We start from the raw sequence: 121,985 nt of genomic DNA on the forward strand, positions 1-121,985 counted from the left end.
TAAAAAATAAGTGAAAAAGAATTCGAACTAGGCGCCGTGTTGTGTTGTGACAATTTCGAATGTTAATAAAATTGCCAAAAAAATGTTAACCCATAAAGGAGAGCGTAATTAGGGCGTTCTTAGGTGTAATTACATTCAATAACTCAATTCTTTCGGATATTCAACTCTGCCGAAACAACATTTTATAGCTTCATATAGTTTCTCACACCGATTTGATCAAAAGCAAAAATTAATTCAAGCAGTTCGACGAAATAAGTGAGTAGACAAAGTGCTTGTTACATAATCAAAAAATTAGCGCCGGGAGGCACGTATAGCCGCCCATACTAAAATATGTTAATAAAAAGTTGGTAGGCAGTTCTTTTAGTTTCAAAGTAAAGGAATTTTTCCAATTTTGGTCCGCGGTTATTTCCCCTATCCGCCACCTGGGGTCGTGTCCGATTGGAGTTCGCCACACGGATTTTCTCAAAAACGGACTACGGAAACACGGAATATCTCAAAAACTGCGACTTTAACTGATTTTGATGTTATTACAAATTTTGTTGCAAATATTATTCCTAATCTTAAATTGAAAACCGCGTTTCGCTAGCTACTGTAATTTTAGAGTTACGATTTTTTAAAATGTTTAACCCCCTCCCATACCCCCTTACCAATCCTCCACCCCCACCAAAAACTAATGACCAGATTCTCGGGTGCCACAGTATTTTTGTGCCAAATTTGGTTAAAATCGGTTTAGCGGTTTTTGAGTTATCATGTTACAGACAGACGGACAGACAGACACCATGAAAATATTTTGTATTTAGGTCATTTATGACCAAAACAACTCATTTTGAGTGAAATTAAAAAAAAAATTTGCCGATCTTAATAGCCTACCATACCTGTTGTGTAGTTGAACTCATCTAAAAAGTTTTTTTAACTGGAATAATAAATTTTAATACAAGTTAGGCCTTCTGAAGATATCAAAATATTTACTTTTTTATTTTTATTTTTTGAGAATTTTCACAAATTATACTCCCTAACACATTTAGATTAAATAATAAATTTTTCGTATACTCGCTATTTAAACCAGTGTATTTGTATATATCGATTGTTTACGATATTCTCCGATGGTGGCAGCACCGGTGGAGAATTTACCAAGCCTATTATAAGAGTCCAACAAATTTGATAGCCCGATCAAATATGTTTATCAACACGGCTAGTAAGAGACAGTGAACTGCATCTCTTCGAAACAGGAATGATAGTATCTGGACCACAGCCCATACAGCACACTTCGTCCCAGGGACGTACATTTTATGTCCATTTTACGTCGGTACGTCCCGGGACAAATTAGGGACGTACTATGTACGTACATAGTACGTGCCCCATGTACGTACTATTTACGTATATTGTAGGACTTCACTACGGACGTACATGCGAGTACGTACTACGTATCTTGAAAATTTTTGACAACGCATTACAAAATGTTATTTAATTTTAATATCATGACTGGATTATTTTGGTCAGATATACCCAATAATAATGAATGGACTGGATCAGTAGATCTTTTCTAGTAGGCTAACGTTAATTCAAGTCACTCTAGCCTACCTCTACTTCTTTTATTAATAAATCTAACCCGACCGCTATAAAAATGATTTCCTAAATTATCCAATGACCATAATGCATGACAGCCTTTGAAGAAATCTGATGGGTTAAAAATGCAATATATTATGCAATCAATACTAACAGGAAAATTATGCAGTCCTATGTTTAAATTTCCGGCTAAGTTATTCGTTCACATTCGAGTCTTGTCGGAATCGGAAGTCGGGCGGTTTCTAATGGCGTTTTCGATTGGCAGAGCTAGAGTGCACGTGCGCACTCAGTGTATTTCCATCTTTTATTAATCAACTTAAAAAATAAAAACAACAATACACTGAGTGCGCACCTACTCCGATCCAGTTTTCGATTGTGTTGTGTGAGTGGGTGTCATGTGTCATGGTGGCCGTAGGTTGTTTGGCTTCCGCCTTGTTTTCTTTTGTCGTTGCCTTCGCTGCTCGTTGTTTCAAGGTAAGTTAAAGTGTAATAATATAATGTGGCGCAAAGATACTTCTAGCAAATATTACAAAAGGGCAAATGTTCAAATTAAGCGTTTTGAAAGAGCTCTTCAAGAGGCTCCAGAACATAATCAAAATAGACAGCCTGCTTCATTTAATAAGGCATGTTGTGTATCTCAAAGTGGGGAATCATCAGATGAATTACATGACACTGCCACATCTTATGTGACTATTTCACATAGCACAGTCACAACCTCGAATGATTGAGAATCGGCTCATTCAATTTTTTCAAAACAGAGGCAAGAATTAGATATTTGAATACTTAGTTTTCTTTTTATATTTTTTAGTTAGAAACAGTTCGAGAATAAAAAAAATAAAATATCTATCAACATCCAATAAAAGACAGAGTGCGCTAAGGGTGTAGTTGCCGGACCGAAGCCAGACTGACGGGTGTAAGACATAAGGGATGACCCTGTACCTGAGTTTTTATATTAATAAATATTTTAAGCTGACTTCCATTGAATTATTTCTAATTAAATTCCTAGATCGTATACGTCGTTGAAAAATGTACGTCTATAGTACGTACATTGTATGTCCATAGTACGTACATTGTACGTACTTTCGATCATTTTACATCCAGTTTTGGTCCGGAACAAAACATAAAATGTACGTACATGCGACGTACATAGTACGTACTTTACCACATCTCAGGGACGTACCGGGGACGTACAAAGCGTTGAAAAATGTACGTCCGTAGTACGTACTGGGTGGCCAACTAAGAATGGGCGCCGGCTGTATCTCAGAAACTACTTATCGTATAACTTTGGGACAAAAATTCTAATAAGTAAATCGACCAAGAAAAATCGCTGGAAATTATTTTCAAGTTCGAAAAATGCCCGCTAGGGGGCGTTTCTCTAATAGCCAATCAGAAAACAGGATTTTTCTCAGAAATATGCAGGTGAACAGGTATTTTAAATATTACTGTTGTAATCATCGAGAAATTTGTAATTTTTTTGATATAGAGTTTTTTGCTCTATCTCGTAAAATAAAGTGGTGGGGGAAGGTTAAACTTGCTTTTATTAAAATAAGGATAACTCTGGTTTGAGTTATGCGATTTAAACAAACTAGGGCTCGTGTAAAAGAGCTTTTCTTCCTTAATGATCTCCAGTATAAATCTTCTTTTCACAATTTTTTTCGTGGTAACTAGAGGGCGCTGTTTAACATCATAACAGATATTGCACTTTTGCGTAAAAAAATTAAATAGGAGGCTATATTTCTCTTTGCACAGTTAAATATAGCACAAAATTTCCAAAATATCAGCGCAAACCGCAACTTTCTATCTTCTCTCTAACCGGAGATATTAAGAGAACAAATCATGTTAGGCTGCCACTTAGGATTATATGGTCTAAAAATTATAGTAGTAGGCTAGGAAACAAAAAGAGGTAAATTGGTTACGTCAAAATATCAAAACGTTCAAGTTCAGTTTTTATGCATCCGAATTTCGGGCGTTTTCTTAAAAAAATATGTCATAGTTATTTAAACGTGTTTATGTAACATTATCATCCATCCATAAAATTTTTACGAATTTCTTGGTTAATTATTCGTAAGAAGTTCTCAGATTAAAATGTCTGAAAGTCGGACAATCAATAATTTTATTAAAATTTCTTGGAATTTTGTTCCGCCATATTGCTTTTAACAGAAAACGGCCGAATTTCGTATGGTCGAAAACTAGGGGTTTATTTCATGTAACGTCATTTAGTTATTAATCCAAGTTTGTACTTGATTTCACTTGTTTTCGTGTTTTACCTGTTTTTTGTGTTATTTATTATTATATTATAAAGTTTATGTCGTTTGGGCCACTTTTCATACAGCATCGAACGAAGGTGCGAATCTTAACAATATGCTATCTTTACCAAATCTACCCTCGATGCAAGTAGTTTAGCACCAAGACCGTTGATCGGTAAATGTTTACGCAGGAATTCTAGGATGGCGAACGACTGGGCTTTTTTAATTATCTGAAAGAAATGAACTATTCATAATTTCTAAGAAATTAATTGCCAATTTTGTTAGAGGATCCATCATGATGAAATTGCGTTTGTTGCAAATTCATCAGCATGAATGCAGTTGGTGTAGTTGAGGCAGTGGCGCCGCTTATTTTGCTATGAATGTGTGGGGCTTCTTGGATACCACTTACTTTAGTAGAGATGCTGGAGCGGCATATTTCCACGGCTAGCTAGGTCATCGGATTCAATATGCCTGGGTTTTAATTTATGGAGTCGAATCAAGAACGAACATGGATAAATAATAATTAAATGGTATTAAAATGAAATTAAAATATATGTTTTGATATTTTGACGTAACCAATTTACCTCTTTTTGTTTCCTAGCCTACTACTATAATTTCCTTTTGTAGGACTATATAACTTCTAAGCGGAAGCCTAACATGATTTGTTCTCTTAATATTTCCTGGTTAGAGAGATATGAAAGTTGCGGTTTGCGCTGATATATTTAACTGTGCAAAGAAAAATATATCCTCCTATTTAAATTTTTACGCAAAAGCGCAATATCTGTTATGATGTCAAACAGCGCCCTCTAGCTACCACGAAAAAAATTCTGGATACAAAAATTTATAATTGAGATCATTATGAAGAAAAGCTCTTTAAACGACCCATTAGTTTGTTTAAATCGGGTAACCAAAACCAGAGTTATCCTTATTTTAATAAAAGCAAGTTTAACCTTCCCCACCACTTTATTTTATGATAGAGCAAATATATCAAAAAATTGCAAATTTATCGATGATTACAATAGTAATACAACACCTATTCACTTGTATATTTTGAGAAAAACCCTGTTTTCTGATTGGCTATTAGAGAAACGCCCCTAGCGGGCATTTTTCGAACTTGAAAATAAATTCCAGCGATTTCTCTTGGTCGTTTTACTTATTAGATTTTTTTCCCCAAAGTTATATGATAAGTAGTTTGTGAGATACAGCCGGCATCCATTCTTAATTGGCCACCCGGTACGTACTTTCGATCACTTTACATCCAGTTTTGGTCCGAAACATATCATAGGTCGCAATGGGGTACCTGGAATGTACGCATGACGTACAGATACGTACTTTCTACTCACATCCCAGGACGTACCGACGTAAAAGTTAGTAACGTCCCTTAGTATCGCACATATAATGTACCTGTATCGTACTTATATCGCACCAGGGACCTGTGTTCTGGCACGTTCGAAAATAACGATTTCATGTTACCTTAAAATGACGATTGATAACATTTTCTTTGTAAAGTTATATGGTTAATGGCAAAATGGGGATCAATAGTCATTTCTGAGGCAACTTGAAGCTGTATTCGTCGATTATACAATATTTAAAATCCAGGGATGATTTCCGGCGCTCTGCATCGTCAATTTGTAAAATCCCATGCTGCTCGAAGCAATTCCAAAACACAACTAGTATGGATGGAATTAGAGAAACGCCCCTAGCGGGCATATTTTTCGAACTTGAAAATAATTTCAGCAATTTTTTTTTTTTATTTATTAGATTTTTTTCCCAAAGTTATACGGCAAGTAGTTTCTGAGATACAGCCGGCATCCATTCTTAGTTGGCCACCCGGTACGTACTTTCGATCACTTTACATCCAGTTTTGGTCCGGAACATAACATAAAATGTACGTACCTGGAATGTACGTACATGCGACGTACAGAGTACGTACTTTACCACATCCCAGGGACGTACCGGGGACGTACAAAGCGTTGAAAAATGTACGTCCCTAGTACGTACATAGTACGTACCTGTACGTACTTATACGTACCAGGGACCTGTGTACCTGGGTACGTTCGAAAAATAACGATTTCATGTTACCTTAAAAATGACGATTGATAACATTTTCTTTGTAAAGTTATATGGTTAATGGCAAAATGGGGATCAATAGTCATTTCTGAGGCAACTTGAAGCTGTATTCGTCGATTATACAATATTTAAACTAGGATGATTTTCGGCGCTCTGCATCGTCACGAAATTCTATGCTGCTCGAAGCAATTCCAAAAAACAACTAGTATGGATGGAATTAGAGAAACGCCCCCTAGCGGGCATTTTTCGAACTTGAAAATAATTTCCAGCGATTTCTCTGGGTCGATTTACTTATTAGAATTTTTTTCCCAAAGTTATACGATAAGTAGTTTCTGAGATACAGCCGGCATCCATTCTTAGTTGGCCACCCGGTACGTACTTTCGATCATTTTACATCTAGTTTTGGTCCGTAACATAACATAAAATGTACGTACCTGGAATGTACGTACATGCGACGTACAGAGTACGTACTTTACCACATCCCAGGAACGTACCGGGGACGTACAAAGCGTTGAAAAATGTACGTCCCTAGTACGTACTTATACGTACCAGGGACCTGTGTACCTGGTACGTTTGAAAAATAACGATTTCATGTTACCTTAAAAATTACGATTGATAACATTTTCTTTGTAAAATTATATGGTTAATGGCAAAATGGGGGATCAATAGTCATTTCTGAGGCAACTTGAAGCTGTATTCGTCGATCATACAATATTTAAACTAGGATGATTTTACGCCAGATAATTTGTTTCAACAAGTAGGTAAATTAAAAAAAAAACATCTTATTATATACACAATCTATTTTTAAACAAAAATGTTGTAAAAGGTGATTGATCTAATATACTTGTCGAACAAATTATCTACTCGTAGTCTATAATCGTTAAACAATACACATGCGATAACAATCATATCGCAATATTTTCTATACCACAATCAGAAAATTACTACGAGATTCAAGTTAATAATAGGCGTATGATTAATAACACATTCGAATTGATTATATACATAACAAAGATGTTTATAATAAAAATCATTTATTTTTTGTTATACAGGGTGTTCATTTTAAAACAGATTTGTGATATTCGCGGAAACACGTCAACAAATTTATCGAGGGGGGAGGTGTTTTATGAAAAATCGGAAGGCCCTGCTTCAACTGCCTAACCCCCAGGGCTACCACCCCATTTTTTTTAAATGAGACAAGGGGTCGTGTGACACCTCATTTTAAAGCGCTTTTTATTTTGAACATTTTGACGTCATATTTTTTAAATTTTAATTTACCGTTGAGGAATAACACCCATTTTAAGGTTTGAATAATTATTTTTATTTAAATCATTACCTAATCACTAAGCTTATTTAATTAATTGCTCAAAGTGTTCTTCATTGACTTGTAAACAATAAAATAATCGCTGTTCAAATTCTTGACGGACATTTTGAAAAATTTCCCGGGGTATGGCCCTACACGCTGCTGTTATGCGATTTTTTAAATCTTCAATGTTTTGGAGAAAGATTTTATAAACTACCAAGTTTAAATGACCCCAAAGAAAAAAGTAGTTCGGGCTAAAATCAGGTGACCTTACAGGCCATTCTATTGGCCCTCTTCTTCCTATCCACCTCTCTGAAAATCTATCGCCCAGCCAATCCCGAACATATCTGGCGTAGTGGGGACGTGCCCCGTCTTGTTGAAAGTGAATAAAATCTTCATTAATTATGGCGTTACCGACGTCGTCCCTTTGATTTTCCACTGCATCAGTAATTAGTGGATCAATTGCTTCTTCCAACATGTTTAGGTAAATCTCCCCCGTCAGATTTTCATTTAGGAATACAGTATTACCCAGAATTCCCGCCCAAACATTGATTTTATGTGGGCACTGCGTATACCCTTCTCTAAAAATATGAGGGTTTTCATCACTCCAATAGCGATAATTATGTTTATTGACATCTCCATTAAGGAAAAATGTGCATTCGTGAGTAAAACATGTGTTTAAAAGCAAATTTGGAGTTCGTGCAATGTACTCGGTCATTTTTTCACAAAATTGAATTCTTGGATCTCTTCATTCAATGCGTATAGAATTTGAATTTTATACGGATGGAATTTGTGAAGCTTAGTTACCTTGTGGATTGATCCGACTGACACGTAGGTGGCATTAGAAACCTACCTTATGGAAGTACATATGGATCTGCCGCAAAATGTCCTAAAACCTCAATTTGAGTAGCCTCATCAAGAACCCTAGGACCTCTACGTTTTAAATTGGCTACCGACCCCGTGGTTCTAAACTTTTGAATAAGCTGCATGCAATAAATGTGAGAAACATTTTTATCAGGGTGCCTCGCATTGAGAACAGTAGTCCGAGGTGATTCATTACATGATCCATAAATAAGCACTAATTCAACTCTTTCTTCCAGAGAGTAAACCATTTTTATAAAACCGTAGCCCGAAATTGAAAGGAAACACTTGTGCATTCACATCACAAAGTGATACTGATATTTCGTTGCAATTCTTCTGAAATATCATAAAATAAACAAATAAAAAGAAGAAATGTTTGCAAATTTTAATGATAACAAAAGAGTCTGTTTAAAAAGGTGGAATGCATATTGTTTACTGATTTTTTTTTAATAACAAACATGTAATTTTTCTTAATATTTACAGCATTTATGGGACAGAGCAGTAATTTGGATATTTTTATTATGTCTACTTATTTAAACTTTAATATGGGTGTTATTCCGCAACGGTAAAGTAAAATTTAAAAAATAGGACGTCAAAATGTTCAGAATAAAAAGCGCTTTAAAATGATGTGTCACACGACCCCTTGTTTAATTTAAAAAAATTGGGGTGGTAGCCCTGGGGGTTAGGGGGTTGAAGCAGAGCCATCCAATTTTTCATGAAACACCTTGCCCCTCGATAAATTTGTTGACGTTCTGTCTATTTTTGCAGATAACGTGGGTGGTAAGTTTTAAAATGAACACCCTGTACATTTTTATTTATTTTTCCTTTTTATCCTTTTTTTGTACATTTCGAAACATGTTTGCTCTATTTAATTTTTTCTTCATTGGATTCAGTTTACCCATTAGAATTATATTTATTTTTTTTATATAATTAAAAATATACATTTTTATAAAATAATTCTAACGCCATACTGGCTAATTTGACAGAAGAAATTTTCCAACGTGTCTTGATTAAACATTCGTGTGACAAATTTAAATTCACACAGATTCATTATTATTTGTTTTACTCTAATAAAACCTTCAATGGTTTGTACCCATCCATTAAGTACTGGAGGTACACTCCTATCTGTTCTTTTTACAAATTTCATGGATTGAAGGACATTAAATTCAACCCTATGTATATTATTTAAAAAAATCAAAAGACTAATAAAACAGCTTTTCAAAGATATATGATGTTCCTATATCTAAACCTTCCGGTTTCTTCAGTAGAACTATTTAAAAATTAATAATTCTATTATAACAGTCCCGTTTCAAAAATTTCGTTACCATAACTATTTTAGAAATTTAGCAAGTCTCATTGATGCTTATAAAGTTTGAATATTTGTCATGGTAACGTTTTCTTTAAACGAAACAACTAGAATGGAGTTATTATCTTTTAAATAACTTTACTGAAGAAACCAGAAGGTTTAAGTATAGAAACATGATATATAAGATGGCGCACCTCATTCGTCTCGGTTGATTATACGAAAACGTAAAGATATAGAAACAAAATATTTTATGGGTATACGTGGAAAGACAATGTACTTAATTTAAAATTATTTTGAAATGTACAGGGTGTGTCAGAACTAAGGTCCATACGAAAGTTATATTTTTCATATGGAACGCCCAGTATTTTATTTCTTTTTGGATCCTTGGACACAAAATAAAGCATTTATTATAAGGGTTAAATATGTTTACAAGCTTTAGTTTTTAAGATATTTAAAAGCATTTAAATATGCATGCCATAATAAAAAAGTTTGTCAACACCCTATACATTGCATTTTTGATAATTAATTCTTATGCTGATTTTTAAGCTAGAGAAATAAACTTTCCTAAAAAATTTCATTGCTTCGTTTAATGTATACGGGGGTATCAAAAATTGATGGTCTATTTTAAATATTTATTTTACATAAAAACTTGGTCATTTCAAATACAACACCCTGTATTTTTTAAAATACGTCGAAACAGATTCAAATGCTCTTTCAAACTATATTAGGGCGTCCTATACCTATCTAGCTCAGATCTCAAATCGAAATATCTCAAAAACCAAAAAGTTCAAACATATTTAACCCTTATAATAAATGCCTTTTTGAGCCCAAGAAACCAAAAATGAAATAAAACACCGGGTGTTCCATAAGAAAAAATATAACTTTGGTATGGATCTTAGTTCTGAATACACCCTGTATATTTCAAAATACTTTTAAATTCTGCACATTGTCCCCATATATAAAATATTTTGTTTCTACATCTTTCCGTTTTCGTGTAACCTGTATATATGAATTTTACAACTACAATAAAAAACAGTTAAAGATAAAATTTAAAATGTACCTCTTAAATTATAAACCCAAACCAACCCTATTTATCGTTCACAAAAAGCAATTTTATTTGTTGTCATTACAATGATTTGAGCGCTTTTATAATAAACAGAAATATTTTTTTGATCTTCCTATTTGATATACAATCGGATGATTTTTTCTTTAACCTATAAACCAAATTTCAGCTTTTAATATGCCGAATTTATGATTTAATGAATGCTTGCTCAAGAACATTTTTTGTCAATGTTACACATGTTTTATTTTTATCCCGTAAACTATTACAGGGCTTTCAGATGGAGCGGAGCGTCCGCGCGGATGTTTTTTTAAGATAGTCGTCGACGAACTCATCCGGACGGAGCATACGCGACCCATGTGAAATTGTTCATATTGTTGCGGACCCGTGTGTACTCGGCCATTTTTGCGCATATATAAGCCGGCGCCTGAAGCCTGAGGACAGAGAAAAACAACCGGTCTACGCGTACAGTTACAATCGCCGCGCTAAATTCAAAATAAATTCTTTCTAGATAAATAGTTATAAATCGCTTGTAAATAGTTCTTTAACTCTTTTATCGTTATTGTTTTTGTTAATTAGTGATAAATAAATTGTGTTTAAATAAATTGTGACTTTCTATCCACAGGGAACCGACGAAAAACGTAACAATTGGTGTCAGGTGAGACGTGTGTGATAGACTATACAAAAATAAAAAGACTGACAATGGCTCCGAAAAAATTGTTGAAAGACTTGAAAGTGTCCGAACTCAAATGCATATTGGAAGAGAGAGAGTGCAAGACAGATGGAAAGAAAAGCATTTTGCAAGCCAGACTGAGAGGCGTTTTAGTGGAGGAAGGTGAGGATCCTCACACATTTTGCTTTTGAGTTGGAAGGTGACCTTGACTCGTGCCTACAAAAATTAGAAGATAAAATGACGGAAAATTCTCAAAAATTAGAAGATATGATTATGGAAAATTCCCAGGATTTAATAAATATTTTAGAAGGCAAGATAACAGAAAATTCTAGAAGAAAGTTTATATAGATTGCCTTGTTTATATAGTTTATATAGAAGCCTTTGTTCTTGGAATCATACACGAACATTAACCCGGCCTATGGGAAATCAGAGACTCCTACTCTGAATCCACATAGGTAATTCTCAGCAGGCGCGTCCAAGTCGCGAGGGTGGGCCCGACTCCACGGAATCGGTGGCTAAGTTCTGCTGGGGACCCAGTATTGCGGGGTATGACGCAATCCCTTTGCTCAGGGATACGGGTGAAGACCACACCGGCAGAAAAGGCGGAGAAAAAGAACTTCGGTACGGCGGACCTGGCACAAGTGGCAACCCATGCTTTTGGGGGCAATATAAAAGCACAACGGCAATATCTGTTCCCAGATTGGGCGGTTGCAAACGGCGTCTGACCCAAAATGGGCGGCCGATACACAAGCCAGGATTTGGCATAAAGGAAGGCAACGGGATACCACCTTTACTATTAATTCCCAAGACAATAACATGAGTACATTTAATTCAAAATTATAAATAGTTCCCCAATCGGATCTCCGGGGGGAACGGCTTTAAATGTAACAAACAAAAGAGCGAATTTGAGAAAACCAATTAAGATCGGAACATCAAATGTAAGGAGCCTATTCGAGGCTGGAAAACTGGCAAACCTTACACGAGAAATGAACAGACTTAGTCTGGATATCCTAGGCGTTGCAGAAACCTGGTGGCCTGGGGTGGGAGAGTGCAATGTGGATAACGGCTTATTCTTTTACTCTGGTAATGAAGATCCAAAACACAGAAAAGGTATGGGAATCATAATAACAAAAAAAAATACTGAAATCTGTAGTGGACTTTGTTCCATAGTCGGATCGCACTGCTTTATTAAAACTCAGAGCCAAGCTAAGTGATCTTAATATAATACAGGTATGCGCTCCAACTGCAGATACGCCGGACCATGATGTGGAAAGATTCTATGAGGAAGTCAAAGAACTGCTCATATTGACTAAAAAACACGACGTCAACATAATTATGGATGACTTCAATGCCAAAATAGGAAAGGGTAAATTTGAGGAAATTATTGGTTCCTATGGTCTTGGAGAAAGGAACGAGAGGGGCGATCGACTTCTGCAGTTCTGCCAAAAAGGCATGAAAATAGCAAATACGGCGATTCAACTTCACTCTCGCCGTCTCTATACCTGGAAGTCTCCAGCGGACCGACCGGACAATGTAATACGAAACCAAATAGATTTCATCCTCATTAACCAAAGGTTCAGCTCAACCATCAAAAGAGCCAGCACCTACCCTGGCGCCGATGTTCCTTCTAAGCATGTGCTACTAGTGGCCGTAATGAAAATTGCTTTATCGAGTCAAAGAAAGCCAACCACACAGCGCCGGATGGCGTTAGAAAGAATGAGGGATCCAATAGTAAAATCAGAGATGAGTGACGAAATCAACACACAAATTCAAGCAATGATACCGAATATGGGAAAAGAACCAACACAATCTTGGACAAAGATAATAGACGTTATATCAAATTCAATGCAAAACAAGTTAGGATATGAAGCAAAAAACAAAAAGCAAAGATGGATGACGGATGAGATATTGTTGTTAATGGATGAACGTCGAAAGTACAAGAACAAAACAGATGGCATGTACAAAGATATTCAAAGACTCATAAGAACAAAGATTAGAATAGCAAAGAACAAATGGCTTAAACGTGAATGTTCAGAATTAGAACAGCTGCAAAACCAACATGATAATTTTAACCTGCATAAAAAGCTGAAGGAGACTGCTGGCATATATAAGAAAATGAGATCAACTGTGACAGTCAATAATAACAACCAGATAGTCTTCGAAAGCATAGAGAAGAACAATGTTTGGGAAAAGTATATAGAAAAACTTTTTGACGATGAAAGACCCTCAGCTGATATCAATAACTCACTAACCGGCCCCTCGATTACTAAAGATGAGATTGAAAAAGCCATCCTTAATTCGAAAAATAACAAAGCGGCTGGCCAGGGTGAAATTCCTGCAGAAATCCTTAAGCTGCTAGATGAAAGAGGCATTACAGCATTACATAAAATATTCAATATTATATATGAGACAGGTCTCTACCCCAAACAGTGGTTGCGTTCTACTTTTATACCCCTGCCTAAGAAGACCAATGCCAGAAAGTGTGAAGATCACAGACTTATCAGCCTGATGAGCCATACCCTAAAAATATTTCTGAAAATAATACACCAGAGAATTTAAAAAAAAATGTGAAAGGGACATAAGCGATTCGCAAATGGGATTCAGACAAGGGTAAGGCACCAGTGAAGCGATAGTTGCAACACATGTGCTTGTCCAGAACTGCTACGATCAAAGAAAGGATGTGTGCCTGTGTTTCATAGACTACGAAAAGGCATTCGATCGCGTACAACACTACAAATTAATGCAGTTCCTGAAAAGACTTGATATAGATCATAAAGACATCCAGTGCATTGAGAAGTTATACTGAACCAAACAGCACAAATAAAATTGTCCAATACCATGTCCAATCCCATACAAGTTAGAAGGGGGTGCGACAGGGTTGCGTGCTATCTCCACGGTCTTAATTGCAGACAATATACACGACCTACAGCAACTGGTCAACAAGGTAGGAGAACAGAGCAAAGCAATGGGTTTAAACATCAACATCAAGAAAACCAAATTTATGTTTATATCCAGAAACCCAGATGTGTTTATAAACTCCATTCTAACATTTAACTCAAGGCCCATAGAAAGAGTAGATAAATTTAAGTACTTGGGCATCTGGCTCTCCGAAAATTGGACATCAGACAAGGAAATTAAATGTCGCATCGAACAAGCTCGGCAGGCATTTTTGAGGTTTCGAAAAGTACTTGTCTGTTCTGATTTTGACCTTAGCCTTAGATTAAGATTCGTAAAGTGTTATATGTGGTCGGTGCTCCTTTATGGTATGGAAGGTTGGACATTGAAAGCTGCTACCATCGACAAATTGGAGGCTTTCGAGATGTGGCTATATCGCAGAATCCTGAAGATACCTTGGTTTGGTTTGGTTTGGCTAGATTGACAAATGAGGAAGTTCTCAGACGTGTTGACAAAGAGCGTGAATTATTTGAATTGATTAAAAAGAAAAAAAACGGCATACCTGGGGCACATAATGCGAAACCCCAAATATCAGTTCTTGCATTTGTTGATCGAAGGTAAGATCGAAGGCCGGAGGGGTATCGGAAGGAAGAAAATGTCTTGGCTGAGGAATATTAGACAGTAGACAGGGCTACTCGATGTTCAGTCGTTAATACACACCGCCCGGAACAGAGAAGCAATGGAAAATGTTATCGCAAATATCCATTAATGGATCTGCACTAGAAGAAGAAGAAGTTTATATAACAAGATAGTAGAAAATTCCAGGGAATTAGAAGAAAAGATTATAGAGAATTCCACGGAGCTACAAGACAAAATAACACAAATTGAGGACGATGTAAACAGAAAAATCGAGATTTTGAGAGAAGAAATGGGAAAGGCAAATTCACCAAAATGTCAAGAAAAACCGGAGGATCCGAAACTAGTCGAAAATAAGTATACCTCAAAGTCAGTTATGAAGCCTCCAGTTTGACGGAAAAACAGCTTGGGCCAACTACTTTTGTCAATTTGAAGCCGCTGCAAGAGCGAACGGATGGACAATCGCTGAAAAAGCTAACGCTTTGACTATCGCACTGCGGGGAGATGCGACTGGCATCCTGCAGACACTCTCACCATCGGAACAAGGAGATTGGTACGACATTTAGAAATGAGGTACGGGCAGGCTCATTTAGAGCATGTCTACCATTCCCAGCTGAAAAATCACATTCAGAAGTCAAATGAGTCTCTGCAGGAGTTTGTAGCGGACATAGCCCACCTCGTTCGCCTTGCGTACCCTGCTACACCTGAAAATGTTATGGAGCGGTTAGCAGTACAGGCATTCTCAGATGGCCTACGTGACGAGACAAGGCAAGCGCTTCTTCTAGCCCACCCAACGCACTTGGTGGATCCTTTAGCACGTGCCCTAGAATTTAAGGCCGCGAAACAAAGTTTTCGGTCTTTAGGAAGAGTACGGGTCATCGACGAATGTTGCGACGAATCCTTGGAAGGGATTGTACGGAAAGTTATGGACCAGTACATGGACAAGAAGGGACCGATTCGTTGCTGGAATTGTGGACAGGTGGGACACGTGCGAAGCCGCTGTAAGGAGAAGAATGAAGAACAGGCTTCGTCAATTTCGGAAAACTACTAAAGGTCGAAATGAAGGGGCACACGTCGACCTGTACCCAACATGCCCCAATGAAAACTGCTCAAGTCGCATCGTTACAACACAAGTTCAACAGCATTTTTGTGGATGGTTTCGTGGATGGAGAGTTACGGACCATGCTGTTGGATACGGGTGCGACCAAAACAATCATCAGGCCGGATATCCTTAAAACATCAAAAAGGATTAAAACAACACAATGGCGACTACATACAGCTACAGGAAGCTCCGCTCTCATCCATGGAGAGGTAGATCTTAATTTTGTTATCGGAAGCACCTGTTTTAATCATCAAGTGTTAGTAGCAGACATCGAAGATGAACTTATTCTCGGAATGGACATCATGGACCAAACCAAACCACTAGAGGTTTTGAACTAAACCTCAAACAAGGAATTTTGAAAATAAATGAAGAAGTGGTTCTACATCGAAATGTGAGGAGACGCTTCGCGTGGTAGTAGCAGAAGATGTTTCAATCCCTGAGCGCTGTGAGATATTTTTGAATGGTTGCCTGGAGGGTAAAATGAATAATGGGAGTATTATTCTGTTGGAGCTAAGGAACCATGACAGCGAAATAGGACGAGGTCGCTGTTGGAAAAGCTCTGCTACGAGCGAAGAAGACTGTACCGATGAGAGTAATGAACGCGAATTATTATTCTGTATCCTTGAAGAAGGGAACCCTGCTCGATCTCCTCAGTTATTCGAAGCATGGAAACCTCTAAAGTTTCGGCTTCGAAAATGCCGGACAAAATGGTGAAGGCGCTAGTAAATGTTAACCGATTATCTTCCCAGGATAGTAGAAAATTGAGAAACCTAATAATCAAGTATCAGGATGTGTTTGATAAAGGAGAAGCAGGACATAAAGGTCGTACCAATTTAGTACAACATAAAATTGACACCGGAGATGCGCGACCAATCAAACAAAATCCGAGAAGATTTCCACTCGCCAAACGTGAAGAAGCTGACAAAATCCTTCGAGAAATGAAAGAAGAGGGTGTCATCGAACCATCTAACAGCCCGTGGACATCGCCGGTAGTACTAGTAAAGAAGAAAGACGGTACCACCAGGTTCTGTGTTGATTATCGGCAGCTCAATAATGTTACCATGAAGGATAGCTATCCCCTGCCGAGGATAGACGATACTCTAGACACGCTGGCGGGGTCGACAATATTCTCTACCTTAGATCTGAAGAGTGGATATTGGCAAGTCGACATGGCGTCGAAAGACAGAGAGAAGACAGCGTTCTCAGTTGGCTCCGGACTGTGACAATTTACCGTCATACCCTTTGGATTGTGCAACGCGCCCGCTACCTTTGAAAGACTAATGGAGTCTGTGTTAAAGGGACTGTCCTGGACTACCTGTTTAGTGTACCTGGATGACGTTATAGTGGTTGGAAAATCCTTTGACGATCATCTTAAGAATTTGGAAGAAGTTTTCAAGCGACTAGCGAGCTCTGTTTTGAAATTTAGCTGCCTAAGAAATGTCATCTGTGTCAAGAAAAGGTACATTACTTGGGCCATGTAGTCTCCTCCCAGGGAGTTGCGGTAGATCCACAGAAGACCAAGACATTGGAAGAGTGGCCGATACCCAAAGACAACCATGAACTCGGAAGCTTTTTGGGGCTATGCACATGATATCGCCGCTATGTACAATGTTTCGCCACCATCGCAAAACCATTGACCAAGCTTACCGAAAGCGAGAAGCGTTTCTCTTGGGACTCAGATTCTGACGAGGTATTCCGAAAATTGAAGAAGGCCCTGACTAGTGCGCCCATACTTAGCTACCCTCTTGGCAACGGAAATTTCATATTGGATACCGACTCTAGCAATGTTCAAATTAGGCGGTGTTCTGTCTCAAATCCAGGATGGTCAAGAAAAAGTAATTGGTTATTTTAGTAAGACCTTGTCAAAACCAGAAAGGAACTACTGTGTGACCAGACGAGAATTACTAGCAGTAGTTAAAGCAGTGGAACACTTCTACAAGTATCTCTATGGAAGAGAGTTCTTGTTAAGAACAGACCATGCTGCTTTGAAATGGCTGTTGCAGTATAAGAATCCTGAAGGGCAGGTAGCTAGATGGATTGAACGATTACAAGAATTTGACTTCGAGAGAATCAGCTGGGGCAATCCATCGAAATGCCGACGCACTTTCCAGAAGACCTTGCGCTAAGGACTGTAAGCATTGTTCCCGAGCAGAAGAGAAAGAAGCGAAACTCCTAAGAACAACTGTGATTAATGATACTTGGCAACCCGAAGATCATGCAAATGACCAAATCAGTGACCCAGAATTAGGCTTAGTAATTAACTGGAAAAACGCAGACCAAATACCAACGTGGGAGGAAGTTTGCAGATATTCGTCGAACGTGAAGTGGTACTGGGTCCAGTGGAATTCCTTGGTAATAGATGATAGGTTACTTCGCCGTGTGATTGAGAGACAGAGGGACAAGAATAGAGAAGGCAGATCGTCATTCCAAAGAAGAGGGTCCCGGAAGTCTTGGAGGAAGTTCACAATGGAACCAGCAGAACTCTGCATCTTGGTGTTACCAAAACACTTGGCAAGCTGCGAGAACGGTTCTATTGGGTGAACTGCAAATATGTGAGGGCCTGGTGCAAGAAATGTGACGTTTGCGCCGCCATCAATGGGCCACAAAAGCGCGGTAAAGCCCCAATGCGCCAGTACAATATAGGCAGTGCCTTCGAACGAATAGCGATCGACGTGGCTGGTCCTTTCCCGGAGACTAACGATGGCAACAAATACATTGTGGTAGTAATGGATTACTTCAGCAAATGGGTCGACACCTACGCGTTGCCAAATCAAGAAGCGTCCACCATTGCTGACGCCCTTGTTAAAGAATGGATCTGCAGGTTTGGTGTTCCCATGGAGCTGCATTCAGATCAGGGAAGAAATTTTGAGTCCAATCTGTTCAAAGGTGTCTGTGAAGTCCTTAATATCCGCAAGACCAGAACAACTTCATGGTCCGATACAACAGCAGTGAGAAGGCTCGCTATGGTGTGACCAAAGAAGAACAACGAGACCTCTTTTCCGTGCCTCCTGATTAGCCCGACATTTGCGAATGTCTAGAGGAATCGCTTCGACGTTCAATGAGAAGTTTGGGCGTGTCGGAGAATTCGCCGACAGGATCCAGAGGTTGAAAGCGTCTTGAGGCTAACCGACAATGCACATGGTCAAGCAAGGCACATCTTCTACCTGGTCACAAAGGAATGGTCCCCGAGTAAGCCGACTTATCCCAATCTATGGTATACCTTGATTGAACTGAGAGAAGCCCTGCTAAACAACATTACACGATTAGCCATTCCGAAGCTGGCATGTGGACTCGATGGTTTGAGTTGGCGTACAATCCGTAACATGATTAAAGTCTTGTTCAGATTTACGGGAATCGAGATCCTCGTTTGCTGCTACAACCCAAAGCTGAGATCGGGAGAGAAAACTGTAGACTGCTATTTCTACCAGACTTCTCAATGTACCAGGGGCCAGCTTTGCAAATACCTTCATTCACCGTGTACATCTCGGGACGAGCATGTATTTAAGAAGGGGGCAGTGTTGCGGACCCGTTTGAACCCGGCCTTAGGCCTGGCCACTCGGCTATGACTCATACACCCGGCGATGTTCGTGAACGAATAAGAAGCTGGTGAGACGAAGAACGCGGCTAAGAATTTTCGAGACAAATCTGGATTGTCTGTTTCGCTCATATATAAGCCGGCGCCTGAAGCCTGACGAGGATAGAGAAAAACAATCGGTCGACGCGTACAGTTACAATCGCCGCGCTAAATTCAAAATAAATTCTTTCTAGATAAATAGTTATAAATCGCTTGTAAAATAGTTCTTTAAGTCTTTTATCGTTATTGTTTTTGTTAATTAGTGTTAAATAAATTGTGTTTAAATAAATTGTGACTTTCTATCCACACGGAACCGACGAAAAACGTAACAATATAAACTCATAGTACTTGCTCGAAGTCGCGGACAATCCGTCGCGGACGCTCAGCTCCACCTGAAAGCGCTGTTACAGGTAGGTATAAGTTAGTATAATAAAAAAGTTATGATATATGAAAGTACTTTCGAAAAATGTAATAATATACCAAGTGTCCCATTTAAAGTAACAAAGATGCTACCACTTACAGTATGAAGCGGCAACACTCTAATGCTGAAAATAATTTAGACAGATGGGGCGGTACCTTTATGCAAAAATCCATATGTTTAAAAAAATCACCTGTACTCCATAAACGTCTAACATACCATAACCGTGAAACGCCCAGTATATTATTAATTACTTTATAAACAAAACTCTCAATCGCGAGAAGCTGACTATGCGGAACAACCCTATTCCGCGCCTATTGTCATCTATCTTCAGGTTTATCACAAATAATCGCTTAATCGCTTTATTCAAAGCGTTGCAAACAGCCAGCTTTAGCATCCCGCCAAATCTCTATCTATCTATCTATCCAGCCTCTTCGGTCCATCGTTGGACATAGGCCTCCCCAATCTCTTCCACTCTTCCCTCTCTGTCGCCATGCTCATCCATCTTGTGCCTGCATGTTTCCTCAGATCGTCCGCCCATCTCATCTGGGGTCTTTCTCTACTTCTTCTATTCTCCCAAGGCCTCCAGTTTACGATGCATTTGTTCCATAGATCATCCTCCCGTCTGACACTGTGACCGGCAAACTTCCATTTCAATTTTGCTACTTCACTTCTAACATCCCTTACTTTAGTTTTTCCTCTGATCCACTCATTCCTTTTTCTATCTGCCAGCCTTATATGTAGCATGTCTTTCCATAGATCTTTGAGATTTGGTTACCTTATCCATATTTGATTTTGTCAGTGTCCAGGTCTGGGATCCGTAAGTAAGTACAGGGAGTACACATTGATTATATACTTTGGTTTTGAGGTACTGTGGATATCTTTTGTTTTTTAATATGTAACTTAATTTTCCAAATGCTGCCCAGGCCAGTCTTACTCGTCTCTTTATTTCATTTTCATTGTTTGGTTTTCTTTTTTCAGTTTAATCATTTGTCCCAGATATCCCGCCAAATACGTAATTAAAAATCAGCTAAAAACCGCTAATTTTCGAAAAGTATGTTTAATGTAACGAAAAATTTGCACCGAATTAAAAAATCTATATTTTATCTAAAACAAAATGTATTAAAATTAAAAAATTTAAAATCACATCTAGTTCCTAAATTAGGATTTAATTTATTAGGTTAGGGAGCAAAAAACCAAAGACAAAAGGAGCAAAATCCAAATTTTAATAAATTAGTTATATAATAATATAATTAGTTATAGATCCTTTATTTGGGTGCCTCAGCTTGACGATGTGATAACCCAAAAGGAATCTTTTGTCAGAGTCATGTGACACTCAATTTTCTTCATGATTGTGTACCGCTTCAAGATTTCTTGACCATTCCGCGACCTTTTCAGATCTATTATTGTGGTCCTCTTCTGATCTCCAGGACACGTTCTCGGAAATTTAAAAGGGTGTTCTTTTAATATGTAAAATGTGATCGTGTGTGGTGTGACCTTAATTGTACATTTTTCTGATGGTACTCGTATGTCACAATTTAACTTTTTAATAATAAATGTTGAGACCGATACTTTGAGGCTTGTTTCTTTTGGATTTGAAGACTGAACCCTCCATATAGCTTTTTGATAATGATTTGATAATGGTCTAGCATCGCATAGTACAAAGAACTGCTCATTTGCCACACTGGCGCACTGACATAAAACGTCATAAACACGTGGCTTCGTCCATCAACCCCATCAGCTTTAGATGCCTATTGAGCTTACAGTGTCCTGTAGTAGACTCACTACAGCTTTACAGTACAGAAAGGGTCATTATTGGTGGTTGACTTCTACAAAATCACTCTCAAGTTAAGCAAACTATTTCCACGGTAAGATTTAAAACTACTCGAGAGTAATAGTAATTTGCATTAGAAGATTCTATATACTATTTTTTTTGTTTGTATTGTTTCATTAAGCCCTTTTTTGCTTTGTATTGTTTCACTAAGCCCTTTAAAATTTTTAGTTCTGTTTGCAGCTTTCTAACTGTGTTTCCTAACTCTTTAATTTTCGTTCTGTATGTGGAAAACTGTTCTTTAACCCACTTCAGATTTTTTTCCCGTTTTATTGGTGTGTCAAAATCTTCACAAGCCAGATCTCCTATGTAACGCCGTTTCCTAAAACAAATTATAGAAACCCAGTGAAAGCATATGAAGGGTACAGGCAAACAAAGCGATAAGTAAAAAATCCGAGGTTTGAGAAAAACGAGTTTTAAAGGTTTTGAGAGCTTGGAAAACTAATTTATGAAAGTAAAATAGGACACATTCTTTAAATACTATAGTTGTTAGGACATTGTGCTACAAATAAAATTCATAGATATTTTTTAACGCACTGGGTGATTTAAAAAAGGTATCTTTTTACAATAAATCAAATTCAAACTGGGAAAGAAGGTGTTTAGGAAGGAAAATGGGCACAAGGGAAGTGCTCTTCGGTTTAAATGTTCTTACGCAAAGATGTTTAGACGTAAATCAAGATGGTTTTGTAGACTTCGAGAAGGCGTTCGACAGAGTTCGACACAAAAAACTAATCGAAATATTACAAAGAAAGAATATTGATAGTCGAGATACAAGATTGATAGCGAACCTTTATTGGGACAGACCGCTAAGATCAGATTAGATGATGTTTTTTTTTTCTGAAAAAATACAAATACAACGAGGTGTACATCAGGGATGCATCTTGTCTCCCCTCCTTTTCAATATATACCGAGTGCATCTCAAAAGTGGCTCACTCCTATAACTTTTTTATTTTTCAAATAAAAAATCGAGATTTGGTATGTTAGTATATGACATAAATTAGGACTGATTGACATATTCAATTGTTTTCGGTCATTTCCTGTTTCACCGGAAATGACAACTTTTGATTTTTAAATGGCACTCTCGGTATTTTGTTACTTTATTCGATAGAAAATGAGACTCTGAAGAGAATAAGATATCATATGTCAACTTTTGACATTTTCAAATATGGTTTATTTGAAATTGTAACATGCGATTCATAAGGACAATTTGACTCGAAATACCAAGTGTATGGTACTAAATTATTCGTAAAAAAATGCTTTTTCCAAACATGCTAGTGGGCCATCCTCGTTCCATTTGAAAAAAATGAGATATGATTAAAAATACAGTTTGGGCATCTTTTAACCGGCCAGGACAAGACACTAAAAACATTAGAGGATCAAATTTATTTTTCCAAGGTTTCTTGATTAAAAATTAGTGTTTGTAACACAGCCATGGCACACTAGATTTAATTTTAAAATGCAATTTTTTTTTAAACGAAAATGTCAAAAGTTGACATATGATATGTCATTCTATTCAAGGTGTCATTTTCTATCGAATAAAGTAAAAAAATACCGACGACGCCATGTAAAAATCAAAAGTTGTAGTAATTTCCGGTGAAACAGGAAGTAGCCGAAAAGAATTGAAAACGTCAATCATTTCGAATTTATGTCATATACTAACATACCAAACATCGTTCTTTTATCTGAAAAAATAAAAATAGTTATAGGGGTGAACTACTTTTGAGACGCACCCGATATAGTGAGGCCATTTTTCAAGAAGCTTTGGAAAAGGGAGATGAGGGAATCAAAGTGAATGGAATGAATCAACGAATCAACAATATCAATAATGACAGACAATAGTGAAGATCTGCAGAATCTACTTCAAAGAATAAATGTATCCTGCAAACAATATGGGCTGAATATGAATTTGAAGAAAACAAAATTCATGATTATCAAAGGACCAATATGATATGTATGTAAATATATGATATGAATGTAAATACTTCATATCAGTAGACATCACGCCAATAGAAAAAGTCCAACACTACAAATACTGGGGCACAATAATAAATGAAATTGCCGAACAATTGTAAGAAATAGAGTCCAGGATTGAGATAGCCAGAAATTCTTTTTTAAAACTAAAGAAATTTTGTTGCAGTAGAGATATAAACTTAGATTTAACTTATTGTATTGTGCCGAAGCGTGGACCCTTAAAATAGCCGAAATTAACAAACTGGTGGCTTTCGAAAGATGGTGTTATCGTCGCATGTTACCGATTTCTTGGGTCGATAGAGTTACAAATATCGAGGTGTTAAGCCGTATGAACAAGGAAGAAGAAATACATAAAACCGTTAAGAGGAAAAAAGTAGAATATTTTGCACACGTTATAAGAGGTCCTAAATATCAATTGCTCCAGAATATTATGGAAGGAAAAATCCAAGGAGGACGTAGTCGGGGCAGAAGAGGCAGAACATCCTGGCTGAGGAACCTCAGAGAATGGTATGGATTGACGTCGAATGGATTATTTAGAGCAGCCGCAAATAAAATCAAAATAGCCATGATGATTGCTAACCTCCGTTAGGAGACGGTACTCGAAGAAGAAGAAGAGAAGCAAATATAAAACAGTTCATATCTCATGACTAATCCCTTATTTAGCCAGAACAATTTTTGGGGACATATTTAAAATTTAAATCGATCCTAGATCATATATACTTACGTGGATAAATCAATGCCATAAGTTTAGCATTAAAAAATATGTCTCCAACATCACGACATGCCATTTTCAAACCTTCTTTATTGCACTTATGAAACATTCAATAGGTTTGTCTTTCTCGAGGACCTCAATTTGCGCATGCGCATTAAAAGTTGCACGTATTTCCAAAATAATCACAATTTTATACGGTTTTAGAAACTACAAATTACACATTGCTATGGAAACCAACTTTTCATTGTCATCATATTGTCATAATCATATGTCGTGCATATGTTATATTCTTATTTCCATTGTGTAACGACGCTTGTTTTTTGCGTTTCTTAATTTAAAAATTGCATTAATTACTTTTTCGATTTAATTGATCGCATTTATATAGCCAAGGATGCAAGTGTGTTCAGTGAAAAGTTAATTTTAAGTTTGTGCAATTATATTCCTATTTTTTTTCGTTGGACTTTCTAAATACTCTTAAAAATGAGAGTGTTTAGTGTGTGAAAGTTCTAATATAGAGGTCCACGGATTATCTTTTCGGCAAGTAAAGAATTCAGTTGTTCTTTTATTTATATTAAGCCATATGCATACTGTCTGGTTAGATTTCCTAACAATATCGATATTAGTACGGAGTGGCTAAATGTATTTTTTATACAATTTAATTTTTGTGACAGTAAACATTCAATTTATTGTTTAAATATAAGCATTTTAAAAATTAAATTTTTAAAATTAATGTGCAAATTTGGCGCGCGGACGATAGGTCCTCGACAAGGATAGCTAGAGTAGAAGAACCGCGTGTGCAACAAAAAAAGAAGATAAATGGAAATCGTTGATATGTTTGCGACAGTTTCCATAGTGATTTACTTATCCACGTAAGTATATATGATCTATGCATAGTATGCACCTTTATCGTGCAGATGACCTGATTTTTAACTCAATTTCGACAAAAACTGACTTATAGCCTTCTTTGCCTGTACCTTTCATATACGACTTTAAATACGTTGGTAAATAGGTGATAATATTAAACGGAGAAATAATCTTGAGTACAACGTATGATCGAAAACTATATATAATTCACCATTAACATGTAACATTCACAATTATAAATTTACATATACAGGGTGAGTCTTAAATAAGTGCAAATATTTTTAGGGGTTGTATATTTCGACCCCAGAAAACACCATTATGAGTTTTGTTCGGCGATTTTTTTGTAAATTTGGGATTTTTTGAAAAAAATTTAGGAATTTTAAGTAGTTTTTAGTTAATAAACATAATTTCTTGATAATATGGCAATATAGGTAGTAGATTAAATTTACAAGAAAAAAAACAGAAAAGATCCAAGTATTACAGCATCCTGTATCACAGAATATAAAAAAAAACGAAAAAAAGGTTCAAACCTTTGAATAAGAAGACTAAGGAAGGAGCATATCAAAAATCTTAGGTACACCGCGATGGGCCTCAAATATGGCCGACTTAAATTCCGGTTTATCAGTGTCGTTCTAATTTTATTTAAAAAATGTAAAACTTTGATGTAGGGTAGACGTGGGGTAGACCCAATAATTTGTTGTTTTATTTTACGTTGTGAATAAATGTTGGTAGTTATTAAAATTGTTATAAAAATATATATAATTCTAATAAAAATAGATAAGTTATAATAAGTATACTCTGTTTTTTTTCTCAGGTAAGATTTCGACAGACGATGACAGAAGAAAAGCAGATGACGTCCCATACCAATCTATTTATTTTACTAAAAAAAGTTTCTAATAATTTTTAAGTTATCTATGGATGGGTTTAAATATAAATCCGTCATGCGTCGTGTCTTGTTGTTTTTAACCAGTTTTATTGGTTTATTTAAAAAATGACAGATCGTATTTCAATTTTATTGGTTTGACGGAACGATGAACGACAATCGGACGCCGATGCGTATGAACTCGCCTTTAGATTTTGTCTTATTATTAATAAAATAGTTTGTTTTATTTACCTATGTTGTTTTATTTATTCCTGTGGAATATTACAAATTTGTATTTGTACATAAGTTATATTGATAAATATAATCATAAATGCGGGTAGTTTCATAAAGCTTGAAAGTAAATAATAGTTCTTTTTTATATTTTTTGGTATGTAGTGTCTTGTTCTTGTTTGTTTTGTATTAACATTACCTTTTTATTAAATAAAATAACTCAATTACATTTTTTCAGTTTTATACAGTTTTTTCACAATATTTTGAAGTAATCACTTGTCATCTTGTCAATCAAATTTTAAATATATCCTGCCATGCGTTCCAGTTGTACCAACTTATTTCTTTGTAAAATAAAATAAACTACTTTGAAATTAAAATGACAGACACATCTATCACTGTCAAGGATCTTCTCGTTGGACAGACTATATTTATTACCACAAACATCCGATACGCTACTAATGCAGGTAAGTCAAAATAACGTATCTAAATTCTTTGACATCTAATCTTTGACAATTATTATTAATAAATAAAAGTTAAAATGCAAGAAAAATATATAATTTAGTTAATTTAAGTGAATTTCATAAATGATCGGTTTACTACACGTATGTATATTATATCGTCACTTACTAGCGAAAAGTTGTTCCATTATTTCACTCAATTTTTTCCGAGATCTACCGCACGCTACACAACCAACTATTTTAGAGTCTTTTTCGATAAATCGCGATAGTGTCACTGTTAATTTAAGTGCTGCCACAATTTCTATCTAGATTTACTACCTTTATACAACTATCAGTAGTAGAATAAATAATAAATAACATAAAATAAGCTCCGTAAAGACTGACAAATCCACAAAATTTCAAATCAAATTCAAATGTGTCAAATGAATCGTCAAACAGAACTGTCAAGGATCCCCACCCTAGAGTGCTTTTATGGTGCTTTTTCCGCCCACCATGCATGAATACATGGATAGCATTATGCTCCTTCCTTAGTCTTCTTATTCAAAGGTTCAAACCAAAGCAATAAAAATTCCACCGGAACCTAAACAATCCTATTTGATCCGAGCTCCTGAGTAGACGGCAGACTATATCCCCTAATATACTTGCCAACTTGTTTTGAATCAGCGCCACCTATTTGTTAATCGATGAATTACTTATTTCTGTCTTAACAACGAAGGTTATAGGGTCAACAACATTCAAACAGATCAGCTGATCTGGTGAAGCAAATTATAGGTTATTCATAAGAATTAGCCCTGTTATATACAGGGTGGTCCGAACTGTATTCCGGAAACTTTGGCAGCATATTCTGCAGATAAAAATAAGTAAAAAAATTCGTATAAATGTTTGTCCTAAAATGCTTAGTTTCGGAGATACAGGGTGTAGAAGTTTCATTTTTATTTAGATTTTTTTCAAATAATTTCTGAAGTATGTTGTTATATATATTTCTGCTGTAAATGTTGCAATTTTTATTTTAATTTTCAAACTTTTTCAATTCTTCAAACTTAAATAACTGGGTTATTTTCAACTTATTTTAAAAATGATAAAGACAAAATATGTTTCTTTTAACCAGATCTACCACCCCTTAAAATATTTGCACTTATTTCTGGGACACCCTGTATAAATTTACATAATATAATATGACAACAATCTTAATTTCAAAGCAACTCTGACGCGGTGTATTTTTCATATTCATAAGAATTAGCCCTGTTATATACAGGGTGGCCCGAACTGTATTCCGGAAACTTTGGCAGCATATTCTGCAGATAAAAATAAGTAAAAAAGTTCGTATAAATGTTTGTCCTAAAATGCTTAGTTTCGGAGATACAGGGTGTAGAAGTTTCATTTTTATTTAGATTTTTTTTCAAATAATTTCTGAAGTATGTTATTATATATATTTCTGCTGTAAATGTTGCAATTTTTATTTTAATTTTCAAACTTTTTCAATTCTTCAAACTTAAATAACTCAGTTATTTTCAACTTATTTTAAAAATTATAAAGACAAAATATGTTTCTTTTAACCAGATCTACCACCCCTTAAAATATTTGCACTTATTTCTGGGACACCCTGTATAAATTTACATAATATAATATGACAACAATCTTAATTTCAAAGCAACTCTGACGCGGTGTTTTTTCGATCGTATTGTCAAGGTCAAGGTGCATTACTGGTTGCATAACTGCATCACTGCTACATAACCGCAACGTGCATCGAGGAACCTGGCGAATTCGCCAGAAAGTAAAAGAAAATTACAGAATTCTTTACAAAAATTCCAGAAACAATCCCCAGGGGGTATATAAGGCCCGCGCTTTGACGGTTGGACCAGTCTGAAGATAGTCTGAAGTCGAAGTTTGAATATACCGCGCTTTAAATTGTGAAATACCGTTAGAGTAATAGTAGTTGCATAAATTGTGTTGTAAATAGTATAAGTTGTGTGTACAGAGTGAGACAAATAAATTCGTTAAGTATTTTATCGTGAGTTTAAATTAGTGGACCCACGGAATACGTAACAATTGGTGTCGGAAGTGCGATTTAAGTGGATTTTGAAGATTTTACACCGAATTTGGGAATTTTTATGGTTGGTACAGCAAGCGAAGAAAATGGAAGAAGTAAGTAAATTATTGGGCGATGTTATGGAGAAATTAGAGAGAGAAAAAGAAAAGGAAAAATTACAACGACGACAAGAAAAACAAGAAGAAAAGGACCGGCTTGAAAAAATTTTCGGAGATTTGAAAATTCAACGACAACAAGACAAAGAAGAAGAACAGGACCGGCTTGAGAAAATTTTAGGCAATTTAGAAATTCGTCAGAAAAATGAATGGAGGGAAATTTTAGAAGATATAGAAACGCGCCGCCAGAAAGAAAGACAAGAAGATCAGGACCGTCTTAAGAAAACTTTAGAAAATCAAGAAATTCGACTTCAGAAAAGCTTGGGGGAACAGCAACAAGCAACGTTGGAAGTACGTTGCCAGGAACAGCAGAACCACTTCTAAGAAGCCGTAGAAGACCTTGAGGAACGCCTTCAGCAGAAGATAGAAAGATTGGAGATGGACCTACAGAAGACCAAGGTACAAGTAAGGACACCTGGCGTTCAAGGAACTGCGAATCTTAAGGCCCCGAGCTACGATGGACAAACGACCTGGACGATGTACCACCGCCAGTTTGAAGCAGCGGCTGCTGCCAATGAATGGACTGACCAAGAGAAAGCAGCAGCACTTGTCATCGCGCTGCGTGGCCCTGCCCTGGAACTGTTGCAAACTATTCTTGCAGCCCAACAGCAAGAATACCAAACTTTGGTCGCTGCACTGGACAGAAGATATGGCGACCAACATCGACGCCAACTTTACCAGGCCCAGATCAAGACACGCCTGCAGAGGTCCGGAGAGAGTCTGAAGGAATTTGAAGCAGACTTACGTCGGCTGGTACACCTAGCATATCCAGAAGCACCGGAAAGGTTTAGGGAGGAACTCGCTGCCCAGTGCTTTATCAGTGGATTGAAGGACAACGAATTACAGAGGGCGCTGCAAATATCCCGATTTTCTACCAGCAGCGAAGTACTCGTCAGGGCGCTGGAAATAGAAGCTGCATTTAGCGCCATTCCTAAACCGAAGATAGGCTCGGTAACGATTGAGGAACAGCCAAAGAGTTCTCACATACGTTTGGAGGAGATGTTTAATAAACTATGTGAGTTACTAGTGAACAAGAGAGTCAACAACACCCAGACAGAGAAGCAGAGAAGATCCATTAGGTGCTATAGATGTGGCAGGAATGCCCACATCAAACGGGATTGCCGCGCCCAAATGCGATTCCGTTTACCATCAAGAGAACATAGGCACCAGGAAATCAGTACTAATGGGCGAGTATTGGTTGAAGAAAACAGAGCCCCTAGGATGTTTTCCGTTAGGAGTCTAGGAAAAACCGCTGACAGTTTGGTGATCAACGGGAAGGTCAATGGTAGAAGAATTCGAATGACTGTGGATACAGGCGCTATGGTATCGTTGGTGCGGACTAACCCAGTGCAAGGATTGAAGATGATGCCTCTTAGAAGAAGAGTGTATTTACGTACAGTTACGGGGGAAATGGCCGTTGTACGGGGAGAGGCTTTCATGGAACTGGAGTTAGGGAATTTGAAGTTTCGGCATAGCGTTTTAGTGGCAGACATTGAAGATGATTTTATCATGGGTATGGATGTGATCAGTCAACATGGGTTTTCGTTCGATCACCATAAAAACATCCTGAAAATCGGAAATAAAGAATTTTCTGTACCTAAAGAGAAGAGACCAGGAAATATGGAAGCAAGATCAGCGGAAATTGTGATGATACATGGTGATGCCAAGAAGACTGTGTTCGGGAAAATGGAGAAAACCCCTGAGTGCCGTGTAGGACGGGTACAAATTATCGACAACGAGCCAGATCGACGACGAGCTACCCTGGACAAGAAAATGAAACATCGCGAAAGCACTATCAGAGTAAGGAATTTTAAACCGAGAACTGACGAACAATGGACGACGATACAATTGAGGAAAGATCAAAAAGAAGATCCAGACATCGGAGCAATACTACGGCTCAAGGAAGGTAACGGCGAAAGACCACCGTGGCAGGATATTGCGGACAGAGGGCTGGTTTTCAAAGCTCTCTGGGCTCAGTGGAATTCACTGTTGATTGAGAATGGTTTGTTAAAGCGCACGTGGTAGTGATGGGTTGTTATTTAACTATCTGTTATTTTATAACAATTATTTATAAATAACATAACGCAACCGTTACTACTTTTAAAAAATAACAGATATAAAATAACGACACGTAGAGATCGGCCGCTCGTGAAAGGAAAAACGAAGTCGGCGCTCTGCATCACCACGAAATTCTATGCTGCTCGAAGCAATTCCAAAAAACAACTAATATGGATGGAAAACATATTATTTCGTCAACCATCGATACAGGCGGCGAGACAACGGGGTGGGGAAAGCGCTACGGCGAACGTAGCTGCTTCGGTCGATACCGTCAATGGTCGTATTTACAACAGCTTAAAAATAATAGGATATAAAAGAAGCAGGTTTTTTGAAACAGTTGCGGGCATAACGCCTGGCGGTGGAGATAACAGGAGTGGGAAAGGAACGCTGCTGCATCGGTCGATTGTCGATGGAGGCTCGCAACGGGTTGGAGAAGCAGTCATTTTAGATATGTTGTTTTTCAACCTGTTACAAGCATAACAGGGCGGCGGACGAGATAATATAGGTGTGGAAAGGAACGCTGCTGCATCGGTCGATTGTCGATGGAGGTTCTGAAACAGGTTGGGGAATAACAACGCATCAGTTGTTTTAGATACATTCTGTTTCAACCTGTTACGAGAATAACGGACGGAGGTCGAGATATTATGGCGCTCTATGTTTCAGTACTTACTTATTAAGTTTCAATATTTAGGTATATATTTATTCTGAAAAATTTTCAGAATAATATTTTAAGATTTTTTAAAAATGTATACAGGGTGTTTTGAAAATCTGGTCATTGATTATCTGATTCTGCTTAAAAGCCCTTGACGTAAAAAAGCTGATTTTTTGGAAAACGGATTGACTTTAGTGTGTAGAGGTTCGATAAGAAGGGATTTTTTCGAAACTCGAATTCTAAGGGGTGTAACTACTCTGAAATATTAGAATATTTTTTATTTAAAAACCGGTGAGTTTTTCGGAAAAACTCTTAAACACGTATATTTTAATATGTTGTTTAACATATTTTAAGATTTTTTAAAAATATATACAGGTTGTTTCATAAAATATGACCATTGAGTAATCACTATTCTGCTAGCAAACTGCTGGACGTTTAAAGCTGATTTTTGCAAACGGATTGACTGTGAGTTGAGGTTCGATAAGGAGGGGTTCTCGAATCTCAAATTCCAACAAGGGTGAAAACGCCCCTCAAATATTACAATATTTGTTATTTAAAAACGGTTAGTCTTTCGGAAAACGCCTGGACACGCATAATTTATTTTGTTTTTTTACATATTTTGAAATTTTTTCAAAATCATACAGGGTGTTCCAAAAAGTTGAGTAATTGATTAACCACGATTCTGCTTAAACTGCTCGACGTTAGAAAGCTTATTTTTGGCAAATGTGAGAAAATTTATCAGTTTGTATGTTAATGGAAATTCTTGTTTTGCTTTATCATCACCATTAGAAATTATTAATTCGACGCGAACGAAGTCGCGGGTACACGCTAGTTTAAGTGTAAATTAATTCGAACTCTAGTGTGTAGTTGGTTTTATGAAGAATATACTACACATTTTCTTATATTGCTATTTTTTGACCGCAAATGGTAAAATCATAACTAAGGGCTTCTCGCCCGTCGAGTGAGATGCACCTGTACACTGCTACGCAATTCAGGATCTACGCGGATCGAGGGGCAGGGCGTAGGTATATACTATAGACGAGTGGCCGAATTTTGGCTTTTTTATATCGTAATTTGTAAACAGCGCTTATTTGTAAAAATAACCACCGTTTTTAGAGAGGTATTTTAGATAACAATCGATATTTAGAAATGTTTTGACACCCTGGAAATACTACCACCGAGCACGTCATTGTTGCAACTTGCAACTGCGTTAATACGCCTGGCGATGACCGTCTCATACTCTTTCAGATATTTAGTAGTAAAATAAAAGAAACCTGTTATTTTTAAGCTGTTATTTTAAGCTGTTTTTATAAATAACTATAACAGTTTCAACTGTTATCTGGGCTCAGTGGAATTCACTGTTGATTGAGAATGGTTTGTTAAAGCGCACGTGGGAAAGTGCGGATGGCAAGACAGTAACAACTCAGTTACTGGTACTGGAGCCCATCTTGGAGTAAACAAGACCTTGAGCAAGCTGAGAGATCGTTTTTACTGGGTGGATTATTGCGAAGATGTTAAGAAATATTGTCAACGTTGTAATATTTGCGCAGCTAGACAAGGACCAAATACTCGATCTGGGGGAGAAATGGAACAGGATAGCGTTGGACTGTCGTTCGAAAGAAGCGCTAGGAAGGAAAGATTATTGGACATTCATAAGGCCGTTAGAAGGAAGATTACGCTAGCCAGTGACCGGATGAAAGCTCGTTACGACCTCAGAGCTAATTCTACGGGATTTCAACAGGACGATAAAGTATGGTTGTATAACCCACAGCGCAAGAAAGGAAGGTCCCCAAAGTTAACTCCAGCTTAGAAGTAAGATGAAAGTAGTTCATCTCGATCGATTGAAGAGATACCAGACAGGAAACCTTGATCGGGACGATCAAATTTGAGAAGTTGCATAACTGCATTACTGCTACATAACCGCAACGTTCATTGAGTAACCTGGCGAATTCGCCAGAAAGTAAAAGAAAATTACAGAATTCTTTAGAAAATTCCAGAAACAATCGCCAGGGGGTATATAAGGCCCGCGCTTTGACAGTTGGACAAGTCTGAAGATAGTCTGAAGTCGAAGTTTGAATATACCGCGCTTTAAATTGTGAAATACCGTTAGAGTAATACTAGTTGCATAAATTGTGTTGTAAATAGTATAAGTTGTGTGTACAGAGCGAGACAAATAAACTCGTTAAGTATTTTATCGTGAGTTTAAATTAGTGGACCCACGGAATCCGTAACAGTATGATAAATCTTTGTATAAGATGGTAAAATATACCGGGTGGTGCATCATCGTTGGAAACATAAGAAATCCCATGCAAATTGTAAACAGTTCAAATATTGGCTTCCCTATTGATTTTACAGCCAAGTCGTAAATATTTTTTAAAGGTTTATGTATGGTAAATACACATGCCAAATTTGAACAATTTTAGACCAGCCGATTTTGAGTAATTTAAAAAAGATTGCATCTATATTTTTAAATTAAAACCGAACAGGAAACAATCAAACTCCAGTAAAAATCTGACATACCTTAGGTTTACAAACTATGATTTTGTCATTGTCAAAAGTAATTTAATTTTAATATTCGGGAGAAATAAACCGAAACACGTCAGATACACTGTCTAAGCTATTTCCCACGTAGTACCATTTTATCATGCTCACTTTTTCTTTATGTGTATAACAATAAATTATTACTACTACTGAACATTACATTTTTTGACTGATGTTTGATTGTTACCTATTTAGTTTTAATTTAAAAATCGATTCAGTTTTTTTCAAATTACTTAAAATCGGCTTATCCAAAATTGTTCAAATTCGTCATGTATGTTAACCAAACGTAGACCTTAAAAAAAACTATTTACTACACTTTTTTTCTTTTGTATTACAACCTAAACGACTTCGCTATAAAATCAATAGGGAAGCCAATATCTGGACCGTTCAAAATTTGCATGGGATTTCCTATGTTTCCAACGACGATGCACCACCCGGTGTATGTATATGTACAGGTTGGACCATTTTGATTGTTTCTATGGGGTATCTAGGAAACCGTAAGAAATATTCAAATTTTGATACTGCAGTCTCGGGTTCTTTTTTGAAAAAATCACAATGCCGCAAACGAATCGTGGCTATCTTGATCGGTTTCGAAGCTACAGGGGGATTCTCAAATTTTGTACTTTTTGAAGATGTTCGATAGTTCGTTTATTTCAGCAACTACGCAAAAATGAATTACACATTCTAAAGGCACTTTTCTGTGTAGAATTCAGTGGCGTAGTCAGACTTTTTTCGAAAAAATTATTTTTTAGATATTAACTATACTTCTGTTCTTTTAAATAGAACCCCCTGTATATTTTTAAATTTCCTGATTCAGCTTGGCATGAGCTTCTCGAAAATATATAACACTCTATATTTATTTTCACTATTAACCTCAACATTTCAAATTTTTCTTAAAATATCCAGTTAGTAAAGGCCGCGCCGAGTAACAAAGTAAAGATTGTCATGGTGATCGGCACATACCTTTGATAGATGCGTGACATTTCATTACAACAGATTGAAGTGTGTGTTTTTTAAATAATAAAAAATGAGTAAATTTGAAAATTTTGAGAAATATAATATGTTAGAATGTTATATTGAGTCTAACAAACATAAGCAAATGGTAGCTGATTTATATTTTGAGCGCGAGCAACCAAACCCAGCCATTTTTAAAGGGTCAGAAAATAGTTTAATCCTAGCCACCTAGGTCACTTGATATCACTCTCTTAGACTTCTTTCTCTGGGGATTTCTGAAAAACGAAATTTATCGAAATGCAAATTTATTAGAAGAGTTACAAAATAGTTTTGTTGTGGCTTTGCAAAGTGTAACCAACATACACGTTCGAAATGCTGTTAGAGGCTAGATAATAATGGACAGCAGTTTGAACATTTAATGTAATCTTTGTGTTTTTATTTTTTATAGTAATTAAATTTAATATTTTTTATAGTAATTAATTTAAATTTTTGAGATTGTATTTGACTCAGAGTGGGTCCCATAGGGGACCCTCCACTGAGGCTGCGAGGGCCTATTGTGGAAGTTTCATTTTTATTTCGATATTTTCTAAATAATTTATGAAGTAACATCAATATTTGGATGAAAATTGGTGTCTGGGGGTTTTGTGACACGAGAAATTTAATTTTGATGTCAAAATAACTCCTATTTGTAGAGGGCGCCACCTACATGTGTTTTAACTGTTTTGAAGAGTAATAACTTTTCGTCAGTACCTGTATAAAACTACTGACTGAAAAAATATACATTTCCATGACTTTCTACGTAAAAAATGTCTCTTGGTAAAAATCGCTACCAGCCACCGTTCTCAAGATATTTAAAATGGAAATAGTCAATACATGTCATTATTGACAAAAAATAAGCGCACCTTGAGTATAGTTATTTGACTGAAATAATAAATTTTTATTTTTATAAATTAATCATAATTTTTTCTGCGAAAAAATGATGATTAAACAGTTTCTGTTGAACTTTTGGCACAAAAAGTTTCAAATTTATAATTTCAGTCTAATAACTATTTAGTCAACATATTTAATTTATGTCAATGATGACAGGTATTGATAATTTTGATTCCAAATATCTCGAAAACTATTACTCGTAGCGATTTTTACCAAGAGACTTTTATTTAAAAAAAAGACTGTAAATGTATATTTTTTACTCTGTTATAAAATATGTAGGTGGCGCCCTCTACAAGTAGAAGACATATTGACATAAAAATCAAATTTCTCATGTCAAAAAAACCCCAGAGACCATTTTTCATCCAAATATTGTCGTTACTTCATAAATTATTTGGAAAAAATCGAAATAAAAATGAAACTTCTACACCCTGTATCTCCGAAACTAAGCATTTTGGGACATACATTTCTAAGAACTTTTTTACTTATTTTAATCTGAGGAGTATGCTGCCGAAGTTTCCGGAATACAGTTCGGATCACCCTGTATAGTGTTATATATTTCCGAGAAGGCCACGGCAAACTGAATCAGGAAATTTAAAAATATACAGGGGGTTGTATTTAAAAAAAACAAGTATAGTTAATATCTAAAAAAATATTTTTTCGAAAAAAGTCTGACTACGCCACTGCATTCTACACAGAAAAGTGCCTTAGGAAGGTTTAATTCATTTTTGCCTAGTTGTTGAAATAAACAAACTATCGAACATCTTCAAAAAGTACAAAATTTGAGAATCCCGATCGAAACCGTAGCTTCGAAACCGATCAAGATAGCCACGATCCGTTTGCGGCATTGTGATTTTTTCAAAAAAGGAACCCGAGACTGCAGTATCAAAATTTGAATATTTCTCACGGTTTCTTAGAAACCCTATAGAAACAACCAAAATGGTCCACCCTGTACAGGGTAGCGCGGCGTCTCTCATACGGCGCGGAGGCTCCAAAGAGAACGATAGTTTGTACTGAAATGAAATTTTGTGACCATATTTAGGTTAATTTAGAACATTTTATAAAAATATAGAGAGTTCTACAGGGTGTCCCCAAAAAAAGTTACACATCAAAGTTGGGTTTTTTGTAATGGAGCACCCTATATATTAATTGATTTTTGGATTTTATGTGAAAAATAAAAGTGAGTTTGATTAAAAAATTAAAAAACATATGACTAAAATGTAAGGTTTCTGACATATTTAACGTTTTCTAAAAATGAAGAACAATTTTTAAATTTCAATAAAAGCTACCTAAATTCGAATTTACCCGGTATAACCCAATATGTAGTTAAAATAACGATTGTGCTGTAAATCAAACTAAAACTTATCTCAAAAAGTTATACAGGGTGAGACAAAATTAATATTAAACATTGGCCACCTTTAAAAGCAAATTACTCTTTTATTTTAAATGAAACACCCGGTATATTACTTCCATATTCAATAGGGAATTCATGTCTCTTCAAATTACTATTAAGGTTGCCTACCCCTCAAACAAAGATTTTTCCTAGATATATTCATTTCTATGATTTAGTGTCAGTAGATCTTTATTATTTGATAAAATCTAGGTGGCTGTGATACGTCTGACGTTACTTCAACATAGCTGTGAAATTAGTTCAACTTTAACAACTAGTTATCCTTTTGTGTCAGTTAAAATAAAAAAAAATCTCAGAAATTTGCCAAAAATGGAAACTTATCCTACATCAGTGAGAATTGGTATAATTATATTAGTTGGTGACTGCAGTGAGCATTCACCATTTAATAGAATACTTAAATGCTCCTAATTTATCTAGTCTTGACTTTTTTTTATTGGGGTATGTTAAAGACAGTGTTTACAAAACTCGACCAACTATTGTCGACCTGAGAGAAATGATTGTGACTGTTTTTCGAAGTAGAACTTCATATTATATGCCTTTAACATGAAAAGATCTTTTGAAAAGAGAAGCATTTTATGCAGTGAACAGAAAAGAAAACATATTAGGCATTTGATTTCATCTAGCTAATTTTTGTGTCATAAATATACGCTTATATCTAGTTCTAATTCTGTAATAATTAAAATATGTTTTAAACGCGTATCTTTTTAGTACCGTTGAGTATTTTACTCTATATCCTTTGATTTTAGTTAAATTAACAAAAGGTATATCACAGCCACCTAAATTTTATCAAATAATAAAAATCTACTGAGGCAAAATCATAAAAATGAAAATATCTAAGAAAATATTTGTCTGAGGGGTAGGCAACCTTAATAGTATCTTAAAGATATATGAATTCTCCATTGAATACCGGTATAACATAATGGGTGTTTCATTTAAAATAAAGAAGTAACTTGCTTTTAAAAGTGGCCAATGTTCAGTATTAATTTTGTCTCACCCTGTATAACTTTTGGGGTCAAATTTTAATTTGGTTTAACATACAACGGTTTTTGTAATCAAGTATCAGGCTATACAGGGTAACTTACAATTTAGATAGCTGTTATTAAAATTTAAAATTTATTCATCATTTTCAAAAAATGTGAAATATGTCTAAATCCTTACAATTTAGGCATATGTTTCTTTAATGAAACTCCTATTTTTTTCCTAGAATCCAATTAATATATAGGGTGTCCCATTACAAAAAACCAAACTTTGATGAGCAACTTTTTTTTGAAGATCAGTTAACTTACATATGCTCCCAAAATTTCATTTCAATATAAACTCCCGTTCTCCTTAGTAGTTCAGTAATTGGGGATCAAAAAAAGGGGTCTGCTTGGAAAAAAGTCCGGAAGTTTTGCAACTTTGCAGGTTTATAGGTTTTGGGGTACCTAACTAAAATCCATAAAATGCACATTTCCAGACATGCAGCCGGCGCCGCACAGTGGTTTCGGCAATGGAAAAACCCCCCCAAAAAAAAAGGGTGTTAAATCGGGTTTAAATTATCCTATCTTACATCGAGTTAGTTCAAAGACAATATAATAATATTACTTTTTTAATTTAATTACTAGTTTTGAATTTACAACACCTCCTTGACAATTTTCTTAATATACGAAACGCGCAAAAATAAAGTGAAAACAAGTAATATTTTACAGCCCTTCTTTTAATTCCTAAAAATCGGTATTATCCAGGAACTTTTTCGTTTATCCATGGGTATTAAAAGTAAAAATCATTTTGCCAAAATATACCGTGCCTTTGATGCAGTTTAGTTTGAATCTATTTCTAATAAAATTACTTTACTTCTTACTTTAATCAGACTAGAACAAAAAAGCTTTACGGAGCTTTGGTCTCGGATTAATTTGACTAAAAAAAGCAACTGTTAAAGTAGTGATTCTTTAAATTTCATCGCCACATTCGGCCACGTTTGTTAAAAATTTAAAATAAAAGATAAACAGTGTGGAAAAAATGAAAACTACATTCTTCATTTTTGTGGATGCCGACGAATTCATTTAATATAATTTACTTTTTTGCCACTTAAAATTAAATAAATATCATTATATTGTATAAGATTTAAATGTTATTAATAAATTATTTAAATTATAATAATTTGAACCACAATAACTAAACTGAGCATCAATTGAAGCGTAAAGTGTAAATTTTTGCATTAAGTTTAACTTCTTGTATTTTTTAAACTTCTGAAGGAATTTTGAATTTGCCAGCCAGATTCTAAAACATTGTTTTATGGATTATCGAACCGTTCTTTGTAGTTTTTTTCAATTATTGGTCAGGACCCATAATACAGGGTAAAACAAAAATGGGCGCATTTTTGACAAAATTTTAAGTGAGCCCCATTTTGTGGAGGGATGGAGGAGATCCATTTTTTGTGGGTAGTTTGAAGGAGGTGTTTTATACCTCGGGACCTTTATGAGTTTTAATACTAATAATTTTATCTCATTGTGAAATGAAGATATCGTATTTTTAAGCATTATGCATTTTAATGTATAATTAAATAAAGCAAACAAATAATTTGATATAACTAAAAAGTGTTACAGTTATACAGGGCGTTAAAAATTTATCCAGCTGGTATATTTAAATTATATGAACAGATTTTATTATGTATCTTGGCATAACAAAAGAAGCATTTAACACTTTTTGATTAACGATACAGTATAATCACTTAGTATAATCATTGAGACATGAGAACCTGTCCAACAGCAGCAATGGAGGTCATTCTAGATCTAACACCACTGCACATTGTCATTGGCAGATATGCCAATGCGACAATGATTAGAATGGTTACTAATGGAATTAGTACTGGGAGAATTGTCAGATCAGGGGCTTGGAACACCCTCATAAAGGAAATACCACTCCTGCAACTCCCAGTGGACGATATGCCAAGAACGTACAACTTTGAGAAACATCTCAATGTAGTATTGAGCAATAAAAAGGATTGGAAGAACGAAACGCTTGCCCAGCAGTTAAAAGACCATACCATAACTTGGTATACTGATGCTTCCAAAACCAATACGGGAACAGGGATCGGAGTGTTTGGGCCGAGAGCTAAATACTCCAAACCAATGGGCACTTACCCTAGTATCCTACAGGCAGAAATCTACGCTATCGAGAGATGCGTACAACTTATCTTAGATAGGAACTATCGGAAACAAGAAATAGCCATCTTGTCTGATAGTCAAGCAGCGTTAAAAGCGATCAACTCAGTATCAATCAATTCGAAATTGGTCAAAGAATGCATAGAGAAGCTGAATAAATTAGGCAAAGAAAACAAAGTCCTCCTACTCTGGGTGCCTGCTCACCAAGGGATAGAAGGCAATGAAAAAGCAAATAATCTAGCTAGGAAAGGAGCGAACACTCCACTAACTGGACCAAAACCGTTCTGCTTTCCAAATGGTAACCAACTCAAGGCGAAACTCAAGAACTTTCCAAGAAGATTCCATCCGCAACCTGGAATGAAAATCTTGCAACGGTCTAAGACACTCGAAGAAGTTTCTGAGGGCTTATGATCAAGAAAAATCACAGATCTTCCTGGGTTTAAGTAAGAACAATCTTCGGATTGTCACGGGGTTTTTAACAGGACACTGTCTCCTCAATGAACACCTCAGTAGATTGAAACTAAGAAGAAACGGCGAATGCAGATTCTGTGGGGAAGATGGCGAAACACCAGTACACCTCATCACTGACTGCGCCGAGACGACAACCATTCGTGCCATGAATTTTGGTACGACTGATATTGGAGATGGAGAACTACCCTCTATAAAACCGTCCCAGATACTGGCTTTTGTCAAAGCCCTGGGACTGTATGATGAGTTATGACTCAAGAAAGAGGGACACAATGGATCTGTAAGGTCGCAGTGATTAACCCCCCTCACACTCATTCTAAATTCTAAAAATTCTAGTATAATCATTAGTTAATAAGCATAATACTCAAAAATACAATATATTAATTTCATAATGAGATAAATTTATTAGAATTAAAACCTTAAAAAAAAGAAAATCGCAATGGAGAGCGATACCCCAAAAAAAACTCAAAAACGTCCCGAGATATAAAACAGCTCTTTTAAAATACCCACAAATAATGGAAATCCCTCATCCCCCCACAAAATGGAGGTCACTTAAAATTTTGTAAAAAATGCACGCATTTTTGTTTTACCCTGTATTATGGGTATTAGCCAATAATTAAATAAACTGCAAAGGACGGTTCGACAGTCGATAAAAATGCGTTTCAGAATCTGGCTAGCAATTCAAAACGCCTTCAATTGTTCAGAAAATACAAGAAGTTCAACTTGATGCAAAAATTTTCACTTTACGTTTCAATTGGTGCTCAGTTTACTTTAAAATAAATTTATTAAACCATGTTATTTGATGTATTTTATTAAGCTGAATCGAATAAAATCCGTCCCAATGCGATTGGATTGACGGTTTAGGAAATATAGGGTTTTTTCGTTATATTATCAGTCTCACACCACTGTGCGCCGCCATCTAGCCAAGATGGCGCCCAAAATCGGTATTTTGTGAGTATCTCGAAAACTATGTGTTTTTCGCGAAAATTTAAGGAGAGCAAAATTAAAGAGAATGAAATTTTCTATAAAAAAGGTTTTATAAAATTTTCGCTAAAGTCAACCGTTTAGGCACAAAATCCCTGGAATTTTTACAATTTTGCGTTAAGTATGATATACATAATATAGTCGATTTTCCGAAATCAAATGTCGATTAGTGTTCACTAAAACTAGTTTTAGTTTAGTTTCTTCAATTTTGTCATAAAACAGTGGCGTATCATTAATTCGCTCATTAATTTATGAATAATTAATTGTCGTGCTGGACAGCATTCATTGCGAACTTACCACCAGCTTCAGCATTGGTCTGGTTGTACCAAAGATGCCGAAGAATGGGGTTGGAAGAAAATAATAACAGGCATTACTCCAGTCACAACGTTGAAAGATCCAGCTCCAAAATCCCTATTAGCATTTTTACCCTGTAAATGCAAAACCAACAACTATGGTAAAGCCTGCGGATGCAGAAAAGCAGGATTAAAATGTTCAATGATTTATGCATACTGTGACGTCACTGAAGTGTCACTCGACGAATCCGATGAAGAGGAGTTGGACTTGCCTGTAGATATCCCTCTGGCGGCTGAAGATGAAGAGTTGTGCGTATTGAGAGACCACTCTGATGAGCCCAGCACAGCAGACACGATCGACTTTGACATCAATGAGCCAGATCCGTCGGGCTGGTGCAGATAAGTTAAAGTTTTTAATTTATCTAGTGGAGTAGGCGTCCGGGGAGACCACATTAAAATAAACGCGCCATGTACTTTACCTCTTGGGTGGTGTGGAAACAAGTACACATTTTCAATAATTAAAATTAATTATTCATAAATTAATGAGCGAATTAATGATACGCCACTGTTTTATGACAAAATTGAAGAAACTAAACTAAAACTAGTTTTAGTGAACACTAATCGACATTTGATTTCGGAAAATCGACTATATTATGTATATCATACTTAACGCAAAATTGTAAAAATTCCAGGGATTTTGTGCCTAAACGATTGACTTTAGCGAACATTTTTATAACACCTTTTTTATAGGAAATTTCATTCTCTTTAATTTTGCTCTCCTCAAATTTTCGCGAAAAACGCACAGTTTTCGAGATATTCACCAAATACCGATTTTGGGCGCCATCTTGGCAAGATGGCGGCGCCGGCGGCAAGTCTGGAAATGTGCATTTTATGGATTTTAGTTAGGGACCCCAAAACCTATAAACCTGCATAAGTGCAAAACTTCCGGACTTTTTTCCAAGCAAAAATCCCCAATGACTGAACTATAGAGCCTCCGCGTCGTATGAGAGGCGCCATCCTGTATTAATAAGTTTAATTTGTTGTTTCTTGGGTGTTGTGGCTAGGATTCGTTTTTAATATAATGCTTCTTCAGGAATGTTTTTTTGTCTTTCTTATATATTGGAAGTAGTAATGCTTCTTTTCGTATAACAATTAAGAAATATATCAACAAATAAAACTTATTATACAAAGACTAAAGAATAATTACATTCAATATAATATGTATTAAGAAACTGTTCTGATTTTTTTTAATATATCGGTTGATTATAAGAAAACGGAAAGATGTAGAAACAATATATTTTATGGGTATATGTGGGAAGGCAATGTGCATAATTTAAAATTATTTTGAAATGAACAGGGTAAGAACTAAGATGCATACCAAAGTTATTTTTTTTCTTATAGAACACCCGGTATTTTATTTCATTTTTGGATTCTTGGGCATAAAATAAGGCATTTATTATAAGGGTTTAATATGTCTAAATGCTTTGGTTTTTAAGATATTTAAAGATATTTAAATATGCATGCTATAATAAAAAAAAATTGTCAACATCTTGTACATTACTTTTCAGAATTAATTCTTGTACTGACTTTGAAGCCCGAGAAATAAACTTTACAAAAAAAATGATTACTTCCTTAAATGTATACAGGGGTACCAAAAATTGCTGGCTTATTTTAAATATCTATTTTACATAAAAACTTCGTTATTTCAAATGCAAAACCCTCAATTTTTTAAAATAAATCGAAGCAGATTTAAACGCTCTTTCAAACTATATTAGGGTTTCCTATACCTATTTGTATATCCTTTTCTTTTTGAAACTTCAGGTCCTGAAGCAATAGTCATTGACGAGGGTGAGGTAGTGACTTGCCAGAAGGGTTGAATTAATTCTGCAGATTCCTTTTCAATACTCCTAAAAATATAATATTAAAATGAAATACTGAACGCGCGTTTCGCTAACCAGGTTAGCATATGAGGTGATTAACACTATAACATGGTAGAACTATGGTAATCGCAAAAGAATTTCCGATGCACGTAATCAACTTTGAGTGACAAGCGATGGCGACAGCGCTGCCAGATTGTGATGGATTTATGAGATGAATCTTAATTTAAAATAGACAAACAACATATTTATTATATCATTTTTTAAAGAGTTTTAAGTTTTATTTTTAATTTAATAACTGATATTTTAGTAATTAATTGATTTATTTGTTTTATAGCTTATTTTACTTATTACATATTGGCAAAAACTAATCCATTATGAAGATTATTATAAGCGTTATTATGGGTTATTTATTTATTGATGTACATCTTACAACGCCATAAGTGGTAATAACAAGTAAGAGGGTGCTATTAATGCACAAACTAATAATCACAGAATTTAATAAAAACTAACTTTGAAAGTGGTGTAATGTGCTTAAGTGTGTCAAGGGTAATAAAGGACCTTTCACGTTCTCGTTCAAAATAGTTTCAAAAAAAACAGGGAAACTACAAGTTCTTTGCTTCGACTGTTTAAATGCTTCGGCATAGGTTTCAACACAATTTCAAGAAATGCAATACAAAAACTCGAAAATTTAGTTCTTAAAAGAATTGTTTGCGCTATGTTAAGTGCAATTTAAAAAAAATACTATAAAAATAGGGAAAAAAACGAGAATTCAAAGATTCAACAACACGATATTATACAAAATAATGACTGACACTAGGATAATTGTGAAATAATAAAGGACAACATTGCTGAACACAGCGCAATGTAACCAACATAGCGATAATAAAATTCGGTTTAAACTAATTTTTGCAGCTTTAATCTAAATAAAATATCTGTTACAATAATTTGCTCTATAAAGTAAAATGAAGAGCTGCTCGGTATCTTAAATTATACAACAAATTTGAACATTTTTCCAAAATGTTATTTAGTCAGATTTATAGACTTTAGTGTCAATGTCGATATGATTGATGACGTGCATCGAAAAATGTTTAGAGATTACAATAAATTATTATAATATTATAATTTTTTTAAAAAAATACATATTCCAAAAATGATGTTTGTGTAGAACCTACCTGTGTTTTGAGCCTTCTGAAGCAGTAATTGTTTGCAAAGGTGAGGCTCGACCCAAGGGTTGTATTGATTCATACTGAACAATCCTAAAATATATATTTATTGAGTATGTAATTATATTGTATGCAAAAGGCGAGATATCATTTTACAAAAAAAAGGTATAAACTCTGATTTCTGATTTTGGGAGACGATATCGAGTAAATGAGAGAAACTTCAATTTATCTGTGAACTAAAATGACGACAATAACTGTCACGGTCAGGTATCCTCTCATCATAGATAAAGGAAATATACTCTGTTTTTTTTTCTCAGCTAAGATTTCGACAGACGATGACAGAAGAAAAGCAGATGACGTCCCATACCAATCTATTTATTTTTCTAAAAAAAGTTTCTAATAATTTTTAAGTTAACTATCGATGGGTTTAAATATAAATCCGTCATGCGTCGTCTCTTGTTTTTAACCAGTTTTATTGGTTTATTTTAAAAATGACAGATCGTATTTCAATTTTATTGGTTTGACGGAACGATGAACGACAAACGGACGCCGATGCGTATGAACTCGCCTTTACATTTTTGACGCTTGTCAAAGTCTTGCCAAATTATAGGTTATAATTTTGTGTCAACTTTTGTCACATACCCTGCGTTTTGGAAGATGATGCATTTTGATTCGTGTTATTACGTGTGTCTTGTCAAAGTCAAATGGAGGAAAAATCGAGTGAAAATTAACTGTAGACCCAGAGCACAGTTTAGGGTTAATACTCGCTGCCCAGGCAGAAAGTCTTATACACCAATAAAGTTACCATCAATAAAGTTCGGATACCATCTCGTCGTAGATAAGTGCATCTCGAATATGGTAGAAGAACCTTACTAAAGACATACTAAAAACTGGAGTAGCTGTAAAATATCGACATCACACGATAGGTAAATAATGGATTTTAGTGCTGCAGAAAAATAATGTCAGAAGGTACTGGTTTAAAAAAATTAAGATTAAAGTTAATTAATCAACCTTTAAGGTATAAAATTTGGTAAGTGTTATTATTAATAAAATAGTACATAAGTATAAGTACATAAGTTATATTAATAAATATAATCATAAATGCGGGAAATTTCATAGAGCTTGAAAGTAAGAAGTAGTTTTTTTTATATTTTTTGGTATGTGTTGTCTTGTTCTTGCTTGTTTTGTATTAAACACATACCGTTTTTTATTAAATAAGATAACTCGATTACATTTTTTCAGTTTTATACAGTTTTTTTTCACGATATTTTGAAGTAATCACTTGTCAGTCAAATTTTAAATAGGTATATTAATTTCCCGCTATGCGTTCTAGTTGTACCAACTTGTTTCTTGGTAAAATAAAATAAACTACTTTGAAATTATAAAAACAGACACATCTATCACTGTCAAGGATCTTCTCGTTGGACAGACTATAAATTTAAATTGGAATGCTCGGCTTCCCGCCAAAACGTATAAATGTTTTGGACCTGGCGCTGCTATAGCGGTTGCGAAGAGCAACCGCAAACAAGAACAGGAAGGATTTTCTCTTGTCAAAGTCAGAATCATCAGAAATTATAAAATCTTTCAAAATTTAAACCGCACTCATTGAAAAAATACCGAAATGTATAAAGCGTCCATTTTCAAAGAAATTATTGTTATCTTGTGAGTTCAAATTTTATTTACGCAAACCTGTGATCGTGAACCGCATAACTGTGAAAAGGTGGCATTAAAAACACTTAAAAAGCTGTGTGAACTGTGAAGCTGTTAGTCAGTTCTAATATAGCAAATTGTGGATTATTTGGCAAAAGTTTTTGTGTATTAAATTTAATTAGTATTGGGGCTGCAGTTGTCAAATAAAATCGTTAAGTGTTTTGTCGTGTGTCTTGAACTGAGGGCTCACGGAGTCCGTAATATTATGTGGTAGTTATTTTATTAGAACACTTCTTAAGGGCATGTTAGTTTGTTATCTCACTGGTTGAAATAAATGCCAAAAAATTGTTTTAACCTAAGTTGCAAGTGATTATCATTTAAAAAGTTCCTAACCATAGCGTTTCAAAAGAATAAATAAGTTTAAGATTTTTTTAATTACAATTAATTTAAACAGTTTTACTCCAAAATGTTCTTTTTATAGATCATACCTTCTTTCTGAGACTTTCGTTTTTGAAGCAGTAACCATTGACGAGGGTGGGACTCGACACAAGGGTTGTATTAATTCTTCAGATTCATATTCAATATTCCTAAAAAATATATAATATTATACTAAATACAAACCAAGTCAACCAAAAGCGAGAATACATTTTACAAAAAAAAATGTGTAAACTCTCTAAGAATACAGTTGCGTTTGGAACAAAATAAAACACTAATTCATCATAATATACCAAAACACTTTACTTTTAAGACTAGATACGCGTTTCCCTAGCAATGTTAGCATCATCAGCGGATGATTAATACTATAACATGGTAAAAATGGTAAAAAACTATATTAGTTTTAATCATCTGCCGATGATGATAAGTAAAATGTGTGAACAAAAAACGTGCTTCCAGTGTTAAAAGTAAAGTGTTTTAACACTGGAAGTTTTATTCTAAAAAATTTCTTAGATCATACCTTCTTGGTGAAACTTCAGTTTGTAGAGCAGTAATCATTGAGGGTGAGACTTGCCACAAGGGTTGAATTGATTCTGCGGATTCATTTCCATTATTCCTAAAAAAATATAATATTAAATTGAAACACTGAACGCGCGTTTTGCTAACCAGGTTAGCATCATCAGCAGATGATTAACACTATAAAAAGGTCGAACTAAATTATTTTTAATCATCCGCCGATGCGATGATGGTTATCAAAAAGCGCTTCCAGTGTTGGGAGTAAAGTAGTTTTGCTGGATTGTGGCAAATGAATGTTTTATTTTTCCACTCTGACTCAAGGAAGAGTTGGACTAAAGAGATCGTGTAAATGATAGAAAATTAAATTTATATGCGAATTAAAATGAGACGCAACAACTGTCACAATCAGATTTCCTCTCAGCGGAGAAATTTTAAAAATGTTTTTTTCACGGTTTACAGTAATTGGAAAAATTGAGTGGAAGTGCATAAATAACTATACTCTTGAGTATACCGTATGACCAAAAAAAAAATTGCGTCACGATGAAAAATTCTCGAAAATGACAAATTCATCGAAATTCATCGAAAACATTCACCATATAAATTTATATATAAAATGGCAGTAATCTTCATTTCAAAGCCAACTCTGACGCGGATTTTTCTTTTCGATCATATGATGGATCTTAGTACAATTTAATTTGGTATAAAATATACAAGTATCAATAAATATATACAAATCCATATACACTTATGTATATAAAGTGTGTAGTTTTATGTAAAGTAAATATATTGTAAAGGTGTAGGGCGACATCTTTCGGAGGAGCGAACAACGGCTGAGCGTGTTCTCTGTATTGCCGATGGAGATTCCATCGGTAATACAGTACACTTTATGATGCGCCATATCTATGGAGTGTAGAGATGAGGAGAAATATCTCTGATGGGACTTTATTTGGAAAAGTGGTCACAAAAATGGGAAGAATAATGGTTCACCGAATGACCACAGTGGCGCTAATGACGCATAAATCTATGGAGTGTAGAGATGAGGAGAAATATCTCTTATGGGACTTTATTTGAAAATTGGTCACAAAAACGGGAAGAATAAGGGTTTACCAAATGACCACAGTGGCGCATATATCTAAAAAATTAAAAGTTTCCATAGATAAGAGAATAAAAGTAACATAATACATTACCCAAAACATTACCCAGAAAAAGTTTTTTTTTTATTCTTTAGAATATAAAACAATTATTGTTAATATAAATATAAAAGGCCCAGTCTATTGCTGCTGAATAAAAATCGATAATTTATTTCATGTAACATAAATACAAATAAAATTTGTATTTTTTTGAAACCCGCGCCTTCACGTCAAATATTTATCTCTTTTGAATCATTTCCTGTTCTAAAAATTTTCGGCGCATATTTTTAAATTTTAGGTTTTTGCTACAGCAGCGCCATCTTCTTCCCTTTTTTATGACCATTTTTTAATGCATGAAGATATTTCTCCTTACTTCTACAGTCCATAGCCATATCTTACATGATATCTGAAAATCCCGATGTTTAAAAAAATTACTAGAAACAAAAAAAAATAATACAGATAATTCTGGAAGTTACGAGAAACATCCGCTGAGGTAATTAAAACGCTTTACGCGCTCGGCAGTCAGTCAGTTTTGAATAGAGTTTTGAAATTGTGGACTATCTGGCAAAGGTTTATAGTTGGAAAATAAATTCGTTAAGTGTTTTATCCTGTTTTTTTTTAATTGAGGACTCACGGAATCCGTAACAATATTATGTGGTAGTTTTTTGTTAGAACACTTCTTAAAGGCATGTTAGTTTGTTATGTCACTATTATGTCACATTTTAACCTAGTAGTAAGTAGCAAGAGATTGTCATTTAAAAAGCTATCAAAATAGCGTTTTGGTTTGGTTTGGTTTTATCCAATCTCTAAATAATAAATGATTTAATAGATATTTACGATACAAGTGAGTTAACAGCACCATTAAGATACGTTGCATAACGAGTGCATAGCCGAGTTGTGTAACCACACAAGTATCTTAATGGAGTTAACTCGCGTGTATTGTACAATATTTTATCTACGTCTAACTATAAAAACACACAACGAATTTTAAAAATTATTGTACTTAAGTATATATCTATCCTAAAAATCAATTACCTTAATACTTTTGTTCTAATAACACCATGCATGGCAATGTCAATATGACAGTAAATAATATTGATGTCACTAGTTTAAAAAATTAGCGATTCGGAAAGTATTCCCTCTGACATTGAAGAAGAGACCTGTTTCTAACTACATTTTTCTCTTGACAGATAATAATCAAAGACCAAAATGACATTCCTCGCAAATTTTGAAGTATAATAATTAGTGAAAAAGTTGAAAGTTTGTTAACTTTTTCCACTAATTGAAAATTTCTACCACTAATTTTAACGTTCTGAATGCTTACATTCAAATTAGAGGAACAAACTTCTAAGCTAATTGAAACCACTAATATATTCCACTGATTTCGAGGTTCTGAATGAAGCTTTAAGTAATTTTCAATTAGTGGAAAAAGCTAACAAACTTTTGACTTTTCAACTAATTATACTTCAAAATTTGCGAGGAATATCATGGCCTTTGATTATCACCCGTCAAGAAAAATTTTAGTTAGAAATCAAAAGTTTATTGTTTTATAAGCTAAATATATTATGCTTTCTCTATGGATACAACAAACTACTGCAGCTATGATATTTTATTAATTTTAATTGTGTTTTTTAGTCATTGTGAATGATCATAAACTAAAAAGTATAAAGTGTAATTGAAACCACTAATTTATTCCACTAATTGGGAGGTTCTGAATGAAGCTTAAGTATGAAAAATGGTGCACCGAAAAAAAAGTACACAACTATGGAAATGAAAAGGTACTCATAATATATTTTTCCAATTTAGTACAAAATAAATGTTTTACAAAATATTTGTTTCTCTTTGGTAGTCATCTAAACAAGGAGTGCGGTAATGAAAATGCGTTAGTTAAGAAGCTCTTAACTCACTCAAAATGCGTAAGTAAAGAGCTTCTTAACTTACTGACGTAGATAAAAGGATCTACCAGTTCTACTTTCATTGTTGCGAATTAATAAATTATCAGGGTGCGTTTATGTTAACTATGCAATATAGATGTGCGTTTTTTTCTAAATAATAAATAGCACTGACATTAAGACGTCATTTAGATAAATCGAGATTTTTTAACGATAAAATAGCGAATTCTCAACCAGCAAGTCAGATTTTAAAGAAAAATGATTCAGGAAGATTTCCAGACCAGGATTCAATTTATGAATAAAGCTTAATAAGTTCTATAAAATGGTGGCTTTGAGGTTAAAACACACTAGTGTGTTATTATTTATGTTATATGCATGTATACATGTGAGTAATGTCTGTAGTAAGTCGTAGTTAATGTCTGTAGTAAGTAGTAATCTTAGATCTTATACACTTCGTGAATAAGTAAATTCCTTTGAATAAGAAGACTAAGGAAGGAGCATATCAAAAATCTTAGGTCCACCACGATGGAACTCAAATATGGCCGACTTAAATTCCGGTTTATCAGTGCCGTTCTAATTTTATTTAAAAAATGTAAAACTATGATGGTAGGGTAGACGTGGGATAGACTCAATAATTTTTTTATTATTTTACGTTATGAATAAATGTTGGTAGTTATTAAAAATGTTATAAAAAGATATTATTATAATAAAAATAGATAAGTTTTAATAATTATTTATTAACACAAACATTCGATACGCTACTGAAGCAGGTAAGTCAAATTGACGTTTAAATTCTTTGACATCTAATCTTTGACAAGTAGTAAATAAAAGCAAAAATGCAAGAAACAGTATATAATTAGTTAATTTAAGTGAATTTCATAAATGATCGGTTTACTACACGTATGTATATTATATAGCCACTTACTAGCAAAAAGTTGTTCCATTATTTCACTCGATTTTTGCCGAAATTACCGCACGCTACACAACCAACTATTTTAGAGTCTTTTTCGATCAATCGCGATAGTGTCACTGTTAATTTAAGTGCTGCCCATAGACAAACAAATAAAAAGAGACTGGCAAATTAAATGGCAAAAAGAGGGACAACGTTCCCGTAGCGCAACTCAGAACGCAAAATTTCGTTCTATTTATGTTGATCTCATTGCGTCTATTGGGCCCACTATCTCATTCTAATATAACAAGAGAGAAAGAAGCAGCCATATAAAACGTACTATTTACACGTACAACACAACCAACTATTTTTTCGATAATCGCGATAATAATCGAGTCTTTTTCGATAAATCGCGATAGTGTCACTGTTAATTTAAGTTCTGCCACAATTTCCATCTAGATTTACTACCTTTATACAACTATCAGTAGTAGAATAAATAATAAATAACATAAAATAAGCTCCGTAAAGACTGACAAATCCACAAAATTTCAAATCAAATTCAAACGTGTCAAATGAATCGTCAAACAGAACTGTCAAGGATCCCCACCCTAGAGTCCTTTTTCCGCCCACCATGCATGAATACATGGATAGCATTATGCTCCTTCCTTAGTCTTCTTATTCAAAGGTAAATTCGCTTTGTTTTTGTTAAAGACCCATCAGCGACATTCGACTCTCTGATTATCTTTGTCTTTCACACTGATTGACCAATCGTCTGTCTTTCTTTTGGGCATATGTCATTTTTATGTCATAAAATCTACATATATAAAATGCTAATGTTTATCTGTGTCGTCTCTACTGGAGTAACGACTTGCTCTACAAAGTTGCTTTTTTTACTAAAAGATAGCTAATTGGCTCTTCTAAAAACTGTAGTCGCCGGATTTTCTGTTTTTCGTTTAATTAAAAAAAATAAAAAGTATTTTTTCTCCTGATGTCGTGGCGGGTGCGCCAGGCTTCAAACTAGTACAAAATAAAAATATATAAATTAGAGAAAATAATATTCTTATTCGAATATTAATTATTTATTGGATAATATTTACTAGTATAATAATTATTTAAAGAAAAAAAACATCAAAGGTAAATTGCCTAATAATGTTTAAAGTGATTAAGTTACCTAACATAAATATATACTTCACTGAATAAAAGTCGCTTTAAAAAACGATTTTAAATAACACATATCTTGTTTTTGGAAAATATGGAACATACTTCAGAGGTTTTCATACTTTTAGTGTTGTGGAGTTCGTTTAAGGATAAGATTTTCGTATCAGCTTCACATATTAGCTAACACTTTTATTAGTCACAATTTTCTATTTATCCACTAATTTGTGCACTAACTTTATCACACTACAAAAACAAACTATCAAAAAACACAAATCTAAAATATCGTCGGAAATCCACAAATCAACTCTTTATTATCACTGGTCAAACTATAAGATCTAAGGTAGTAGTAATGTCGGTAGGTAAGTAGTGGCTGTTGGATAAATAAATTTATTTTTTATATTATTGTTTGTATAGATCATACCTTTTTTTTGAAACTTCAGTTCCTGAAACAGTATTTTTTTCCGAAGGTAATACTTGACACAATGATTGTATTAATTTTCCAGGTTCATACTGAATATACCTAAAAAAATATATTTTATTGAGTATATACAGGGTGGCCCCTTAGTGCGAGGAAGTCCAATATCGTCGTTGTTTTCGACGATATAAAAAAAGTTTAATACAAATGTTGCATGGTTTATAATGATGCATATCCTAAAAAAAAGGTCGAAAAAAAAGGCCTGCCGTAGCTCCAGCGGTAGTGCGTCGATCTGCGAGCGGAAGGTACTGGGTTCGATCCCCAGCCAGTGCCGTCGCTTTATTTATTTAAATAAAAATATTTATTTATCTAAATAGAGCGACCAACTTGTCGCCACCTCAAGGAAGGCAATGGCAAACCACCTTAAGTATATTTGCCTTGTACAGCCTCTCAAATAGTGCCGTTCGGATTCGGTGATAAACTGTAGGCCCCGTGTACTTGTGAAACACTGATGACTAGCGATGAGAACCATCGAATGAATTAGACTATCGAATGGTTACTGAATGAATGATTTCAACTATCGAATGGTTTTATTCGAATAAAATCATTCATTCATTTGTATACTAAAGCATATGTGACAACCTCGCCGTGCGACTAAATGGTTATCGTTGAGCCACGACTATCGAATGCTTTTGATAAATGAAATTTAGTATTCGTTTGATTTTTGTGTGCGTCAGTGCATTATTAGTTCTTCCAAATTTTTATAACTTCGCCTTATAAATACTGTGCTATTTTTGCGTTTATTAAAATATTTAAAATACTAAAATAGTAGTTTTTTTAATTGACGATTGTGTGCGTGTGCAGGTGGTCAAAATTTTTCCGAAAGTTTGTGTGATTTTCCGTAGCCCGATCTTTCAATTATTTAATTTTATATGGTATATGGTCTATTTTTTAATGGGAAATTTTGAGAAGTAGCAATTTTTAAGAGAGATGAGATGAACTTACAATTAATTTTAAAAATACATATTTGTATTTTAGATGTTTTAATAATATGAATTAGTTGAACTTAATAATTATATTAATTAATGTGGTTAAGTAAATGGTTATCGAACTCAGACTATGGGGTGAGAAAATTAAATTAAAAGTTTTACACGTGCCAATTTAAAAAAAAGTTAACGATGTTTGTATTTTGTTTATGCTAATTCTCTTACATGTAGTTTTTTGCGAAGAAATATTTCATTTATTTTTTAGTAAGTAAATACCAGTAAAAGTAAATATTATTATTATTAAATAGTAATATAAAGTACCGAATATAAATAATTTTGATTTCTAATTTTTATTTATATTTTCCTTGCATTACACTGCACGCTTAGAAAATTAATAAATGTTTATATTTCATGATTTTAAAATTTGTTGTTAATATAACAAATTAGTTCTGTAATTATTATTATTTAATAAACCAACGTTGCCACAAAAAATTGAGAGACTATATTATTTTTAAATAGGATCTAATATAAATAATTTTGACATCAAATTTGTTGTTTATATTTTGCTACTACTTAAAAAAAATGTTTATATTAAATGATTTCAAATTTTGTTGTTAATAGGTATAACAAATTATTACTGTTATTATTATTTATTAAACCAGTCTTTGCTTAAACACATTAAAAATAATTTTCCTACATCCAAAATAACAAGTATTATTGCAGTGTAACAACAGAATATTAATAAAAAAATATAAAATATATAGACATATATCCCTAACTAACTAAAGCCAAACAATAATATTCTTTGCTAATATCAACTAATACCAAAATATGGCAACAGCGCCCTTCATAATGTATTTTTTTGTGTAAATACTAGCACCTCAATAAAAAAAATAATGTGTCCTTATCTATATCTGACTCCGCAAAAAATCAAAGATGCCGGCTTCTTTCATAGCATTGCCACCGACCGCTGTCGGGTTTCTCGGAAAGAAACCTACGTCGCCGGGCGACAACTAAAATTCAGTTAATATTTTATTATAATCGATCCTGACGAATAAATGAATTTCATAAATAAATGAATTTTATAAATGAATGGTTTTTGCTGCCGAATTACTAGAATACAATATTTCAAGGCAGATGACGGATCTATTCGATAATTTTTATTCGAATAGTTTTCAACGAACGTTTTCTTACTAACTATCGAATTATTCGAATGAATTGCAACTATCGAATGTTTCGATAGTTCCCACTACTAATAAATATCAATTTTAGGTTTTATATAGTTCCCACTACTACTGATGACACACATCACAAGTACATGCGAGAGGTAACCGACGCTCTATATAGAGTATGGCACTGTAAGAAGAATATCCTAACAATGTTTTGTTGTACGAGTATACAGAGTATCACAAAAAAAAGTTATGATAAAATTATAGGTTTTTTTAAATTACACTCCCCATTTTTCTATAGTGAGTTGGATTTAGCATAAAATTCTATTAACTTTTCTAACACTATTTCAATTTGAATTTTTTTTACGGTGTTTACAGCATTAATTTCCTAAGCGCTAATTAATGATAACAGAATAAATTCAAGAAGAAAAATTTACATTATCCTATACAGTGTATTTTTTATGGAGTCGCCAAAATCGGAATATTTAAAATGCTATATCTCTATTTTTTTAAATGCAGCACTCGTATATTATTTTTCATGAAGACTTATTAATGAACATTTTTTGTATTTATAGTGTTCTCAATTTTTTAGCGGTTTTGAAGATATTCGCTGAATTATATTACATATAGGGGTTTCAACAGTAAAATACCAGACAAAGATCATGTTAGGTGGCTTTAATAAACATTTACTGTTGTAAGAGCCATAATACCGCGAATATCTGCACAACCGTTAAAAATTTAGGAACACTTTAAATACAAAAAATGTTCAATTTTTAATTCGACATCTTAAAGAAAAATATATACAGGGTGTTGTATTTAAAAAAATGAGATATTGTCAAGAGCAATAATTTTAGGTTTATCATTAAAATAAATCATTTTATAAATATATTTGCACAATAAAAATTAAACTAGAACAAGTTGACGTCAGACTAAGATCTGAAGGTGAACTTTGTTTAATTATTATTGTTGTAAATATCAATATGTAGAATAATTAAAAGGTAAATGGGAAGGGAGTCTAGGGGGTCTCTCGGGGAGAAAGAATTAAGAAGTCACGCTGTTCAGTTGAGTTAAGTTCTCCAAGTATCATAATGACAGCAAAGTAAGTTATAATTTGTATAATGGCGACACGCATAATGCTGCAAATAAAAATAGTCTACTAGATGCAGAATTTTATGCTGAATCCAATTATCTACAGAAAAATGGGGAGAGCAATTGAAAAAAACTTAAAACTTTATCATAACTTTTTCTGTGACACACTGTATACAACAAAATATTTTTAGGATATGCTCCTTTTAGTGGAGTGCCCAGAGACGTTTACCTCGGAATTCAATTACTATGAATGTATTAATGTGAAATCTTCTGTACTGTGTTTTATAGATAAAATACTAAAATGTTTACCAATTTTTTTTCGTTGCTTTTAATTTTTTATTTTAGTAATTTTAGTAAATTCTTAATTATTTCCTTCTTAATATTTTGATTTTTTTAATTCTTTTTCTAAGTAAATTTATTTATAATTATTATTTATTGAAATAAATAAATCTCATGCATAAGCTATACCTATTCTGCTTATATTCTATTCATTGAAATTTTGATTGAAATCAAAATATACAGGGTGGCGCGTCATATACGACGTGGTTTTTGCAAGGAGAACAAAAGTTTGTATTGAAGTGAAATTTTGTGAGCTTAAGTAAGTCACTTTAAAGCATTTTCTAAAATTATGTAGAGTTCTACAGGGTGTCCCCAAAAAAAGTTACACATCAAAGTTATGTTTTTTGGAATGGAACACCCTATATACTAATTGATTTTTGGATTCTGGTAAAAAAATAAAGGTTTGTTTCATTAGAAAAGAATATGACTAAAACGTATAGTTATTGAAATACATTCACCGGCACGAAAAGACTTTAAATGGGTAAACTTTGTAATATATCTTATTAACAATACAATGCAAAAAGTTTTATAAAAATTCGTTTACAGTAAATAAATTCCGAGGTTTGTATCCCATAAGGGCTTAAAGCACTCCACTATTTATAAACCATGAAACATCTTTATAAAACCCTTTTTTTCATGTCTTCGACAACGACGACGATATTGGACTTCCTCGCACTAATAGGCACTAATGTACAGGGTCCGGCAATAGTGCGTCGGGTATCTGTAGCTCCAAGAATAAAAAACTTAGGAATTTTGTTTAGATGCAAATCTAAAGTATGTTCTACAATGTATTCCAGGAAAATAGTTTAACTTCTATAGTGGCTCAAGAAAATGTGAGTAGATAGGGATGATTTTTTTTAAATTGAACACCCTGTATATTATTGTATTTTTGGCTTCTTTTTAGATCACTTTACATAATTCTAAGATATGAGTAAATATATTTCGATAGTTTCAGAGATATTAATAAATAAATAAAAAATATGTTTTTCAGCCTTTCTTTAAAAAAACATTAAAAATACAAGAACTGTCCAGAAATCAAAACTATATTAAATATTGAGTTTAGATGGTCTGTACTTACTTTGCTATAAATATGGTAATCGTATATCATACAGGATGTGCGAAAATTTTACGCCAAACTTTATAAAATATAAAATAACTTTTCTTTGTTTTTTTAAATACCCTGTATATTATTTTTTCAATAGATTGAGAGTTAAAAAATATATTTTTTTTGTATTTAGATTATTATTTCTAAATTTTTAACGGTTTTGCAGATATTCGCGGTTTTATATTTCATATGGCATTTTCCATAGTAAATTTTTATCAAAGCCGCCCAATTATTTTTCTCTCGTATTTTACCGTTAAGAGAGCCATATGAAATAATACTGCGTGTATCTGTGAAACCATTAAAAATTTTGAAATACTTTAAATACAAAAAATGTTTATTTTTTAATTCTCCATCTAATAAAAAAATAATATACAGGGTGTTCCATTTAAAAAAACAAAAAAAAATTATTTTATATTTTAGAAACTTTGGCGTAGAATTTTGAACATTCTGTATGATTTAAGATTACGATACTTATAGCAAAGTTAAGTATGGACCATCTAAAGTATATATAGGATCCTATATCTCCTACGCGTAGCAAAGGGCTTCAGTGAAAGCTCTCCATCGGGTTCTATTTTTGGCAGCTGTTTTTGCTTCCTTCCATGTTGACCCTACTTGTTGAAGCTCATCCAGTATAGAACGTCTCCATGTTTGAGCAGGTCGTCCTTTGCTTTCTTTTTCCTTGGGGATTCCACTCCAACGCTGATCTCGCTATATTACTATCAGGTTTCCGCAAGGTGTGACCTATCCAACCCCATTTTCTTTACCATCTAAAGTAAATACCTAATATAGCTTTGATTTCAGGACAGTTCTTGTATTTGTAATATTTTTTTAATAAAGGTTGAAAAATATAATTTTTTTATTTATTTATTAATATCTCTGAAACTATCGAACTATACCGGGTGCGTCTCAAAAGTGGCTCACCCCTATAACTTTTTATTTTTTCATATAAAAAAAAGAGATTTGGTATGTTAGTATATTACATAAATTGGGATTGATTGACGTATTCAAACCAAACTATAATATTTTCAAAAGAATAATTTAAGATTTCTTTAATTACCAATTAATTTAAAATTTTATTCGAAAAATTTTCATTTTTTAGATGATCATACCATACCTTCTTCTTGAAGCTTTAGGTTCTGAACCAGTAATAATTATTGACGAGGGTGAGACTGGCCACAAGGGTTGAATAAAGTCTGCAGATTCATTTTCTGTATTCCTGAAAAAATAATATTAAATTGAAACACTGAACAGCACTTCGGTACCCAGGTTAGCATCATCAGCAGATGATATATGATTGATGATATTATAACCTTTGACTATAACATTATAACTTGGTAGAATGGGGTCCGTGCACGTGACAGGCAAAACTTAAATATTTATGATTTCTAATATATCTTTACCTAAAACATCACTCAGATGCAAAAAAACGCAACAGAGAATTTTTTGGTAAAATTTAAAATTTTATATTTTTGTTATTTTTAACACTATTTGAATGAATTTTTTAGCAAACTGTACATAATTATATCAACTTTAATTCGTAAATTCAGTGTTTTGTAAACTTTAGTAATTGGCATATTATACAGGGTTAATCGAAGGGTTGTTTTTTATCCTAACTTTAAAACACCCTGTGCAATAATTTCGTGTGTAAATTTTCTTAAAATATAATTTTACCGTAAGAACCATGTCTCCTGAGCATTTTGTTTTTTGGATCACTTCAATGCATGCTTTGGTTAATTTTTAAGAGCGAAATGCAATTTTTGCAGTTATCATTACTTTTGATGTAATTTTTTACTTTATTATTTAAGTCGAGATGGTTTTGGTGACGATTGTCGCAACGTCATATTATGCTGCATCGGACAGTCTAAACTAAATTTAAAAAAAACGTGAAAACGATACAGACCTGGTTTTAATAAACATTAATAACGATAACAGAACTAACGATAAGGAAAATATCTGTAATACTGAAGTATACAAACAACCAAGCGACCAAGCGAAGTTCATTTAGTGAAGCTGGTAACGCTTCGCGACCTCTAACCCTCCTGCCAAGCATTTCCCAAACGTCGAACATGATGGGCAGTTCATAGTAGTATATAGTTCAGAATAATCACCAAAGCTGCCTTGTCATATTGAAAAAAAAAATCAATAATAAATTATAATTAAAAAAATTGCAAATTGTTGGTGGCAAGTTCATTTCGCTCTTAAAAATTAACGAGGGCATGTATTGACATGATCCATAAAATAAAATGCTCAGGAGACATGGTTCTGGCCGTAAAATTATATTTCAGGAAAATTTACACACGAAATTATTGCACAGGGTGTGTCAAAGTTAGGGTAAAAAAACAACCCCTCGATTAACCTTGTATAATATGCCAAATACTAAATTTTATAAAAAAACTGAGTTTACAAATTAAAGTTGATATAATTATATACAGCTTGCTAAAAAATTCATGAAAATAGGTCTAAAAATAACAAAAATATAATAGTTTAAATTTGACCAAAATTTTCTCCGTTGCGTTTTTTTGCATATGAGTGTATATAAAATCAGTATGTAGAAATTCCATCTGGAAGGTATTTAAATTAATTATTGAAATTCGCAATCTGGAACCTGGCGCGAAAACGAGACATGACGTCATAAATGTTAAAATTTTCTGCCCACAGCGAACGCATTGCTTTTAAATAAGGTGTTCCCAATGAGAGATGTACTGTTCAATTTGCGAAGTTTGAAACTTTCGTCATCATTTTCAGCGCCATATTGGTTTTCACGTATTTCTTGACTTGGTCCATGAGTTGTTTATATCTCTGGTTGTAAACTAACAATAACAAATTTAATAACAAAATATTAAACAATGACAAATTTATTGTAGCCTACCCGCAGTGTATACAATGAATAAATACGTCCTCTATTAATATGTTCATGGATCTTATAAGCAGGAATTTCAGGGGACAAACGAATATTGTGACTTGTTTTGCTGCTTTTTGTTCTTTCACGATTCCTCTGGAACTTATTCTTTGCACAGTCGAGCATGAAATTCCTAAAGCCTCCGATGCTCTCTATAAAACTTTTAACTCCAAAATAATGAGTTAGTTACAAAATATTAACTCGGTAGTTGTCCAATTACACCGTAAACAGCCGACACAGGTAAAAGGGTTTTTTCCCACTATCTTTTTCGAGGTTCAAATACTCGATAACTTTTAATATGAGCCGGTGTTCTTTTTCACTAAAACGGGACGGCATTTTAAACACAAATTAAATGACAAATAACTAAATAAACACAGAAAATCCCACAAAAATTTACGGGAAACTATCGGAGTCGTTAAAATTTAACGACAACATAAAACATCCCCCTTTAGAACTTTTTCTTTAATGGCCATAAGCGTGAGTAAAAGACCAACCGTCCGAACAAACACTAGAGGCGCCACCGGTCATCAAATGGTGTAAAAATTGCAAAAATTTAATCATCTAATTTTGACACAAGGGGTCGCGCTTAACTTTTTCAATTTTAATTCAATATTCATTGTTTTCAGACTATATTATTAGACTTTGTTGTATTTTGTGAATGTATAAATGTTTTCTTAGTATAAAGTTGCATTATAGTAATTTAAATTATATTACATACATATTTAAGATTCAAATATTATGACATATATGTCAGTTGCCGTCTAAAATGTCATCTTGATAAAAAGTTATTGTCAAAAGTAGTTAAAATCATGTTAAAATATTAAAATTTACAAGTTATATAATTAGATATATATTTTATATTATTTCAACAACAAACATATAATATACAGCGTAATGTTGATATGCAGGTCTGAAACAAAAAGTGCCGTTATATTTTTCAGTTTTCGTTGTCAGCCGCGGAAGTTTCAGTGATTTTATTGTTGTCGGATATTTTTATTTGTGAAATAGAAATATTGCGTTTGGATTGCAAAACTAAAAGTGGAAGTTTTATTGCAATGTAAGTAAGCGTTTGTCCATTTCATATTTTACTTTTTTCATACCTACGACAAATATACAAATATTGAAATTTTATAATTCGTTTTATTTAAAAAAATGTTAGAAAACAAGCTTGTAATCCTGTAATTGACATAATTGTTATGTAATATATTCCATTTAAATGTAATATATTCCATTTAAATGTAATATATTACTTTACAATTAAAAAAATGTAAATTTAAAAAATATATTAAAAATATATACAGGCATTAATTGAAATTTTTTGAGTGCGAACAAACACGAGAGGCGCTTTATTATTTACTTTCATTTCTTAACATGACAGACGAAGTTCTAAGGGGGGTGTTTTGTGAACGACAACGTTGACAGTCGGCGATATTCTTTTGTTCGATTTCGGCGGGTAATACAATAAATATGATGTTTGCCTTTTTCTATTCATACACATTAGACAAGGACGTACGATTCTTTATAAGTAATGAAGGTGATCCGTATGCATTCCGTATGTAAAACGAAAAAAATAATCGTATGATGTAAGAGAAATATTAGGACTTACGTTTTTGACACAAAATTTCCATTTCATGTGATAAACATGGATAAGAGAGAGAATGACAATATGTGAAGAAAGACTCAAACTTCGCAAATTGAACAGTATATTTTTTTCTAATTTATTTAGATGTCATTAGGTTAGTTTGTTAGAATTATGACAGAACTCGATTATAATAAAGCACAGACAATCCAAGGACTCTATATATTCTAAAGGACTGTTCGATTGCGTCAAATCGCCGCTGTCGTAGTCGCCGTGGATGCTTACGTCACGCAGGGACCAGCGCTCCACAGTGCGGCGGATGGTTATTCTAGCGGGACAAAATCTCAGGAGCGATGTTTGGGACTTAAAATCTAAGAACGTAGCAAATGGTCTAATATATAGCAACCATATGGTTAAACTTATTTATTTTATAACAACTTAATTTATTAATAAATAAATAAATACAAGATAATAAAACTATGATATTATTCGTACATGACATATTCGTGACATGAAAAACCGTACTGTAAACTATTGCCAAATACATAAAATTATGATATCAGGTGAAATACTTACAAAAAACTCTTTAGCAGTTATTTTTTAATTACTTTGTAATCTTGTGACACCCTGTATATTTTATTTTAAAAAATTCTATTTTATTTTGAAAATAATAAATAAGATAGATGTTTTAATTTTAACACTCGGTAATGTCAAAAGATCTACATCATTCAATATATCAATATTTGAAAAAAGTGGAAGTTTGATATTTGCAGAACAAAGGGACGAAGGATTTTAACAAATAATATACCTACAGTAGAAAAGTACATACATTTGGCAATCTTCAACATAATTTGGCTTTGGAATAAAATGTATAAGCACTTTTAAATATTTTGTTTTCGTATGACCTCTGCCTTGCTGAGCAGAAAACGATCAAATTTGGTTGATAAAAATGTATCGAAATACAAAGAATATATACGACCAAAAAATAATTCATGCATTTTTATATCAATTGGAATGTCTACTATTTATTCTTATCAGCACACATTTTTGGCTTTTATTTCTAACCGAATGATTTTGTCCCGCTAGATTATCTTCCACCACACTGTGCGCTCGTCCGTCAAACGCAGAAATAACTGTCACTGTCTAAAATCTTTAGCGCGAACTTCAACTCGGTCCCTAGATAACGTAAAAAAACTGACAGTACAGGAAGATAGGAATCGAACTATTCTTATCTCTATATAGTATCCTTGCAGACAATCTACGTAAAGTAAATTCGACGATGATCGCCCATTATATTTCGCAGAATGTTTTGTTTACTTCTGCCGAAATTGGAGGTGCAAAAGTAAATATAGGTATATACACGATTTATGTTTACAACTTTTCAACATATCTATGCGAATAAAAATATAGTCCTACACATACGTATTTTTTAAAATCATCAAAAAGTATCATTTGGTTTGGGTCAATAACTATAACGTGAAAAATAATGGTTTTATAAAGTTATACTTCATCGTTGAACAAGTGTCTTTTTAATTATAAAATGACTGGTGTTCGGCAGTTTCTACTGTTTCATACATTTCATGTTATTTTAAAAATATTTTTTTATAAACAAAACAAACAAAATAAGTTCGCGTAAAATTCTTTTAAACTCTAACATATTATTACGTTATCTATACATATAACCCTTGTGTATATATAATAAGGATATATAACTAAATAATTTTGTATGAAAACGTCAAATAAAAATATTTTACGCAAACCCCTCTTATTTTCTATTAATCAATTCCTGAATGTTTTTGTACTTACTCATTTAACGCCATGAATATTTTCAACGAAAACAGTAAGTATATTTATATATTATTTAAAGAAAACTATAGGTTGGAGTAAATAAATACCATTTAATTATCTCAATTTATACCTTTAAATACAATACTTGTCTTGTTAATATTGTATCTAGAAATTTCACATGCACTATTTTATCAATACGTCTTACGTCAATACGTAATTTTGTAAAAAAACATTAATATTATATCAATCTCATCCTTTTTTACCCATTTTTCCTATTATTTGTCTTCTTTATGGAAAATTTGCAATTTCTATCTGATTTCATCGATTACTTTTATTTAGGTAGATTTTCACGATTTACAGATTGATGAGATTGACGTTTGTTTGACTTACGAGTATGTCACATAGAGAATGCATGGTACAAAGAAAACAAGGTATGATATTGCGCAGGTTGGTCCCTACGTCACAGGTGATAACAGGCGCTATTGGTCAGCACGCTCCGCGCGCCAATTCAAATCGTCAAGATATTGTAATGAACCTGTTTTTTTTTGTTTATATACCGTCATTGACATGATACAAAGAATACAAGGTATGATATTGCGCAGGTTGGTCATTACGTCACAGGTGATAAACGGCACCATTGGTCGGCAAGCTCCGCGCGCCAATTTGAAATTGTCAAACAGATGACATAAAAATGTGAAAATAATTTTTCAAATGTCAAGCTCCATGATTTGAGATAACTTTTGGGGTTATGTCCTAATTCTTCCCTATTTTAGGTCTTTTTTTTATTAATGACAATTGAACAATATGGATATTTTTTTTTTGGCGTATGACGTCACAGGTGGTATGCGCAAACTTAACGAAATTGGAGCAGCTATCGATCATACCTTGTTTTCTTTGTACCATGTAGAGAATGTATATGTGTATGTCACATTTCTTCAACGGAGCGTTAAAAACTCCTTCGAATTCACAAAACATTCCAGATCTTGTGAAAAATCACCAAATTTCGTGTATTTTACCTATTTTATAATTAGGAGAACAGTTTTACAAATTTATTTCTGGTAATTTCGATCAAAAATCGAGTCAAAAATGCTGTGATAGATTATAAAGTATGTTTCAAAAATAAGCACATAAATACCTATACTTTTGAGTATACCGTGTGATCGAAAAAATGGCGCCAAGTTGAAAAATGCTTTGAATTGACGATAGATAACATTCACTATACCGGGTGCGTCTCAAAAGTGGTTCACCCTTATAACTTTTTTTTATTTTTTCAAATAAAACGAGATATGGTATGTTAGTATATGACATAAATTAGAGTTGATTGACATATTTAATTATTTTCGGTCACTTCCAGTTTCACCAGATGGCTACAACTTTTGATTTCTAAATGGCACCCTCGGTATTTTTTTACTTTATTCGATAGAAAATGATACTCTGAATAGAATGACATATCATATGTCAACTTTTGACATATTCGCATATGGTTTATTTGAAATTGTAACCTGCAATTCATAACGACAATTTGACTCGAAATACCAAGTGTGTGGTATCAAATTAAACGTAAAAAATACTTTTTCCAAATATGCTAATGAGCCACCCTCGTTCTATTTGAAAAAATTGAAATATGATTAAAAATACGATTTGGGCATCTTTTAACCGACCAGGACAAGACACTAAAAACATTAGACGATCAAATCTATTTTTCCAAGGCTCCTTGATTAAAAATTAGTGTTTTTAACACAGCACAAATTAGTGTTTTTAACACTCAACATTGAAATTTAAAATAAAATTTCTTTTTGAGCGAATATATCAAAAGTTGACATATGATATGTCATTCGATTCAGTGTAATTTTCTATTGAATAAAGCAAAAAAAAATACCGATGTCAATCAATCCTAATTTATGTCATATACTAACATACCAAATCCCGTTTTTTATCTGAAAAAATAACAAAGTTATAGGGGTGAGCCACTTTTGAGACGCACCCGGTATAACATGACAACAATCTTAAATTCCAAGTCAACTCTGACGCGGTGTTTTTTCGATCGTATGATAAATCTTTGCATAATTTTAGTAAAATATACATGTATTAATAAATATATGTATTAAGAAACTATGTAGTTTTAGTAGAAATTATTAACTATAATGTTTTCACAAGAACAATTAAATTTAAGATTTTTGTAACCAATTATTCATTTAGAGTTTTATTCTACAAATTTTCTTTTTTATAGACCATACCTTCTTGTTGAAACTTCAGTTTGTGAAGCAGTAATCATTGAGGGTGAGACTCGCCACAAGGGTTGAATTGATTCTGCTGATCCATTTTCATTATTCCTAAAAAAATATAATAATAAATTGAAACATTGAATACGCGTTTCGCTAACAAGGTTAGCATCATCGACATAAGATTAACACTATAACATGGTAGAACTAAATTATTTTTAATCATCTGCCGATGTTGGTTATCAAAACGGGCTTCCATTGTTTAAGTGTTTGCTGTGTTTAATTTTGCAACTCTGAGACAAGGAAGATTTCGACAAACAACATCATGTAAATAATAAAAAAAATCAATTTATATACAGGGTGGTCCGAATTATATTCCGGAAACTTCGGAAGCATATTCTGCAGATAAAAATAGGTAAAAAAGTTCGTATAAATGTATGTCCTAAAATGCTTAGTTTCGGAGATACAGGGTGTAGAAATTTCATTTTTATTTCAATTTTTTCCAAATAATTTCTGAAGTAACGTCAATATTTAGATGAAAATTGGTGTCTGGGAGTTTTTTAACATGAGAAATTGATTTTGATGTCAATATGACTCCTACTTGTAGAGGGCGCCTTGTTTTTTAACGGTTTTGAAGCGTAATAACTTTATGTCCGTACCTGTATAAAACTACCGAGGGAAAAAATATACATCTCCGTGATTTTTTACGTAAAAAATATCTCTTTGTAAAAATCGCTACGAGCAATCGTTCTCAAGATATTTGGAATGGAAATAGTCAATACATGCTATTATTAAAGAACAACGGCACAGACTACAAACACGTAAACGTTTACGTACGCATGCGCATTTCTTATATTTTTTATACACGTAAAAGATTCTTTACGTCTACGTATACGTGCCAGCAGCGGCCGACTCGACCGTAGGCCGTTGTTCTCTATTGACGAAAAATAAACACGTTGAGTATAAGTATAGTTGTTATTTCACTGAAATAATAAAATTTGGGAAATTTTTATTTTTTTTAAATTAATCATAAAATTTTTGTGCAAAAAAATGATGATAAAACAGTTTTTGTTGAACTTTTGGTACAAAAACATTTCAAATTTATGATCTCAGTCTAATAACTAACTATTTAGTCAACATGTTTAATTTATGTCAGTGATAACAGGTATTGATAATTTCGATTCAAAATATCTCGAAAACCATTACTCGTAGCGATCTTTACCAAGAGACCTTTTTTACGTAAAAAGCGTCGTAAATGTATATTTTTTACTCAGTAGTTTTATACAGGTACGGACGAAAAGTTATTACTCTTCAAACTAGTTAAAAAATACGTAGGTGGCGCCCTCTACTACTAGGAGTCATATTGACATCAAAATCATATTTCTCATGTCAAAAAACTCCCAGACACCAATTTTAATCCAAATAATGACGTTACTGCAGAAATTATTTGGAAAAAATCAAAATAAAAATGAAACTTCAACACCCTGTATCTCCGAAACTAAGCATTTTTGGACATACATCTATACGAACATTTTTACTTATTTTTGTCTGCAGAATATGCTGCCGAAGTTTCCGGAATACAGTTCGGACCACTATTAATGTGCATTAAAATGAGTCGCAACAACTGTCACAGTCAGATTTTCTCTCATGGACAGACTTTAAAAATATTTTTTCACGTTTTACAGTAAATGGAAAAACTTTTGGGTAGGTGTGTCGAAACAAAATGCTTCAAGTTCGCAAATGCTTTTAAATGACGATCGATAACGTTTATCATATAAATTTACATACAAAATGACAGCAATCTTCATTGAAAGCCAACTCTGTCGCGGTATTTTTTTCGATCGTATAATATATCTTGGTATAATTCAATTTGGTATAAAATATACAAGTATTAATAAATATATACAATTCGATACACTTACGGATATGAACTGTGTAGTTTTATGTAAAATAAGTATCTTATGTGGTAGTTATTTTATTAGAACTTCTTAAGGGTATGTTAGTGTTTTATGTCACTGGTTGAAATAAATTTGAAAAATTGTTTCAATCTACTAGGAAGCAGATAGTGATTAACATTTAACAAACTTACTAACCATAGCGTTTTCACAGGAAAAATAAATGTTTAATGAATTAATTAACAAATATATATTTAATAATAATGTTTGTTTAGATCATACCTTTGTGTTGAAACTCCAGTTTCAGAAGCAGTATTTGTTTTCAAAGGTGAGACTCGACACAAGCGTTGTATTAATACATACTGAACATTCCTAAAAAGATAAAGAAATTACTAGTTTTCAAAAGAATAATTAAAAAAATACATATTCCAAAAATGATGTTTGTGTAGAACATACCTGTTTTTGGGGCCTTCAGTTTCTGAAGCAGTAATTGTTTGCAAAGGTAAGGCTTGACCCAAGGGTTGTATTAATTCATACTGAGCGTTCCTAAAATATATATTTATTGAGTATTTATTTGTATATGCAAAAGGCGAGATATCATTTTTTTTTCGAGATTTCACTGATTTCTGATTTCGGGAGACGATATATGGACGATATCGAGTAAATGATAGAAATTTCAGTTTATCTGTGAACTAAAATGACAGGCAATAAATGTCACGGTCAGGGATCCTCTCATTATAGATATATCATAGATAAAGGAAATAAATTTGGTAACAGTGCATATACGATTTTCGGCTATTTTTGGTTTTATATTATATAGAAAAACCCTACTCACATTCTATTGTCCTTAGAGGTTGCAAATATACTCCATTGAATTTTCTTTAATATTTTTGTTTTTGAATTTTTATTTTAAAAAATAGCCATTTTTAATAATAATTTTAAATAAAAAAATGCACTAGATTAAAAAATAGTTTATTATATTTTTGGTGCTATTTGGGATCCGTTTTACTTTATGGCCCTCAAAATTAAGAAATTTTCTATAAAATAAAATGAAGTGTCTATTCTAATGCTGTTGAGGCAAACATAAAGAGTTTAAGTTGAGGAAAAATGCAATTTTTGGTAAAATAAGAGAAAACATTTTTCTAACATGCGAAAAAAAAACAAGAGTCAAACCAAACGAGATCAACCCAACCAAAACCAAACCGCTCACAGCGTGTTTTCATTGCTAGAGCTATAACTAAGCAATTCCCTATACCGCTAGCGGCAATTTAGCCAATTTGTTAAACCAAGTAAAAAATTCAATAAAAACATTTTAAAACATATGACATAATTTTTCCTTAAGAAAAGGATGCATGAAATTCCGGACAATTTACTAGCTGATTTGGCAACCATTTATTAATCCACAATGTTTGTCAAAATTCAACCTTCACTACTGTCAGCATATCATTCAATGTAACCTGCCAATGATTTCTGAATAAAACACTTCTTCATAGTTTTTTGAAGAAATTTTACATTAAAAGCTTAATTAAAGGATTGTGAAATGGGTGTTATGAGTATCCTTAATCAGCATATTGTTTAAGCACCCCTATTCGCTCCCCGGTCCTGTAAGTTTGTTTGGTTGAAAAAATACTTAAAGAAACACAATTTCTCTCCTCCCCCAGTATATTTGCAATCTCTAAGGACAATAGAATGTGAGTATATAAAAGTTTTCGGGTCCGGTGAACTATCCTGACACGATTTTTGCATTTTTCTTTTTTTATCAAAAAGTAACCATTTTTAGTAGTAGTTTTAAATAAAAATAAATAGAGATTACGCACAGAATTTTAAAATATTTTAATTTAATATTAGTAGTTTTTGACACATATTTGACGTTATGGGGAATTTTAACACTTGATTTGACATAACAGCGACAGAAGGAAAAGTAATGTTGCCAGTTCCACTAAATTTTCTTTTTCTGTTTTTATTTTCATTTTGATAAAATAGCCATTTTTAATAATAATTTTAAATAAAAAAATGCACGAGATTTCAAAATGGATTATTATATTTTTTTATTGCTTTTATTTCACTCTTGTTTAAACCAAAGTATCAATCAACCCTTCCCCTAGGAGATGCAAGACCTTGTCGTTGGTGGGGAAGCTCCTGGTCAGGTGCTGGGGGGAATCTCCCCTAGCGCTTGGCTTGGTCTAAGAAGCATCTCACTCATCGTCTTGTTCCTGACTGTAGTGTCGTGGCCAGGGAATTGCACCAAGACATATAACGATACCGGGCGGGGCTACGGACAGTCTCAACCTTGGGGCACTGGGGGGCACCCCATTGTATTTTACCCTTTACTTCTACATGCGGGGCTCTGTAGAAGTGGACCAACTGTCCCTAGCGACTCATAGGAACACTATGAGATCTGGTAATAATAGTAATAAAAACATCACCGGTGAAGCTGTGGGAAAACCCCCTAGCGACACTGGGAACAGTAACAATGAAAGTTCAGGGCCAAACCCAAAGAGAACTACAGGAGAGGTGGCTGACACTTGCGTGAGACCATCCTCCGCAAGTGGTATACAAGCTACCACCTCTTCCAAGGGTCGGGAGCCTACCTTCTACCTCTAAACCCAACAGGCGACACAAGCTACCGTTTCGTCTACCCGGTCTGGGTCGTAGCTCCTCAACTGTGAGGGACACGGGTCTCCGTAAGAAGTCCTGGGACTGTATGATGAGTTATAACTCAAGAAAGGGGGACACAATAGATCTCTAAGGTCGCAGAGATTAACCCCCCTCCCACTTATTCTAAATTCTAAATCAATCAAACCGATAAATAAGAACAAAAAAACAACCAAACCAACCCAAACAAACCCGACCCAACGCTAACCAACCCATACTAAACCAACCAATACCAAACGAACCGATACCAAACCAACCCAACCCAAGCCAAACGCAAACCAAAGCAATGAAAACACGCTTACAGGGTGTTTTCATTGCTATGGCTATAACTAGCAATTGTCTCGCCGGCGCTAATTTAGGCAATTTGTTAAACTAAAGTAATCTAATTCGTATTAAAAAAAACTAAAACATTTTAAAACCTATGACGTCATTTTTTTCCTTAAAAAAAAAGATGAAAAGATGCATGAAATTCCGGATAATTTATTAGCTGATCTGACAACCATGTATCAATTCGCAATATTTGTCAAAATTCGACCTTCACTACTGTCAGCGTAAACATAGAAACGGATATAAACAAGTCCGCGACTCTTTTATTATCCGTTATAGAATTTGATCGAGAATTTGCTATAAAAATAAAATAACAACATTTTTAAGAATGTATTTTATGTGAAACGTGTTTTTCCACATCAGATTTTAGTCAAACAATCCAAAAAGTTCACTTTAAGGTAACATAAGCTTTATTTTCTAAGAAAAATCGTGTGTCAGGATAGTTCACCGAAGCCAAATTTTCTTATATAATCCATAAATAGCCGAAAACCGTATATGCAATAATTACCATAAATTTAAATTGGAATGCTCGGCTTCCCGCCAAAACGTATAATTGTTTGAGATCTGGCGCTGCTATAGCGGTTGCTAAGAGCAACCGCAAACAAGAACAGGAAGGATTTTCTCTTGTGAAATTCAGAATCATTTGTCTCTGGAATCATAAAAAATTATAGAATCTTTCAAAATTTAAACCGCACTCATTAAAAAAATACGTATATATAAATATATAAGTGTTTAAAGCGTCGATTTTCAAAGTAATTACTGCTATCTTGTGAGTTTAATTTAAATTTTATTTACGTAAACCCATAATAATTGTGAAAAAGTGGCATTAAAAAACTTAAAAAGCTGTGTGAACTGTGAACTGCAAAAACCATCGTGGCATAACGCCGGTTTCCAATGTTCCATAGGTATTACATACGTATCCTTATATAAAATAAAGTCTCTTATGTGAAACACACTGTATTTTATTTATAAAACTAAAAGAAAATAATAATAAATTTGAATAAATATATATTTGGCGATATAATTCCGGAAAAAGCCGAAACGCTCCGAAATTATCAAAAGCTTTGGATCGCGACCGTTGTGAGTATAGCGCCAAATAGTATTTACATTGTCCTTATGGGCACTTTCCAATCTAAACTTGTTTCTTTTATCTATGCCTCTCAAAGGGAAAACTTTAAAAATAGTTTCTACGTTTTATAAAAACTTGAAACATTCATTTAAGGCAAATAAACATATTAAATTAAGACACTGAACACGCGTTTCGGTCACCAGATAAGCATCATCAGCAGATGATTAACAGTATCCTCCTCCACCTAGGTGCCTGCTCTCTTGAGGTTGTATGAGGATTAATATGGCATATGACTCTCTGTCCAGAGCTTGGTGAATAAGGGTGTTTCCGTCGGTGTGATATTCTTTCATGTTTTATAGAAATTAACAGTATAACGTGGTAGAATTAAATTATTTTTAATCATCTGCCCATGTTGGGTATCAAAACGCGCTTCCAGTTTTAAGAGTAAAGTGTTTTGCTGTATTAGTGTTTAATTTTGCAACTCTGAGACAAAGAAGATTTCGACAAACAACATCGAGTAAATAACATGTAAATAATAAAATTCAATTTATACAGGGTGGTCCAAACTGTATTCCGGAAACTTCGGTAGCATATTCTACAGATAAAAATAAGTAAAAATGTTCGTATAGATGTATGTCCAAAAATGCTTAGTTTCGGAGATACAGGGTGTTGAAGTCATTTTTATTTCGATTTTTTCCAAATAATTTCTGAAGTGACGTCAATATTTGGATGAAACTTGGTGTCTGGGAGTTTTTTGATATGAGAAATTTGATTTTGATGTCAATATGACTCCTCCTTGTAGAGGACGCCATCTACATATTTTTTAACTGGTTTGAAGAGTAATAACTTTTCGTCCGTACCTCTATAAAACTACTGAGTAAAAAAATAAACATTAACGGCATTTTTTACGTAAAAAAGGTCTCTTGGTAAAAATCGCTACGAGTAGTGGTTCTCTAGATATTTGGAATCGAAATTATCGATACCTGTCATCATTGACATAAACACGTTGACTAAATAGTTATTAGATTAAAATCATAAATTTGAAATGATTTTGTGTCAAAAGTTCAACAGAAACTGTTTTATCATCATTTTTTCGAAGAAAAATTTATGATTAATTTGAAAAAAATAAAATATTCCCAAATTTATCATTTCAGTCAAATAACTATCTACTCAACATGTTTATTTTTTGTCAATAATGACATGTATTGACTATTTCCATTCTAAATATCTTGAAAACGATTGCTCGTAGCGATTTTTACCAAAAGAGATATTTTTTAAGTAAAAAATCACGGAAATGTATATTTTTTCACTCAGTATTTTCATACAGGTACGGACGAAAAGTTATTACTCTTCAAAAAAGTTAAATAACGTGTAGGTAGCGCCCCCTACAAACAGCAGTCATATTGATATCAAAATCAAATTTCTCGTGTCACAAAACACCCAGACACCAATTTTCATCCAAATATTGACGTTACTTAAGAAATTATTTGGAAAAAATCGAAATAAAAATGAAACTTCTACACCCTGCATCTCCGAAATTAAACATTTTAGGACATACATTTATACGAAATTTTTTACTTATTTTTATCTGCAGAATATGCTGCCGAAGTTTCCGGAATACAGTTCGGACCACCCTGTATATGTGAATTACAATGAGATGCAACAACTGTCACAGCTAGATTTCCTCTCATTGACAGACTCTCTGACAGACTTTAAAAATATTTTTTCGCGTTTTGCAGTAATCGGAAAATTAAGAGGAAGCACATAAATACAAATACTCTTGAGTATACCTTGAGTATGATCGAAAGAAACAGCATCCACTTGGTAATTGCTTGGAAATATCGATGGATAACATTCCCCATTTACAAATAATATGGCAGCAATCATCATTAGTACGAGAGCTAGCAACGTCGGGAAAACAACTACTATGCTCTTTCGAACAGCATGCGGCGCGTCAGGCTGCCGGTAAACGTTGCGTTCCCTACTGCGCATTGAAAGAAGATCCTATATTTTTATTAGTCCTTTAAATTCAACTATTGCTCCATAACCCAGCGCGTAGAGGTTCCGCCTATCAAGCGAGGAGTCAGAGTTCGAGACCGGGTAGGGGTAATTTTTTTTAATTTTATTTTCGTTTATATTCTGATAGTAAAGTATTAAATATTAATAATAATTCTGGTGATTAAAAAAACAAATATTTAATACTTTAGAGATCAGAATATAAACGAAAATAAAATAAAAAAGTTTTAACCCTGACCCGGTCTCGAACTCTGAATCCTCGGTTCGTAGTCGGAAATTCTACGCGCTGCGCTATGGAGACTTGTTCGATTTATATTCAATACTAGAATTTAACGAACTAAATAAAAAAAATATATAGGATCTTCTTCCGATGCGCAGTAGTGAACGCAACGAGTATCGGCAACCAGATATATGCATGCTGTTCCAGAGAGCATAGTAAAAGATATATCAAAAAGCAAGCTTTCTTAAAATACTTTCTCGAACCCGTTGCTAGCTCTTAGACTATCAGTTCAAATCCAACTCTAACCAGGTGCTTCTTTCGATCATATGATAAATGTTTATATAAATTTAGTAAAATATATTATGTATTAAGAAACTCTGTAATTTTAATAGAAATTACTAACCATAGTGGATTCAAAACAATAGTTAAATGTAAGATTGTTTAATGACCAATTAATTTAGTGTTTGATTCTAATTTTTTTATATCATACCTTTTTGTTGAGACTTGAGTTTCTGAAGAAGTAATTGTTGACGAGGGTGAGACTCGACACAAGGGTCGAACTACTTCTGCAGATTTGTATTCAATATTCCTAAAAATAAATAATAATAAATTGAGTATAAGCAGCAAGTTAACCAAAAGCGAGAATACATTTTACAAAAAAAAATGTATAAACTCTCTCTGAAACAGATGGGAAATTACTAACCATAGTGTTTTCAGACGAATAATTAAATTTAAGATTTTAGTGAACAATAAAATTAATTAAAAAAAAACATATTTCTAAAAATTATGTTTATGTAGAACATACCTCTTATTTGAAGCTTCAGTTTCTGAAACAGTAATTGTTTTCGAAGGTGAGACTCGGCACAAGGGTTGTATTAATTCTCCAGGTTCGTCCTTAATATTCCTAAAAAGATAATATTTTATTGAGTACGTATATCCAAACCCGTGACAACACTTTACAAAAAACAGTCTGAATGAGGAAAAATTTCGAAAGACGACATAGAATAAATCATAAAAACTTCAATTTATCTTTGAATTAAAATAACATACAACTGTCACGCTCATGTATCCCAGCCATGGACAGACTTTATTAAATATTCTTTCATGTTTTATAGAAAAAAAAAAGGTATGTGATATAATGAAAATTTATGCTTTAAAACAAGCATGGTTTACACATTCAAAATATTTGATACTGGAATACCATAAGAGCCGTACAACTTACAGTAACAATAAACTTAATAAATAAAAAATAATTACAGTAAAACATAGATGGATTGAGGACTTATTAAATACCTAATCACTTTTCAAAAAAAATCCTGTATGGGTATTTCGCCACTGCACTGCAAGAAAATCTACAAAATAAAATAATTATTTTTTGTAAACACTTCTGCGTTAAACCTAAACGGACGCTGCTTGTTCGAAGTTATGTTTACGGTAATACAAATTTGCCTAACAAAGCAAAAAAAAATGCTTAACGTTTCGGAAAGTTATCTCTTTCCCTCGTCGGAAGCAAAAAAATACAAAGAATAAAGAAAAAAAACTATTTAAAATATTTAAATTCAACTATTCGAGAACACTTTACTTTTTTAAAACAGATACGTCTACAAGAAACCGTTGACGTTCTGTTAACATGACATTTTTAACTTGATATTTAAACTTCAAAATTAACAATTACGACCTGATAACAATTACTTAATAAGGTAAAACCAAAAAGCCCCAAACTTTCTGTATGATTATTTTTTAATTTTACTATGTTATGTTTATTTATCTTGTTGTATCTATTGTTCTTTAAAATCAAAGAAGCGATTGCCATACATTACTAACATCTACAGATGCATGAGCAATACATTTATTTTTATTAGATTGAATTAAAAAAGCCTCTTTTATTTTTCTTTTAGAGGCTACCGCTTCTTTCATTATAATTTTGGCGTTATTAAAATTTATTCTGTGCCCTGTGTCCCAAGAATGCTGACAAATCTTAGATTTGTGAAAATCTCCCTTTCTTAAATAATCTTTATGTTCTTTAATTCTAACATTTAAGGGTCTAGATGATTCACTAATGTAAAATTTATCGCATTCACAGAGTATTTGGTATATTACATTTTTTGTTTGTTGTTCTGTATTTATTGGTTTAGTATGTGATAAAATGGATCTAAGTGTATTTTGTGTTTTGAAAGATGTTCGTATGTTATATTGTTTTCCTATCCTTCTTATTTTTTCCGAAACGCCTCGTATGTATGGAATTATAAGTTGTATATATTGTGTATTGTTATCATTGTATCTATGATTTGGGGTTTGTATTTCGTTTAAGGTTTTGTCAATAAAATATGGTGGATAGACGTTTTTGATTAATGTATTTTTTATGTGGTTTATATCTCTATTTAGTGAAATGTCGTCTGTACAGGGTGGACCGTTTTGGTTGTTTCTATAGGGTATCTAGGAAACCGTGAGAAATATTCAAATTTTGATACTGCAGTCTCAAGTTCTTTTTTTGAAAAAATTACAATGGCGCAAACGGATCGTGGTTATCTTGATCGGTTTCGAAGCTACAGGGGGATTCTCAAATTTTGTACTTTTTGAAGAAGTTCGATAGTTTGTTTATATCAGCAACCACGGAAAAATGAATTATACATTCTAAAGGCACTTTTCTGTGTAGAATGCAGTGGCGTAGTCAGACTTTTTTCGAAAAAAATATTTTTTGAGATATTAACTATAATTATGTTTTTTTAAATAGAACCCCCTGTATATTTTTATTTTTTTTTATTCTGCTTGGCATGGGCTTTTCGAAAATATATAACACTCTATATTTATTTTCACTATTAACCTCAACATTTCAATTTTTTTCTTAAAATATCCACTTAGTAGATAGTAGGCCGCGCCGGGTAACAAAGTAAACGGTTGTCATGGTGATCGGGACATACCTTGGATGGCGGGACATTACATTTCAACAGATTGATGTGTGTGTATTTTAAATAATAAAAAAAATGAGTAAATTTGAACATTTTGAGAAATATAATATGTTAGAATGTTATATTGAGTCTAGCAAATATAAGCAAATGGCAGCTGATTTATATTTTGAGCGGTATCCAGAGCGCGAGCAACCAAACCCAGCCATTTTTAAAAGATTAGAAGATAGTTTAATCAATTTTGGATCTTTTCAAAAACTGCGTTCGGAAAATTATAAGAAGATGAAGAAAATCAATATGTTAATGTCCTCGGAGCCGAATACATGAATTAGCAATTAAATAAAATCGAACAATACGAAGCAAATAAAAAATAAGTGTGACAGAAACAAAAGAACATATTTAAATATAATCTAAAGAGGTCACTTAAAAAAACCGGACTTCTGAGTTAATATAAAAAAATAAAAACACAAAGACTACATTAGATGTTCAGACTGTTGCCCATTATTATCTAGACAGAGTTGGTACCGTCTCCGCACGCCGCCGCTAACAGCATTTCAATAGCTCTACTTGATGTTGTTGGATCTAGTGTTACGGCTCCGAGGACGTTAATATATTGATTTTATTCATCTTCTTTCTGATAATTTTTCGGCCGCGGTTTTTGAAAAAATCCAAAATTTGTTTAAACTATCTTCTAACCTTTTAAAAATGGCTGGGTTTGGTTGCTCGCGCTCTGCATACCGCTCAAAATATAAATCAGCTGCCATTTGCTTATGTTTGTTAGACTCAATATAACATTCTAACATGTTATATTTCTCAAAATTTTCAAATTTACTCATTTTTTATTATTTAAAATACACACACATCAATCTGTTGAAATGAAATGTCCCGCATTCATCAAAGGTATGTCCCGATCGCCATGACAACCGTTTACTTTGTTACTCGGCGCGGCCTACTATCTACTAAGTGGATATTTTAAGAAAAATTTGAAATGTTGAGGTTAATAGTGAAAATAAATATAGAGTGTTATATATTTTCGAGAAGCCCATGCCAAGCTGAATAAGAAAATTTAAAAATATACAGGGAGTTTCTATTTAAAAAAACATAATTATAGTTAATATCTCAAAAAATATTTTTTTCGAAAAAAGTCTGACTACGCCACTGCATTCTACACAGAAAAGTGCCTTTAGAATGTATAATTCATTTTTCCCTGGTTGCTGAAATAAACAAACTATCGAACATCTACAAAAAGTACAAAATTTGAGAATCCCCCTGTAGCTTCGAAACCGATCAAGATAGCCACGATCCCTTTGCGCCATTGTAATTTTTTCAAAAAAAGAACCCGACACTGCAGTATCAAAATTTGAATATTTCTCACGGTTTCCTAGATACCCTATGGAAACAACCAAAATGGTCCACCCTGTACATATTATTTTTGCCCTATCATATAAACTTTTTTTTTTACAAGCAGCGTCCGTTTAGGTTTAACGCAGAAGTGTTTACAAAAAATAATTATTTTATTTTGTAGATTTTCTTGCAGTGAAATGGCGAAATACCCATACAGGATTTTTTGGAAAGATGAATCAGCCACATAGTGTTTCTGGATATACATGTAGAGTGTTTCTGGATATACATATAATACAAATTTTAACATAGATAGTAATCTTAAACTTGTATAACCATTTCCTATTTAAAAAATAGATACTTACATTTGATATCATTGAACAGGCGAGCTAAATATATCATAATTAGGGTTGGGTTGTTACCTAATCACTTCGTGATTACACTTTAAAATGAATTTGCCTAAAGAGAACTATTGCAACTACAGGTGCTAATTGCTAATTTGTGATCAAAAAATATAATACTACCAATTAGTGAGTTTTCTAAGAAATAATAATTCTTAGTTTCAGGGTGTTTCTGGATGTATAAAACAAATTTTGAAGGAGATAATAATCTTCAACTTGTACAACCAGGTAATATTTAAAAACCAGATACTTACATTTGGTATGCTTGAACAGGCGAGCTAAATAAATTATATTCAGGGTTGGGAATATCAATTTCTGAGGCCATATATGTTGACGAGGGTGAAGTTCTAGATAATGTTTCTAGTTCCACTTCCCCACACTCATCCTTTATATCCCTAAAAAATAAACTATTTAACTGACTAAAAAGAAAGATAATTGAAGGATCCAGGGGAAAAACATGAAAAATGCCATTTCACTGATTTTACAGGACAGCGCGAAAACGCTTCGGAACGTAATGTGACGACTGCTATTATGCTTGTAATGATTATGTTTTGTAGGTTTACTAATTACAGTAACAGGAAATGAAAATAAACACTAAATTTTGAAAATCAGAAAAATTTTAATGAAAATGTAAACGCTTGACAAACTAAACCAATGTTTTTAATTAAAAAAAATGGTCAAGTGCGAGTCGGACTCGCGCACGAAGGGGGTTCCGTACCATTCATTATCTATACAACATTAGACACTATATTATTATAAACTTTTTTCCGATTTACCTGATATTTTGAATGCGCGTATAAGTAATTTAAAAAAAATGAAGAAACGCATTACTAAAAATTGTATTAATCAATAATAAATATGTAAAAAGTAAAAATAAGTATGTAAAAATAAAAAAAAACGATTAAAAAAAAGTCGGGTTCCAGTCGATATTACGGACACTAAAAACGTTAAAATTTCCATACAGATTAGGTAGAAACATCGAATATTAACACTTTACTACATTATATAGATGTGGATTGACCTAGTTTAAGCACAAAAATTCAAGAAAACTTCTTTGTAACCGTAAAAATTAAGAAAATACATGTATTTACAATATTCCGAGCTAACAACCATTGACTTTTTGATTGACAGTTGATCGACGGTCGACGGCAAAGCCATCTATATTGTCTAACGACAAGCCGTGAAGTACGCAATCCGGCAACATGTTGTTTAGTCCGCTGGTTTACGGCAGGGGGGTGACAGTAAACCGGAAAATTGGAAACAGTTGTGGCGCGGTTCTACCCAGGCAGAAAGCATGGCCTTCTAGACTGTCCTAGACAAAAATCTGAATATTTCTATATGATTTCTGTCAATTTCTGCTACGGAACATTTTTATGCACGTCGGCGTCCTGTTCTTTTGTCTTTTGTCTGTGTGTCAGCGTCAGCTCCCGAGGCCTCTGGCAAGGTCGGGCGCCATTTTAATTTTTGCCGTTTAGATTTGATTAGAAGTTTGTTTCTGATATTTCGGCTGAAATTTATAAGTACAAAGATGTTTTTTGATATAAAGTTCCTTGTTAACACTTTAATAAAGTATATATGATATTAATTACATGAAGAAAATGATGAAATCGACGTTTCTGCGTGTAGTAGGTATGGGCCATATTATATGTAAAAATAGGTAATATATTAACTGTTTTATATTTTTTTAGCTTTAAACCCAAGGATCTTGGGATATTCTTTGCCAAGGATTTTTCCGTATCTCTACTTTAAAGACAGATCGGTGATTTTGAGCAATTGAAAGCAAGTTATACAAGGTAAATTATGATTATTGAACTATTATTAGCCTACATTAATTTTCTACAAGATGAACAGAAATGCGTAATTACATATCACATAGGTACCTATTATGTATTTTCATAGCAATAATGCTATAAATCTATGTATGTAGATTATTTTTAAAATACAAATGAGGTATTAGATGTATATGTATCATATTTTTTATTCATTTTATTTTCATTCAAGTCCTGTTTGATTTAATTCACAAAAAGTTTTATGTACCTATATTTATGTTTTTACATATTTTTTTTTTGATTTCAGGTTTTGTGTGGGTTCAGTTGCCTTTTTCCTGCTTCGAGTTATTAAGTTTTATGCCCGTGAAGCTGTGAAAACATTTATTTATCTTCAAGTTTCTGTAAGTCAATGCACTGTTACTTTACTAATTCACTTTAACACAGCATCTCTGATATTATTTAAATATTTGATATTGATACAGTAGTTTATTGGATTATAGCTCTTTAATTGTGTTGATTTACATTGTTCTAAATTCCAAATAAATATTTTTGAGTAATTTTGTTGTATTATTTACTACTAGAAAGAGTAAAAAGTATATTAACCCTCATTTAAACCTCCTGATCAGCCCGCCATTAAAAACCGGAAACGGAAATAAATTTCATAAAATTGAAATTGTCATGTCTATGTCATGTCAAATTGTGTCAAATGTCCCAGCCGCCATATCTGAAAATTAGTTACCCAGGCAGCCACACTGTTTCCATAATTTAACATTGACTTGACACTTCTTCTTGTATTTATTATTTTATGGTTTACGGTTCACGAATTCTGTGGTTAGATTTTTATCGATTTTCCCCAAATTACGAGGTGTAAAGCTACATTCGAAATCAATTCGCTTGCCGAGTGGCACTTCGACGTTAAAGTCGGCACGAAATTAACCATTCACAACAAATTTCAATTCGAATTTTGCGCATGCGTGTTTAAACATTCTCCTGACATTTTTTAGGTTAGTTGTTGGTTTTGATTTTGGAAGAGTCAAAATCCGGGACAGTTGTTAATTAAGTTTTCCAAGTTTTTATGTTTAGAAAAATGGAAACAAAAACGTCATTTATTGATGATTCTTTTCTAAAATGTGTCTCAAGCACCCAAAACTTTTTCTCGCCATTAATATGGGTCGGACATCCCATTTTTTGGGTTTTGGTAAACCCCTTGGTTTTCGGCTAATTATTGAGCTGCAACAATAATTGCCGTTTTTTTAACTGCAAAGCCACAAGTCCTAATAAAATAAGAATAGCGTCCTTCCCTCATTTTTCTTTTAATAATTATTTACTTTTCACAGGAAAATGGCTTGTAACAACGACACAAACAAAATAATTATTAAAATTTAAATGTCAAATTTGTCATAATTGTCAAACGAAAATTCCGTGCTGAAGTGGAAGTTTGCAGCAAAGGTTTGCAGCTTGCAAGCTTTCAATCCAACTTCAACTTGCACTCTGGCATCGAATTTTGTTGTGAATGAGTACACTGAAGTACATAAGCTTGCGTGCCAAAGTATGACTCAGCCAGCGAATTGATTTAGAATGTAGCTTAAACAAGTAAAAACCACGTAAAACTCGAGGTGAGTTGGTTGAATAATTTAAACATTTTGTATTCTGTAATCTTGCTTCATAAAAAGTGTTCGTTATTCATATTTGATAAAAATATGATTAATTTTAGATGCCTAAACATTGCTGCATTCCTGGCTGTACCTCAAATTATGCCAGTGCTTTGAAACATGAAGGAATGAAAACCACAGTTTCTTTTCCAAAAGAGCAACATATTCGACATAGGGACAATTTTAAATTCTCCAATAGTTCTGTAGTTTGCGAGAAACATTTTGAAAAATCCGAGATAATAAGAGTTGAAACCTATAAAAATAAAGAAGGGGTTTTGGGCGAATTCCCACTCAAAAGGCCAAGATTATGTGAAGGTGCAGTGCCGCACATTTTTCCTAATCAACCCAAATACTTGTCAAAACCTCTAACAACTTCTCGAGCTGACCCAGAAACAAGAAGGAAGAGAAATTTAGGAAAATATCAACAGGAAACAGAAAATTTCTTGAAAAGTGACAAAATAAATACTTTTGCTGAATTTCTTGAAACTTTTGAGTCAAAAGTGTGTTTGGGACTGTGGAATTTTAAAGTTAAGGATGGGAAAGTTTATTTTTTTCTGCTGAATGTGTGTATTGATGACTTAGACAGTGAAGATAGTGTTAATGTTGTGTCGAGTATCGTTATTGACAGTACATTTACTGTACAAGTGTTTATAGAAAACTGTGAACTAACAGTATGTGAGCTGAGATGGATTCTACCTGAGGACAAGAAACTTGCTAGATACAGGTTTTCAAGGCAGGTACCGAAAAAATGTGAGTACTATGTAGACAAAGCATACGCAAATGTTCAAAAAGCTATAAATTTGTATCAGGATTCTGAAAATTTAAGTATTCTACAGTTGATTTCACTTTTAAAATATTGTACCTACTTATAGTAAATTATCGTTTTTTATAAAATCAATAATTACCGATTCGCAACAGTCATTAACACGAATAAATATACTATTTATTTTTGCCTAGGTATTAAATACAAAATTCCAAGGTGAGTCACCCCTCGTAGGTTAGGTACTTACGTACCTAAATTGTTGTAATGTACTAGGTAGATAATAGTTATTTTAAGTATTTTGTATCCAGTAATAATAATTTATTATTGGAATGTGTATATAATAAAAATAAAATATGTTTTTTGTAATTCTTGTGTGGTCTCTTTTTTATTCATTTCTCCTATAACGATCTATTTAAAAACTATTTTTATCAAAGCTATCTGTGGAAACCGTTTTGTGTAATTTTTTTTCTTTCAAAGCCAAACCGCTTTCCGCTTTGTTTAGTTAACTTTATTTTCTCATATTTTGTCGATCGCCACCATGAAACATGAAAACAAAAGTTACGTTAAGTTATGCCGGACCACTTAAATTGAAATATGCGACGTTGCCTTTTTAACTTCACGGCTTGTTGTTAGACAATATAGATGGCTTTGTCGACGGCCTTCGAATGCTATTTGCGACGTTGTCAATATAATTATTTTATATAATTTTCTACTGAAGTGAGGTTATGTTAAATATTCTTTTAGGGGTTCTGTGGTTTTGAATTTTTGGTTAGCTTTTCTTTGTGGAGGGTGTTAAGCTGTGGTTTTTATATTTTAATAATTAACTGTGATTTTGCAAAAATTTTATTAGATTGGTTAGGATTTGGGTTGCTTTGGTTAGCGTTTCTTTGTGGAGGGTGTTAAGCTGTGGTTTTTATATTTTAATAATTAACTGTGATTTTGCAAAAATATTATCAGATTGATTAGCATTTGGGTTGCTTTGGTTAGCTTTTCTTTGCGGAGGGTGTTAAGCTGTGGTTTTTATATTTTTATAATTAACTGTGATTTTGCAAAAATATTAGTAGATTGGTTAGCATTTGGGTTGCTTTGATTAGCTTTTCTTTGCGGAGGGTGTTAAGCTGTGGTTTTTAAATTTTAATAATTAACTGTGATTTTGCAAAAATATTATTAGATTGGTTCGGATTTGGGTTGCTTTGGTTAGGTTTTCTATGGTGAGGGGTTTAAGCTGTGTTTTTTATATTTTAATACGAATCTGAGTGCTTTCAATGATTAGATTTTATACACAGATTTTAAAATAATTCATTTGTTTTCACCATGATGGCGTCACCGTAGGAGCCGTTCCTCCGGCGACCGGCACATGAAAAATTGGCGTAGAATAGCGGCAACGTCGCACAGGTTAATGTCATCATATGTTTGTGCCATCTGTCAAAATTCCTCCGCAGCATCAAATAGTACCATCATTTTATTTCAATATTTTAAAATTTACTGGATAATCCGCAAATTTTTTTGGCTTAAATTACCTACTAAAACTCGTACTTTTCAGGACAATTTTTGTTTTTTTTTAAATTCTTGTGTCCGTAAAGTCGAACGGACCCAAAAGTCGCCTTGACTAGGATTCGAACCTGCCTTACTACGGCTCAATGTCATAAGTCCTAACGCCTTAACCACGCGGCCACCGAGGACTTGAAAGATTTTATGTAAAATTCTTACTTAAATGATAATGTATTGTGTAAGAATACACAAAATTCAAGCTTCACCACTTTTCAACTGTCTAGCTATAACGGTTTATAAGATAGACCCATGATTGACCTTTGTGACAGACGGACGGATGGACAGCGAAGTCTTAGTAATAGGGTTCCCGTTTTTACCCTTTGGGTACGGAACCCTAATTACCCCTCCTGTTTATGCACCCTTGTCCTGATCCAAAGTTGGCACAAGTTTAGAAATAATCTTATTAAAATATTTTATGCCTAATATGACGGTGCAATTAAATTTTAAACAATGAACACTAAAACTGCATATTTTGATTTTTTTCACTTCTCAAAGCTTTCAAATATACGAATTATTGAATTGAAAAAATTACTCTCAGATAGATTTTTTAGTAAATTTTATGCTCTACAAGAATCCGGGATGTAATTTTTTTTATTATAAACCGTTTCAAAGTTATACTTTTAATGGAAAAAGATTTTTTTACGTGTTATATAAATAGAAAACTTTGAATTTCACCGACACCTTTCAAAATTGAGCTAAAAATCCTGCCTTCCGGGGATATTTTTTTCTCGGTTATGGTTCATTTTAACCCATAAATTCCATAGGTTAGTTTTTTTGGTTCGCCCAAAATATACATTTTAACCCATAAATTCCATATGTTAGTTTTTTTGACTCACCCTACTAGGCATATATCAAAGGATTTAACAGGTTATTGCTCTGCAGAGTTTATGCATTTTGTAGGGACCAATTAGACCTATTATAATGTGGTTAAACCTTAAAATAAAAAAATGGGGCTTATCATGTTTTCCCCTGGACCCTTCAATTACTTTTAGTTCAAAAATAAAATTATGAAACATACAAATTCTAAAAATAATGTTTGTGTAAAACATACCAAGTTTCTAAAGCAGTAATTGTTTTCAAAGGTGAGACTCGACACAAGGGTTGTATTAATTCTCCAGATTCATCCTTAATATTCCTAAAAAGATAATATTTTATTGAGTATGTACTCGTATATCCAAAACCCAGACAACATTTTACAAGAAAATGTGTAAAAACCGTTTGAGTGAGAGAAGATTTCGACAGACGACATCGAGCAAATGATAGGAACTTCAATTGATCTGTGAATTAAAATAACACGCAATAACTGTCACGGTCAGCCTGTCATTGGACAGACTTAAAAATATCCTTTGTTTTATAGAAATTCGTTGAAGATTGAAGATATGTGATATAATTTAAAATTTAAAAAGGCATCCATTAATTCCAACCAGACCTGGTTTAAAAATACAAAAGCCAAAGCAATAATAGTCTATTTCCCTCGAGCAAATTTTTATCGAAAACGCCAAATTGTGATACAAGCATGAAATTTAGCATAGTTATAAAAACAATATTTTAAGAGATTTGACCCGATTAGCCACCCTCCCGGACCTGTAGGACACCCCATAGACAAAAATTTCTTACATCTTAGGCTTTTTCAATATGAGCATATTATACTCTATATTATATAATTCGAGGATGGAAAATCCAAAGAAAAATGTTTCAGGTCGATATGACCTTTACCGACCTTAAAAACTGGTTTATGATGACTTTGGTTAAAAAAAATTAATCGGCTCGCATGAACGAATCTATTACAAAAATAAATTGGCGCCGGGAGGCACGTATACCCGCCCATACTAAAATATGTTAATATCTCGAAAACTGCGACTTTGACTGATTTTGATGTCATTACAAATTTTGTTGCAAATATTATTCCTAATCTTAATTTGTTCCATACCCCCTTACCATACCCCCCACCCCCACCAAAAACAAATGGCCAGATTCTCGGGTGCCACAGTATTTTTGTGCCAAATTTGGTTAAAATCGGTTCAGCGGTTTTCGAGTTATCGTGTTACAGACGGACAGATGGACGGACAGACAGACAGACATCATGAAAATATTTTGTATTTAGGTCATTTATGACCCAAATAACTCAATTTGAGTGAAATTAAAAAAACTTTTTTTTTGTCGATCCTAATAGCCTACCATACTGTTACGTTTTTTGTCGGTTCCGTGTGGATAGAAAGTCACAATTTATTTAAACACTATTTATTTAACACTAATTAACAAAAACAATAACGATAAAAGACTTATAGAACTATTTACAAACGATTTATAACTAAGAATTTATTTTGAATTTTAGCGCGTCAACTGTATATTTATAACTGCCCTCTCTAGGCCACTGCCGCCGGTTTTATACCTACAGCAAAAAGAAATCTAGAATAGTCCATAGATCGTTAGGCGCATAGAGAAGGTTTTCGAATGTTCTCGTATGTACTAGTCCATTCTAGTGGGTCTCGATTCTTCTCGAACGAATGAATCATTGCGGTGTCTATGCGATGTTAAGGTCATCCGAGGGCGGGCCATATTGTGAGGTTAGGTCGAGTCCACACCGGCTCGCAACACTGCCCCCTTCTTAGGCACATGCTCGTCCCGAGATGTATACGGTGAATGAAGGTATTTGCAAAGCTGGCCCCTGGTACATTGCGAAGTCTGGTAGAAATAGCAGTCTACAGTTTTCTCTCCCGATCTCAGCTTTGGGTTGTAGCAGCAAACGAGGATCTCGATTCCCGTAAATCTGAACAAGACTTCAATCATGTTCCGGATTGTACGCCAACTCAAACCATCGAGTCCACACGCCAGCTTCGGAATGGCTAATCGTGCAATGTTGTTGTTTAGCAGGGCTTCTCTCAGTTCAATCAGGGTCTTCCATAGATTGAGATAAGTCGGCTTACTCGGGGACCATTCCTTGGTGACCAGGTAGAAGATGTGCCTTGCTTGACCATGTGCATTGTCGGTTAGCCTCAAGACGCTTCCAACCTCTGGATCCTGTCGGCGTAGTTCTCCGACACGCCCAAACTTCTCATTGAACGTCGCAGCGATTCCTCTGGACATCCGCAAATCTCGAGCCACACAATGAGCGAGCGAATAATCAGGAGGCACGGAAAAGAGGTCTCGTTGATCTTCTTTGGTTACACCATAGCGAGCCTTCTCACTGCTGTTGTATCGGGCCATGAAATCGTCAAAGGACATCTCCGAATCAGGGGGATCAAAGCTGCAGGTTCTCACGGTCCCAGCACGATCTTCTATTTCGCCTTGGTAGGGGCTCAAACGGTTGAAATGGACTACCCTCGGTTTTCCTTTTGGCAATTTTCTGATACGGTATACGACGTCATTAATTCTATCCATGACTTCGTATGGCCCTTCCCACGAGGATTGTAGCTTCGGAGATAACCCACGACGTCTCTGCGGGTTATATAGCCACACCAACTTCCCTGGTTGGTATCCTCCATGCTCAGCTTGAATGTCGTAGTGTTCCTTCATTCGGTCACTAGCACTTTGAATATTTAGGCGGACTCTCTGATGAATGTCGTCCATCCTTTGACGTAGTGTGTGGACATAATCTTCTCCGGCGACTTCTTCTCCCGGTCGGCAACCAAATTTCAGATCACAGGGTAGGCGCACTTCCCGTCCCATAACGATGCTGGCTGGAGTTTGCCCTGTAGATTCTTGGACGGATGAACGGTAGGCCAACAGGAACAGGTGAAGAAATTTGTCCCAGTCTCTTTGGTGGTCAGAGACTACTTTGGCCAGATAACGGTTGATAGTTCTGTTCATGCGTTCAACCATCCCATCGGATTGTGGATGTAGAGCAGTCGTCCTGGTCTTGCGGATGTTCAGGACTTCACAGACGCCTTGGAACAGATTGGACTCAAAGTTTCTTCCCTGATCTGAATGAAGCTCCATGGGAACACCAAACCTGCAGATCCATTCTTTAACAAGGGCATCAGCAATCGTGGACGCTTCTTGATTTGGCAACGCGTAGGCCTCGACCCATTTGCTGAAGTAATCCATTACTACCACAATGTATTTGTTGCCATCGTTCGTCTCCGGGAAAGGACCAGCCACGTCGATCGCTATTCGTTCGAAGGGACTACCAACATTGTACTGGCGCATAGGGGCTTTACCACGCTTTTGTGGCCCATTAATGGCTGCGCAAATGTCACATTTCTTACACCAGGCCCTCACATCTTCTTTGCAGTTCACCCAGTAGAACCGTTCACGCAGCTTGCCAAGTGTCTTGGTAACACAAGATGTCCTCCGCTGGTTCCATTGTGAACTTCCTCCAAGACTTCTGGGACCCTCTTCTTTGGAATGACGATCTGTCTTCTCTCTTCTTGTCCCTCCGGTCTCTCGATCACACGGCGAAGTAGTCCGTTATCTATTACCCAAGGAATTCCACTGGGCCCAGTACGTCTTCACGTTCGGCGAATATCTGCAAACTTCCTCCCACGTTGGTCTCTGGTCCGCGTTTTTCCAGTTAATCACCAAGCCCAACTCTGGATCACTGATTTGGTCATTTGCAAGATCTTCGGTTTGCCAACTATCACCAACCACAGTCGTCCTTAAGACTTTCACTTCTTTCTCTTCTTTGTAACGATTTCCCATCTGTCCGCAATTCCAACAGCGAATCGGTCCCCCCTTCTTGCTCATATACTGATCCAGTACTTTCCGCACAATCCTTTCCACTTTGGAATCGTCGGAACTCTCCTCAACAGCCCGTACAAATCCTAGAGACCTAGAGCATTCTTTCGCGGCCTCAAATTCCAGGGCACGTGCTAGGGCATCTCCCAAATGCGTTGGATGAGCTAAAAGAAGTGTTTGCCTTGTCTCGTTGTCACGTAAACCATCAATAAAAGCCTGTACTGTTAAGCGCTCCATAACATTTTCGGGCATAGCAGGGTACGCAAGGCGAACGAGGCGGGCTACGTCGGCTTCAAACTCCTGCAGAGACTCATTTGACTTTTGAATGCGATTTTTTAGCTGGGAATGATAGACATGTTCCAAATGAGCTTGGCCGTACCTCATTTCTAAATGTCGTACCATTGCTGATAATCTCCCTCTTCCGATGGTGACAGTGTCTGCAGAATGTCAGTCGCATCTCCTCGCAGTGCGACAGTCAAAGCGGTAGCCTTTTCAGCGATTGTCCACCCGTTCGCTCGCAGCGGCCTCAAACTGGCAAAAATAATTGGCCCAAGCGGTTTTTCCGTCAAACTGTGGAGGTTTTATAACTGATTTTGAGGCATACCTATTTTCGACTAGTTTCGGTCCCTCCGATGTTTCTTGACATTTTGGTGAATTTGCCTTTGCTATTTGGTCTTTCAAAATTTCGATTTTTTTATTTACATCGTCCTCAATCTGTGCTATTTTGTCTTGTAGCTCCGTGGAATTCTCTATAATCTTTTCTTCTAATTCCCTAGAATTTTCTATTATCTTGTTATATAAACTTTCTTCTAAATTAAGTATTTTATTATTAAAGCTGGCCTGTATATCTTTAGAATTTTCTATGATTTTATCTTCTAATTTTTGGGAATTATCTTACTATTCAAATTGTCGTTTAAATTGTCTTGCAAATTTTTCAATGACGAGTCAAGGTCACCTTCCAGCTCAAAGCAAAATGTGTCAGGATCCTCACCTTCCTCAATCAAAACCTCTCTCAGTCTGGCTTGCAAAATGCTTTTCTTTCCATCTGTCTCGCACTCCCTCTCTTCCAATATGCATTTTAATTCCGACACTTTCAAGTCTTTCAACAATTTTTTCGAAGCCATTTTCAGTCTTTTTATTTTTCTAGTCTATCACACGCGCCACACTTGACACCAATTGTTACGTTTTTTTGTCGGTTCCGTGTGATAGAAAGTCACAATTTATTTAAACACTATTTATTTAACACTAATTAACAAAAACAATAACGATAAAAGACTTATAGAACTATTTACAAACGATTTATAACTAAGAATTTATTTTGAATTTTAGCGCGTCAACTGTATATTTATAACTGCCCTCTCTAGGCCACTGCCGCCGGTTTTTATACCTACAGCAAAAGAAATCTAGAATAGTCCATAGATCGTTAGGCGCATAGAGAAGGTTTTCGAATGTTCTCGTATGTACTAGTCCATTCTAGTGGGTCTCGATTCTTCTCGAACGAATGAATCATTGCGGTGTCTATGCGATGTTAAGGTCATCCGAGGGCGGGCCATATTGTGAGGTTAGGTCGAGTCCACACCGGCTCGCAACAATACCTATTGGTATGGTCCGTCAAAAATGTTCCGTCAATGATCGTTGTAAACAACTATAATTTTAAAAACGACCTTTTTAATATTAATTACTTATTTTTGTTATAAATTTGTTTGTTAGCCGTTTAAATTTTATTTACCAAAGTCTGCAAAAATGTAAATTTTTTCAATCATAAAACAGTTTTCAAGGTCAGTAAAGCTCATATCGACCTGAAACATTTTTTTGGATTCTCCATCCTCAAATCACGGCATATAAATCACACAGCAGACTAACTCTGCCCAGATCCCATTGTTTAAAATTCCTATAAAATTTGACCTTGAAAACACCATTATGGGTGCCGAGCTTAGATTATATTACAGTGCCGAGTCAGGGCCGGATTAAAACGTATCAAAAAATTTCCCAGAAAATAAACTATTGATAGACAAGGTCGTATTAAAAAAATACTGTAATTGACTGAAACTGAACTTTATTTACACAATACTGTACTTTTATCTAAACAAATTAATCGTTAACCGCGCATACTCCTCGAAAAGTAAAAATGAAAAAATCAATAGATTAAAATTAAAAAACATGCCAAGAGTTACAAACAAGAATTAAAGAAATACCCAATAAAATATCTATTGTAAATTTGACAGCTGTCAAAAAAATCTAAAAGTTGTCCGATTTTGATAAAAAAATCGATACTCCATAGTCGGTTTTCATTTTATTTGTCTCACATTTGAACTGTCAAATTTGACAGCTGTCGGTTTTTTTAAGTTCTCCTTTTTTTTTAATGAAAATCGATATACATATTATTAGGATGCCCATAGGAAGTTATTTAAGAAAAAGAATTGAGTTTGACTGAGAAACCAGCATAACTAAAAAGTAAAAAATAATTTTAAGAAAAAAAACTTTTTAAAAACATTAAAAAGCAAAAAATAAACTTTTTCTTTAAAACTTTTAGTATGAACGTCATTACACAATTTTATATTATATAAAAGCTTGTCGCGAGATTTGAGTGTACAGTTGCACTCATAAAAATCTGGTACGACAACTTTATCTTGTAATTCCAATATCTTGTAAACCTATCATTATTCCCATCCAGGATAAATTCATCCAGTTAAGAGTGGCTGCAACGACGTTCCGTAATCCTGCTGTTAAAAAATAACAGCTGGTTTTTACATATAAAAATCAATTGTTATATTTTAACAGCAGGATTACGGGAGGTCGTTGCAGCCACCCTTAGAAGAACATTTAAAAAACTTTGTGTCCGAATATTACACACGGGTACTGAAAATTGCCAAAATGATCTGGCAAACATCTTATTAAAAATGCCAGACCTTATAAAAAACGAGACCTCTGTTCTTTCCTCTCTGAATTGTTATGAGCTATCCATAAAAATTAAAAATAGATACGGATAATCAGAAAAACAGTAATTTAGAAATGAATCTTGTTTGTCATTTTGCAGGATACCTAATAATAAAAATTACTTTGAATGCCGTAGACAACGATTGAGTATTAAAACTAAAAGAATTTCGGACGTCCATTGTACTACTAAACTACAAAAACCAAATATATCACACAATATACAAAAATAATATAAAATTAAGCCGCACGCTACTGACTCAAAGCTACCGTAAATGTATGTTGTCGATGACAAAGACTACGACACATGCGCGTAGCGTTCCCGCCAAAGTGAGTCGGCCTGCTGTGGTCGTGTGATTTATATGCCGTGCTCGAATTATATAATATAGAGTATAATATCGCCCATATTGAAAAAGCCTAAGATTTAAGAAAATTTTTGGTATGGGGTGTCCTACGGGTCTGGGAAGGTGGCTAATCGGGTCAAATCTCTTAAAATATCGTTTTTTATAATTATGCCAAATTTCATGCTTGTATCACAATTTGGCGGTTTTTTTTCAAATCAACACTCCACACGAGTGTTGTTTTAATATGTAAGATGTGAACGTGTGTGGTGTGACCTTAACTGTATATTTGTCTGATGATGCTCGTATGAGCGAAACACGTCACAATTTAACTTGTAAAATAAAAATTGTATTTTAGTAATTATTACTAAAATACACTTCGTGATAACACTTTAAAATGAATTTGCCTAAAGAGAACTATTGCAGCTACAGGTTCTAATTGCTAATTTGTGCTCAAAAAATACAATCCTACCAATTAGTGAGTTTTCTAAGAAATAATAATTCTTAGTTTCGGGGTGTTACTGGACGTATAAAACAAATTTTGAAGTAGATAATAATCTTCAACTTGTACAACCAGGTAATATTTAAAAAACAGATACTTACATTTGGTATGCTTGAACAGGCGAGCTAAATAAATTATATTCAGGGTTGGGAATATCAGTTTCCGAGGCCGTAAATGTTGACGAGGGTGAGATTCTTGATAATTTTTCTGGTTTCACTTCATCATATTCATACTCCATATTCCTAAAAATTAAACTATTTAACTGACAAAAAAAAAGGATAATTACTTTTAGTTAAAAAAATAAAATATGAACCATGCATATTCTGATATTTGACTAAACATACCTCTTCCTTGAGACTTGAGTTTCTGAAGCAGTAATTGTTTTCAAAGGCGAGACTCGACACAAGGGCTGTATTAATTCTCCAAATTCATCCTTAATATTCCTAAAAAGATAATATTTTATTGAGTACGTAGGTACTTATACCGGATGTTGCATCGTCGAGCGGGACATAGGAAATCCCATGTAAATTTTAATGGGGTCAATTATTGGCTTCCCTAATTATTTTAGAGAATAATTCTATCTAGGTTTATTGAAGAGCACTAAAACCCACATTCAAAAGAATAACTAGATATTTTTGATTAGCCCGTTTACGAGTTATCGGCGATTTCTTTTTAAATATTTCTCCTTTCTTATGGCCCTGTATTTACTTATGAGCAAGTCCATCACCAGTCAAGGTAAAAGATAACTGTCAAATGAAGTTGTCATTTCAGAAATTTATCTATTTAGTGCTTTATTATCATTATTAAAAACTCATACCTACATCGAAAATATTAGCCATGAATTACACTACCGAAGAAAAAGTATTGATGATTAAATGGTATTATCGAGGAAATAGTTATCAAAAGGTGTCGGACATGTTTGCTGCTCTGTATCCAAATAGACCGATACCTGAAAAATCTACAATCGCAAGGAATATGCAGAGATTTGAGACCAAAGCTACCCTAATAAATAACTGCAGATGTGAAGCAAGGCAGGAACAAAGAGAAGATGCAAGAAATGATACCGACTTGGAAGTTTTATTGTGCGTTGAAGAGAACGATGGAAAGATCAGCACAAGGAAACTTGAGGATGAAATAGGAATAGATCACACTACAGCGTTTCGAATTTTGAAACGACATAAATACTATTCCTTCAAATATGAAAACCACCAAGAGATGGGGACGAAATACGGCGGCAGACGTTTTGTTTTGATATGATGGAAAGAGCAAACACGGATAGGGAATTGTTAAAAAACATATGTTTCACTGACGAATGCACGTTTACCTTAAATATTGAACACAATGTTCAAAATTATCGATATTGGAACAAAGAAAACCAACACAGGTTTGTCGAAACAAGGACGCAATATCTACAGAAAATTTTGGGCAGGGATATTCGGACACAATATTATCGGGCCATTATTTTATACGCGAAATTTTAATGCAGAAAATTATTATGAACTACTCGAAAATCATATTTTACCTGCTTTATATGATGCCGCTAGGGAAAATCAGGAAGTTTGGTACCAAATGGATGGCTGCCCGGCACATAGTACCCTGGCTGTTCGGGAATATTTAGACAATAGTTTTAACGGAAACGTTATTGGCCTAAATCATACAGTAAATTGGCCAGCAAGGTCTCCTGATATTTCGCCAAATGATTTCTTTCTCTGGGGCCATTTAAAAAACAAGAAATACAAGGATAAAAAATACCCAAATCTAGACGAGTTAAAAAATGCTATTTCTGCCGAATGCAATAGAATTTCAGTTTACCAACTAGCGAATGTAAGAAGAGAACTTTATGATCGCCTGGGTTATTGTCTAGCGGTCGATGGAGAAATATTTGAACATCTTAAATCCTAAAGTTCTAACAATTTAATAGTACCCAAACCAATTAGTGAGTATTCTAAGGCAAGGCGCGCACCAAGGTAAGTGACGTGGTAGCGGCGTGGTAATCGAGTGGCAAATGGATCTACTAAAGCCTACGTAAAGAAATGCTGTCGCGCTAATAGAGTGTCTTATGTAAGTGGCGTGGCAACAACCGGATGTCACTAGCACAGATTAGGTATACTATATGTATACAGATAAAAATCTTATCCCTAATTCGTGGTACGAAAATTGTTTTTTATGACGATGTGCAAACGAGTAAAATTTCCTGTGCGCAAAAATAAACTCGCGTAAAATAACAATAAACAGCTTAATAGAGAGATATCGCTAAACCGAATAGCGTGCATGGACGTTAATAAGGCCAGGTGTTATTTCCTTTACGTAAGGTGGTATTAACTCTCTTCATTTATAGTTATCGGTTCGGAAAGAATTCTGTTCGCGTCGCGTCCGCTATTTAAACTTAACCTAACTTTGAATTTAAAACTTTGAAATTGTTTTGTTTACTAGATATTTTAAAACTAAAGGGCTAAAGTGCTTATTTCCAGCGCTTTATTGTTTAACGTCTGCCAGTGGGTTTAGGGTAACAAGCAACAAATTCTCTTAGAAGGGCTAAGTCCAAGGTTATTAAAAGATAAAGTTGTCTCGTAACTCGATCCGCCATTATCGAAAACGTCATCTACTACGTCATAGGAATGATACCGCTCACAGATAAAGGGATAAAAACTGCCCACAGTCCGAGAGTGCATTTCCGAATCGATATTCATTGTGTACTTTATTGTTTATAGTGTATGACGTCAATAGTTTTCAGTTGTTTGATGTGTGTTTTCTTTATTGTATTGACCATTTATCTCTCTTTGTCGGTTGCATTTTATTTTCTATTCCTTTTACCCTATGATTTTATACGTTCTATTTACGTCAGAGGGATGCTATTCTGCTTCGCTCCTATTGGTCCAAAAATTAAGAGACAACCTTACCTTTTAATAACCTTGGGCTAAGTCGTCATCTGCTGTAAACCTAAGCCTCTTTATAGGTTCTTTAATATTGGAAGAAGTGAAATCCATATTTTGGACCATATTTATTTAATTAAAACTAATCCCAGCTACTTAAATATCAAATTACCTAATAAAATTAAAGTAATAATTTAAAACAATTCAAACATAACCTAAAATAAAAGATCTCGCCGGCCGGCCCCGGTTGTTAAATACCCGCACATGCTCAGTTAAGCAATTTTTAAACGTTATTTACAAATAGCGCTTGGTTTAATTGATGCGCAAATTACGTCAGGCGGTAACGTTATTAGCGGGCGTTGCGTTAAAAATTGGCTCGCGCATATCGTAACGTGTCGTAACCATGATAAGGTACGCGTAAATACTGCATGACGCTATTTGGTTTTCCGATAACTCTCTAATAACTGTGCCGCTCAGGCGCTGTGCACAATTTTAGAGGCCATAAGTGGGCGTGCTATGTGCGCAAACTAGTAACCTAACTAGTGCCCGATTCCGAAAATTAGAACCACGAAAAACAATAAAGAAAAAACAAAGTTTATAATCTGTGCCACTAGTCTCCGACAAGTTTAATTTTCGACTGGCAAGCGGCTGGTGGCCACATTTCGATTGCAACTGGCTTTTCAATACGTAATTATATTATTTAAATATTTTTTTACTGTGATCTGAATTGAAGTTTGAATTGTATGTATTATTCTTAGTAACTTGCAAAATGTCACTATCTTCATTTGATAGAAATGTTTAAACTTTTGGTCATCCAGGTTCAAATCCTTTTTATAGAGATTTCGACAGACGAAATCGAGCAAATGATAGAAACTTCAACTTATCTGTGAATTAATATAACACGCAGCGAATTTTTTTAAGTGCAAGCTAGAAACACTTGCATTTTTGGTAAAAATAAGTAGAATTGAGTGGGTATTCGATAGTGGTCACGATTAGAACTCTGAATTCAAAAATCGATATCTCGAAATCTATTAGAAATAATAGATTGTAGTTTTTTTCAAGAACTTTGTTAATATTTCTGCAGTATTTTAAATATTTTATAAAATCACTTTAAAATATACTACATTAATAAAAAATTACATCGATTGCTGAAAAATTATATGTTTTAACAGTAAACGGATGGATTGTTTACAATTTTGAAATGGAAAAACAACCTTATCGAATTTTTCTTATAAACATATTGTAAAAATATCCGATCTTGAAAATAAAAAAAAGTTTCAATATCTAAAGTGGTTCTTGAGTTAAGCAATTCGTTATAGGTTAAAAGTTGAGTTTTAAATTATCGCGATAATTGACGTTTTCTCGTTATGCGTAAAAAAAATGACACCCTAACAGGCATACGTAACTGAACGAATCGGTTTTAATATATTCTTTTGATGATAATAATGTTATTTAATAACGAATTTATACCCGTCAACCGAGAATCATACTTCTTCAGCTAATGGTAAACTGCTGATGGACACATTCCATCTAGTTCGAGAGGACCCAGTCCAGGAAAGTTTTCTCGTTATAATTCTAACTAACTAATTTCTCGTTAATATATTCTTTTGATGATAATAATGTTTAAGGGTTTATTATTTAATTAACTTTTAAATGTATTAAAATCATAAATTATTACTATTGTTACAATAATATAATCAGAGTGGTTTTGTTCATTATTAACGTAAAACCAAACCTATCTTGTTTATAGTTGAGAAAATCGTATAAACTCTATTCCGCCTACCAAATAGCGAACAATAGGGAGATGCATTTCATCATTGCACTTGCATAAATGATGGCAAAACTCATTACTTTAAGCTGCAAAATAACGACCGCGCCTTGGCATTATTTTATTTTCGAATAATACAATACCACCTGGGGAACTAAAACCACAGAACTTGAAACTTGAAAAGAATTGTCGGCAGCAAAACTACTATTATAGTCAAAGCGTACTTAAAAAAGCCTCTTGGGGGAAAGTTCTAATTTCTTCTATTTATTATGGTTTTTTTGGGTGCTGTATTCGAATGGGAAGTTTGCTAACAAAATTTTAAGAGAAAATACATTAAATTGGATAAAATGGATTTTTTTGCGGTTTCTTCTTTAGAACTTTACAAAATATCAACTTTTCATAAATATTCTTTCTATTCAAAATTTAAGTACAGGGAATTTCCTATTATGTTTGTTATTCATTTTTTTTCTCTGAAAAACTGTGCGGGCTCAACAGCCAGTTGAAAATTAGCGTTTTTTGGTTCTCTGCAATTACCTACTTTTTGTACTTCAAAATTCTTAATTTGTTATTAAAATCTAGAATGTGTTTTTTTAATTCATTTTAAGCTGAATGTCATAGAGACAGCGATTTCAACAAATATCCAATAATAAAAAAAATTATATTATATTTAAATTATGTTCAAATATAAGTGTTAATGTAGTTGCAGATGAAAGAATTCGCCACTGAAAAGTATAAAGCGCATTATTGGTGGCTATATTTTGAAACGAAACCAAAACAAATCTAAAATTTAAATTACCTAAGTGAAAAAGTAAAACCTCAAGCTATAATGACTAATTCTGTATAGATAAAAAACAGAATTCTAATTACAGACCAACAACAATTTTCGAACGAATTGTCATCGTAAAAGTTCGAGATTAGTTTCTATTCTTCTTGTCACTTTTGATGGCTACTCTGAGAAAATTGTGGAAGAGTACAATTATGCAGTACTAAAAGCGAACAACTGGGTAACCCATCAATTCGAAGTTGGTTAAAGAATACCTAGAGAAGCTGAACAAATTTGGTAAAGAAAATAAAGTCCTCCTACTCTGCGTGCCAGCCCACCAAGGGATAGAAGACAATGAAAAAGCAAACGATCTAACTAGAAAAGGAATATCAAGAAAATAAAATACTAAATCACCACAATACACCAAAACACTTTTACTTTTACACTGGACGCGCGTTTCGCTAACCATGTTAGCATCACCAGCAGATGATTAAAAACTAAACTACAATCTACAATTTGAGCGTTTATACAGGGTGAGTTTCCTACGATGTTCTCTATGGGTATCTCGGAAACTACTGGAGATAGAGAGTCGGTTAAATGGGGAAAGAATTGCAGTTTTGTGAGGTCATAAATATGCGCATTCAGATTTTTGAAAAAAATCATGGCTTACTAGATATTTAAAAAAAAACAAATTTTGGCTATTTTAAAAATTGTCCCTAATTCCATTATAAGCTATTTTAGACAAAAAAATTTCAGATAAAAGTTGTAGATAATCACATCCTTAATGAGTCTGTGTTCTACGTTTTTTTCTAAAGCCTGCCATTTTTGACATATGACACAAACATATGTTTTTTTAAATGGAAACCATAGTTGGCCATGACTTCATAAAAAGCGCCATTTTTTAAGCTTTTTAGTGATATAAGCTATAATATCTTTTCTTCGAAAAATTACTGAGTTATAGCCGATTCTTATCATTTTTAAACAATTTCACTTAGTTAGCCATGGAAGCAAGTTCAATCGCCGTTGCTCTCAGAAATGTGAAGCCGTCACATTCAAATTTTGTAAATTAAAATAAACAAAAATTGTAAATATGTATTTTCAAATGAAGAAAATCATGTTGATCTCGCACATCAATAGAGTAGTTCCAACATGACTTTCATTATGACACACCACCCCCACCCTCCATAATGAAAGAAATGTTAAAATTATTTATATCATAATAATTATACAGGAAGAGGTGGACTAATTGCATGGGCCTCCTCGATCACCTTATTTTTTATGCGGTGTAGTTAACAATAAGGTTTACAAAATAACTTGAATGAATTAAGAGAGGCACTCGAAGTGGCGGTACGAGAAAAGTTTAATTAAGTCGACCGGTCCTTCTGTGAGTAATTCAGTTTTAAAAAGTAGTAATTCAGTTTTAAAAGATACAACTCAAAACAGTGGCGGATTTTTGAACATTTTCTAAAGTAACTTAAAGTGTATGTAGTGATATTATTTTTTTTTAGTTTTAGTTTGTGTAATGTAAATTGTAAAGAAACGTTTAGTAATTTATTCTGACTTTTTATAAGTTACAAATCATAACTGAATAAGAATACCATGCAATCTAAGTGAAATTAGTCAAGAAAGATAAGTATGGTCTTTTAACTGCTGGGCAAGTGTTTCGCTAGTCAAGTCATGTTGAAACCACTCGATTGATGCGCGTGTATCTAAATTTAATTTGTCATGTCTTGAAAACCGTTCTCTAAAAAACGTAACATTCACCGGTCAACGTATCCTCGAAAATGTATGGTCAAGAAAAGTTGAACCAATAATCCTACACGCTTTTCTTCATTTGAACAATGCATATTTACAATTTTTGTTTATTTTAATTTACAAAGTTTGGATGTGAGAGCTTCACATTTATGAGAGCAAAGACGATAAAAACTTGTTTCCATGGCTAACTAAGTGAAATTGTTTAAAAATGATAAGAATTGGCTATAACTCAGTAATTTTTCGAAGAAAACATATTATAGCTTATATCGCTGAAAAGCTTAAAAAATGGCGCTTTTTATGAAGTCATGGCCAACTATGGTTTCCACTTAAAAAACATGTTTGTGTCATATGTCAAAAATGACAGGCTTTAGAAAAATATGGAGGACACAGTCTCATTAAGGATGTGATTATCCACAACTTTTATCTGAAAACTTTTTGTCTAAAATAGCTTATAATGGACTTAGGGACAATTTTTAAAATAGCCGAAATTTGTTTTTTTTTAAATATCTAGTAAGCCATGAACTTTTTCAAAAATCTGAAAGGCGCATATTTATGACCCCACAAAACTGCAATTCTTTCCCCATTTAACCGACTCTCTATCTCCAGTAGTTTTCGAGATACCCATAGAGAACATCGTAGGAAACTCACCCTGTATACTCGCTCAGTGGGCACCGAGTGGGCGTGGCAAGATCTAGCCAACCGAGTCAGAGCCCACCGAGCGTAACAGTTAAATTTCCGCCACTAGAGTAGTAGGAACACAGAACTTGAAGGCATACTATCTTTACATTTATTAATTCTGATGCTTTCATATGCATCTAATGCTGATGATGCTAACATGGATAGCAAAACGCGCGTCTAGTGTAAACGTAAAAGTGTTTTGGTGTATTGTGGTGATTTAGTGTTTTATTTTGCTGTGTAACACCAAAGGTTCCAACCCTCAACTGTAATAATAGAAAAGGAATAAACACTCCACTAACTGGACCAGAACCGTCCTGTTTCTCAAGTGGAGACTAACTTTAAGCAGAACTCAAGAACCTGAAAGACTCCATCCGTAACCTGGATTGGGAATCGTCCAATGATCCAAGAAACTCGAAAAATTTTCTCAGAACTTACGACCGAGAAAAATCAAAGATTTTCCTTGATTTAAGTAAGAACAATCTCCGGATTGTCACAGGGTTTTTAACAAGACACTCTGAGTCTCTTCAACCGTCACTCACCTCAGTAGATTAAAGCTAAAAACCAAAGGCGAATACAGATTCTGTGGAGACATGGGAAAAATCAGAACACCTCATCACTGAGTGCGCCGAAACAACAACCATTCGTGCCATGGGTACGATTGATACCGGAGATGGAGAACTAACCTCGATAAAATTATCCCAGATACTGGCTTCTATTGTTTGTATTGGTTATTAATTTCTCTCCTACAATCTACGATAACATCTATATAAGCGTATGAGTTAGAGCTTTAGTTTTAAGGAGGTATTAACGCTAGCACCTAAGCCACGAGTTTTACATTTATTACAAGAAACCTTTTGAGCTTTGTGCACTTTTTGCCGCTTGCCGTATCTTTCTATACTTTTATGCTGTTGATGTTTCTTAGACAAGAAGAGTATAAACTTATGAAGGGCCTGTGTTAAGCCGCAGACCCGAGATTTCGGGTGCCGGCTTCTTCTCTACTTCTATTGTTTGTATTATGCGTCTGTTTATTTTTCGGCCCTATCTGCCCGAACTTTTGAAACTTTGCTTGTTTTGTTTTTTAACACTTTGGGATATCTTTGTCGCAAGAAATTAAATTTGTTTTTTGGTTATTTGAAATTCAATTTTAACTTTAAGGACTTATTTTTTTATAAGGTTTAATCCGATAAATAGTAAAAAAAACAACCCTCGGAGTTCCCAATTGGCAAAGGAGTACGACAGGGAGATGCAATATCCCCAAAGCTGTTTACAGCAACACTAGAAGAAATCTTCCGTCAACTGGACTGGACCAACAAAGGATTAAAAATAGATGGAGAATATCTTAACCATCTAAGACTCGCTGATGACATAGTCCTAATTGCCAATAGTCCTGAAGAACTACATGCATAAATTAATGAACTAGATACAGCGAGCAATAAAGTGGGTCTTAAAATAAATTTAGCAAAAACTAAATAATCTACAACGAACTAGTGGAAAGAAAAGACATTCTAAATAACACAGCACTGGAAATAGTAGAAGCATATATATTTGGGACAACTAATACACAGCTCGGAATCTCTACCACCAGACATCAACAGAAGAATTAAGTTAGCGTAGAGTATTTATAGAAGAAACTCAATCATATTCAAATCTAGAATGCCACTCTATCTAAAGAAGAAAACATTCGACCAATGTGTACTACCAGTCATGACTATGCATGCCAAATCTGGACACTTAAAACGGACATCATAAAGGAAACTGCAGGTTGTCATGCTCAATGGAACGAAATATGCTGGGGAATAACCAAGAGAGACTGTATTGTGCGTCCTGTTTATTTTTCGGCCCCTATCTGCCCGAACTTTTGAAACTTTGCTTGTTTTGTTTTTAACACTCTGGGATATCTTTGTCGCAAGAAATTAAATTTGTTTTGGCAAGAAGGATGGAGAATAGATGGACTACAACAATAGGTCTGTTCACTAAAAAAAATTTGCACTAAAAGCAGTAAAAATTAATGTTTTAGTATGATAATACCAATTAATTAACTTTTTTTCAAAAAAAAAATAAACTCCTTTGACAAGAGAGACTCTTGAAGTTATGCGCTCCGTTCAAATTAAATAAACGTGCTCTCATTGGCCTGACGTCACATGCCTGCCGCACGCAGCTCCACTTGCGACGGCATGACGGCAAGACCGTGATTCAGTTTGACTGTGACACTCCCTATAAAAGGTATTGAAGTACAGTCGACATTTACAGTAGTTACATTATTATTTTTGTTGTTGAATACCGTAAAAGAAGTTGTATTTGTTGCTAAATATGGAGGAGGGTTTCCAGAAAGGAGATTCACATAATTTACCGCAAGTAGATGTCAATATGGTATTTGACTTTCTCATGATGAATACTGATTATAACCAAGTTGAATCCAGTGGTGTTAAAGTCTTTTACAATATGTTAATAACAATAACGAAATAGAGAAAAAATACTTAGCACAAATAAATCTGCAAATGTTAGCAAGAGGTGTTGAAAAGGAATATTTTGCGTAGCACATCCCAATTTTGAAACTACAAAGGCAAGGAAATTACTGTTATCAACGTTAAATATGATGAGGATTTTACAAAAGGTCTTATTGACTCTGCCATACATTTTTGAAAAACCAACATTTTTAAATTACTGTATACAGTTTTTACTGAATAAACATTTAAGATCTTAATAAAAATATCGTTTAGGAAACCATTGTTTTATATAGGAACAGACATAGTATAATCTTAATGTACTATTGTATTATAATGGGTTTTTGTAGGTTTATTATGGCACAGAAAATACTAACTATGTTATCTAGTTTTTGAACCATTGCTGAAGAAATAGTAGAGTGGGGTCCTAACATTTTAAAATGTCGCAAGCGATTTATTATACGTTCAATATGTATTCGCACACTTGCAATTCGTTTTGTAAACAGAACGTCATCCTTGGTCATTTTTACATTACTTACAACACTTGGAGGTCTGATCAATGTACATTTTTTTTTCCTTAGGTATGTTATAATTTGTTTAAAACCTCGGTCTGCCATAATAACGCAATTTTCTGGAAGAACTTTTAAATATCCACAATCTTCAAAAATTGCAACATCGCTAGCGCGTCCTCCATACCCACAAGATATAAAGTTTATGAAACCATCAGGAGGGGGTACATGATATCAAATACTTTATAGTGTTACACATTTATAATCGGACCAAGTCAGCGCCTGTTGAACAGGATCGCTAGGTTTTTGAATTTCAATTTCAAGCAGCCGATGATAGACTGTACATTGTAAAAAAGACATTCGAAATTGAATGGGAAGATTTGAATATATAAAAACTTAAACAGTTAGTTTTTAAAAGTAAAATTTGATATAAAAATTGCCGACTCTGAACTGTCTGGAACTTAGAGAGGTAAAGCCCAAAAGTGCGTGTTGAAAAGTAGAGTAAAAAGCGACATCTTGGGACTGAATTGAATTAAAAAGTGTGATTAAGTGTTAAAACTATACCTAGTAGATCCTTTGTTTGCGTAAAATACAAACGTGTCTGAACAGAGGCTATATAATTTTACAATAAGGACTTTCCATCGACTAATAATAATTGAAGGGTCGTTTATGTCTAAGCGTAAAACAGAATCGGTACAAATAATTCTGAATACAGTGGCGTAACTTGTAGTACAGATAAAACTTGACTACAACTATGTAACTAATCTAATTAAATCTAGACAGGGATACAAGAAAACGGCGCAACGAATCCGTCCGTTATGTCTCTGATATTAGCGAGCATGTGACGTCACACCCACGGTAGCTCTCCTGTCAGCGTTTTCCCTCCTCGTCGAAAGGATTCAAATTGAATTACGAATAACTCGAAAAGTATATGAGTATTTGTTTTCAAACTTTGTACGGTCTTTTAATATGCACAAATTTATAATTTGCAGTAGAAAACTAAATTTTGTTGACAGACCTATTATAGCATGGTACCCACGAGGAATTAATAGACCTAGAGGAAGACCAAACCTAAGGTGGAACCATGATATTAAGAAATTAGCAGAGATAACTTGGACCCGCAGAGCCAAAAATAGACAACAATGGGCCCAACTACAAAGAGAGTATCTAAATATGTGCAGAAGGCTACACCATAGTTGGAAATGGTTGAATAATTTCAAAATGATGACAATGATGATGAAGTAGTTAGTTATAGAAAAACGGATATGCCACATAGTCAAGTAGTAGGTAGTAGATCTCGATAAAAGAAACATGTTTTCTCTTTTTTCCGTTTTTCAAATAAGTCCAAAATAACGGAGATATTTTGCTTTGAAAATTAAAAAAAATAATTTTTCACTTACATTTTGAGAACCGCTGGATCTTTTCTTTCGTGTAAATTTAATCTACTACCTATATTGCCTATTTTAATCTGCTACCTATGTTTTATGTAGATATTATGGTTTTTAACTAAAAATCAATCTTTTTAATTTTCTCTAAAATTACTTTTTGGAAAAGTATAAACAGGATTAACCATTTTAGAACAACAAACATTTTTATGAAGAATGCATTTTGTAAAGATAATCCGGGGACATACTGTATAATAAATTAAATTTGTAGAATAATTAGATCAATTTTATTAATGATAATCATTATAATTATAGGACAACCTCTATAACGATAAAAATGTTATAGCTGAAATTCAAAAAACAGGCATCTTTTTGTATAATCTCACATATAATGTAATAATTTCTCTTGTTATACCGCATGATAGAATAAAACGGTGTGCAGCTGGCTTGGAAATGACGATCGATGGCATTCTTCATATAATTTTGTATACAAAATCACAGCGATCTTCATTTCAAAGCCATCGCTGACGCTGTTTTTTTTCGATGGTATTGATACAGGGTGGACCATTTTGGTTGTTTCTATAGGGTATCTAAGAAACCGTGAAATATTCAAATTTCGATACTGCAGTCTCTTTAAAAATTACAATGGCGCAAACGGATCGTGGCTATCTTGATCGGTTTCTAAGCTACAGGGGGATTCTCAATTTTTTTACTTCTTGAAGATGTTCGATAGTTTGTTTATTTCAGCAACCACGGAAAAATGAATTATATATTCTAGAGGCACTTTTCTGTGTAGAATGCAGTGGCGCAGTCAGACATTTTTCGAAAAAAATATTTTTTTAGATACTAACTATACTTATGTTTTTTTAAATAGAACCCCCTGTATATTTTTAAATTTCCTGATTCAGCTTGGCATGGGCTTCTCGAAAATACATAACACTCTATATTTATTTTCACTATTAACCTCAACATTTCAAATTTTTGGAGGACATTAATATATTGATTTTATTCATCTTCTTTCTGACAATTTTTCAGACGCGATTTTTGAAAAGATCCAAAATTGATTATTTAAACTATATTCTAACCTTTTAAAAATGGCTGGGATTGGTTGCTCGCGCTCTGGATACCGCTCAAAATACAAATCAGCTGCCATTTGCTTATATTTGTGAGACTCAATATAACATTCTAACGTATTATATTTCTCAAATGTTTCAAATTTACTCATTTTTTATTATTTAAAATACACACACTTCAGTCTGTTGAAATGAAATGTCCCGCATCCATCAAAAGTATGTTCCGATCACCATGACAACCGTTTACTTTGTTACTGGCGCGGCCTACTATGTACTAAGTGGATATTTTAAGAAAATTTGAAATGTTGAGATTAATAGTAAAATAAATATAGACTTGTTATATATTTTCGAGAAGCCCATGCCAAGCTGACTACAAAAATCTAAAAATATACAGGGGTTCTGTTTAAAAAACCTAAGTATAGTTAATATCTCAAGAAATATTTTTTCGAAAAAGTCTGATTACGCCACTGTATTCTACACAGAAAAGTGCTTTTTAGAATGTATAATTCATTTTTCACTATCAAGCATCTTCAAAAGTACAAAATTTGTAAATCCCCTGTAGCTTCGAAACCGATCAAGATAGCCACGATCCGTTTGCGCCATTGTAATTTTTTTCAAAAAAGAACCCGAGACTGCAGTATCAAAATTTGAATATTTCTCACGGTTTCCTCGATACCCTATAAAAACAACAAAATGGTCCACCCTGTACAAACCATACTTCAAAAGTTTTATAACAGAATTTATAATTTAATATCAAAAGTAACGGTGTTGTATTATTAAATATTTTTTGAATGTTTTCTGGTCAATATCAATTAACACAAATATAAATTAAATCGTATAAAGTCAACTATTCTCATTTAATTAAACAATGCATTTAATTAAACTGTGTTTTGAAATATATTCGTCAATATTTGTTTATAGTATCGCTATAAATAGCTCGAACGAATAAAACCATCAATTTTAATTTTGACTTTTAAGTGTTTTGTTTATTTTGTCGTCTAAAATGCCTTACTCTTTGACAAATCACAATTCCCAACAATTTCTGAAGTTTCAAACTCGGGAAATTTGTTAAGTAATTTAATTATATCTGCGTCGACGTTTTATGGAGAATAAGATTTTGGTATATTCTCCCTTTTAAAAAAGACAAAAGCAGAATTTTTGTTAATCATAATTAAACTACAATAATTGGTTTTTCACTTAAAGAGAAGACAGATGATTAAAACTAAATTAATATAAATTGAGCGTTTATACAGAGTGTTCCTTAATGACATGCTAATATTTAAGGAAGTGATTCTTGGACCTATTCTAAGAAAAAACCTGTTTGCCAAACAATACATATTTCTGAATACAATCTTTTCATGTATCAAAAATTGTAATATAGGTGAATCGTTGAATTCTGTCTCATGATTTACTTAAAGAAGTGGGTATCATAATCAGATAAGTTATGATCTCACTTTGATTTTTAATTATATTTTGTCTTTTCCTTTTTTTTGGCACTGGTATTTTAGTCTGATAATGATGTAATTTGTCTGTTTAATTGTGCGTAATATTAATGAAATTAATTTTAAATAAATTGTTTGTAAGTCCGCCACCTTTTGCAATTGACAGCTCACATCACGCACGCTTATTTGTAATAAATTGATATTCACTGCAAACCAATGATATACTAGATATTATACAGGGTGGTCCAAATTGTATACGGGAAATATGGCAGCATATTCTGCAGATAAAAGCAAGTAATAAAGTTCGTATGTATGTCCTAAAATGCTTTGTTTCGGAGATACGGGGTGTAGAAGTTTCATTTTTATTTTTTTTTTTTTTAAATCATTTCTTAACTAACGTCGATATTTGGATGAAAATTGGCGTCTGAGTGATTTTTGATATGAAACATTTGGGATTTTGATAGGGACTCCTACTTGGCATCGTTAGTAAAGTATCACATTTTTCTATAAATATAAGCACCTTTTCCGTAGCATTCAACTAGGTAAATAAATTTTGTGCTTTTTTTTGACATTTTAAAACAGCAAAAAATATGACGTTAATTAAAATTGTGTCAATAATCTATCAAAGAATGAAATCGAAATTATATTACCATAGATATGTCTTTTGATTTTTAGGACTTTATCCATTAATAGACGGTATTAACCATTTTAGAAGAAGCAAAATTTTTTATAAAGAATGTATTTTTCTCAAAATGTAGACAATAAAAAAAGTTTTTCATATATTCAATTGAATATTTCACGAAATAATTTGTTTCAAATATAATAAATTCATGAAATTCATTCAATAATTTGTAATATTCTGTTTTACATAATACAATTAAATGATAAGCTCAAAATTTTTTATGCGTTTGAATGCACCTAGATATTTTTATATTTCTATTTCTTTAAATTATCCTACTATCGATGCTTTCTTTCAAATCGTTGCAGAAAGTTGGCGTTGAAATAGCTAATCCTAGCAACCGGCGCTCGTGATTTGTAAAAAACGTGAATATTTGTTTTTTTATTCTACAATAATACCAAGCTTAGTTTTTAGCTTTGTTTTTATTTTGCGTTAGTTTTAAAGTAGTGTAATGCGGTTTAAGTGTACTGGTTCCGTTTCAGCAGGTTTATAGTAAGGTAGGATTTATTTTATAGCTTATATTTTTATATTTCTGTTGTTGGGAGGATTAAAGTTTTAAAATAAGCATGTGAAGCATATTTTTAAGATATACTTTTTCTGTTAAATGCGAGTTTTTAGCTTTATATGGCTCTATTATAATATGATCTAATAGGCGTGGTATATTCTCTGCCGGTGTTGCCATCATAGGAGACTATTGTAAACAACCGGCATATACAGGGTCCGGTAATAGTGCGTCGGGCATCTGTAGCTCCTAGAATAAAAAAAAATTGGAAATTTTGTTTAAGTGCTAACCTAAAGTATGTACTAGGATGTATTTTAGGTAAATATTTTAACTTCTACAGGGTGGCTCAAAAAAGTGTGAGTGGATCGGGATAATTTTTTTTAATAGAACAACCCTGTATATTATTGCATTTTTGGCTTTCCTTCAGATCACTTTACATAATCCTAAGATATGAGTAGATATATTTCGATAGTTTCAGAGATATCAATAAATAAATAAAAAATGATGTATATTTTTCATTCTTAAAAAAATGTATTAAAAATACAAGAACTGTCCTGAAATCAAAACTATATTATGTATTTATGTTAGATGGTCTGTACTTACTTTACTATAAATATCGTAATATTAAATCATACAGGATGTTCAAAATTCTATGCCAAACTTTCTAAAATATAAAATAAGTTTTCTTGTTTTTTTTTAATGGAACACCCTGTATATTTTTTCTAAAAAATGGATAATTAAAAAATTTACATTTTTATGTATTTAGAGTATTTCAAAATTTTTAACGGTTTCGTAAATATTCGCGGTTTTATATTTCATATGGCATTTTCCAGAGTAAACTTTTATCAAAGCCACCTAATGATTCTTCTCTCGTATTTTACCGTTGAAAGAGCCATACGGAATAATATCGCGAGTATCTGCCAAGCCGTTACAATTTTTGAAATACCCTAATTACGAAAAATGTAAAAATTTTATTCTCCATCTATTAAAAAAAGGTATTCCATTTAAAATAACAAAAAAAAATTATTTTATATTTCAGAAAGTTTGGTGTAGAATCTTGAACACCCTGTATGATTTTACCACGCCCTCCTTTACACGTTTTTCGACATTTTTTCGACGATTTTATTAACATTTGAAATTGTCACAACACAAGCGACGTTCAGTTCCGAAAGAGCGTTGATTTTGGCACTACTGATTTCTCTATATAAACTCACCGGCAAAAAAAAATCGGCCACTAAAAACGAGACTCAATTTCAAAGTTGGATTTCTCGCGAACCACTCATTAGATTTTGATGATTTTTCTTTTAAATTGTAAACTAATTCCTTTTTAACGGATGCTACGTCAGAAATTTTTATTCCGAATTTATTTTGAGCTTATACAGGGCACAACAATAAGACGAAGTTTTTTGCCCGAACTTTGTAACACCCTGTAGGGTGCAGCAGCGGTAGTAGCTGTTGCTAAATTAAATCACATTGTAGCCCAAACTTTTGTGAGCATTATGTTTTTTTAATCACCGCATTATCTCTTTTTGTATTGGAGATATGCTGTTTTAAAACAAACGTCTCGGAAAAATTCAGAATTCATCTCGGAAAAAGCAGAAAGTTTTATGTTGTAATATGATGGTAGACCACCCTATATATGATATTGTAATATGATGGTATAGACCACCCTGTATCTAATAAATTGTTGGTTTGTTACATATTTGGCAATAGGAAATATGTTGCAACTATTGCATACACAGCAGAATCTATGACCCAGTCATCGGTCAATGCCTGTAATTAACAATTATTAATAAAGATACTTTTGTCATGAACTAAGGTGTTTGATTCCTTCTCAACCAAGACTTTATAAAAGTATTACAATGTGTAAATAATCAAGGTGACATAGGCAAAAACGGATTTATGAGTATTTGCAATATGAGAAAAACGATGGTCAAATTAAAAAATGCTATTCTCTGTAACGGATGTCTCTGGCCGAAGTCAACGTTATGTCTCCGATACCCTGGGTATATTTCGAACAACAGTCCAGGATGCCTGGAATCGGTATATGGAAACAGGAAATTTCACCAGGCAAGTGGACACTAGATATTAGTCCCTTAAAATGTCTTTACCTTTTTCTTAATTTTCATGTTTTAGTTAGTTTACGTCTACGTTCTGATGTTTGATTTGATTTTAAAGCTTTTTTCGAGGCGTTTGTTTTAAAGCAGCGTATCTCCAATACAAACAGAGATAATGTCGTGATTAAAAAAACAAAATGCTCACAAAAGATGAGGCTACAATGTGGTTAGATTTAGCAATAGCAACTACAGCTGCTGCACCCTACAGGGTGTTACAAAGTTTGGGTAAAAAACTTCTTCTTATTGTTGTGCCCTGTATATGCTCAAAATAAATTCGGAATAAAAATTGCTGACGTAGCATCCGTTAAGAACGAATAAATTTACAATTAAAAAAAAAATCATCAAAATCTAGTGAGTAGTTCGCGAGAAATCCAACTTTGAAATTGTGACTAGTTTTTAGTGGCTGGTTTTTTTTGCCCGCGAGTGTATATTTAATCTAATATTTTTTGACAATATTATGCAACCAATCTCATAAAATATAAAAATTGTAAGATTTTTATTAAATCCTCAGCACTGAATTGACAGAAAAATAATTAATAGCGTTGATATAAATTTTATGTTTAATTCATTTGTATTTAGGCATAACCTTTTCTTTCTCTTCTGGATCTAAGCTGTTGTAAGATACACAAACCGGGCTCTTCTTCGTTTCATCTTCCGCCGCGCCTTTAGCGGATGATGATCCTGCTCCCAATTTATCTATTACGTTTTTCGGAAAATGGGCTATTCCAGAAAATATGTTTGAAATAGCTCCGTTCCAAAGCCTTTGAAACTTCAACGAAATATCCTCAGCTCTGAATGGCGGCAAGTCGCAGTGTCCGTACGGGTCGTAGCTTGATTGCTGCAAAGAGATTTTTGTCATTAGTTTTACTTGACATTTTGCCTAATTTTTAAGACTGTATTTTCTTATAAAACCAGGTTAAATATAGTTAATATCAAATAACTTAACAAATAAACTTTTAGTCACATGATTAAGCTTGACCGGCACAGCGTTGCCTACTTTTACATATTTTCTTTTAATCAAAATATTTTAGAAAACAAAAAATAATTAATTATAAATATATAGACAGTTATTATTTACATCAACAAAACTCACCTTAACAACACTTAAGGGACATAAAGGGCTATTACTACTGCTTTCCCGTTCAAAATAGTGTAATAAAGTTGCGATAAGTTTTTTACGGCTATTAAGCTATTTTGTACACTTCGCACTAAAAGAGGTTCTAAAAAAAAACAATGTTTGACTGAAAGGTCTGCTTGTAAAAATTTTTGAGCTTAATATCAAAACACAATTCATTTAAATCAAAAACTCGTAATACAAAACTAAAGTGTTAAAACGAATGACAATGTCAGGAAATAAATAAATAAATGTGGCATATTGACATTTTTTACAGCAGAGCTACCACCTGAAGGTTACTACTGCTACCCCAGTGGAAAATTTAAATTCCAATTAGTCATCCCAGCGCTGAATATGTTCATGGTTGCCAACAATGAGTTTAAAAACCGAGCCCTGGATTATATAGTGCGTCTAGAAAGTATCCGGAATTTTATATTTTTCCTAATTTTAATGTATTTTTTTTCTGTAACACTCTAAGACAGCAGTAATCCATCACGTAGGTTGTGCTGATAGTAGGCTATAACCAAAATCGCATGGCAACACCATCTGTCAAATATTTTTGATTGTAAACCGGCTTAAGATTTGAGAAATAATGTCGCAAGTAAAAAAAAAAGAGAAATGGTGGAACATTTGTATAGAAAAGGTGTTCGAAACGTTAAAAAATTAGTGCAATTAACTGAACTCGGAAAAAGTGGAGTATATGAGACAATAAAGAGGATAAAATGGCACAGTTATGAAGCATATACCAGTTTCAGGAAGACCGTGTAAGATTCGCGAAAACAATTTAAACTATTTAGTGGCATTAGGACGACAGAATCCGCGCCTAGGGTTTCGCAAATTGACTAACAGATTTGGAAGTCAGCGAAAATTAAAAGTGTGTCCAGAAACCGTCCGCATGTCACTGAAAAGACAAGGCATATCAAAGAAACCAAAAAAAAATCCCTGCAATAACGCCTCTACAAAGGCAGCGAAGAATGGATTTTTGTCAACGTTTTCAGGAAGATAATTTTAATAATGTTTTTATTTCTGATGGAAGTTGTTTCCAGCTTGGTGGAAACCACCTAAAAATCCTATCAAAAGAAAATATTACCGTTCAAGTTACAAAATTTCCCACTAAAATAATGGTTTGGTGAGCAATATCTCAGCGTGGTGCTATACCTCTGTATATAGTTGATGGAACTGTGATACTTGTGATATTTTAAATGGTTTTCTTCTTGAAACGGCTCATGTTTTATATCCAGAGGGATGGCGTTTTCAGCAGGATAACGCAATATGCCATACGTCTGCGTATACTCAAGCTTGGATGCAAGAACGCAACAACGATTTGGCAACAATTCCATAGCCAGCAGCTTCACCAGACCTTAGTCCCATTAAAAACATATGAGGATTAATGAAGATTGAAGTGGAACGAGCAGCCACGAAATAAACAAGATTTGATTCGCTCAGTTTTACAGGCCTGGACTACCACCACTGAACATTATGGTGTGGACCTAGTTTCGGATGTACCTGGACGTTTAGTTAAGTGTTTGGAGTTAAATGGAGGTTGTATCAGAAAATAAAATTAATAATTTGTTATAACTCAAGTCCTAAAAATATATACCGATAATTGTAATTTTGCTTTCTTTTTTCCGGATACTTTCTAGACGGACTATATAACAGTTATATAATAAAAAAAATAATATAAACTTTTTGTTACTAAAAGTTTAGTTGATATCAAATATATATAATAATTATGCTTTGAATATCAAAAAGTGAATATGTTTTGTTAATATATTACGTATCGTTAGTCTAGCAAACAATTTCTGTAAACGACATCTAAAAAATTAGATTTAACAGAAAAAAAAAACAGTTTACTTTTGATTGATTCTAGTTTTTACTTCAATAATCACTAATCAGATTTTAATAATAATAGCTCCCATATATAGCGTTCAACGCCTTGGGAGTAGCAAGGTACAGTTTGCCATACTAGAGCCGTTCGGTATACAAGGAAGGTAATGTGGCCTAGCACTACGCTTCAACCGCCTATTATTACCTCAGGATTGTGAATCCCAAGTACTCATTTAAGGCTGAGTCGACCTAGGTACCCAAACTATTTTTATTTTAATAAAAATAGTCGGCTGATTCGAACCCACTAGCTTGAGATTGGTAGACGAGAGTTTGTACCTCTACGCTACCGGGCACACCTCTAATCAGATTTTACTTACATGAAATAAATCGCTCTCGGCTTCGCAGGATGGTGGGTCCCATTTGGTATTTTTTTTCGGCCGAGGACCCTTGAACATCGCACAAGCGGTATTGTACATTTCCTGGGTTTCATCTGTGGTGCCCCATATACCCATGTCGTACGAAATATAAACCAGTGCTGCAGCTACTGCAGATTTCATTCCAAAACCTGAAAATAGTTCGCATTCAAATTGGTATTTAAACATATAAGAAAACAGACAAGGTATATGATACATAATGTCATTATCCATAATATCATAAAATTATACATAAAATCCCGACCGCTCACGTTTGTGTCATCATCATCATCATCATTCTGAAATTATTCAACCATTGACAATTATGGTGTAGTCTCCTTCATATATTTAGATAATCTCTTTGTAGTTGGGCCCATTGTTGTCTATTGTTGGATATGAGGGTCCAAGTTATCCCTGCTAATTTCCTAATATCATGGTCCCATCTCTGGTTCGGTCTTCCTCTAGGTCCATCTGTTGTCCGTCCTTCCTGCGAGGTGTCCTACCCATTGCCACTTGAGGGATTTGATTCTGTGGATGACATCTAGTACCTGGGTCTTTTGTTGTATCCACTCTATTCTTTTATGGTCTTTCTTGGTTATTTCCAGCATAATAAAAATAATAATTAAATAAATAGCTAATTGGGGTAATAAATCGGCATCATTTTCGATCAAAAACTTATTATCAATGAACACATTGACTATGTTGCTAGTAAATGTAATCGCTTCTTGGGATTTGTTATAAGATCGTGCAAATTTATTTCACCCCTGCAATCTATAAAGTCTATGTACTTTGCATATATTTGTAGCAGGATGAATTTTGTTTCGGTGGTCTGGTTCCAGCAATACTTTGTATATAAAACAAGATTAGAAATTATACAAAAAAAATTTAGATTTTTAGATTTTAAGAAAAATAACATTTATAATTATTATGCGAACACAGATCTCTTACGTCAGGAATTTGGGTTAATTACTCTTGAGCAGCGTCGCACTTGTGCTGACGTTTGCTTTTTACACAAATTAATCAACAGTAAATACGATGTTTCAATTTTGTTGGAAAAAGTTAATTTTAACGTTCCCCAGCGTAATTTTAGAGGAAATTATTTGTTTTCTAAGAACTTTTACTATACTAATTTAGGTAAGAATTCACCACTGAACCGAATGCAGACTGCGTATAACGAATTATTCCATAACATAGACATTTTTATTGTATCCTATCCAGTATTTAAGAGTAGAGTCAAGAGAAACATTAATAATTTTTCTAATGATGCTTAAGTAATTGCTTTAAATTAAGTTTTTTTTTTATTTTTTTAGATCTTAAGGTTTAGTAATTAAGTAATTAAAAATTGTGTTGATTTGTATACTACACTATTGTAAACTGAGGTGCCATAATATTGGGTCTTGGACCTGTTTGGCATCCTTTAGTCTTAAATATCGTAGATGTTGATGAGAATAAAAACCACTTAAGTTAAATGGCTAATAAAGTGGGTGGGTATTTTAAATGCACATTTAACATAGTGTCTCCGAAATGCATTTTGTAAATTAAAAAACTTGTTCGAATCACGCAAAAGCCTAAGGTATAGAAAATACAATTTGACATTCACAAATTATAGGTTGACAACTTAAAGTATCTTGACATTTGTCTATTGTTGGCTCTGCGGTCCCAAGTTATCCCTGCTAATTTCCGAATATCAGAGTACCATCTTAGGTTTGGTCTTCTTCTAGGTCTCTTAATTCATTCGTGGGTACAGTGCTGTAATTTTTGTAGTCCATCTCTGTTGTATACCGGTGATTCTTCTTGCTAGGTATCCTTGCCCATCGCAATTTGAGGGATTTGACTCTGTGGATGACATCTATTACCTGGGTCTTTGTCGTATCCACTCTATTCTTTACGGTCTCTCTTGGATATTTCCAGCATATTTCGTTTCATTGAGCGTTTGTTTATCGCAATTTCTTTACGATGTCCGTTTTAAGTGTCGAGGTTTCTCATGCATAGGTCATGGCTGATAGTACCAATTGATCAAATGTTTTCTTTTTTGGATAGAATGGCATTTTAGATTTAAATATGATTAAGTTTCTTCCATCGAAACATTGAAACCTGGTCATTTCTAGCTGCAATGGAGGACGCGAGAATTGATTCCAGATATTATTCCATTATTAAAAATATCTATGACAGTGCAACCTTCCAAGTTAAATTAGATGATGACCTCAAAACAGAAAAAATACCACTCGGCAAGAGCGTGAGACAAGGAGATACCATCTCTCCCAAGTTATTTACACTGGCACTGGAAAATGTCTTCAAGAAATTAGAATGGCAAAATAGAGGTCTAAACATCGATGGGGTACACCTTAGCCATCTGAGGTTCGCAGACGATATTGTCTTACTGAGCACCGACATTCAAGAACTGAACGCCATGCTAAATGAGCTAAATGACCAATCCCAGAAAATTGGCCTTAAAATGAACTTGAAGAAGACCAAGATAATGAGCAACAATATCCATAAAATTACCGTTGACAATGTTATTATTGAAAACGTAGACCATTATATATATTTAGGTCATAAAATCAAGTTTGGCAAGGAAAACCAAAATACGGAGATCAAACGTAGGATCCATTTGGCATGGGTAGCATTTGGAAATATGAGCGATATTTTCAAGGATAAAAAGGTGCCCATGAACCTAAAGAAAAAGGCTTACGACAGCTGCATTCTACCTGTGCTTACGTATGGCTTAGAGACTATGCCAATTACCCTAAAAACAGCAGAACAACTACGAGTAGCACAAAGAGCCATGGAAAGAATCATGTTGGGTGTCACCATTAGGGAAAAAATACGGCATACCCACATACGTCTAAACACAAAATTAATAGAGTCGTTAAAAGAGTGGCAGTTCTAAAGTGGCAATGGATAGGACATGTCGCAAGACAGGATCCAGACCGATGGCCCCAAAAAGTCGTCCTATGGAGACCTAGGGAAACAATAAGAAGTGTGGGCCGACCAAAAAAGAGATGGGTCGATGACGTCAGGGTAGTGGCGGGAAGACAATGGATAAGATTGGCTAGAGATCGTGAAGCATGGAAAAACCTAGAAGAGGCCTATATCCAACACTGGATGGAACCAGGCTGAGAAAGAAGAAGAAGCAGTTTCTTCCATAAGTCCTCCACGCTAACTTAATTCTTCGGTTGATTTCTGATAGTAGAGATCCTAATATGTGTATTAGTTGCTCTAAATATCTTCCAATACCAATTTCGGCAGATAAAAATAAGTAAAAAAGTTGTATAAATGTATGTCCTAAAATGCTTAGTTTCGCAGATACAGGGTGTAGAAATTTCATTTTTATTTTGATTTTTTCCAAATAATTTCGGAAGTAAGGTTAATATTTGGATGAAATTTGGCGTCTGGCAGTTTTTTGACCTAAGAAATTTGATTTTGATGCCAATATGACTCTTACTTGTAGGGGGCGCCACCTACATATTTTTTTACTAGTATTAAGAGTAATAACTTTTCGTCCGTACCTGTAAAAAAATCCCACAATTATGTATTATAAAAGTGAACCAAACCGAGCTATTTCCAAAATTATAACGAATTCCCTTCTCAAAGACGAAAGCAGCAGGCGGAAATTCGAATTTCCCCCCATTTCGAAACAATTACGAGGCGCCTTGACAACCGGATGGGTGGGACGAAAGCCAGCGTTTCGTCTCATTATTAAACTCCCCTCGCAAAAACTTAGTTGGACCGGTTTCCTAAACTAGTCGCCGCCGCCTAACAACGGGCAGGCAGGCGGTGTGACAGAAGGACGACGACAAACGCCTCAAAGTTATTCGGAATTAAGTGGCGGCTGATAGTTGTGCTGTTTTCGACCTCCAACGTCCCTTTGTATGAATTAATTATTATAAATCTAAAATCAATTCGTTGTTGGAAATGTTTGAAAGTTTTGAAATTACGCATCGCTTATTAACGTACAGTTTCAGTTAGAGTCTGCATTATAGGCTTGATGCATTCTCCGCCGCGCCGGTGCTGCCACCATCCGGAGAATATCGTAAAAAAATAAATATAATTTTTCCATAGCGAGTTACGTTTTAAAAATATTTAGAAATTATTATTTGAAGGAATTTATTACGACTAGAAAAAATATTGTGCTGGGTTGGCGTTGGTTTCTATGTAATTTGACGAATAAATAAAGCTGTCTCCATAGATAAAAGACTTATACTATTAAATAGATAGGCAACTTATAATACATTTCAATTTTATTATACAAGGGCGCCTCTGGTAGACGGAGGAAGAAATACTAATGGAAGAGAGGGGTGCGGGAAGGGGGTTGTTTTAGTTAATTTTAAAATAAATTTAGACATACATGCAAGAACTCTTTGTGTGCTTTTAATTAGGTCGAACATATTATAAACGATAAATCAACTGAATTAAAAGCATGCAAAGTGTTCTTATATGTCGGATATTAATTAAAAAATATATTAAAAAAACTAGAAATAGTATATATTAAGTTGTTACAGTTATAATTTAATCTTTGGCGGTTTTCAGCAAATAGCAGGCAGTTTTACATAATTTTCCTCCCTTTGAAGTGAATTGGAAACGGCTATATAATTTTGGTGTAGGCAAGATTCCCAGTTTGTTTCCGTTTGGGACCTGAAATAATAAAAACAAATTAAATTAGATGTAATCATCTGCTGATCATGCTAATATAAAACGCGCGTCCTTAATTCCTTACATGCACCGTAAAAAAAATTAAATAACTGCTCTGCAAGTAGCATTTTTATTAGCAGTACTAATTTAAAAAATCTATAACTGTAAGTAGATATGTTTAATTTACTTACCATTGTATCCTTCCGGAAACCAGGTGTACAACAATTAAACTCCATGATAAAAAATAATTAAGAGTTATTACAAAACGCAAATTGTTTCACCATTTTTAAAAAACATTGTCTAAAACAGAATACTGGCAAAAATTCTGAAGGAATTTAATTTTACAATAATTCGACAAATCAAAACGAAATCAAACCGTAAAATCACAACAAAAGCGTCTCTGAGTGACAGTTAAAAATCAAATTTTATTATTGCCAGATATTGACATTTGCATTGTTAATATTGACAGTTTTAATATTTTGCGCCTCTGCATCTTGGAGGAAAAACTATTTTTAATGAACTGTCATTTCCATTTAAGTTTCCCAGCCATGGCTGTCTCTTTAGTTGTCAGTTTTGAGTCAATATTTTTTAATTCTCTTTATTGTCGATTGCCGATTAAATTGGAGCAAGAAATGGCTCAAAACGAAATAAGTAATTTACCAACAGATATTCAGGCTGAGGCGACAAAACGCCGTATCAAACTACTTCCATTTAAATCCCGAATAAGTTATGTTAAAAAAACAATACAAAACATTTTCAAAAATGGAAGCAATTAAAATACGTGCGAGAAGAAATAAAATTTTTAACCTATCCTCGCTGCTAAAGTATCATTTAATCTACCCTTGCGGTTAAAGTACTATTTTATTTACTATTTTTGATAGATATAAGGCAATTTTAATAGTTGCTACAGAAAAAAATATTATTCCAATTAAAAAAAAATAGATGAGTTCAACTACGGTAGCGAGCAGAGTTTTAATCACGGGTTTTGCTAGTGGGGTATAATTGGGGCTATTTCGGCTATAACAAAAAATTTTAATGGTACATAATTATAATTTTAGAAGATATTCATAAAACATTTAATCACTAGTCGATTAAAAAAGTATACATTAATATTGCAAATTATATTTTATCCTCTCATAGTATGTCTATTTAATTTTTTGATTATATAACGAGCACTTTGTTTAATCACTTGTTTCGTCGAACTGCTTGAATCCATTTTTGTTATTGATAAAATCGGTGTGAGAACCTATTAAGCTATAAAATGTTGTTTCGGGAGACTTCAATATCCGGGAAAGTTGAGTTATTGAATTTTGTTGCACATAACAATGCCTTAATTACGCTCTTCTTTATGCGTTACTATTTTTTAGGCAATTTTATTAACATTTGAAATTGTCTCAATACAACACGATGCCTAGTTCGAATTCTTTTTCACTTATTTTTTACTACCCGAAACAACGTTACATTACACAAACTTCGTACCTGAGTATTTTATAGTCTCAATAATTTGCCTAGCAAAAAACTAAAATACTTGAATATTAAGACAAAACCACAATTTCAATATTATTTTAATGCGATCACCATGACGTATGACGGCGCGGCGCGGCGGCGTGAACTATATATTGATAATTTCTGATATTTGCCGTTGAAGCGCTGCGGTCGGAATTTGTTGAAATCAACTGAAATGCACCAAGCATATAAGACTTTTTTTTATTTCCTTTATTGGAGTCTGAATTCGGCGATAGTTTTTGTTTTAAATTGGAGTAAAAACGACTTAAGAAAATGTTGCTCTCGAGTATACCGCGTGAAAAAAAAACTGTATTTACTTTTAAATTGAAACTGAACAGACACCTACTAAGGGAGTATCTAAATATGTGATGGAGGCTACACCGTACTATGAAATGGTTGAATAAGCTGAAAATGATGATGCTTATGATGATATACTACCTGTATCTTATTTATTTCAAATGGTTTCTTTACTTAAATATAAGTATATTATATTACCTAGGAATTTTAGAAGTCCAAATCTCTTTTTCACTTCTACTTCCTTAAAACATACTGGCGGGGCACACATCTTTCTTAATTCTTTACCAGTACATATGTTTATTCTTTTTGGTTTCGGTTTACATATTGCTAAATTAAAACAAAAAGAAACATGTAAATGGGAAATAAAATGATATGCACTTTAAAATTTTCCATATTATTCCATTTATCCTTATAAAGTAAATTGTATTCAATAAAAAAATGATTTTAATTTACTATTTATAATAATGCATGCATCGCTTACTTTTTTAATTTATAGTAGGTCTTTCCAAATAAATAATTCTCATTCATTCTCTAATAAATGTATTATTGTTTATTTTGTTTCTTTAATATATTATGTACAGGGTGGGTCAAATTCGACGCTTTTAAATGG

At 33.8% G+C, this 121,985-nt stretch overlaps 3 protein-coding genes across 3 annotated transcripts; 1 reads left to right on the plus strand and 2 right to left on the minus strand.

Annotated features, from left to right (window-relative positions):
• The first annotated feature begins 12,138 nt into the window (after positions 1 to 12,138).
• LOC115885121 lies at positions 12,139 to 15,667 on the plus strand. Its single transcript, XM_030903909.1, has 3 exons — positions 12,139 to 12,195; positions 12,256 to 13,565; positions 15,484 to 15,667. The coding sequence occupies exons 1-3, from the start codon at positions 12,139 to 12,141 to the stop codon at positions 15,665 to 15,667; spliced, it is 1,551 nt and encodes a 516-aa protein (XP_030759769.1).
• A 5,255-nt stretch (positions 15,668 to 20,922) lies between these two features.
• LOC115885122 lies at positions 20,923 to 102,027 on the minus strand. Its single transcript, XM_030903911.1, has 17 exons — positions 101,975 to 102,027; positions 93,943 to 94,041; positions 93,700 to 93,840; positions 86,196 to 86,279; positions 79,664 to 79,804; positions 75,567 to 75,665; positions 75,252 to 75,350; positions 68,931 to 69,020; positions 68,757 to 68,846; positions 66,595 to 66,690; positions 59,206 to 59,307; positions 53,410 to 53,508; positions 47,924 to 48,019; positions 47,457 to 47,555; positions 45,328 to 45,411; positions 44,063 to 44,182; positions 20,923 to 21,863 (listed from the first exon to the last, which is right to left on the minus strand). The coding sequence occupies exons 1-17, from the start codon at positions 102,025 to 102,027 to the stop codon at positions 21,635 to 21,637; spliced, it is 1,821 nt and encodes a 606-aa protein (XP_030759771.1). The 3' UTR covers positions 20,923 to 21,634.
• Positions 102,028 to 112,085: 10,058 nt separating this feature from the next.
• LOC115885100 lies at positions 112,086 to 121,696 on the minus strand. The gene is made up of 3 exons (XM_030903887.1): positions 121,574 to 121,696; positions 114,905 to 115,092; positions 112,086 to 112,424 (listed from the first exon to the last, which is right to left on the minus strand). Exons 1-3 carry the CDS (start codon positions 121,641 to 121,643, stop codon positions 112,152 to 112,154), a joined length of 531 nt encoding a protein of 176 aa, XP_030759747.1. The 5' UTR covers positions 121,644 to 121,696; the 3' UTR covers positions 112,086 to 112,151.
• Between the last annotated feature and the right edge of the window lie 289 nt (positions 121,697 to 121,985).

Source organism: Sitophilus oryzae, unplaced genomic scaffold (assembly GCF_002938485.1).
Source record: "Sitophilus oryzae breed Bouriz unplaced genomic scaffold, Soryzae_2.0 scaffold_374_pilon_pilon, whole genome shotgun sequence".
Classification (NCBI taxonomy): Eukaryota; Metazoa; Arthropoda; class Insecta; order Coleoptera; family Curculionidae; genus Sitophilus; species Sitophilus oryzae.

Coding starts and splice junctions, on each gene's coding strand:
- LOC115885121 (XM_030903909.1), top strand. CDS start 12,139: ATGTGGATAACGGCTTATTCTTTTACTCTGGTAATGAAGATCCAAAAC. Junction 12,196..12,255: donor AGATCCAAAACACAGAAAAG/GTATGGGAATCA, acceptor TTTGTTCCATAG/TCGGATCGCACTGCTTTATT. Junction 13,566..15,483: donor AAGAAGACCAATGCCAGAAA/GTGTGAAGATCA, acceptor GTCTTTAGGAAG/AGTACGGGTCATCGACGAAT.
- LOC115885122 (XM_030903911.1), bottom strand. CDS start 102,027: ATGTCTCCACAGAATCTGTATTCGCCTTTGGTTTTTAGCTTTAATCTA. Junction 68,847..68,930: donor ACTGAAGGCCCCAAAAACAG/GTATGTTCTACA, acceptor TTATCTTTTTAG/GAATGTTCAGTATGTATTAA. Junction 53,509..59,205: donor CCTAAAGCTTCAAGAAGAAG/GTATGGTATGAT, acceptor ATATTTTTTTAG/GTATATTCAGTATGAACCTG.
- LOC115885100 (XM_030903887.1), bottom strand. CDS start 121,643: ATGTGTGCCCCGCCAGTATGTTTTAAGGAAGTAGAAGTGAAAAAGAGA. Junction 115,093..121,573: donor TGGACTTCTAAAATTCCTAG/GTAATATAATAT, acceptor AACTATTTTCAG/GTTTTGGAATGAAATCTGCA. Junction 112,425..114,904: donor CCGAGAGCGATTTATTTCAT/GTAAGTAAAATC, acceptor ATCTCTTTGCAG/CAATCAAGCTACGACCCGTA.